The 124,736-nt window shown below is 39.5% G+C and overlaps 1 protein-coding gene across 2 annotated transcripts; it reads left to right on the top strand.

Moving 5' to 3' along the window:
* The first annotated feature begins 26,106 nt into the window (after window positions 1–26,106).
* Window positions 26,107–118,011, top strand: LOC134291406 (prostaglandin E2 receptor EP4 subtype-like). 2 transcript variants are annotated; one of them, XM_062859117.1, is made up of 6 exons: window positions 26,112–26,925; window positions 75,671–75,887; window positions 94,013–94,196; window positions 116,879–117,150; window positions 117,216–117,379; window positions 117,591–118,011. In XM_062859117.1, the coding sequence occupies exons 1-6, from the start codon at window positions 26,660–26,662 to the stop codon at window positions 117,667–117,669; spliced, it is 1,182 nt and encodes a 393-aa protein (XP_062715101.1). In that variant the 5' UTR covers window positions 26,112–26,659; the 3' UTR covers window positions 117,670–118,011. The 2 variants fall into 2 exon arrangements, with proteins under 2 accessions (XP_062715100.1, XP_062715101.1); XM_062859116.1 differs by having other exon boundaries at window positions 26,107–26,925; window positions 117,216–118,011.
* Window positions 118,012–124,736: the final 6,725 nt, after the last annotated feature.

The raw sequence follows: 124,736 nt of genomic DNA, 5'->3' as shown, positions 1-124,736 counted from the left end.
GTTTTCATTTTAATTTCTGTGGTAGTTTCATTAGAATTTAATCATCGCTTTCTTTGGATTTTTTTTTTTCTATAATTCCTCTGAAATTTTTTCAACAATTTCTTTTTCAGTAATTTTGCAAATTTCTCAGGTAATTTTATCGTGATTACTTTGTAATTCTTTGTGATATAATTGTATTTATATTTATTGCTTCCGAAAATGGCTTAATTGGAAATTCTAAACTGGGCTTGCTCGAAAAAAGTTCTATGGAATTCCTGACAAATTTCCAATGAAATTGTCCGATAATTTTCCAATAAATTTACCTTAGAACTTTCAAAGCAGTTACCAAAAGAATTCACAAAAGAATTACCAGTGGAATTCCTGAAGAAAATATTTAGGCTTTTAAAAGAAATTGGTCAAATCCAATATCAAAATAAATTGCCAAAATATATTCTATAAAAATTTCCATAAACATTCACAAAACAAGTTTCTAAGAAATTCTCAAAGAGTTTTCCGAAATCATTAAAGGATTTTCTGAATAAAATTTAGAAAAAAAAATCAAATAAATTCTCGAAGGAAATCTTTAAGAATTTTACTGAAAAAAATTCCAAAGGAATTACCGAAAAAGTTCCCAAGGTAATAATCGAAGTTTTCAAAATTTCCAAAGGAATTGCTAATGAAATTCCTAAATAAATTTTCAAGGCAAGTAACATCGGAATTGCCAAAAGTTATTCCAATCGGAATTGCTGCAGGAATTCCTTACATAATTACTGAACTAATCTAGAAGAAATTGTCTAAATCATTTTATTAAAATTATAGAAGCGAATTATAAAAGAAGCTTTCGAAGGAATTCGTGAAAAAATACCGAATAGCATGGATAATGAAAGTCCAAAAAATCGACAAAAATCCCAAAAAAAATGTAGAATAAATTGCCGAAGACATTTTCAAAAAAAAAAGGTAAGGAAATTCCCAAAGTCATTGTCGAATGAATAACCAAACGCTTTATTAAAAATATTCCCAATAGAATCGCCTGACGAGTAATTGGAAAATTTTCAAAAGCAAATATCATCAGAATTGCTGACATTAACAAAACAATGCTTAAAATACTACTAAAAATTGGCAAAGGAACTCCCGAGAAAACAGTAAAAAGGCCAAATAAACTCTTAAAGGAACTGTCGAAGAAATCTTCAAAGTAATTTCCGATGAATTTTTGAAAGGATGCGTGAAAGCTGTTTAGTATCAAATTCCAAACGTATTACCAAATAAGTTCTTAGTGAAATTGCCGGAAGGGGATTTAAATATATTACCGAAGATATTGCCAAATACAATGGAATTGCTAAGAGATTTGCAAAAGAAGACTTAAATGAAAGCTGTTGAACTCAGAGTTGGCTTCAAATCCTTCCCAACCTAGCTGAATTATACGACCAAGTTTCAGGAAATTTGGCCAACAAAAACCTTATATGACGAAGAGAACAAACCTGCCGATAATACCCATCGTCACCCTACATATATCATTATTTTATGACAGAAATTAAGCAAAATAAGCAAAACAACCTGGAAGCCACTGAAACTGGCACCCCCAAGGCACCCCCTAGGAAAAAATCCTAGATACGCCAATGGCTTTGTCCCAATGAGGACGTTACGCCAAGAAGAGAGAGAGAGAGAGATGTTGTAATGATCAAAAGCTTTATTGTTGTGAAGTCCTTACCTATGATTCTGGGAGAAACATATTGCTATATCAGCATAAGTGACTGACTGGTTTACTGAAGTTTCCCTTCTCAAACTAAACATTGATGGTTACACAAGTTTACAAAATAAAACGAAAGTCGTGAACTTCTGTCAACGACCAAAATTTTTGAAGCACAATTTAGTGCTGATTTCGAAACCGACCTTCAAAAAATTTTAAGTAGAACAGTTTTTGAGTTTTAGCTCAATATCGAGTTTTACAATTTTTTAAAATATGTAATTTACTAAAATTCAAATATATTGCGTTTTGTTCAACCAATTTTAAATCTTTTTCCATAAATTAAACGCTGAATACAATACCATTCGGTCATCTGAATACAGGTTTTGCGTCAGGTTGATGAAATTCAAGATATTGACGAGTTTTAGGGACAATCTCCTTAAATTTTAGCAAAATTCCCAAATTTTTTTGAAGAAATGTATTTTTTTCAATAAGAAAAAACTAACTTAAAAATTCTTTCTCGACGTTTATTTGACAAATCATATGTAGGCGAGTTACAGTAAAAATTTCAGCTCAATCGGAGCATTGATTACGGAGAATGAGATGTTTGAAGTTAGCGACTTTGCTTAAAAATAGAACAAAAATCTATTTCAAATCATCAACCTTGTATGGAAAGTCGAAAAAATTTCCGCTCTACTGTAATTTTTTTCTTCCGCGTTTTCGAACTCAGGGCATGATTCTACACCAAAAATGATCATCAGCTTACCGAGTTCAAAAATGCTGTAAACTAGTGTTATTGGACATTATGGCTGAATGGAGCTAGAGAAATTTGCGTTGCTCTTGAATGGGTCAGGCATTCGTAGGCATATTTGCCCCATAGATTCAAGTGGGTCGAAATTGCTTTCGACCAAGACAGAAGGGTTATACCCGCAGGAAATTTCTTGACCGGTGATGAACGAGAGCGCAGTTGACTGTGAAATAAATTGAACCCTCCATCTGCCTGTCGTCTATCCTCCTGGGTGTCTCACTTAAGTATTTGCCGTCGATTAAAGACAAATTCATTTGTTGATTGCACGATAAGAACAACCGAACAAAGAGTAGGTTCCTCGTTTGCGCTCACGAAAACAAGTAAAAATCGATACGTGAATTGTGACGATTATTTTTAGGGACAGTTGAACTCAATTTGCAGTACACCGTCAAAGTAACCTTGAATTTCAGTAAATTTGGGATAGGAAAGAGTCGCATCAACTGCCATCAATCTCTCCACAGGCAATGTTAACGACCTTTCCCGTACCCAAGTAATGGAACGTATAATTTACAAGGACAAACAAGCTCAAATTACCGGTCTTTCTCTTTCAATATTGACCGACCCACGTGGCTTTGTCCCTTTTTTTACTGTTCACTGAATCTCGTTGCTGTTCGTTTTTTTTTCTGCAATCAAAGAAAACCCCGCATGTAATCACGCGTCAATGAATCGTAGTTTGTTCCGTTGTAGTGACATGAAATCCTAATGACCCAAATGTTGATCTTTGAAGCTGCGATTTTTTGGGCTGATAAGCAGTAATATGTCCTTCTATGTTTCCCTATAGTAAAGTTTCAAAAATTTAAATGCAGGGTTTTTAAGCTTATCTACATTGGTATGTCATTGGTAGTGTTTAATTGACAAATTGAGTGAAAAAGTTGTGAAAAAATAACACTTCAGGCCAAACATTTCAATAGGTCCTATCTGCATTTGAGAGGCACTCTTTGTTCACCTTCTCTTTAAATTATTGCAATGTAATGGTACACTTTTCAACTATTTTTGCAATACAAATCAAAAGACAATTGTTTTGACCATCGTTCAATGCATGGAGACAATTATAATACGAATAAACAGCTGAGATATTAACGAAAGAGAGGGAAACCAAAGAGAGCCTCTTTTCTGCAGATAGGACCTTTAGACATGTTTGGCCTGACTTGTTTGGTGGGATTTGAACCCACGACCCCGTATCGTTAGTCGGGCGCTTTAACCAACTAAGCCATATAACGTAGTTTCGAATCCCATCATCATGGCTTGAATGTCCTTTGCTGTACGTAAAAGTCGTCTCCATTCTAATCGGTCCATGGCTGTGTGGCTGCAGTTCCGCACTCTGCGAAGGGTCCGCAGATCGTCCTCTACTTGGTCGACCCACCCAGCTCGCTGCGCTCGACGTCTTCTTGTATCGGTCGGATGACTTTCAAGAACCATTTTAGTCGGGTTGCCATCCGAACACCCTGAAAACGTGACCCGCTCACCGTAGCCACCCGATTTTCGCGGTGCGGGTTCTCTCACCAGCTGATGCATTTCGTGGTTCATTCGCCTTCTCCAAGTCCCGTCTTCCATCTGCACTCCGCCGTAGATGGTACGCAACACCTTCCGTTCGAAAACTCCAAGGGCGCGTTGGTCCTCTGCACGTAGGGTCCATGTTTCGTGCCCATAGAGAACTACCGGTCTAATCAGCGTTTTGTAGATAGTTAACTTCGTGTTACGACGAACTTTATTCGATCGTAGAGTTCTGTTGTCGGCGGTCACCAGTGAGCCCAAGTACACGAATTCTTCAACCGCCTCGATTTCATCACCGTCGATTTAAATTCAGGGTGCCGTGCGCGGTGATTCCTTCCTGGAGCCCTTTGCCATCATGTACATGTACGTACTTTGTCTTCGACATATTAATGACTAATCCGATTCGCCTGGCTTTACTCTTTAGTCGGATGTACGTTTCCGCCATGGTCTCAAATTTAAGAGCAATAATATCAATTACATCAGCGTAACCAAGCAGCTGAACGGACTTCGTGAAAATCGTACCACTCGTGTTTATCCCCGCTCTCTTAATTACACCCTCTAAAGCAATGTTGAACACGAAAGACCATCACCTTGCCGTAACCCTCTGCGAGATTCGAAGGGACTCGAGAGTGTCCCTGATACTCGAACTACGCACATTACTTGATCCATCGTCGCCTTGATCAATCGTATCAGTTTATCCGGAAATCCGTATTTGTGCCTGGCGGATGGCGAACATCTGGTCCGTTGTAGCGCGTTCGCCCATAAACCCAGCCTGATATTGCCCCACGAGCTCTCTTGCAATCGGTGATAGACGGCGGCATACAATTTGAGAGAGTACCTTGTAGGCAGCGCTCAGTAGTGTGATCGCGCGATAGTTCCCGCAATCCAACTTGTCGCCCTTTTTGTAGATGGGACACACGATATCTTCCATCCATTCCTCCGGTAATATTTCCTCCTCCCAAATCTTGGTAATGACCCAGTGTAGTACTCAAACCAGTGCTTCTCCACCGTATTTTTTTAAGCTCGCTTGGTAGTTGATCTGCTCCAGCAGCTTTGTTGTTTATCAACCGGGGAACATCCTCCTCAATCTCTTGGAGGTCAGGGGCCGGAAGTGTTTCGTCCTGTGCCCATACTTTTGGATCTGTTACCACGCCACCTTCAGTACTTGCAACGTCACCATTGAGGTGCTCATCGTAATGCAGCCGCCACCTCTCGACCACCTCACGCTCGCTCGTGAGAATATTCCCGTGACTATCTCGGCACATTCTTCATCCGGAAAGCTGAGTTCTGCCTGTTCCGTGCCTGTCTATAACGTGCCTCATTTGCTCACGTACGGTGTTGCAGCATTCTTCTCGTTTTTCAATTGTTCATATTCACCGTCGTACCACCCGAATAAAAAATACAGTAGAAAAACCGAACGTTGTATTGTAACAGTACTATTTAAAACCATATTTTTACAATAGACACCACTGTAAAAATAAAAATACAAAAACGATAAAATGTAATGTAGACACCATACAGTAAATTGTAAATAAGATACTTACAATATACTATACGGGTTGTTAAGTATCGTAACAATATAAAACATATTTTTCTTCATATATATATATATTTTTTTGCAAAACCATACATTATATTGTGAATGAATGTTATAAATACTGATACGTGGGTTTTAATAAACCGTACATTGTATGGTACACGTATGGTTTCAAACAATAAAATGTACCGTTAATATATTGTTTTCAATTGTAATTTCACTACTGGTTATACATTTAATTAAATGGTTTTGGAATGGTTCTCTTTTGTTATGTTGTATTGTTTTACATTACATAAACCATATAATGTTGCATTATCTTGTCATTTTCCTCCTGTTAATGGCATCTTAGGCTTACTAGCATTATGAGAATGCGCTTTGCGAATTCCCCAGATCGTTTTGGATAACCCTTCATATATTGGATCGCCCACGTCTAAGTCTGAGTCGAGGTCCGACTAGTCTCGGATTGCATTAACAGTTGAAGCCAGTTGCGATTAGTCTTCGTATCGGTTGGACGTATTTTCAATTGCGAGAAGCTTCTCCGTCAATGTAATGTGATGGCTCTCAATCCACGAGAGAACACGTTTAAAGTTGATTTATCAAATTTTCTGCGACGACCTACTTATGAACAAATTCACGGTTTCGTTAATCGGACACTAGGTATACATCCTAATCAAGTGAAGCGCCTGCAGATTAATCATGCTTCGAAGTGTGTGCATGTGAAATGTGTGGACCAAGCAATGGCTGAAAAAATAGTTGAAGAACACGACGGGCGCCATGAGCTGGAGGTGCAAGGCAGCAAGCATCGAATACGGTTGATGATTGACAACGGTTGCACTGAGGTCAAAGTTCATGACCTCTCCGAGAGTGTGAGCAATGAAGATGTGGCGGTTTTTTTGCGTCATTTCGGCGATGTGCATGATGTGAAGGAATTGAGTTGGGGTCCCTCATTCCCATATCAACATATTTCTTCTGGCGTACGTGTAGCACGTATGACACTTCGTACCCACATCCGAGCGTTTGTAACGATACAAGGTGAAGAAACATTAGTTACATACCGTAATCAACCAGCCTCATGCAAACATTGTACTCAACCACTGCACCCCGGTAGTACATGTGTGCAAAATAAAAAGGCCACCAAAGTCAAACCCGACAACCCGTCGGCATCAAATGATCTCGCGGGCGATGATGGCCCGATACTCAATCAAGCAATCAAATTGAACGAGCCGAACGTCTGTTCACGCTACTCCAGTGCAGTGGACGAGCCACCGAAGAACAAGCCATCGATCGACGACGTCGCAACCGGCGGCGGTGGGAAAAAGAGGAGAAAACCGAAAGTGCAGCAACAGCGCGTACAGCAGCCCGCGTGCGTAGCGACAACGGAATCGCCGCCGAGGAAGAAGCAGGATAAAAACGAGACATTATTTCGCAAAGTGAAACAATCGCAGCGAGGAGAGTGCACACCAGATTTCGAAATGAGCGGCACCCAATGGAATGATGACGAGTCCGAGCCCGAACCCAATCGCAATGATACGGACGCATGGCTTAGCTGGATACAACGTAGCATCGAAAGAGGAAGACGACGGAACTGTAGTAAATAATTTATAATTGAATTTTATTATGTTTAATGAATTCGTATTCCGACCCGAATGATCATTACTGATTAAAGGGTCGTTAATAAAACAAACAAACAACAACAGTTGAAGCTTAGGCTCCCATGCCCCACCAGCCAGATAACCGGGTTTCGCAAACTAAGCATTATTTGTGGCAACACTTTGAGCGGCATGATGGAACTATGCCGAGCGCGCTAAGTATTATTAGACCACTAATGTAGTTGCATGAAGTGGGTGACGAGGTACATAAGTATCATTACAGCGTGCTTAACCGTTATTGCAATATTGAGGCTCCAGTTTGTGTTAAGTTTGAAATACATAACAACCCATGAGAAAACTGTCAAATTCGATTTTAGTATAAGTTAGGTTAAAAAGCGAACCCACAGACGAACCTATATTAGAATTTCTTTCAGTATTCAGTCCAGTCCATATGTTAAAGATGGCTCTACGTCAAAGATAAAGTTCGTCAATCGTATTCCTCTCATCGCACTCTACATACCTAGCCCGCCATATCTCTTGGATCTGCAGTTCATCTGGTTTACTACTTATTTAAACATTTTATTGACTTTAAATTAATGTTTCTACTTATTCTCTCTTTTCTTTCCTTTCCTTTGCATCAAAAAAGTCACAAACATCAACAAAACAAAGCACGGAAAAAATCTGAAACTGAATAAATAATTAAAAACGCACGGAAAAATAATGTTTCGGAAAAGTGAATAGTTCAAACGTTGATTGATTTGTCTTTATTAAAGGGACTTTCAGCCCTTGGCTGGTTCGTCTCTATTCCGTAGTTTAAACGTAAGAAAAACAGTATAATAAATTGTTACATAAAAATCGAATGTAAATGTATAGTAGCTACAATGTGCGAAGGTTTTAGCGAACCATTTCATTACAAAATACATTATTGTACCTGGTACACTGTATGGTGCAGGAATGGTTTTCACCAAACACCCTATGGTTAGTTTTTATCCGGGCAGTCGTTTTTGTGATTCGCAGTCGCAAACCCTAGTGCTGTAGCCGAGGTACATACTACCTATGACGGATTGGATGTCCCTCCAACCATCTTCAAGTGTAGCTGCGCCAAGCTGTTCTTTCGTTGGTAGGGCCACTGCTAGCTGCTGCACGCAATCCTGAGCCACTTCTACGTTACGCAGCTGCTCGATGTTGATCCGCGGCGTTCGAATTCGACGCGTGGTAATAACCGTCGAAAGCTTTGAGCGCATGCATACAGCTACTAAGTAGTGACCCGAACCTATATTCGCACTGCGGTATGAGCTAACATTGGTTATATCCGAGAAGAATATACCATCGTATGTTTGCTCCAACTGCGCGTAGAATGCTTCTTTCTCGTCATCAGGTCTCCCTTCGTGTGGGCAGTGAACGTTGATGATGCTGTAGTTGAAGAAACGGCCCTTAACTCTTAACATGCACATCCTTGCGTTGATCGGCTGCCACCCGATCACACGTTGTTGCATCTTGCCCAACACTATAAATCCTGTTTCCAGTTCATTGGGGGTGCCACAGCTTTGGTAGAAGGTAGCCGCTCGATGCCCGCTTTTCCACACTTTCTGTCCAGTCCAACAAAGTTCCTGCAACGCCACGATGTCGAAGTTGCGGGGATGTAGTTCGTCGTAGATTATCCTGTCACATCCTGCGAAACCTAGTGACTTGCAATTCCATGTTCCAAGTTTCCAATCGTAGTCCTTATTTCGCAGCGTGGGTTTTGCCGATTGTATCGAGTGGTATTTTCTTCTATGGTATTCGCAAAAGGGATTTTACGGGTGGCTTATTGGGCCTACGCCAACACTCCTGTCTCGTCGGAGGGCCATCGTGCCAGTTCTGTTTAACGTCCCAACCAACACTGGGACGACCACGCTGATGGGGCTACCACCTTGGATCTAGCTGGGCGTGGTGCAGCGTTTCTTACTCAGCCGCTGGATGCCAGAACAGACGCTGTTTGAGCCGCACCTCCTTGGTGAACAGACGCTCGGATCGTACCTCCTCAATCTAGCTGAAGTCAGAAGGACAACAGTGCCCAGGCTGCACTACCAGCTACCCGGGTAGAGGCCAATGGCAAACAAAGGACAAAATAATAACTGGTTTTGCCATCATATCTCGTTTTGCCATTCTTCTGTTATTATGAAAAACTTAAAATAGCAAATCAATAGCAAAATATACAATCATAGCAAATCTTGTCATTGATATGTTATTCATGAATAATGCTAAATAACACACCAATAACAAAAAATACTATCATGGTAAAACTTGCAATTTAGCATATTTTATAATGAATTGTATAAAATATCAAAACAATAACATAATTTACATTCCTAGCTAAATTTGCCATTATTTTGATATTGTGAGAAATTATTTATAAACATTAGGCCCCATTTACGAATGCCCACTTTTGGGTAAAATGTCGTAAATAAATTATAATTAGGCCCCATAACATATTTTACTCTTAATATACCATTATCTATTATATTGTATATTTCAAGCATAACTTTTCAATTCGACGTATCTCGCAAAAGTAAACAAATCCGGATTCTCAGCTGTGTGTTTGATTCGCAATGGATTCTATTTGATGCACATAATTTAATGTTAATATAGAACTCAAACAATTAAAGAGTACAATTTGTAAAACGACGTATCTATCTACCCTAACAACCCTACGCTGCGCAAACGTTCCTAAATAGGAGAAGCCAGAGTAGATCGCGGGGCAACGGTGGCTACGTTCATCAAAGTGAATTTGATTTTAAAGTTCGTTTCGTTTTGAGTTTTTAATTTCCACAAAATAAAACTGTTTTTACGTTGATTGATGAACTTAAATTTTATTGAAGAAAAAAAAGAAATATCTCATTTTACCTTTCTTCTGCTACTTTGAAATAAAAACTGAATCTACCATTATTTTAAAATTGAATTTGAACAACTAAACCTACCATTATTTTGATCGCCACATAAACAGCTAAATTTATTCTTATTCTGTTATCAATAACTCAAGAATGTCATATTTTGTTATTCACCGATAACAGTTAATTTGGGTCTTATTTTGTTATCAATATCTCAATAATAACTTATTTTGTTCTTCAATTTTATTACAATGGCAAAATAAGTTATTTTTAAGTTTTTCTGCTACAAAAATTTTGTTATTATTTTTGTTATTTTAACTCTTATTTCAAACAAACAAATAACATATTTTGCCATTCAAACATTCTGTTTAAATGGTAAAATTTGCCATTCTTTTGCCATTAAGCTCTACCCGGATAAGCACACAATTCTTAGCTGGCGGTCTTTGTCATCGCTTGACCCTTGGAAGCATGAGGTAGGAACTTGTGATTACCAGAGCTATGTTGGCGCTCTCCTTATCGACTCACCGTTTTGCAGCCCAAGACCTACTGGCCTGCTCCTTAATTCTACTTACCTTGCATTGTGCTACACTTTCATTTTCAGTTGAACCTAGCGAAAGGATATAAGATGAAACATAAAAATTAACAAAACAGAAACAATACCAAAGTTGTATAACTGAACACAACAGCAACATCGTTGGGTCGTGAAAAACACAATCTACCAATCAATCATGACTTGCGATAAAAGAACCATTCTATGGTTGTACCCAAAACACCAGGAAACCACCCGTCATCAACGAATAGTAGCCCATCCAGCCACTACAATAGGAGAAGGATCTATTTAGCTGTTTACGTTTCGTTCATTCAACCTCCAAAAATAATCGTCTTCTAACCGGGTGGCAAAGTCATCCCGACATTTACGCCTTGCGCGACTTCAAGTATAATAACGTCCCGCTGGCAAACGACCATCGTCGTCCATTCCTGCTATTACCGTCTGTCTCTAATGCATAGGCTAAGTCCACGCAGTCACAACGCCATATCCTCCGAAAAAAGTATCGCCTTTCAATTTAATTTAAATACAAATGATCAATAAAACAATTAAACGATTTTCTTTATGCTCTCCCTCAGTTTTGTCATTCCGCGAAGCTGCTATATAGCACTTGAGAACCAAACAAACGCAGCCAATCATTGTCATTGTCCTGGATGGTTGGTCCCTATCATCATTGCAATCGACATCACTCGGGCGGGAGTAGCAGGCCCGACCATCACCATCGGTCATCTTCGACGACGTGCTACTAACTACGCGCCCTGTTGAATATCGCAGACGTTCCCAACTGTTCTTCTTGCGCATAGGAACTTATGTTGAAGTTGTTGTTTTTGTTTTATATATTTCATCATTATTTTGATAGGTAGATTAGGGTGGTTCAGGTAAGTGGATTCTGTGTGCATCACGTTATGCGAATGACACGGTACCTATTCCCGCCCATAATTTCTACAGGAATTCCTCCAGGTAGACTTTCAGAAATTCTTCCTTAGATTCCTCCAAAGTTTCCTGTAGGAATTGCTCCAGGGATTCATTCAGGTGTTTTTTTTTTCAGGGATTTATCCAGGAAATGCTCCAGGAATTTTTCAGAAATTCCTATCAGGTCCTTCAAAAATTCCTATCGGCTCTTCAAAAATTTATTTAGAAATTCCTTCGGAAATTTCAGAAATCCTTCAATCATTTTTTCAGGTATGTACCCAAGAACTTCTGCAGGATTACCTGATGATTTTATTTAAATTATTTTAAGAATTTCTGGAGAAATTCCTCCAGTGAACAGTATTGAAAGATAATTATAAAATGGATGCATAAAGGAACCAGGAGATTATAGGTTTAGTCCTCAAAAGAGTTCGTAATTTCCGAAAGAGTATAATTTCTTATGAATGTTTTGTAGACATTATCAACAAAAAAAAAATCAGTGCAAAATAGTGCACGAGTGGGCCAATATAGCCGAGGCGGTAAACGCACGGGTATTCAGCATGACCATGCTGAGGGTGACGGGTTCGATTCCCGGTCGGTCCAGGATCTTTTCGTAAAGGAAATTTCCTTGACTTCCTTGGGCACAGAGTATCTTCGTGCCACACGATATACGCATGCAAAATGGTCATTGGCAGAGGAAGCTCTCAGTTAATAACTGTGGAAGTGCTCATAGAACACTAAGCTGAGAAGCAGGCTTTGTCCCAATGAGGACGTTACGCCAAGAAGAAGAAGAAGAAGTGCACGAGTAAGTGAAAATCACTAATCACCACGATGGTTTATGTAGATCAGGCGAGCATTATGAAACGTATTGTACAAAATACAACAGCGTGACTGCTGAAGGGTTATATGTATAATGCTTTTAGAATATAATGTTATTATATTCAATTTCATCGTATTGTGTTTAATTATAAAAGCTGGTAGGTAAAAATTTATAAAGGGTGCTACGTGAATCACCGACTCATACATCTCAGGACCCTGATTACTTAGAGAGTTGTTTAACTTTTCAAGGATCTTCAGTTTAAAAATCGTTGGGTTTAAGGTTCTGCTTGCCTAGTGGTTGTTGAAATTTTGAAAAATCCTGCACATTATATTTATTCAAGACAAGTTATAACTTTTTAAAAAGTGCCCAAAATTTTTCAAATTTTGACTGCAAGTTTCTCAATTAGTCAAAACTTGAAGCAAACTTTTTGAGAAATTGCCAACTATTATAAACTTTTATTAGCGTCGCCCAGTGGCGAAATCTCACGTCCAATGGTAAATCAGCTGAATGTCTTTAACTCAGAGGTTCCCAAACTTTTTGCTATCGCGGCGCCCTTTGACATTTCCAAAAAAATCGCGGCGCACCAAAGTTTTTAACAAAGTTTTTTTTTAATTTTGGGCATCTTTCACTGTGCAAGACAAAATCGTGAAACACTTCTCTAATATCATGTTTTTAGAATTCAGTTTTTGGAAAACTAACTAATTTTTTAAATTAATTTCTCAAAGATAGTTTAAATATTTGTAAGATTTCAAAAATCATGCAATTGATTTCATCATAGAAGTTTTAAAAATAAGAAGAAAATTCAGATGTAAAAGTAAAACAAGCTGCAGCAATTCAGCCGAAAATTCTAAAGCGTTTGCAATAATTGAAGAATTCTTATTGAATGAAAATGACTACAGTGGCGTTTCGGTTTTATCACTAGTCGTTTTAATCACTACTCGCCCAAATTCACGGTTTTCTGTTCGATTATATCACGATTTTCATTTCGTTTTTATCACACTTGTTTTAAAACATTCCAAAATCAATATAAAATCAATACAGCATTGTCCAGTCCACCAAAACAGTTAAAAAATATAAGCTACGACGTATATATTTTGCAGCGAAACGATTCTGGATAAAAAATTTACATTTATTTCTCGTTTCGCTAAATTCACGGTTTCGTTTATATCACGGTAAAATTTTTTTTGACCGTGATAAAATCGAAAAACCACTGTACACAGAACTTGACCAAAGCTCCAACTTTTTGCGGAAATTGCAAAGCAACACTTTTATTTATTTTAGAAAATTTCGGCAAACTGGGACACATGAATAGATTGTAATGACCTGCCAGGTGGGCTTTGATTGAACTTATTTTCATAAATTTCTACTTAACGCTTTGGGACTGGATTGGCCATATATAACCCCATTTATGAAACCGAGCATAACAAACTTATTCGAGTTCAGCAAAATTGCGGCAGTACTGATGAAATAGCCTGGTTCAAAAAGATCACACTCTTCACACTACCAGATCGGCAAACCTGCATGTCGCTAAGCTGTTCCGAAGACCTTGTAATTATTCTGAAAGGAACGTAAATAATGTTCTTGATATTAAAAACTTTGGGCAAGTTATAGTAAAATCAAAAGCTAAGCTGAAGCTTAAGAATTTCAAAAACTTAATTTTAAAATGTAGTTTCAATTGACATGTTTAAAAAGGTTACCAGGAATCCTATGGGACAATCAAAGGGTCAGGAAAGATTAAAAAAAATGTGACCGACACTAGTTTTACTAATAAAAAAATAAAGGTGTTCCGCAATACAAATAAAGATTTTTTTTTGTTTCGTCACAAAAGCCAAAATCCTGCGGCCCACTTGGGAAAGGTTCGCGGCGCATCAGGGCGCCGCGGCGCACAGTTTGGGAAGCACTGCTTTAACTTATCAAACAACTTTGCCAAAGACACCAACTCTCTAAGTAATTATTTTTTTTATCACTGTTAGGTCTATTTGTCTCTGGGATCACAGAAGTTGATCTTAGGGTCCTAAGTTGTATGCAGATCCTCTGGTATGCCTTTGGTTCAATAAATTCTCGCACACATCTTAAAGTGTTATTAGGGGTGGTGGGGGTAAAGTGGACAACCTAAGCATTTTGGTCGTTTCCCGCGGAAATGCGGCAGAATCCATCTGCTTTTCCGAGTTACATGGAAGGTAATGATATACTCTAGAAATCTTGTAAGGGGTTGCATATAAAAAATATTGTTTTCTTTGATTATTTTCTTCACCAAATCGTGCATCAAAATAGCGTGAAAAAAAATTGGTGAGGGTAAAATGGACAATCGATGGGATAAAATGAACAAGTCGTTAAAAGTTATATAACAGCATAGTGTTTCTATGTTTTTAAATACAAACTATCAAATTTCATACGATACCTTTATTTTGTTGATTTCAAACTTTTAATACAAACTTTAAAACACACTTAAATAATTATTGTAAAAATAGTGTAAAAAACAAGCACTGTTTTGAATGAAAATTATATTTTGTTGATACAAAATATTTTTTAATAACTTTTTACTTCACCTCTCTCTCGATAGGCTGATGATTCTGAAGTTATCAAAAAAATATATGAAATTTTGGTGAAATTTGAAGCGATTGTCCATTTTACCCCCACGGTCTGATTTTGTTAAAATTATTTCCAAAAACTTTTTTTTTACAAAACTTTTTTTTTTCTGTCAAATATGTTCTTCTACGTGGACTTTATTGGTTTAGGGTTTAAAACTTGTAATAATTTGAAAATAACTTACGAAAAAACCTTAGCAATTATAAGCAGATTTTACATCATTTCCGATTTTTCACGTGATTTTTAAAGTTTTTGTCATCTTGAAGAGGTTTATTTGATTTTAATGTTCAAGATCAGCAAAAGTATAATGATTCATGTTAGGCATAAGCTCCAATCGTTGAAACATTTTGAAAAACAATAAAAGCCATGAAACTGCACCTTGTCCATTTTACCCCACCTGTCCACTTTACCCCCACCACCCCTATATGAATTGTTGACATTGCATAGGTTATTCAAGCAATGTTTTCTCGACGGCGTGATGAGTTCTTTGATGGAAAATCTAAATATCTCGCGGTGCGAAGTAATGGATCTCAGCAGTCTAGTCTTTGGGACAAAATTAGAAGAATATGGATGTTACTAAGCCGAAGATGGGTACCGGTGTCATTAACCTTCAAGAAGGAGTATTCATACTGCTGATACACTCAAACCTCCATTTAGGTAGGATCCATTTAGGTAAAATCTATTAAGGTCCCTCCATTTAGGTAACGTTACCTAAATAAAATTTGGTTGTGTCCAGAACAGTTGGAGTACCTAAGATTGATGACGTCATACCCGACATTAACCTATAATTCACCTGTTTTTATTTTGGCCACCAAACCCAACATAGACCCAACAGTTGTTCGATGTTGGTCCAACAGTGACCCAACATACAATAAAAATTTACCCGACTTTGGCCCGATATTCAACAATTTTTCAGTCTGGCGGAATTTTGCAGGTTTTTTTTTGTGTTCCATGCCCAGCTAGTCATTTGCATGACAATTCTCACCTGAGACCCTCGAAAACCCCCGAAAACGCCCCTGAAGCCCCTGCCCTCCAGAAACTCCTCTGTTCTCTGAAACTTCGCATGACCATTTCTAAATCTCCTATTTGAGTCACTCTTCCTGGTTAAACTTCTTTGCAACCTTGTACTCCATTTAGGTAATATGCTGAATCCATTTAGGTAAACATTCTATTTAGGCAGTCCCGACTCATTACCTAAATGGAGATTTTGGTGTAGCAATAACTTGGCCCTTCGAGCCATTTATCACAAAACGAATTTTTAATAGAATAAACTTCCCCTTGAAACAGTGATGATAATGCAATATTATATTCACAAATTCGGGCAAATGTGGCTGATTATTTTGATTTTAACATGATGTGCATTTTCGTGACGTTACAACACGAGCAGAATCCTGTTTGAAGCTGAACGGGCGTTGTAACGTCACGAAATATAAAAGTCAAATATCCAAAAACAAATCCGAAATTTATATGTTTTATTTCATTGAATTGACGAACAAACTAATAAATTTCAATGATGGAAAAAAAAAAATTCAGAATAACATAAAAATTCGAGCAGATTTTTGAAAATGTTGGTAGTGCAGTAGGGAGGGTCGGATTCTAGCACGTTGTAACGTCACGCTACGAATACGCATTTTAAACACCTTTTTCTAATGAAAACTAAATATTCAATAGGTCAAATATATCAGAAATTTTACAAGGAATCCGAATATGAAAAAATATTTTGTGGTTTATCGTTTTCATGAGTTATAGTGGAAAATCTGACTACGAATGCGTCAAAACGGTGTAACGTCACGGTAGAATGTGTCATATATAAATTTCTGGAGGATTCCTTGGAGGAAATTCTGGAGAAATTCCTAAAGGAATTCTGGGAGGAATCCGTAGATAAAGTTTAGAAGAAATCTCTTGAGGAACTCCTAGAGGAAATCTTAGAGAAATTTCAGAAGGAATCCTTGGAGAAATCCATGAAGGAACCGCTGGAGGAATCCCTGAAGCAATTGCCGGGAAAATTTCTAGAAAGAATTCTGGAGGCATGCCTGGAGAAGCTTCTGAAGAAATTCCTGGCGTTATTCCTGGAAGAGACCCAGCAAAAACTCCTGGAGAAATTTCTTGGATGAATTTTTGGAGCAATCTCTAGAAAAATTCTTGGAGGAATCTCCACAAAAATTGCTGGAGCAATTTCTAAAAAAAAACCATGAGAAATTCCAGGAGGGATTTCTCGAAGAACCCTTTGTAGTAATTTCTGGAGGAATATCTTGGAATATCTCTGGAGAAATTTGCGAAGAAATCCCTGGAGGAATGCCTAAAGGAATACCTGGACGAATCGCTGGAGGAATTCTTGGGAGAATCCCTGAAAAAATCCTGAAAGTGTTCCTGGAGAGTATCCTGGAAGAATCTGTGAAGAAATCCCTAGAGTTCCTGAAGAAATTCCTGGAATAATTGCTGGCATAGTTTCTGGAAGATGTCAAGAAGCAACTCCTGGAGGTATTCTTGAAGAAATTCCTGAGGTATTTCCTGGAGGAATTCATGGAGAAAGTTCCTGAAGAAATTACTGGATAAAATCTTGGAGGAATGCCTGGAGAAATTTCTAGAGGTATTCATGTGGGAATTGTTTTTTTTTTCTATTTCTGTTATTTTTCTATTTCTGAAAAAAAATCTCTTGAGAAATTCCTGGAGGAATCGTTAGCAGAATTTCCAGAGGAATTCCTGGAGAAATCCTTGAAGGAATTTCTGAATGAATCTTTGAAGAAATTTTTGGAGAAATTCCTTGATAAATTCCTGGAGGAATCTCTAGAGGATTTCTTGAAAAAAAAAAGTACTAGATACACTTCTAGAGAAATCTGTTGAGGAATTCTTGGAGATTTTTATTATTTTTCTATTTCTGTTAAAATCCCTTGAGAAAATCCTGGAGGAATTTCTAGCGGAATTTCTGGTAAAATCCTCGAAGGAATTTCTGAAATTTGTGAAAAATCCCTGGAGGAATCTCTAGAAGAATGGCTGGAAGAATACCTGCAGAAATCCCTGAAATATTAATTGCTGGCCCATATAGCCGAGGCGGTAAACGCACGGGTATTCAGCATGACCATGCGTATTCCTAGAGAAAATCCTGGAAGAACTTTTTAAGCATTTCCTGGAGAAATCTCTGGGTGAGTTGCTGACATAATTTATGATGGAATTCCTTGATTGATTTCTGGCGAAATTCCTGGAGAAGTTCCTCGATGAGACCCTGGAGAAATTCCTTGATGAAATCCTGGAGGATTGTCTGCATGAATTTCTGCCCAAGTAACACACATGTTATATAAAAGTTACGATAGCGCAAGTTTTGGTTGTATAGAAGTTTATTTTACGTTATTTCAACACAATGTTAGAATTACGTAAAATAAACTTCTATACAACCAAAACTTGCGCTGTCGTAACATGTGTGTTGCTTGGGTGGAGGTATCCTAGGAAGAATTCCTGAAAAACTCCTGGAGGAGTCCCTGAAGCAAATTCATGGAGGAATATCTAGTGGAATTCCTAGAGGAATCGCTGAAAAAAATCCTGAAGGAATTTCAATTTCTTTAAGAATCCAAGGAGGAATCGCTGGAAGAATGCCTGAAAATTTCCTGGAAGAATGCCTAGGAGAATTCCTGGTGGAATTCTTGGAGGATTCCCTGAAGCAATTCCTGTAAGAGTCTCTGAAAAATATCCCTTGAAAATTTTCTGGGTAAATAAACGTAGGAATTCCTGGTGGAATTCTTGGAAAAATGCCGGAAGCAATTACTGGAGGAATGCCTGGAAGTAGTCCTGAAGGAATACTTTGAGGAAACCCTGGAGGATCTGAAAAAAATCTTGTAGGAATTCTTGGGGGGATCCCTGGAAAATATCCTAAAGGAAAGCCTGTAGGAATTCCTGAAGGAATCTCCAGAGGCACTCCTGGGAAAACATCCAGAGAAATTCCTGGCGGAATTTTTAGAGGAATCTCAACATGAATTCCTGGAGGAATTTTTAGACAAAAGAGTGCAATCCCGAGCAGAGGAAAAAAGCTGAATAATGGCATATTTTGATACGGAGATCAAAAAGTGATATTTGTTTGTTTGAGATAAGAGGCAAAAGTACTGAAAATCATATCACAATTTTACTTCTGGAACAACATCATCATAGCACATTTAGCTCTTGGTAAGATTTAACCAATAGCAGTGAGCTATTTGATTGATCTTCAAATATCAAATTTTTCTATTGCTCAGCAGGTTCGAGAACAAATTTTTGCTATTATTTTCAGTACTTTTACCTCTTATCTCAAACAAACCAATAACACATTTTGATCGTCAGTACTTGACCTCTGCCCGGGATACCAGGAAATTCCTGAAGAAATCGTAGATGGAATTTTTGGTGAAATTCTAGAGGAATCCTAAGAAGAGTTCCTAAAGAATCTTCAGAAGGAACCCCGGAAGCAATTTCAAGATGATTTCCCAAGGTTATCCCTAAACAGTTCCTGTAGGAAGTACTAAATTAATTCATGAAGGAGTTCCTTAAAGAATACAAGGATAAATTTCTGAAGGAATCCTAAGAAGAGGATTCTAAGGAGAATCTTTTAAGGAATATTTAAAATAATTTGTTCCAGAAAAAAAATGTTCCACAGAAGGAATTCCCGAGTTAAGCCCTGTAGAAATTCTTGGAAGAATCCATGGAGGATATCCTAGAGCACGGGTTCCCAACCGGTAGTCCGCGGCCCCCTGGGGGCCGTGAAGCCAGTCCAGGGGGGCCGCGATGTTACCAAAACAATTGTTGAATTTTTATTCTATTTTGAGCAAACTATACTTATTTTTAATTTTTTATACCGCCACTCCCAAAAGCCACAATTTGAGAAACAAATTTTCAGTATAAAACGCCTTCATAAGAAAAAATTTTCGGCTGCGCCGCTATTTCTCAGCTACGACTTAAATTGAATATACATGACATTATTGTTTGTAAGTGTGGAATAAAGAAACCTATTATTGATCGTCAAAAACCCCTCCAACAGTAAATTTCAGGCTACGTCACCGTACTTTAAAAACTCGGTTTCGTTCATTTAATTCATATTTTTTTCTAAAAATTTTCATTGGGCCCCAGATGTTTTGACAATTCTCAAAGGGGCCGCCACCTTAAAAAGGTTGGGAACCCCTGTCCTAGAGGAATGCCAGTAGGGATTAACGGAGGAATCTGCAGAAATAGTCTTGAAGGAATTTCTAAAAGAATTCCTGGAGCAATTTCTGGAGGAATCTCTAGAGGCATTTCTGAAGGAATCCCAGGATGATTTTTTAAGGGGAATTTCTGAAGAAATTCCCAGAGGAATAATTCCTGGTGCAATCTTTGAGGAAATCCGTGGAGGAATCCCTTGAGAATTTCCTGGAAGAATCCCAGGAATAATTCTAAAAGAAATTGCAGATGGAATCCTTGGAGAAATCTCGAAGGAATTCTTAGAAGAGTTCGTGGAGTAGTTTTATGAGGAATCCCTGCACCAGTTCTTGAAGGAATCCCTGCAGGAGTTCTTGAAGAAACCCCAGGAGAAATACCAGAATTTCAGGTGGCATTACAAAGGGAATGCCTAAACAGTCCCTTGAAGAAGTACTGGATTAATTTATGAAGGAGTTTCTGAAAGAATTCCAAGAGTATCACCCTCCTGAAGGAATTCTAAAAAGTGTTCCTGGGGAAATCCTTTGAAGAATTTTAAAATTATACCTGGAATTGTTCCTGAAAGAAACAGAGAAAAATTCCCGGGTGAATCCCTGGAGGAATTCTTGAAGGAAAACCTGGAGGAATTCCTGGAGGAATTCCTGAAGAAATCCAATGAGGAATTCCCTAAGAAATCCCAGGAAAGCTTACTTAACAAATTCCTGGAAGAATTTTGGTAGGAAAAAAATAAAACATGTCTGCAATAATTTTTGGACGACTGGAATATTTAGATGAATTCCTAAAAAATTTTTTGTACAATGTTTTAAGGAACTCCTGGAATAATTTTTAGCTTATCTCTGGTAAAATTCCCCGTAAGGGTTTCTGGAAGATATTCCTGTTGAAATATTTCGAATTATTCCAGATTGAATTATTGGAGCAATCTCTAGTCGAATTCTTGAAGGAATATAGGTAGTGTTCTCTGAAAAAATCTCTGAAGTAACACTTGCAGAAAAGAGTTTCTGTTTTCATTCCTTTGGGAATTCCTGGAGAAATTCCTGGAGGAACCCTCGAAAAAAAAACCTGGAACAATCACTGGAGGAACCTCTATGGATATCCCAGGAGAAATTCCGGGATGAATGTCTGATAAAACCTATAGAGGAGTTCTTGAAAAATTTTCTGGAGCAATCTATGATGGAAAAAAATCAAAAGGAATTCGTCGATGCATCTTTGCAGAAGTAACTGTAAAAATTTCTGAAGAAAACGTGGGAGGAATTCTTGAAGCATTTTTTGGAACAGTTCCAGAAACAATCACTATCGGAAGCCTGCAAGATGCCCATGGAAAAATTCACGAAGGAGAAACTCCTGGAGAAGTACCTTGTGGAATTTCTGAAAGAGTCCCTGAAGAATTTCCTGAATAAAAGCATAAAGGAATTTCTAAAGGTGTCCTCGAAAGAATTCGTAAAGAAATCCCAGATATTTTGCTCCTAGAATGACGTCTGTTTGAATTTAATACTTGTGAAAATTCGTGTGGCAGTAACACATTACTGCACTCTATAGCAGCATATGGTTCTACAAAGTCCTGCTTTTTCCCCATCGCAACCGTTTCCGGCATATCTGGAAAATTGGGCATGCTATTTTCGTATTCCATAAATAAACATCACAAAATTAAGCCATTCAACCAAGCTTGTTATTTGTTAAAATTCTATGATAAGATTGAAGTGGTTCTCTTGGAGAAATAAATACTTGGCGAAATTTCCTGTGGCCCTCTAGTAAAAACCCGGATTGATCCACCTAGTGGTGATAGTGCCTTTCTCGTCGAATCATGAGTACATATTCGTTTCCGTTGACGTGAGCTGAAATGTTCCTGAATCATGAGAATAGTTTACTTAGAATTTTATCAGAGCCATCATTGAATTGACTTTAAACTTATTGATGGCACATATTCCGACGTTATGTTCAACGTATAGGCAGAGCAGAAAAATATAAGACCTCTCAGTTGACAGCTTGACCTCCTTCACTATCACTGGAGGCCGATCAACACCAAGACGATACAACTTTTTCACAAACACAGATACCTTAACGATTTTCGACAAAGTATTTTCTACACACTTGTAACCTACACACGATTACTGATTTTGCGACGCGGGAGTAAAATGTAGCTCCGTATGTCCAGCGTGCAAAATAAAAGTATAGGTTCCCTTTATTACTATAGATAGTAGAGTAAACATAGATCCGTGATGATGAATCCGTTGTATCCAAACGAACTGTCAAAATCTGTATCCAAACGAGCATGACGTCATGATTCCAACAACACCAATGGAGCGCATGACGTCATATTCAACCGTCGCACTCTTGAAAAATACTTTTCACACGCTTGAAACATTTCACTCAGCGATGTCCGCGGATCTATGTTTACTCTACTATCTATATTTATTACCATGTGTGAATCACTACACACCAAACAACAGAACAACAGAACACATATGCAAAAGCAATGGTCAGCACTTGCAATTATTTCCTATTGCCATCCCATACCTATCTTGAGTACCCCAGGAAGTTGATCGTCGGAGCAAAGAGCAAAGAGCAGGGTCGGCCGCGGTGCTTATCCACTGATGCCCAACCGCACCGTGTATGTTATCTTACAGTGGTGTCTGCCGCTATAAAATGGTTTGAGAAATCCTTGTGGGAGAGATCTCCTCCGAAACGCTACCTGATCCGCTCCAATGAGATGATCTCAACTCTCCTTATCGCCACCCGATGAGTGATAACACACCACTCAACTATCCTCATAAATCGTTAGCTGAGGCTCAGCTCGAGCTTCAGTAGCTAGTTAATTCCCAAGCAGACAGTACGTACCAAGTAGAGTGCACTTAAAGTTAAATTTTGTCTGACTAGCAGAGCTAGATCGCGTTGAAACCAAGTTCGGGATAGTGTAGTTTGGTGATTTATTGGTGAGGACGGTGGGAGTGTTGGAGGCCGGGATATGGTGAGCAAGTAAAAGTGGTTGCAGAAGTGAAAGTAATCATTATGCGTCCCTTATAGCCCCGCATGTCCCAACCTTTATGCATGATGATGCAAGTGATGATGGCAGAGTAGAGTGATAGTGATTTTGAGATCGGTAAGCTTAAGGATGATTACACTAAGGCTATTCCGAAATTGTATTGTACTTCAGATGATTAAAGTGCCCTCCATTATGCTCTTCAACTGCTCTATAGGCCTTTCTCTCATACCCAAAAAGTGGATGGCGGTATGTCACACTGCTGGACGGTCTGGTGACGCATGATCCCACCATGGCCGCTGCTTTGACCAGTGCCGGGGAATCCGGCAAGCTGCCGGTGAGCTCGACTCCTTTTGATCCGGGCTGCAATCGGCTGCCGTCGTGGGATACACGTAGTACACTACACTGACAGCACCCCCCCGTAGGATAAGTACTAAACCCCCTAGGATAAGTACACTATAGAGTAAGTACCAACCCTTTAATAAAACATCTACTCTTTCTTATGTAAAATTTATACTTTGTTTTTGAAACGAAGTGACTCGATTATTCGTCATTAGTTCCTCCAGTTCGAACCACTTTGGAGGCAGGATCGGTATGTGGGTCAGGGGACCGATATCTCTACTCCTCCTTTCTTAAATTTGTCTCCGTCTCATGCGAACCCCCCTTCATGGGGAGGTGACACACTTCTACACACGCTATATTTTATTATCATTGGCTACAAGATGCATGTAAAATTTGACAAAAACATGCAAGTAACTGAAATTTTTCATACTGAATCCCATTCAACTTTCAACCACATTACAGTGCGTGAGGGAGCAACCAGTCGCACAAAAATTTTACGCAGTCATTTTAGACGCGAAAGAGAATTGAAAAAGTTTGTTCGGAGTTAGTACGATTAAATTTGAATTTTCCCATACAACGTTGACCCATCCTTCTGCATTTTTACACCTCAGGAATCTGAAATGGTGTGATTGGATGAGATCGTTTTAGTTTTGTCAAGATATCTATCGCTTGCTTTAATTTTTCTTACTTTTGAATTCCGACGAAGCACCCAACGCTATTTTTGGAATACTACCGGTAGTTTCTTATGTGGTCTGAGACAATTTTCTTGCTTACCGTTCATCAGGTTATCGGAAAATCCGCGATTTGACGTGTCGCATGCATGGGTTTGGTTCGCTTTTATATTTGGCCACTTCTAGCGGAACACTCGGAACCGGTTTCGGAACACCATCGGTTGTCCTAAATATGGTCTGAAACTATTTTCTTGCTAACTGTTCATCAGGTTACCTAAGGATCCGCGATTTGATGTGTCGCATGCATGTGTTTGGTTCACTTAAATATTTGGCGGTGGAGCGGGCCTGGTTTGATGGTTACAACACAAGACTATCATGCCAAGGGCCTGGGATCGAATCCCATTCCCGACATATTCACAAAACGTAGGTTCTTCCTTCGGAAGGGAAGGGTCCCGAGATGAACTAGCTTCGAGTTAAAAATCTCGTTAATAAAGACAAAAAAAAATATTTGGCCACTTCCGGAGGGAACCCGGAACCGGTTCCGGAACACCACCGGTTGTCTCAAATATGGCCTAAAACTATTTTTTACTAACCATTCATCAGGTCGCCTAAGGAGCCGCGATTTGAAGTGTCGCATGCATGGGTTCGGTTCACTTTTATATTTGGCCACATCTGGTGGGATAGACAGAACCGGTTCCGGAACACTACCGGTAGAATCTTAGGTTGTCTGAGACTATTTTTCTTGCTTATCATTCATCAAGTTATTGAAAAAGCCGCGACTTGATGTGTCGCATGCCTGGGTTTGCTTCACTGTTATATTTGGCCACTTCCGGCGGGACCTCCGGAACCGGTTTTGGAACACCGGTAGTTTCTTATGTGATCTGAGACCATTTTCTTGCTAATCGTTCATCAGGTTATCGCAAAGGGCGCGATTTGACGTGTCGCTTGCATGGGTTTGTTTCATTTTTATATTTGTCCACTTCCGGTGGAACGCCCGGATCCGGTTCAGGAACACTACCGGTTCAGATATGATCTGAGACTATTTTCCTGTTAACCGTTCATCAGGTTATTGAAAAAGCTGCGATTTGATGAGTCGCATGTATGGGTTTGGTTCACTTTTATATTTGGAAACTTCTGGTGGGACCTTTAGGGTGGGTTCCGGAACATTACCGGTTCAGATATGGTCTGAGACTATTTTCTTGCTTACCGTTCATCATATTATCGAAAATGCCGTGGTTTGATGTGTCGCATGCGTGGGTTTGTTGCATATGTTCATATCTAGCCCCTTCCTGGGATACCGATCCGAAACGCCTAAATGGCCATAATTCCGGAGCGGCTGGACCGATCCGAACCATTTTCAATAGCAAACAATGGGACCAGATTCCGCGTCGAAGGAACCATCGGTTATTAAAATCGGTTGAGATTTACTGCCGAAAAGTGACGTGAGTTCGTTTGTACACATACACACACACATACATCCACACACACATACACACACAGACATCACCTCAATTCGTCGAGCTGAGTTGATTGGTATATGTGACTCGAATCTCCGGGCCTCTTATCAAAAAGTCATTTTTGGAGTGAACATATAGCCTTTTCAGTACACTTAGTGTACGCGGAAGGCAAAAAAGGTTTGATAATTGTGAATAAAAACCTTAATTAGGTATTAGGATAGTTTATTTTTGAGATATTTTTTCTGGAATTCTGAGTTATTGATATTTTTTGAATTAACTCGATTTAAAAAAAAAATAATCTGGGGGCAAGGGGGGCGTCGCCCCCCCCCCCTTCCTCCCCCCTCTAGCTACGCCCATGTCCATGTGTTAGGGCGCCACCTCCTGTCAAAATTTCATTCATAAACACGGCTCGTAAATTGGATTATTTCGTAGATTGTAATTGAACCTTTGAATGGATACAACATGAAAATAATTTGTTTGGCGTAAAACATCTTGTTTGCTTGAGGCTGTGCGTTAACGCCTAACCTATCCAGGCCTCTAATGTTTCCAACCTATTCCAGGCAAAACCACAGCGCAAAATTTGAGAACTGCTAGCCTACAGCTTGTTGCTTCATGCCACCCCAAAGTGGCTGGCCATCACCATAAGTCTCCCGTCATCATCATCGCATCTATTCCTGCGCCCCTTCGGGCCGGCGGCCGCCTCTCGTTCAGCGAGGAGCCGTGTGTGGGGGTGGATAAAATTCTTTGGCTTTCCTTGTGGCTTGTTTAGTTTGGTTTTGAAAGCGCGCGAGTTCGGTTCGGTTCAACCGCGCGCGGAACGACCCGGAACGCGTTTTCCCGGTTCCTCGTCTGGAGGCGTACAGGACACAACGACGACGACGACGACGACGCTCGGTCCGGTCCATTCGCAGTCCACTTCGACGGCCGCGGCCCCCGAGAGTGCAAATGTAAAATTAATTTGGCTTCAGGATAAGAATAGATTGCTTTCGAGTGACATACGACCGCATTCGCACGATGAAGACGGTTGATTTCTAGGAAGCCTGGCACGTGTCGGTGGTTTAGATGTACAAATAAATTCGGCCCTATTTCGATTCCCAGGATCTAATCAAGGATCAGTGTTAATTGAAACAGATGAAGAAGTTATTTCTAGAAGAAAATTAATAGAATTTGGTGCAAGTGATTTAGTTCGGGAACGGTCAGTGCTCCACAACCTCAAAAAATAAAATAAAGTGAAAATGGGCGACTTTCCGTTGAATAACTCGCTGGCCGAGTTTTTGGTGTTATCGTCGTCGCCGGGTGATTTGAACAATGTGAGTCTCGTTGAAGATGTTGGCGCTGGAAACCTCACCAAGGAAGTCACACGTTCGCTGATCAGGCCCAGCTACTACATCATAGTGATAGCGCTATCATATCTCTTTGGATGCGTCGGGAATCTCATAGCGCTAATCTATCTATGGAACAGGAAGAACGTCCGGAATACCAAACATTCCCTTATGCTGAAGTAAGTTTTCATTGGGTAATTGATTTATGGAAGTGGGACCTTGTCTATTTGGTAATGCTACTGATGGGAATACTAATTTGTATTTGATCAAAATCAGGTAATCTCTACATACATACATACATTTATTTTCTCAACATAACATTTAAGATAAGACATACCTAATCAACAATAGTACGCCACAATACTCGGTTTGTGGCTGTCGCTCTCCATCCTCCGTCACGCCCGATGCTCGCCAAGTCACGCTCCACCTGATCCGCCCATCGTGCTCTCTGCGCTCCGGACTCCGGACCCGGAGCCTTGTTCAACTTGAGCGACTTCGCTATTACGATGAGCTCATCGTTCGCTACCGGAGCGATCTCGCTTTGTTCGGTTTGGTCATAGGGGCCGGGGACTCATTATCCTGAATCGTGGCGCGGGAACAACACAGTAATGAAATTTAAATGGCATGTAAAACATACTGGTTGTAAATGTACATTACTTGAATCGAAACAGTAATTTAAATTTCAATAGAAATCCATGCACATAACAAGAGCATTGATAAACATTGATTTTTAAATTTAATTCACTGTAAAATTCAATCAACACACATATAAACACAACAGCGCTCTGATGTTGACGAAAGTATGGCCGTCGCGTAAAGCCTTGGTGCGGCTGTTGAGCTGCTTCGAAATTTGATTTAATTCATATACCAAACGTCTGAAAGTGTAACAAACGCGTGAACCAGCATTGTAAAAATCATTAGCAGGTAAGAAGTGCATACTTTTACATTCGGCAGTGATAACTTATGAAATATCATCCGTAATGTTGCTAATTTTCAGAGGCGCTCTCGTTATCGGTCACCACTAACAAGCAGCAAAACGACCTGCACCGAGTGCCGAGAACTTTCTGCTGGATGCGGTATTTGCTTCGACATTTTCGGGAAAAAAACATTGTGTTCTTTCATAGTTTGCAACCTATAATGTGAAAATATGTTATAAAATTAAATTGTGACAACCATGTTTGACTTTTACTGCTTCTTCCGACAATCTGGGCGGGGAGAGCTGTGTTCATAAATGAAACAAACGAAATAAAACAAACCACCTGTAAAGCGCGTGCGGCGGAGTGTGCCGTTGAACTTTCAACGACGTTTAAAATTACACGTCGAGCTCATTTTTTCAATCAATGTAAATTCCAAACGATGTGTAGTTTTGAGTTTATTTTCATGCTCCAAATATGTGCATGAAAATAAGTTTAAAATTACATTTTTATTTTAACTGTGAACCTTATCACGATCTTCTGCAGCATCTCGGGGGAGCGTTCTGGGGGTGCTGACGCGCCCTTCGTTTTGGCCATAACTAGGCATCACCCCAAGGGGCCTGCAACTCTAAACTTTTACTAGTAGCCCTAAATACTAGCAAATACTAGGAAATACTATGCAAAAATCAGCAAGCAGCTTACTGCGATGAAGTTTTAAAGTGAAACAAACGTCACCAGCAAGGTAAATTTAATGGAAGGTACTAGCATATAAGCAGTAAGTGGACGCGGGGACAGGTTTATGGCGGGGGTGTTGGAGTTGTGTTTACGCTCTACTCTATCGGTATCTGTGAGATTACTAGGGTTGCTAGGGGTTGTTATTTACTTCCAAACAAGTGAAAAAAAACTCCGCAGTGGCAGAGCAGGTGCTTGTTGTCGAGCTTGTTGTAGAATTGCAAGTTAATTATTGTGATAAATTCAACGCCATACGCTCAACTTTAGCCATGCGCATGCCGAATTTTTACTGCCAAAAGTTTAATGAAAAACCAACAGATCAGAATCTTGAGGAAAGGCGTGATGGTATACCTTCGGCAGCAGTTGGGAATTGTACCCGGAGTCCTTATGTGTTACAAACAGTTTCCAAGATTACTCCGCAGGGTTTCAGAGAAGTTTCGCACAGGGTACTATTTCTCTAGTCTAGAGCACACTATCGGGGTTATTGCATTATTTGGATGCAATAAATTAGGACACAAGCTCGTTGGTTGAAATCACCATGAAGGGACCTTTTGGGTCATGGCTTGCTATCTTTGATAAACTTCCAAATCAAAACAAACTTGCCAGCTGTCATTCTAAATTCCAATATGGCGGATTGTATGATTTAGCATATTGGATTACCTTCCTTTTACTTACCTTGGTCACCAGGTCTAGCACTCAACAATTGAATTGCGTGCTAATCACAGTTAAAATAAAAATGTAATTTTAAACTTATTTTCATGCACATATTTGGAGCATGAAAATAAACTCAAAACTACACATCGTTTGGAATTTACATTGATTGAAAAAATGAGCTCGACGTGTAATTTTAAACGTCGTTGAAAGTTCAACGGCACACTCCGCCGCACGCGCTTTACAGGTGGTTTGTTTTATTTCGTTTGTTTCATTTATGAACACAGCTCTCCCCGCCCAGATTGTCGGAAGAAGCAGTAAAAGTCAAACATGGTTGTCACAATTTAATTTTATAACATATTTTCACATTATAGGTTGCAAACTATGAAAGAACACAATGTTTTTTTCCCGAAAATGTCGAAGCAAATACCGCATCCAGCAGAAAGTTCTCGGCACTCGGTGCAGGTCGTTTTGCTGCTTGTTAGTGGTGACCGATAACGAGAGCGCCTCTGAAAATTAGCAACATTACGGATGATATTTCATAAGTTATCACTGCCGAATGTAAAAGTATGCACTTCTTACCTGCTAATGATTTTTACAATGCTGGTTCACGCGTTTGTTACACTTTCAGACGTTTGGTATATGAATTAAATCAAATTTCGAAGCAGCTCAACAGCCGCACCAAGGCTTTACGCGACGGCCATACTTTCGTCAACATCAGAGCGCTGTTGTGTTTATATGTTGATTGAATTTTACAGTGAATTAAATTTAAAAATCAATATTTATCAATGCTCTTGTTATGTGCATGGATTTCTATTGAAATTTAAATTACTGTTTCGATTCAAGTAATGTACATTTACAACCAGTATGTTTTACATGCCATTTAAATTTCATTACTTTTTGCTGTGTTAAGGACAGTAATGCCAAAGACGAAAACTCCTGAGGAACCACGACCTATACAGTTTCCTAGAGTTCACAAGCTCTGTGGATATTTGCGTTGAAGGCGATGAACTGATGCGTACGTTGCAACTCTAAACTCGAGAGTGAAGAGTGAATGCTCAACTACGCTTTCTGTGCCCGGGACACGATGAACGCCGCACGTAAGCATAGGGAGTATTTGCCGTGAATTAACAGTTTTACGGCTACCATAAGAGCGATTTTTGATTAGGTCTTCGTTTCCATTAAACTTTCTGTACCGTTGCACAAAACATTGACTGTTATATCCGCAGCACTGGATGGACATAAGTGAGGTACCAATGTTTTTTTCGTAAAATCTACGATTGCTAAATAAAACACACACTCCCAATGGTCAAAATAATAATGATAGATAAGTTCTTGATGAAACATTCGTATGTATTCTAATCCCTTCACTCCATAGAATCTTCAAATTCAAAGGATAAAAAATTCACATTTTTGTTTGCTATGCTTCCATTTAGCCCTCACATTCCAAGCAGTTCCGTAGTTTATCTCCTCATCATTTCTGAAAAAAATGGCGTCTGCACCTCTTTTCCCTCCGGTGTTCGCTGCGGTGGTGGTGGATTTACTTTTAAAACTTTTGAAATTATAGCAAATTCGTCATTCAGGCCGTTTATCGGCAGCGTAAGCTCACTAGGAGTTTTGCACGGGGAATCACGCTGGGTGGTAAGCTGGGAGTTCTTGAGTATCAAATTTTCATGGGCACCGGATTCTCTTGAAAGGTCGCAAGGATAGTAGATGTATGACACCGGAATACAGTTGGATGTTTTATTTCGTTTGAAGTCACAGTATTGCTAATTCCTCTCCAGATGTTTCTCGCAGCCAAACGATGAAGGTCTGATTAAACGGTTAAATAAAGCATTTATACAGTTATTTAAATTAATGATTATACCAGCTTCAATTGCATGACTATTTCTTACCGTAAAACTTTGTCTTGCCGTCTTGTGGTGATTTGACAACTGGTTAGCTCAAAATAGCACCGCACTCTAGATTGGTTTCAATTCGATCGTGCTGATTTCCTTCCCAGGTCATAAAAAATCAAATTTTGTCTATATTCTTACATTTTTAGTTTATTTTCCTAACTTTTTTTACATATAAACACAGCCACCATGAATACGAATCTAACCATGCAAGATTCATCCTAATCGGTTCAGCCATTCGCGACTTTTGTTGCCTCAAAGGGAAGTCAAACCCATTTTTATATCTAAAAAATGAGTTTGAAATTCCTTTGAGCCAACAAAACTCAAGAACGAATGAACCGAGCAGCATGGCTCTTGCACGGTTCGGTTCGTATTCGTGGTGGCTGTGTTTATATATACAAAAAGTTACGAAAATCAACTAAAAATCCAAATTGATCCACCTAGTGGTGATAGTGCCTTTCTCGTCGAATATGTACTCATGACGTTTCCGTTGACGTGAGCTGAAATGTTCCTGAATCATGAGAATACTTTACTTAGAATTTTATCAGAGCCATCATTGCATCATTGAATTGACTTTAAACTTATTGATGGCACATATTCCGACGTTATGTTCAACGTATAGGCAGAGCTGGAAAATATCAGACCTCTCAGTTGACAGCTTGACCTCCTTCACTATCACTAGAGGCCGATCAACACCAAGACGATACAACTTTTTCACAAACACAGATACCTTAACGATTTTCGACAAAGAATTTTCTACACACTTCTACACACGCTATATTTTATTATCATGCATGTAAAATTTGACAAAAACATGCAAGTAACTGAAATTTTTCATACTGAATCCCATTCAACTTTCAACCACATTACTGTGCGTGAGGGAGCAACCAGTCGCACAAAAATTTTATGCAGTCATTTTAGACGCGAAAGAGAATTGAAAAAGTTTGTTCGGAGTTATTGCGATTAAATTTAAATTTTCCCATACATTATGTGGTCTGAGACTATTTTCTTGCTAACCGTTCATCAGGTTACCTAAGGAGCCGCGATTTGATGTGTCGCATGCATGTGTTTGGTTCACTTAAATATTTGGCGGTGGAGCGGGCCTGGTTTGATGGTTAAAACACAAGACTATCATGCCAAGGGCCTGGGATCGAATCCCACTCCCGACATATTCACAAAATGTAGGTTCTTCCTTCGGAAGGGAAGGGTCCCGAGATGAACTAGCTTCGAGTTAAAAATCTCGTTAGTAAAGACAAAAAAAAATAATATTTAGTCCCTTCCGGAGGGAAACCGGAACCGGTTCCGGAACACCACCGGTTGTCTCAAATATGGTCTAAAACTATTTTTTACTAACCATTCATCAAGTCGCCTAAGGAGCCGCGATTTAAAGTATCGCATGCATGGGTTCGGTTCACTTTTATATTTGGCCACATCTGGCGGGACATACGGAACCGATTCCTGAACACTACTGGTAGAATCTTAGGTTGTCTGAGACTATTTTCTTGCTTATCATTCATCAAGTTATTGAAAAAGCCGCGACTTGATGTGTCGCATGCCTGGGTTTGCTTCACTTTTATATTTGGCCACTTCCGGCGGGACCTCCGGAACCGGTTTTGGAACACTGGTAGTTTCTTATGTGATCTGAGACCATTTTCTTGCTAACCGTTCATCAGGTTATCGCAAAAGGCGCGATTTGACGTGTCGCTTGCATGGGTTTGTTTCATTTTTATATTTGTCCACTTCTGGCGGGACGCCCGGAACCGGTTCAGGAACACTACCGGTTCAGATATGATCTGAGACTATTTTCATGTTAACCGTTCATCAGATTATTGAAAAAGCTGCGATTTGATGAGTCGCATGTATGGGTTTGGTTCACTTTTATACTGCTACTTTTATCACGGCTGGACCGATCCGAACCATTTTCAATACCAAACAATGGGACCAGATTCCGCGTCGAATGAACCGTCGGTCATTAAAATCGGTTGAGATTTACTGCCGAAAAGTGACGTGAGCTCGTTTGTACACATACACACACACATACACACACACAGACATCACCTCAATTCGTCAAGCTGAGTTGATTGGTATATGTGACTCGAATCTCCGGGCCTCCTATCAAAAAGTCATTTTTGGAGTGAACATATAGCCTTTCCAGTACACTTAGTGTACGAGAAAGGCAAAAAGTAATAAAAACGATAAAGTATTGATTTTGCATGAGCTGGGAAGAAAATCAACACGATCAAAATAAACCAATCTAGCGTGCGTTGCTTAAATGAGCTCAAAAACTGTCGAACCACTACAAGATTGGCAAGACAAAGTTTGCCGGGACAGCTAGTTCCAAATGAAAAATATTACTAACAACGGCACGCTGAACTAGTAAGAACAGGTAAAAGTTAGCCAAATGAAAACTGAGTTGTTGACATTTGGTTGCGGGAAGCAGAGCTACTAGGATGTCCCAAGGATGTCCATAACAACCACGATATCAACCGCTGCTTTGATCCCAATCTCCCAGTGATACTAGAAATACTACGCAATACTATCGTGAGGCAAATAATAAATTTACTGGAAAGTTTAGAGTTGCATGCCCCTTGCATCACCCCAAGGGGTTGAGTTGGCTGCCTGTCAGAGAATTTCGAAGCACGCCCGTTTACGCGCCTTAATTTCTTTGTTCTGTACCAGTATAGCCACCTTGTAAGCCTCACTTCGCTCTATTTTACTATAATCGGTGCGAGATCTTTGCATCCTTCTTCTAGCTCTTAGGCGTTCTTCGATTTGTGGACACCACCAATATACCGGTTTGCGTCCATTTATGGGTATGGATCACCTTAGCATTGCGGCGTCACAAGCACGGCTTAGGGTTCCGACTAAGCAATCGCTCCACAAATGCCGGCTTATCGAAGCGTGCCGATGACGGTCGATGACTTTTTGCTGTGGCCGACTTCCTCCGTACTTCACCCTGTATCGAATTGCCAGATGGTCACTGTGCGTGTATCCATCGTCGACCCTTCAGTTAGGTTTAGACACACGCTCCAGAACTCTGCATCATTCCTACTTTAAGTTTTTTTTGCCTTCTATGTTCGTGACATCCACATTCAGTCTAGCCATAGCTTCGAGTAGAGCCAAGCGTTTCGCGTTAGTCGAGCGGTTACCCCACTCAATCAGACATTTAAGCCTTCGCCGATGACCACGGGACTCAATCCCACTAGTGCGCTTGATAGCGAATCTAGCATAGACGAGAACTCATGTTTCGGTTAAGGGGGGGAGGTGGAAGGTTTTTTGCATGACTACTAAATACAGTAGTACATTCTGTTGATCTTCGCAATTGCGAATCCCTCGTGCGACGTGGAAATTATTTACTGGACCGGACTGTTGTGCGGCTTCACAGTGATTCAAGTTTAGCTGTGTAACCTGCATTACCGTCGGTTGGTTCGGTTGGTTGGTGACTCTTGTTCGCCGTGAAAATCAGGCATTTTGGTGCCGAGTTGCTCTCCATGGCGATGTGTATATCTACTCCGCACTTCCTGCAGAGTTTGCACCTGTCGGGACCTTTTCACGCCCACGATTTGTGCCCTTGCTCGAAGCAGTTGAAGCACGTATGCAGATGCTGAGTGGGTACACTGACTAGCCCACTCTGATCTTGACGATTGCAGTCGCCTTGGTCACCAGCAATTTGGGCCCCGTTCCTCTTAGGGGCCGTCCATATACCACGTGGACAACTTGGAGGGGGGAGGGGGTTTGGGAAAAGTCCACGCGTGTCCACGGAGAGGGGGGTGGGGGTCTGTCAAATGTCCACGTGGACAGTTTTGACACAGACAAACAGACGTAACACTTAGAACAATTCATCGCCCAGTTCACACTACCATCATCTGGTGGAAATGTTGGACGAAACACTGCGTTGTGCAATATTGTCAACAGAATGCGCTAGTGTTAAACGTCAAACCACAGAGAACAGACATCCAAGTTCAATCAGAATTTTGTGTAAGGAATATTTCATCGGCAACACAAGTGGCCGTAGCGTTCGCTTCAATCGGTTAATTTCCGATACTAATTTAATTCACCACTTGAAATATTTCAATTCACTACTATCGTGTATTGGTTTGCAACCTTACTCAAGTGAAGATCTTTGCACAACTTTCTGAATGAAATTTGTTCTAGCCTGGATGTCTGTTCTCTGTGGACAAACGCAAAGAAAAACGATGGGCGCACCTCTGGTTGTGGAAGCCACAACTATGAAGGCTTAAAATGATCGTTAAAAGCCTGGTCGATGGAAATTTCGCCAGTGTTACGTCTGTTTGTCTGTGGTATTGATAAAAGAACTAAATAAAAATCAATCAACGAAATAAATTATGCTTTGTGACTCCTCTTCATGGCAGTTGTTAATTTTATTTTATAATATCAGATGTATTTCATCAGAAGAGAGAAAAAATCGTGTCGTAACTTAAAAAAAATAATTCAATGGCTAAATGTCTCGAAAAAAAAAGAAAAATAAATCAGATGCCTAGTAGCTTATCGAGGAGTTTCGCAATTGAACGTAGTTCATAGCAGTTTTGAAGTTCGGAATTTTTAAATATCTATGCCTAGAGGTTTTCTAGTCTCTATTGCTTTGTCATGTTAAGCTCAAGACTTTGCTTGACAATAAATCAATAATAAATCAGGCGTGTTCCTGTTCAATGAAACCTATAGAATTTATGAACGATATCTTAAATATAGTAATGAATTATATTCAAAGCCAATATTACAAAATAATCTTCTAAAAAACCTTTTCAGAATCACTGCTTAACAAGCTTTTCACCTTTTTTAATATATATAAAAACGGTTTTTCTGATGTCCACGTGGACAATGGGGGAGGGGGGTAGGGGTCAACGAAAAGTCCACGCTTGTCCACGAGGAGGGGGGAGGGGGTTGAAAAACCTGATTTTTCTGTCCACGTGGTATATGGACGGCCCCTTAGGGCTGATCTCCTGGGGCTTGGTTCCCCTACCCTTAGCGGTTTTCGCAACCGACTTGGGAGTCTGGTTGCTCGCGTTGGTCGTACCTTTCTTCCTCTTCGGCTTTCCGCGCGCCTCTGCCGGACGCTTTTTGCCCCACGCGGTCCACGTTTCCTCGGCAGGTTTCGGCCAAACAGACCGAGCCGTAGGGCTGTTCGACTTCTTCGCTACGGCTCCGGGTCAGCTGCATGGTCTGTTGCGCCATCGTCGCATTGCCAGCAAAGATTAAGCTGTCCGTTTGGGTGATCCGCTCTTCCATGTTCGCGTCAACCGTACCCCGCTCATCGACCAGGAAATCAAACTCCCTCTTGGCCAGAGCTATCGATTTGCGGAGCTTCAGCAGGCCCTGTTTCAGGTTCTTGCTGATATTAGTCCGTCCGCTCGCGAAGTCGATCAGCTCGTCCAGCTGTTCGGCAACACCAACATCTTTGGTAGCCCGCTCCTGTTGCGGTTCAGCGTCCGCGTAAGGTCCGCACCAATCATCTGTGCTTCCTCCGTCGGCGTTGTATCGCTTCGTGCACCACTTGCTTCACTTGTTGAACTTGAACTTCCTGCCGCTGGCTCGCTGGTGGGTGCACCAACCCCTCGTAGCGGCGATCTAGCCAAGCCTCCACACACGAACGGGTTCAACGCCGCTCCCTCAGTTATTCCACACTCGATCACGTTGTTACAACAACTAACAACTAAATAACATACTATGATATTAATCCTAAATACTATCATACCTCGACATGCTTTTCATTAGGTGGTAATAAGAGGCAAAATAACAAAAACAAATACCATTTTTTTATCAATAACACCTAGAAACAAGTCTTGTTATTTCAACAAGACATACCTAAAATTCTCAGTGCTGTATTTGTTATTCAAAAGGTATTGAATAACATAGTAATAACAGATCTTATTATTGAATTATACATTTTTCGATAGTTCCATGATGTAAAAGTAAAACCTGTTCTTCAGTTATTGTCACTGCTAAAGCAACAAATACCACATCAATATCAGAGCCTGCTCAAATACCTTCAATTGAGATTTGGATGCTCTTATAACATTATGTAAAATAATACAGTAATAAAAGTTTTAGGTATAAGAGTACAGGTTGCTCTTTGCATGGTATTTGTAAAGCATTCTCTTCTGCTCAGGAAATGCCACTGAAACATCTTCGATCACCTTAGAGCCGGTGGGGTCTTATATGACCCCAACATAGAAACAGCTGTACAAATTCAAACCTTCAATAAAACAAAAACTGTCTTCGGAAAAGTTGTTGCAAATTGAATCCTCTATTAAGGAAAAATGGGAATATTTGTACTTGAGACTTCAATGACAACCTAGAACATCCTGAACACCATAAAGTTTGGATAAACGAAATAATTGACATACCAGTTATTCTAAAGGCTGAATTTGGATATGCGTTACGTTCATTTGTATTCATTAAACCCTCGTCAAGAATATCAAAAAGTGATTTATATTCTGGGATGTTCTAGGTGTTCCAAACTGTCCCGTAATAAAGTCCTTCAAATCTACCAGAAAATTTTTATGTGTTTTTGCCATATATATCGGCGGGTTTAATTCCCGCTCTGGTGGGGAACTTTTCTCGCCTTTCCTGGGCATAGTGTATCATTGTACTTGCCTCAAAATATACCAATTCATGCAATGGCAGACAAAGAAAGCCCTTCAATTGATAACTGTGGAAGTTCTCAAAGAACACTAAGTTGAAGATAGGCAGGCAAAGTTCCATTTGGACCGTCGAGCCAGAAACAAAGAAGAATAGCATTACATGCATAATCCACTGAGATCCGTGAAGTTCATTAAATCTTCAATGTAATTTATAGACACTTTAGGGATATTCCAGGTCAGCCAAACTACCTTGGAGTTCAGAACTTCTGGTCTACACACGTAATAGTATCCATATCTGTTATGCTGAGTAACGTTGCATAATCACCCGCACTTACTGGACCAATTTGAAGTCTACTTGGTGTTATCATAAACCTTTGGGACATTCAGGGTCATCCAAACTGTTTTATAATAAAGTTCAATAAAGTCCTTTAAATCTACAAGAATAATTTTATGGTTTTTCGCCATAAATAATAGTATTACCTAATCTGCTGGGATCCGTAAAGCTCTTGAAATCTCAAATGTCAGAAACTGTAGGTATATTCCAGGTCAGCCAAACTACCATGGCGTTCAGAACTTAATGTCTACATTCAAAACAGCAGCCATATCTGCTATACTGAGTAACGTAGTACATTTAACCGTGGGTCTTGAACCAATCTGAAGTCTAATTCATGTTATTATAAATCTTTGGGACATTCAGGGTCGTCCAAACTGTCCTATAATGAAGTCCTTCAAGTCTACAGGAATAACTTTATGTGTTTTCACCGTAAATAATAGCATTGCATAATCTGCTGGGATCCGTGAAACTGTTGAAATCTCAAATATCATTAACTTATATTACTATATTATGAACTTCTTAACTCTCAAGGGTCAATTCATGATAGATTTGTGATAATTTAGGTCATCCAATCTCTCATGGAGTACACAACTTTCAACTTGCAGTACTAGCCTGCTACATTAAATAATGATACATATTGGGGTTCTCATGAATGCATCGACTATTGTGATGATTTGAAAATTCACAGAATTATCATGTCCTAGCGATATTTCACACAAATTACACATATTTCGTTGACCTTTAGTGTAGCAGACGACCCTGTAATAAACTCAAACGAATTTGTCTAACGTACATGCGCTGCAAAGTCGTGTGTGAAATTCAAAAGTGATAATAATGAATTTGGGCCGAGTTTGCAAAGGAGGCAAATGAACCATTTTTACTAATATTCTTCAAAGCTAGTAGGCATTATTCTTATTGGGAGTGTGCAAGAAGAACGTCCAGTTCGGTTGATGGTTGGAAGAAAAGTGAAGATTTATTAATTGAAATAAAACCTATGACTACTAGGATTGACGCAGCTTAATGCTCTTCAACACTCCTCCTTAAGCTTGCGTCTTCAGTTGAGTAAACCCATCGGTTTTCGGTTACGTTCAAGCTTGACTCGTTGTAGTGGCTTGGTCAAACCATCGGCAACCTGCTCCTCAGTGTTGACGTAGTTCAACTGGATGATTTTCCGATCCAACGCATCACGGATGTAATGGTGCCGGATGTCTATATGTTTCGTCCGGGGTGTGTATCCGCCATTCCGCGCGATACAGATTGTGCTCTGATTGTCTCAGCGTAGCTCGATTGCGTCCGTCTCACCAAACTGCGACACCAGTCCTCTCCACCACGACACCTCTTGTACCGCAGCCGACAATGCCATGTACTCCGCCTCACAGGTTGAGAGAGATACAGTGGACTGTCGTTTACAGCACCAGGATACTGCTCCTCCTTGCAGCAGGAATACGTTACACTCGTTGATGTCCTGTCATCTAGATCGGACGCCCAATCCGCATCGGAATATCCAACTAGCTTTGAGTCGCCGGCCGCAGAATATTTCAGTCTAATCGTTTTTGTCCCTTTCAGGTACCGGAACAGATGCTTGACTGCTTCCCAGTGCAGTTGAAACGACTCGGGAGGTTCACAGCAAAAAGTATATCCGGACGCGTACACTGTCCCAGATACATTAGGCATCCGACGGCCTCCTGGTACGGGATATTCTTCATCCGCTCAGTTTCTTCCGGAGTATTCGGGGACATCTCCTTCGACAGCTTTTCAGCGGTGTTCATCGGAGTTGATACAGTCTTCGCATCTTGCATGTTGAACCGTTGAAGCATGGAATCGATGTACGCTTCCTGATCCAATGATACTGAGCCTTTCGCACGGGTGATGCGAATGCCCAAACAGCTCACCGCAGGTCCCAAATCCTTCATTCGGAATGTACTGCTGAGCTTGGCCTTCAGGTTGTTCTTCAGGGCTGCATCGTTGGAGAAAATCAGCACGTCGTCAACGTACACTGCAACGAACAAGAGTTTTCCGTCCTCGATCCAGTAGTATAGGCATGGATCAAACTCGGATTGGTAAAGTCCCAGCTTCTTCAGCGCAGCGTCTAGCTTGGTGTTCCAGACCCTACTGGATTTCTTGAGACCATAGAGCGCCTTGTTCAAGCGGCACACCAGTTGACGTCCTCCGGGCTTCACGAAACATGGCGGTTGTTCCATGTATATTTCCTCCTCTATATCTCCTTGGAGAAACGCGGTGATGGCATCCATCTGGTCCACCTGAAGGTTGTATTTGGCTGCCATGGCGAACAAGTACCGCAGTGAACTATGACGAACGACCGGGGAATAGGTCTCGTCGTAATCCACCCCCTGCGAGTATCCCTTGATTACCAAGCGAGCTTTGTAACGGTCCACTTTGCCACTAGCGTCGTGTTTCGTTTTGTAGACCCACTTGCATTTTATGGCCAACCGCCCTTTCGGTAGCTCCGTCAACGTCCAGGTGTTATTGTTGATCAGCGCGTCGTACTCCTCCTTCATTGCCGTCGTCCAGCGTCCAGAGTCGTCTCTGGACAATGCCTCCTGGTGCGTCACCGGATCATCGTCGGTCCTCCTAGCTTCGGCTTGCGTTGCGGATTCCGTCATTCCGCTGTTTTTATTCGGTAATTGAAAGCCATTCATTATACTTACCTGGTAGCCTGTGCTCCCGACCACTACGCCTCAACACCTGTGACCGAGATGGATTTGAAGATTGTTGCGGTGGGAGCACGGATATCACTTCGATCACGGAATCTGTTGACGTGTTACTCTCACTGCTGTCTTCAATAGCATCGCTTGTTTCATAGTCGGTGAGAAACTCCTCGTCTTCCTCAGGTTCGTTGAGCTGCGGTTGCAGCGGGGCTTCTTCCGGGGATAGCGAAACTACTTCCTCGATGTCTAGCTGCACCAGCGTACGACGTCGTGGAACTTCCTGCTTCGCATCATCGGTTGCACGTTTGCTTTCGTTTACGAATGTCACTTCCCGACTCTTGATGGTGTTCCTTGATTTAGGATCGTACAGCCTGTACCCTTTGGTTTCTTCGTCGAAACCAGTCAGGATACACTCGTGGGACTTCGGATCCCACTTCTTCCGCTTCGGCTTCGGAATGAACACCATCGATTTCGTTCCAAAAATCCTCACGTGGGACAGGTTCGGCTTCGTTCCCGTCCAGGCCTCTTCAGGGGTAACGTCGTGGCCGTGAGTTGGGGATCGGTTCAGCAAATACACGGCCGTCGAGACAGCTTCCGCCCAGAAAGCTTTTGGTAGTCCTGCTTCGAACAACATGCACCGAGCACGCTCCACAATCGATCGGTTTGCTCGCTCTGCCATGCCATTCTGCTCCGGAGTGTAGTCGTTCGTCCTTTGGTGCCTTATGCCGTGCTGATTCAGACACGCATCGAAACCACGGTTCACGTACTCCTTCCCGTTGTCCGTTCTCAGCACTTTGAGCTTCCTGCTGGATTGGCGTTCCGCCATCACGTGGAATTCTTTGAACACCTTCATGACGCCCGACTCAGACTTCGACTTGAGGAAGTACACCCACATGCGCCGGGATTTGTCATCTACGAAAATAATGTAGTAACGACTACCGCCAAGGGAAAGCACCTCCATTGGTCCGCATATATCGGAATGAACGACGTCCAATTTCTCGGCAGCACGGGAGCCTTGCTTGCTGAACGGGTGCCGACACTGCTTACCCATAGGACAGACTTTGTAGTTCCCATGGTTACCGTTGTTGATTTTCACTCCGTCGACCAAACCATCGGCTAACCGCCGAATGCTGTTGACGTTCAAGTGGCCCAATCTCCGATGTCAAACCTCCAGGCTCTCGGACGACGAACAAGCTAGCGCGCTTTACGTGTCCTGTCGATGCTGTTCCAGTTTGAAAAGGTTGTTGTCATGGATACGACTTGAATTTCTTTCGGCAGTACATCGAGCTTTAAAGAAGAATGAAACTTCCATTCCCCAAATTGTAATCTTACGGGCTCTAATTTTTCATAGTATATTCCGTGAGTATATAGCGGCATGTTTTCTACGTATTGTAAACCTGCCACGAGATTGCTTCCAAATATCAGCAATATTATCAAAATGGTATCCATTGCCTGTAAAACAAAGGAAAACAATACATTAGTGTGTTTTACTCAAAAAAATCGTTTTAAACGATCATTATGAACTACAATTTTTCTGTTACTGTTTTTTAATAAAATAGTAGAGGTTTGAGGTGTATTGATAGCTATAACTTCATGAGGACCGTTATATAGTCCTTGAAGTTTCCTTCCTGTGCCTGTAGCAATATTTTCTAAAAGAACTTTATCTCCCCATAAAGGTATCCATTCGTTTGACTTTCTGTCATAATTGTCTTTTCTGGTATGTTTTGATTTTATTAAATTTTCTTTAGCAATTTTCTGTATAGATTCTAGATTATATCTTAGATCTTTCAAATAAGAAAAATATGTTGAATCATCCTTATATGCGGAGCATATAGATGACGGAAGTTCTGCTTTATATCCGAACATAAGTTCGTGAGGTGTAAAGCCTGTTGAAGAATGAATTGTTGTATTATAAGTAAATGCAAAAAATGAAATATATTCGTCCCAATCGTTCAATTGGTTGCATACAAATGATCGAATGTACTCTTTCATTGTCCTATGACATCTTTCTAGAGCACCGTTACTCTGAGGATGATAAGCTGTTGTTTGTATTTTGCTGACATGTAATAATTTACATAGTGTTTCAAACAATTTACTTACAAAATTCGTACCTCTATCTGTTACTAACTCTTTGGGTACTCCGTACACACAAATTGCATTTTCTAACAAAGCTCTGCAAGTTGCCTCAGCTGTAGCTTCTGGTATAGCTTTAGCAATAAATAATTTTGTCAAATCATCTAGTATTGTTAAAATGTAATTGTTATTATTTTTCGTAGTTGGTAAGGGTCCTACTATGTCCAAAAATATTTTCTCGAATGGTTTTGAAGATGTTGATGTAATTTTTAATGGAATCTTATTCTTTGGGAGTATTTTATTTTGCTGGCACTCAATGCATTTTTCAACAAATTCTTTAATATCTTGCTTCATATTTTTCCAATAGTATCTTTCCGAAATTCTTTTAAATGTACGTTCCACTCCTTCGTGACCACCCACTGGAGTGCTATGGAACTCTTTCAGGATTGTATCTATATCCTCTTTAGACGTAATGCTCTTCCTAAAGTTGTTAGAAATGCATAATCGGCATTTCATATCCGAAAATATATGAGCTGTAATATCTTTTAATTTTAACCAGTTTATTTCATCCCTCGGTGATAAAACAAAATGAAAATTAATAGTTTTGTCTGACATTGCTTTAATATTTTCTTTGAATGTAAGCATATGTTTGTATAATTGATGCAAGCAAATTTTGTTTTTAAAATTGCTTTTGCTTATTATAAAATGCTTATCTAAATCCTTGATATATTCGTAGCTTTGAATATCTTTCTCTTCGAACACCTCCGTGTCGAAATCGTAGTTTATACCGGTCTCAATTTTTTTCGGTAATATATGAACGTGTACAGCGTTCTTCGATGCATCTGTCTTTTCACTCACGTTTTTCGCTTTTTCCGGGTTTTTCAATAACAGGAAACATGAATAATCCTCAGCTATTCCGTTTACCTTATTATCAACCGTAGCGTTATTGGCTATTTTAGCCTGATTTCTCGTGATAACATTCACACGATTCGATATCTTTGTTTTATGCGATTTTATTTCATCGCTCAACTCTTTCGTAATCTGACCTGCAGCGTCTAGATTACATAGCTCTATTCGGCTTAACGTGTCGGCGACTACGTTGCCTTTCCCGGGTATATATAAGACTTTGAAGTCATATTCCTCTAACTGAATGCGCCATCGCATCAGTCGATCAGACGATTGAGTGATATTGAAGAGATATACTAATGGTTTGTGGTCAGAATATATTAGAAATTCGTGACCGTATATATATGCTCTGAAATGTTTTACTGCCCAAACTATTGCGAGTAACTCTCTCTCTACTGTTGAGTATCGTCTTTCTGCTGGATTTAATATCCTACTGGCATATGCAATGGGCAGATTTGTACCCTCGTTTGATAAAACCGCCCCTATTGCTACATTACTTGCATCCGTTGTAATAACGAACTTTTTCTTAAAATCAGGATACTGCAAAATTGGTGAACTTGTCAACAACGATTTCAACTCGTCGAAAGATCGTTGACAACTCTGACTCCACAGAAATCTCTGACCTTTTCTCAACAATTTGTTGATTGGCTCGGCAGAATTTGCCAAATTAGGTATGAATTTTCGGTAATAACTTAATATTCCTAAAAACATTTTAATTTGTTTTGGATTTTTCGGTATAGGAAAGTTTTTAATAGCATATATTTTAGATTCATCTGGCATGATACCATCGGCAGTTATTCTGTGCCCTAAATACAATATTTCCTTCTTTAAGAAATTACATTTTTCTGTTTGCAATTTTAGATTGAACTTCCTTAAACAATCTAAAACTTGACATAACTTAATATTGTGATCTTCTAAATCATTTCCGTAGATGACAACATCATCCATGTATACGAAACACTTTATACCTTGAAGTCCGGTTAATACAGTATTCATTAATCTTTGAAATGTTGCTGGTGCGTTTTTCAATCCGAAAGGCATTTTTACAAATTCATAATGTCCGTAAGGAGTAGAAAACGCAGTTTTGGCTGCATCTTGTGGATCCATTTTAATTTGGTGGAAACCACTAGCCAAATCCAAATTAGAAAAGTATCTAGCTTTTCCTAACTGGTCTAAAATATCTGTAATCAATGGTAAGGGATAAGCATCGCTTATAGTAACGTCATTCAATTTTCTAAAATCAACTACGACACGCCATTTCTTTTGTCCATCAGTAGATGACTTTTTTGGGACTACCAATAACGGAGAATTCCAAGGTGAATTACTTTCTTTGATCGTACCTTGCCTCAACATGTTATCGATTTCAGAATTTATAATTTCCTTTTGGGATTCTGCTAGTCTGTATTGTCTAGTGTATATTGGCTTGTCTTTGTCAATAGTGATTTTATGAGTGGTTGCATCAGTGCAATCCAATATATCACCATCCAAATGAAATACATCTTGATACTTTTCTACAATGTCAATAATACTTGCCTTTTCAATTTCGTTTAAATTATCAAGCTGAATGTTTGATAATATGTTCTGTAATCTAGATTTTTGTTTTGTCTCAAGAGTCATGATATTGAATTCATTTAATTTTTGAAATTCAAGTTCGTTTAAATCAATGAAAACATCGTTGTGTGTTGCGTTGACAATAGGTATCATAGCAAAATTATTAACTGGACTAACTAAACAGTTACCAACAAAAATCTGTTTACCATGGAATTGTTTCGTGAAACACACTAAATCGTCTTCAGTATTGATAAATACTTTTTGAATTACTTCGGTTCGTGCAGGTATTTTGATAATGTTTTTCTTTCGCATTATGTTAACAAAGTAATCTCGATGATTGTCATCTGGTTGACAAATTTTAAAACAGTTGTCTCTGTAATCAATTGTACAGGGATAGTTGTTAAAAAAATCGCTTCCTAAAATACCATCTGTAGGTATAGGAAAACTATCATTAACTACATGCATTTTATATTTTCTGTAGCACCTTTCAAAATCTAATGTTAATTGAACTGTGCCAATTGTTTTAACTGATTCAGAAGTAATTCCTGATACTTCAATTCTCTCATTCTCCATATTATTTGATGAATACTGACAATTTTTAATTATGCTTACTTCGGCTCCAGGGTCTAATAAAAATGTGCAGAATTTATTTAATTCGTGTATTTTAATAGATACGATTGGTCTGTTTGTGCTTTCAGACCGTGAGAAGGGAATTACGAAATCCCTATTTTTCTCAGCATTAGAAGATCGTTCCGATCCGGAGCATTTCTTACATGTCCTTCCTCGTTTTTTGTTGCCAAGATATTAATGCGAGATCGCTGCTTTAAAATACAGTTAGACTCAACATGCCCAACTTTTCCGCAAAAGTTGCATTTGGTTTTCGTAACATTTATATTATGTATTGGCTCACTCTTTATTTCCTTCTTGATTTGATTTCTGTCCTGGTAATTTGGTTCATTCATATTAGTTTTGTAAGCATTAAAGGTTCTGTTTCCAGAAGTGTTTCGATAATTTCCAGTGTTCTGTCTTACATTGTTTCTTTCGTTCCAATTTTGATTAGAATTTCTCATATTCGACTGAAAATTTGGTTGTGATGCTTGTCTTGTCGCTGAGAAGTTTCTGTAAACATTCCTCTGTTTGTTTACAATTATATTGGATATAAAGCTTGATTCAAGCGAGTGTGCGTACTCGGCCGCTCTTCCCAAGTCTCCCAGATTATTGGATTTCACAATGTTTTTAACGTCGTTATGCTTCAGTCCATTAATAAAATATTCTATAATTACTTTTGAGTAAATATATTTCATTGCTGACATATTTTTGTCGGCTAGGGTGGACTGTTTGATTAGCTCTTCCGAGACTAATTCAATTTTCTCCTCCAAAAGTAAAGCTCTATCACCATATGATTTCGCATCCTCGTGTTCTTTTTGTTGTAAATTAACCATTTCAGAGAGTAGCACATTTAAAGTCGCTCGTTCTCCAAACTTTTTTGATAAAATCTCTTTAATTTCGTTAAACGTCGTAGCATTACGGCAAAGCGTAAATGCTTCCACATTTTTTAATTTCCGCTTTATAATTTTTACTAGAACAACATCTGGGTCATTTCCCAGATCATTTTTGAATTCTTGGCAAATTGCCAAAAATTGTTGAAAGTTATTCTTTCCTGTTAATTCAGGAATGTCTTCCTTCGCTTCCTTCGCATCGAAAGGCATGTCGTTATCACTATTTTCTGACACTGAAGAAAATTGGTCGTCAGAGTCTGAACTTGAGTTTGTATCCAACTTAATGTCTCTACTTCTTAATTCTAGCACTTTCCCAGAACTCATGAAATGCAGAAAAAAACAGGCTCAGGCTAAATATTAGGCCATTCGGAGGGGCCTATGACACTTCTATCATTAATCACTTTTTTATCAATAAATTTAAAAAAAATAATCCTAGCGAATCAAAAATTTGTTTGGTCTTGTTTACGTACTCACGTTGAAAATATCCTGCCTTCCTGGGGTGACTGCGCTTAGCTGATGCTGGTGGGGTGACAACGATAACGACGACGGGTGACTGCGCTGATGCTGGTGTTCTTTTTTTTTATTTTATTTTGCACTGTTTGGCGCTGATGCCAGAATAAAATTGTTCTGCTGTCTTTTCTTCAATAGATGATTTAGGACTCTCTTCTTCCGATTTGGATGTAGTTGGTTCTTCTCTGGATCGGTACTTGTTTCAGAAGACTCCGTAACTGACAAAACAGGAGCAAAATTCACTTCCTCTTTTTTTTTCTGCAACACTCGTGCCTTATTTTTGCTTTCGTAGTTGACTCAGCTTCTGGACAATATTTTTGATTCACTTTAACGACAGCCTGTTCGAATGCTGATAAACAATGACTGATGAAGTTCACAAACACTTGTAACTTTGTGCTCGTTAATTATGTGCCAAATAAATGCACAAGGCTCTGATTTTAGTGCGGTACAAAACCACCAAAGCTGCCACCAAATGTGGTGTTCGGGGTTGAAATAAAAAACTCGTGACGTTACTCTTCACGATTACAGATCAAAAGACGCCTGGTCTATGCGTGATTTTATTATTTATACCAAACTTATAACTATATCTTCGCGTCTACACGCATGCGCGTCAGCGCGTCCTTAGGGTTTCCCCCTATTACATTTCTAACTAACGCAACGCGTGGGAAAGCATTTCTAAATTGCCTCTCCCCTTGTTTCCGAACGATACGAATGATGACACGTGTCCTTTATGACCTGCTCAATGTGCTTCGGCACGATTATACAATATTAGGCTAGGTCGTGACTAATCCTATATGACGCTGTGCAAAATGCATAGCGTCTCGACAGTTGGCTATAATGCCTTTCGCAATAAAATGGACACGTGCACCGACGCGAAGATAAATTGATTAAAGGGATAGTTTAATTGGAAAGCCATGTGGCGCATCTGCCACACCTGTAGCAATCACGTCGCCATCCGTATCGACCACTCTGCATCCGTCGTTGGTGAAAATCACGGTGTGTCCCTTCTTCACAATTTGGCTCACAGACAGAAGGTTTGCGCTGACCTCCGGCAACAGCTGCACTTCCTTGACCGGAATGACCTCTTGCTGGCATTGTGGCTTGAGTACCGTCGAGCCCGTCGCTATCACCTTCATGGTGCCTCCATTTGCTGCTACCACTGTGCCGGCAGAACGCTTCATGTTCTCCAGCAGATTGCGGTTCCGGGTCATGTGCACGCTTGCACCTGAATCGAAGAACCACTGATCCTGGTCGCTGTCGTTGAACGTCGAAAGTACAGTGCAAAATGCGTTGCTCTTGGGTGCTGCACTTTTGCAATCCTTCGCGATATGCCCGAATTTGTGACATTTTTGACACTTCGGACCTCTTGGGGGATCCACCTTCTTGGTTTGCTTACCGTTTCTGCTACCGCTTTTACCCGTAGCCAGTGCCGAATCCACGCACGAGACCTGGACCTCTTGGAGCAACTTTGTTTTGATGGCATCTCCGGTGATCGGTGTTCCTGAGTTCTCGAGGGCCATGATCATGGGACGATACTCATCGGGGAGCCCGGCCAGCAATAACGTACCAACCCACTCTTCAGAAATCGCGAATCCAATCCCGTCCAGCTGGTGCGCTGTCGTCACGATTTGATTGACGTAGTCGGTCATGGAATCACACGATGACTGCTCCGTTTTGATCAGCTTATGGAGAAGCCCGACTCGCCTGGTTAGACCCGAGTCCTCGAAAGCTTTCTCCAGTTTGGACCATACTTGCTGAGCTGTTCCTGCTTCCCGGACGTGGACATAGTTCACCGGTTCCAACAGCAGGATGATCTTCGTACGAGCCTTCCGATCCTTGCCAGCTTCTACCGCTTCAAAGGTACCGTCATCCATCCGCGCCGGTTTCACCGCACTCCAGAGATCTTCGAGCTCCAAGTAGGTTTGCACCGCAAACTTCCAGGTTGCCCAATTCTCGCGACTAGGGATGTAGTACCGGTAGTACCGGTACCGAAAATACCGGTATTACCGGCCAATTTTTGGTACCGAAATACCGGTACTGACTGAGCCTTGGTACCGGTACTTTCGGTACCGCGAAATCTCTCCTGAAGTGCGGAAATCCGGTCATTAGTATAGCCAATATACAATGAAAATATTAAATGAAAACATTTAAAACCAAGAACTTTGACAAACAAACATTATATATTGGCAACCTTTCTGCAAATCCAGGATATCATAGCAATGATTGGATTAATAAACGTTGAATTTTGGAATTGGATTTACTAACTTAGAATTAAACTTGTTAGATTTGGATTTCTTGTTATTTCTTCAGTTTTTATAATCCGTTGATATCATCATCAAAGAAAAAAATGTAAAATCTTCTTCTGTCTTCACCTTGCAGCTAACTTTTTGATTTTGATACATGTAAGGTTGTTCCTGTTTCATTTTAGACTGGCCAAGATACTGCCTGTGAAACTGCACAGAAGCTAAACAATAGCTCCAAAATCAGTTTCATACAACTAATTTCTTTCTATCTTTTTTATTTATCTATATTTTTTGTTTAATTTATTATTTTCTGGAAAGCTTTTATGACATTCTTGAAAACCGGAATTCACAAATACCTGGTAAATTGTAAATTTTCTGTGCAAAATAGATTAATCTTCATTTTAGTGAAAAATTTCCCAGTACCGGTATTTTACCGGTACTACCGGTACTGTAAGACCCAGTACCGAAATACCGGTATTCACTAAAAATGGTCGGTACTGCGACCCCTACTCGCGACCGATGAGACGAAGCGGAAAAAACCGCTTCAAAGGGTTAAAAGGCTCCAGAAACGCCTCCGAAAACTCTTTGAAGCGCCCCTGAGTGGCTCTGAAAACTCCTTGAGACTTCTTTGAACCCCCCATAATGCTATTGAAACTCCTTTGTAGTCTCCGTGATCCCATTGAAACGCCTACGACACCTGTAGAAACGACCTTAAAAGGCTCATGAATTCCCTGAAACAACCCCCTGAAACCCCAGGAAGCCCCTTGGAACCCTCTTTTATTGCGCTCTGCGGAAACTTCCAGGAAACCTCCTCGGTCCCATCTCAAAATGCCCAGGAGCAAGACCTCTTCTCGTGAACTCAGTTTCTCTTGAAGTTGGCCTTTACCGTGCCAATTCGGCACCAACATTTCAAAAGGGCGTAACTGCATTTTGAAACAAACCCCTCTTTCACATCTGTGGATCGTATTTCAATGCCGCCATGCAAATCACCGCCAGTATTGGAAAGAAGAGCAATTTCTCTGTCTAGTAATGTTTGTGAATTTCGTGGGAAACTTTAAATATGACCCACAGATGTGAAAGAGTGGTTTGTTTCAAAATGCAGTTACGCCCTTTTGAAATGTTGGTGCCCAATTGTTGCGAATATCTGAGAACTGCTGCTTGGCAATTAGGCTATAGGAGGTCCAACCTGGTTTTGAACAGATGTTCCGGAAGTCAGATTATTTCTTGAAGCGTAGGCGTGCTACACAAACGTGCAGCGACGGACCGAGTGCACCGGAATGTGGAGAATGTTGGGCAAAACCGTGGCTGCAAGACTGGGCCCATCAAAGGACCCACGGAATGCGTGTTTTTTTAAGATTCACGAGCCACAATTCATGACATTATGCCCAGGATAGTGGCAATAAAATACAGATTAATTCAATTGTAAGCGATAAACTATTGTAGATGAAATGACACTCTTTAAATACTATAAAAGTGTGCATTCCCGGATAAAAAATTACCATTCATTACATGGTAAATATTGTTAACATATGACTGGTTTTATTGTTCACAATAAAACACACAGTAGATATATTGTTACTTTTTACAATAGAAATCAAGCTCATATTGCTCGTAAAATAAGTGAACATTAGCTTTATTAGTGACTAATTGATTCGAATGTTCTTCAATAGTTCTTTAATAATTTAAAATTACTATCAGTAAAAATTAATTTAAGTTGTTTTTATACAGTTGGAAAAGTGTCTGCAAAGTTCTCATGGACTTTTTATTAAAAAAGGGTTTATTTCTCAATCACATATAAAACAATTCGTAACAAATAAATAACAATATATATTATTGTTGCTTGGATCATGTTGTTCTACTCTGTATAATCAAATACAAAAAAAAACTTGACATATTTTTTTTTGTTTTCATTTTAGATTTTAGTACAGTAGATGTTTCGGTTATCGAATGTAAATCGCTAAAACTGCAACAACTGACAGACGTCAAACCGTGTTGGCAGATGAAGCTCTCAATTAATAACTGGTGAAGTACTTATAGAAAACTTGCTGAAAAGCAGGTTTATCCAAGTGAGGACGTTACGATAAGAAAAAGAAGAACAATGATTTTTCTATTATATTTCAATAAATTAAAAGAATCTAGTTAATAGTAAACTACTATTGATTACAATACAAATACAATTAGTTTAATGGGGTCAACTGAACCTGTTTGGGCTCGGCCGTGAGCCCAACGAATCATAGGTGGACGATGGACTGGCGGAACGGGTACAGGGACCAATTCCGGGGAAGGGAAACCAGGAACAACACACTTCTGCTACTAAATAACTAAACGTTTATTCTAACGATTCATTAATTGGTGGCTTCGGTCTTGATGGGTTGGTGTCCAAGATGGTAATGACGATCTCTGGCTTGGTTGTCCCCTTTTATATGCCAAGGAGCCCATCTGTCGCGTAGCGGTTGCTAACGCCGTTGTTGATCCGGGTTGTCGTTGTTCCATTGGTAACTGCGATGAATTCTTTGGGAAGCGCTAGGCGCGAACAGAACCGATGTTAAAATAAACATGCAATTATATTTGTTTGTTATGTAAACCATAGAATTCATATTTCTCAGTAAAATTTTTCTCCAGCATTTGCAGGTACTAATGGCCACATGAATTGTGAACGATTTATGGTATGGATCATATGACCTGACCTGAGGTCTGACTTGTGATATTTGGCAGTTATTTGAAAAGATTGATGATAGATCTTATCAACAGCTGCTAAGCAATACATATCAGACAGACATCAGAGTGTTTGGTTCTTACCAAAAAATGTGCATATCATTCTGGCAGCCGTAAGTGCTAGTAAATGCTGGATATAAATGTTAGCGGGGAATATAAATTTTATGGATTTTCAAAAGCGAAAACTGATTACAAATAACAACAAATATTATTGTATTTTTATTGTAACAACGATTCATTTTACGCCATCCAATTAATTGTAGTCGTATTGTAAGAACAATGAAAAAAATTAGGATATATTGTTTTCTTTTGAAAATTCCCCTAAAAATGTCTCATAAAAACACAATACATTCTATTGTTTTTCGTGAAAAAATGTTTGAAAATTTTCTCAAAATTTTATGGTTAAGATACATAACGACCACCATGTTTTATTGTAAAAGTGCCATTTACCATTCGTTGAATGGTATAGAACAATAGGGGTGATGGTGAGTGTGCTGTGCAAATTACAATACGTTCAGTGGTGAATAATTTTCGAAAAAATGGTGTTGTAACAATAAAACTTATCGTATTTTTATGATATTTTTTATCAGGGTTGTGCAAGCATTTGATCGACCGGAAATTAAAAGTAACATTCATGCATTAAACAATCTTTATTCGTCTCCCTATTCGTTCCATATTGGTATTCTCTGGACTACAACTGACAATAATTACAGAAATGACACTTTCAAACTATAAACATCACTGAAACAATGAACAGTGCAGAGAGTAAAATTAATCATTCTGAGGCGCAAATGTACTAGGCATATACCGCCAACAAAACGCCCCAGACTCATTCGCGCGTCTTTTCCATGCCGGTCACGTCAATCGAACTTGCCCATAACGTATTCGGATTTGGCAGTGCGCCACCAATTGAATAGAAGAATGATTTTTTAGTTGGGTAGATTCGCAGTTCCGCGGCGTGGATTGCTCTGCGCCTACACCCCCGCACGCACCGGCTTGCACACATTCTTGTGACTTGTTTCTCATTTTGGGTGATCTTTTGTATCTATACATTCCATTGCTTTTTTTTCGACGCAAAGATCACGGCGCTGTCCGGTAGGTAGATTGAAAAAAGACTGAGATGAATGATAATGTCATCGATGGACGACGGTCCCGAGCCATACCCAACGAGGCTGGCGAGGGTGGGACCCATTTGGCACAGGATGACTTTTTTGTTTCACCCATCACATTATTGCTAAACGGACGGTTTGCTGTTATCGTCGCCCCCCATTGGAGAAATATTAATGATGATCCATTGTCAGCTTATGGGTGATAAGGGCTCGTGCCGTATCTGAAGTATAAATCATTTCCGCTCCGATGAAGGGTTGGATTGTTTATTGATGGTGCGCTGAGGTTAGTTCGGATACGACGCGACGACGGCTCAAATCGTTTGGTAGGGATAAACACAAGATTCCAGCACAATAAACACATCACATCAGTTTAGTTTTCTGATGTGCCAAATATCTATGTAAATGAATCACCACGATGTCTTTTGTCTGAAACAAAGTTTCAAATGAAGATTATTTCAGACACATGTACATACTTCTAGAACATATAGGTACTTACTTACTTTCACTACTGAGCCGAAGGCCGAAATAAATGATTTTTTTCCTGGGTGATTGGCCGCCATTGTCTTCACCTGTGACCAGGTTCAATTTCTGCCGCCTTCCTTTAGTTTCTTGTTGAGAGTGCGCCGCCATGAACCTCTGGACTTGCCTCTGCTGAGATGTCGTGCTGGGTTCCAGTCTAACGCTTGCTTACAGATTTCATTCCCGCAACTGCGAAAAGTGTGAACGATCTATCTCCACTGTCGCTCCCGAATTTATCTCGCTATCGACTTTTGATTACATCGGTAATGCAGCTACTCGTTGAGATCCAATTAAGAGGTGTCCATGCACAATTATAAACCGCATGCATCTATTGATAAAGACTTCCAGTCGTTGAGAGTTCTCCATTCCATTGGTACAAACCAGTTTTCAAATTTGATGCGCTTAGTCTGACTATTTTTCCATGCATAAAAAAAATCGCAAAAGCAGCCACCTTTTTTTAATTAGGGGGAAATCTGCTCAACAGACACCCGAACACGAAGGTTCGGGTAGTGTGGAGTTAGACCGTCTTTTACAACACATGTTAAAGCCAGAAATACTCTATCCTCGACCTACTAAACACATTCCTATGGTCGCCAAACCCTTCATCTCTCCGGAATCACCAAGAAGGCATTGCTTCAGAGAGGGTCTAATGCACATCGCACCCTCAAGGTTAGCTGCTTAGCCTAGCAGCAACGAACATCGATGACTCGCTCTGGAGAGTCCGTCACGGTAGCATGCTGGCGCTTAGCCAGTTTCCCGAGTGGTCCTCACCACTCCCTTTGTCCTCGGAAGGTGGGCAGGGTCAACCCCGCCCGCGCCCAACTGCTTTGCAGACATCAAGAACTGATGCCTACGTGCAACCAGATCTGACATGCTGAAGGCAAGGGTATCACTACCCTTCAGGCACTATCAGCTGCACCAGAAGGTTGTTGACAGTAGGGTCTGCCCCTGCCCGGAGACCCCTTTCCAACCGCGGGCTCGTATCCAACCCAGTAGACCGACGCCACGACAGCAACGCTACCAGGACTTCCTCTCCGCGACCACTCAATCGCTGTACGGGTCGATTTCGACCGTAGGGCACCGGTATGACCTACGAAGCCGACTCTGAACCACTGGACCACCTCTTGTGCCGCATCTGAACTAGCCATTCTCCGAATCCACGCGCCACCTTCTTTGTAGCTCCCAGACGATATGGGTGATAGCCGCTGAAACGGCGTTCCAGCTAACCTCATCTCTACACATCCTCTGGACCAAATTGTCCGGAGTTGTGTCCTCCCCGCATGTGGCAAGCATGCGGTCACGCATTGTGCGAAAACGCGAGCACACGAACAAAACGTGTTTCGCCGTTTCCTCTAAACCATTGCAAACTGGGCATTCGGGAGAATCCGCATGCCCGAAACGGTGTAGATACTGTCGGAAGCAACCATGACCTGTAAGGACCTGTGTCAGGTGGAATGTAACTTCCCCATGGCGCCTATTAATCCAACTATCTACCCTCGGTATTAACCTATGGGTCCACCTTCCTTTGGTGGAACTGTCCCACGCGCGCTGCCATTTGACCATAGAGGCCACCCGAGCAAAGTCTGACAGCAAATTGAAAACAAATTTTGATGTTGTGATATTGCAAATTATGATAACTCAGGTTGTTGTCGTTTTGGTCGTTTTAACGGTTAAAACATCAAAAATGAGAGCAGAAAAATGTTCCCGTAACAGCAAGTTGAAAACAATTCCTGCTACCAGCGATAGCAAATTGATAACTGTTTTTGCTATAAGTACGAAAAAATAGAAAAATCGTTAAATATAGGGGTTATTCGATTGATATCAAATCCTAAATGCCATAAGATAACTACACTAATGGTATGTATATTCCTGAAGTTATTATACATGATTGCCTAGAAGTTATGAAATAACTTAAAAACTTTTTTTTTTTAATAGTTTAAAGTGACAGCAAAACGAAATCTAAGATTGAAATCAAATTTAATCAAGACCAACTGATATCAAAATGTGATATCAGTTTGCTGTTGAATACAGATCGAGTTTTCGATTTGCTATCATTTTGTTGTCAGACTCTGCTCGGGCATCCTGACAGTCCTACGTATGCCTCTTGTGCCGCGCATTTCGATGCACTCCATGCCCTCACTGATAAGAATGCTGATAGGCACCATACCATTAATGACGCAGAGAGCGTCGTGTGACACGGTACGGTACGCGCTCGCAACCCTCAGGCACATTAGCCTGTAAGTACTTTCCAGCTTCCGTCGGTAGCATTCAGTACTTAGCGCGGTGCTCCACGCCGGGCCGCCATACCTAAGTATGGACGTAGCAACACAAGCCAGAAGCTTGTGCTTACTGGCGTACACCGCAGAGCTATTGGACATCATCCGGAACAGTGCCGTTGTGGAGGCTCTTTTACAGGCATAGTTTACGTGGCTACCTAAGGTAAGCTTATCGTCGATCATCACGCCCAAGTGTTTGACGGAGCGCTTTGACAGGATAGTGCACTCTCCTACACTGATCTCCGTCTGCTGCTCCGACTTCCGGTTGTTAGCAACCGTCACCTCTGTCTTGTAGTGAGCCAGCTCCAGTTTCCTGGACCGCATCCACGCCTCCACAACCTTGATCGAGTGGTCGGTAGTCAACTTCATCTCCTCGATCGTTTCACCGTTGACTTCGAGCGTAATGTCATCGGCAAATCCGACAATCTCCACTCCCATGGAGAACTCTAACCTCAACACCTCGTCGTACATGACATTCCATAACACCGGACCCAGGATGGAACCTTGCGGGGCTCCTGAGGTTATGCGAAAGCACTTCCGACCCAGCTCCGTATCGTAAACTAGTACTCGATTCTGAAAGTAACTTTCGAGAATCTTATACAGGTACCCCGGTATCCCCAGACGCAAGAGCGCATCGGCAATAGCAGACCAGCTGGCGCTATTGAACGCGTTCCTTACATCCAGAGCCACTACCGCACAGAAACGAATTCCCCTCCTCTTAGGCTCGAGTGCTTTCTCGGCGGCTTTTGTAACCGACAAGATAGCGTCTAAGGTGTGTAACGGGAGCGAAAGGATAACGAAAGGAAAGAACAAAACAGCCTCCGCTTAAGCGCCAGGCAAGTCGGAAACTTGCCGCGAAGGAGCGTGTCAATCTCAAAATCCCGTACCCGGCCGAGACCTCAGGGCGAGTCCTTGTCTAAAGTCTCCAATCCCAAAACCGAAACTTCTGATCGCACGGACTAAATACAACAACCGAAATCTTAACCAACTCCAGGGTGGACTGGTTTCCTTTGAAGGTTTGCCAAATCCAGAGCCTATTCTACCACGATCGCGAAGGTAAAACTTGATTAAAAGATCCCTTAGTCAGACCACAATTTCGTCAATTCGTCACAATACTACTAGGGCAGCGTTATTCATTGTTCGGGGGTAACATTTTATTGGATCAATTTCAAAATCCCTACTCTGCCTATCTCCACTCGATTCACTTAATCTAGGGTTAGTTCGATTTACATGGGTTCAGTTTTGTTCGAGCAGCTGCCCTTTCTCATACCTGTGCATGCTTCGGTTCCTCACCTGCTGGTTGCAGTGGTAGTTGCACCAGCTGGGCGGGCTCCTTTAGGTAGGCCACACGTCAGCCTTACCCGAGTAACGGTTCTCGCTCGGTGACGTCGGTGGTGAGTTGTCCCGCCGTGGTGAATTAGTGCGGGTCGGACTAACTTGTCTGTTCGTTTAAGTGTCACGTCAGAACGGCTCTATGACGCAACGATGATGATGACCTCATCGACCAACCTCGTGGGCTAGTTTCTCACAGGGCGTATCGAGCGGCCACTACACTCCAGATTTAGACTGGTCCTGGGGGTTAGACCTTCGCGTGAAGGATTACCTTCAAACGGGTTTACACAAAATTAACTTTTTATTCTTGGGGAGCACAATTAAAAGGTTTACCTGGTGTTGGCACAGAACTAATTTAATCTCTTCGGGTGCTGTAGTTGATCAGATTGCTCCACCGAATTATTATACTTCGTTTAGCTAGGCACATTATAATTGCAAACCTCAATTAACATACAAGTTTAACTAACCACGCCGGGCTCACATGGCGATGGCTAACTAGTCCAATAACAAATTATTTTTCGAATGCACTTCTGCACTTCTCCTGAGCACCATTACAATTTCTTCCCTTGACTTGGCTTTGATTCACTACTGAATTATACAATTGTTCAATCTTGAGTAATGTTCTAGGCACAACCTTTCTCTTCGGTGGTCAAATACTAAGAGGGCGTTCAATCTCGCTTTACGGACCTTTCATCCTATGTTCGTTCCGCGGGCTATTGTTTTAGTGATCATGCCATACATCCGTTCAATTTCGATATCGAAAACCGCCGACTTAAACTGTCTTCGATTCTACAGTAGAGTACGTATCAGAGAGAAGGAACGCTTTCGCTATAACAATATTGGCGTAGGACACGTTTAAATGTTGTTTGAATTGGAAAAGGGAATATCTTTTATTTGATAATTTTTAAAGGGAATTTAATTAAGTTTTTTTTATATATAAAAGTTTGTAACTTGTTACAGGTGGACCTTCCCTTCCGGAAGCCGTACTGGTTACTCGAAAGACCATTTTCGCCCTCGGTGAACCTCAACATTCTATTGAGGATGTTTTTTCCGAGCACCTTTCCCGCCGTGCCAATCAAGCATATTGGTCTATATGCCGACGGGTCTCCGGGTGGTTTCCCCGACTTTGGCAATAGTACCAGGCTCTGCCTCTTCCAAGCTTCTGGGAAAACTCCCTCGACCAGGCATTTCTGCATAGCAGACCTGAACATCTCGGGAGCTTCTGCAATAGCTACTTTTGAGGCCAGGTTCGGAACTCCGTCCAGACCTGGGGCCTTACCTACGCTAAGGGACTTAGGCGCTGTCCATAAACTACGTAGACTCATTTTGGGAAATTTCAGATACTCCCCTCCCCCTCCGTAGACTTAAGTTCATACAAAATTTTAGAAAATTTGTATTGAGCGTAGACTTTGGCCAGACCCCCCCGTCCCCCTTAAGAGTCTACGTAGTTTATGCACAGGCCCTTAGCTATCCCCGCAAGTTCCACATCGGTGACCCTCTCCTCATCGCCAGTCCCAGTCCAAGGCTGTCCTACGGAAGAAGGCCAAGGACTAGGATCATGACGCGGAAAAAGCCCCTCGATGATCCCCTCCAACATCTCGGGAGATTGCTCTGTAGGAGCCATCACACCTCCCGTCTTGGCCATAACGATCCTGTAGGCGTCACCCCACGAGTTCGCATTGGCACTCTGACAGAGACCCTCAAAGCAGGCCTTTTTGCTTGCTCTTATCTCGGTCATATTCTGATTTATCGACCGTTATTAACTTGATGATGTTGTGGCTATATCGGTCTCTTTCTACTCATAGTATAAGGGAGTAGGGATCAAAGTGGATAATGAAATGATAGATATGGTAGAATTTGCTAGGTAGCGAACAAGTGTGAAAATTTTATAGAAGGTGAAATTAGACGAGTAGGCCATGTATTGAACGAATACATCGAATGCGTGAAACTTCTGCCGTGCGACCTGTGCTTTTAAACATATCGGCTTGGCTATGAACGGAGTGCGAATTCCGAAAAAGCTACCGATCGATAGAATTTGTGATGAAAACAGAACAATACATAGGCAGTCGGGTGCCTGAAACTTTTGCCAGTCTTGGTAAGGTGGTATGAACTACCAACCAAGCCGATCTGTTCAAAAGCACAGGTCGCACGGCAGAAGTTTCACGCATTCGATGTATTCGTTCAATACATGGCCTAATTGCCTAATTTCACCTTCTATAAAATTTTCACACTTGTTCGCTACCTAACGAATTCTATTATATCTATCATTTCATTATCCACTTTGATCTCTACTCCCTTATTCTATGAGTAGAAAAAGACCGATATAGCCACAAAATCATCAACTTATCTCGGTCTGCAGCGCGGCTTTTGCAGCGGCGAACACCACCCGCCGTTTGTTTCGCTATTCCTCTGATCGTGCTCGCTGCATCCGACGCCCGAATAAAAAATACAGTAGAAAAACCGAACGTTGTATTGTAACAGTACTATTTAGAACCATATTCTGACAATAGACACCACAGTAAAAATAAAAAATACAAAAACAATAAGATGTAATGTAGACACCTATACCGTGAATTGTAAATAAGATTTTTACAATATATTATACAGGTTGTTAAGTATCGTAACAATACAAAAAAATATTTTTCTCCATATATATTTTTTTGCAAAACCATACATTTTATTGTTAATGAATTGTTCAAAATACTGATACGTGGGTTTTAATATACCGTACATTGTATGGTACATGAATGGTTTCAAACAATAAAATATACCGTAAATAAATTGTTTTTAATTGTAATTTCACTAATGGTTATACATTTAATCAAATGGTTTTGGAATGGTTCTCTTCTGTTATGTTGTATTGTTTAACATTACATAAACCATATATTGTTATATTATCTTGTCATTTTCCTCCTGTTAATGGCACCTTAGGCTTACTAGATTTATAAGAATGCGCTTTGGAAATTCTCCAGAGCGTTTTCGATAACCCTTCATATATAGGATCGCCCACGGAGGTTCTGGCAACGCTGGCAATGCCACCTGCTGCGGTTTTATCGTGTCGAGAATTAATGTGAGAAAAAGTGTGTGAATTATAAAAGAATTATTAGTTTGGCCGCCGGAGGAGTGTAAAGTTTTACGAAAATTGAAATTGAAATGTTTAGGATCGGAGGTGGGAGCCCTCGGAGGGCGAATAATTACGATTTTATTCTGGAAATCAGCGGCCATTACAGCGGGTCAGCGGCGAAAATTTGCTTGTCAGTGGTAGTAGTGCCAACTCGGTGGGGCAACGGTGGAGTGTGTACTACTAATACACAACAGTAGCAGTGAGTGTGAGAGGGTGAACAAGTGCGGTGTACGAATCATGTTGGGAAAGTGAGCGCCGTGTTGTGGGTTTGAAAAAAAAAGAAAAGAATTTTTTGGAAAGTCCGAAAAGTGCACCGTTATCGAGTGAAGAGCAGTCGGGGAAGCAGTGGGCTTTATGGATATGCTGTCGAAACAGGAGCGACGGCATTTCTATAGCATAATTCTCCCCCACAACGGATGGCTTGGCAGATGGGGTGGGCGGGTGGAGCGCTGTTGGAACGGTAAGAGAAAGCGACGCCGGTAGAAGGTAAGAGTGCAGTGAGCCGGAGTGAGACGCTAGAACCACACTCCGTGGGTCTGGCGGCAGAGGGTAAGCACCAGCCATGACGACTCACTCACACAAACAAGCGCCAACTCCATTCGTGAAACGGTAAGTACGACACTACAAGGGGATTGAAAATTTCTGAACCGAGAAGCGTGAGTATGTTTGGTTGGAGCGTGGTAGGAGGCGTGTGTGGGTATAATGGGAACAGACGTCGATTACTCTCAAAACAATGCGGGGTGCACGAAGTGCTGCTGGCAGCATTTCTCTTGCTCTCTGTTTTCTGCTATCCGTTGCAGCGCTTAGGTTGATGAATCGAGCAGCTACAACTAGATCATGCGGTGTTCGGTGGGGGGTTGGTGGGAGAAAGGCGGGGTTGGCGGATAAAGAATGAGTGAGTAATAGTGATGCAGTGAATATTTTTCACTTAGGGGTAAAGTGGAGTATGGCTATGCGCGGCATTTCGGGAATACCACCACTGGTGTTTATCGAGGACGTTTTACTAGGTCGTAATAATTTTTTTCTCAATACAGGGGGAGAGTAGACAAGTCGGAATGGAACTTTTATAGTGGGGGATAGTCGCTAGTTGAGCAAAGAACCATGGGGAAGAGGAGGTGAAAAAGTCAAGTCTGGTGAAGATACAGGGGATAGACAAAATGATCGGGACAGGCAAAATTTTCACTTTTCAAAAAATGCTCAATTAGCTGTAACTTTTCGAAAAGTGCATCAAATATTTTCAAATTTTTACTGTAAGTTCCTCAACTAGTTGTGTATCAGTGGACAAAATTTGGAAAAGATCGGACAATTCTTCACGAAGTTATAAATATTTTTAAAAAAGGTAAAATTATCCGATAGCCAACTTTGAGCTGTTATATCTCCGGATTCAATGAACCGAATGCAATGAAATTTTGTCCATTTATGACTTGTATAATGAGCTATGAAAAACCATTGACTTAACTTAATATTCTTAACACGGAAGAAAGTTATAACGATTAGATTATTTTTCTAAAAAAACACCAAATTATCCAAAACATCAACATCGTTTCAAAATTCAAGAAACAAATTATAGTTCATTTAGTTTCCCTCCAATTGACTTATATATAAATGCGTTTTGAAGGAAAGTAACAACATAGCCGACAATAAATTGAAAAAGTAATGGGATGCATATTAAAAATAGACCAATTTACTAAAAAATCGTGAAAAAAATAAAATCGCTATAACTTTTTCGCTTGTTAAAAATTTCAAGTTAAGTTAAATGTTTTCCAGAGTTCATTATATGAGTCATGAATGGTCAAAATTTCATTGCAATCGGTTCATTGAATCCGGAGATATAACAGCTCAAAGTTGGCTATCGGATAATTTTATCTTTTTCAAAAATCTTTATAACTTCGTGAAAAATTGTCCGATCTTTTCCAAATTTTGTCCACTGATACACAACTAGTTGAAGAACTTACAGTAAAAATTTGAGAATATTTGATGCACTTTTCGAAAAGTTACAGCTAGTTGAACATTTTTTGGAAAGTGAAAATTTTGCCTGTCCCGATCATTTTGTCTATCCCCTGTATGTGTGAGATCAAGAGTGGAGAATGGAAGAACTAATACAATTCAGTAACAGCTTGTTAGTACCAATACAAGCAGGGCGTCGGATGCTCTGAGAGACAATCATGGGGTCTTTGCGAGATGCTAAGTTACGGGCAATGCAACCTTGCTAGAGACTTGATTGGCGCACTGACAGTGCTGCCAATCACTAAGATTTGGGAATATTTAAAATAAACTAAACTAAAATTACTAAAAGTTTGGCAATCGGATACATACCCAAATGATGTCTTGAAAATGAAATGATAAGGAGAATTTGCTTCACTGTGAACAACAGAAATGATGAGGACACCACGTAAGTTAGACTTAGTTGTTATACGAAGACCTCTCTTGGTAAGTACAGATGCAGATGTGGTATAATCGGCAACCCTGTTTTATTACTTGAAAAAAAGTAAAAAAAGCGCGAATCTGGAAATAACGCGCAAAAATCAAGGCGTAAAATTCTCATAACCTGTCGATCGTCTGTCAAGAACGGCTGTCAAAAGTGGTGTTGAGATAAAAAGGTGATAAAACGTGTGAAAAGTGGCAAATCCTAGCTCAAAAAAGTGCAACAAATAGTGAAGTGAGTGAAACTAACTACTGGAAAAATGGAGCTTCAAGACGTGCGGATAAAAACAGTGGAAGTACCAGGTGATGGTAACTGCCTGTTCTACGCGGTGGTTCAGCAGTTGTCAGGGAGGAAGTGTTTCGATTCACAATTCTTCAACGAAGCTATGAGGCTGCGAAGAAGAACGGTGGATTACCTGATGTCGCACAAGACAGAGATGAGGGACGTAATACTAGCCGAGATCATCACCTCGTCAAATGTAACCACGTCCAATCTCTCAGACAGGCAACTGGACGAGAAAATCGACCAACATCTACGAAATCTGGCAAAATGCGGAACATGGGCTGGCGGAGAAGCACTAATGGCGATAAAAGAGATTGTTGGTGCTAACATCAGGATTTACAATCCACACTACCAACCGTTGGAATTGGTTCACGGTAATGGGAGGTGTAAAACCATTGAAATATATTTCAACGGAATCAACCACTACGATAGCGTAGAATTAGGACCAGGAGGAGGACAGACGGTACAGGGAAATGAAGATAGGGGGAAGGCAAGACATGGAAGCGCAGACCTAGGAGTAGAATCGAGAAGCAAGGCACAACTGAAGGACGAATTGAAACGTAGTGAACAAGGAAGAGTAGAGATGGAAATAGTGGGTGGTGATAGAGCGCAAATGAGTAAAGTAAGGAAAAATGTGGTACAAGAAAGCGGAGATCTAATATTGGAGATGAGAAATAAGGACCAGTTGAGTGTAGAGAAAGACAATATTGAGCAAGGAAGCGGGGACCTAGAAGTAGTGAGAGGAGTTAAGGAACAAATGAACGTAGAGATGAGGAAGGTTGTACAAGGAGGAGTAGCCCTGGGATTGGAGAAGGGAAAACAAGAACAGCTGCTCGCGGAGAACGATAATACTGAACAGGGAACCATGGAGCTAGAAGAAGTTAGAGAAAATCAGACGCAATTGAACGAAGAGAGAAGCACTGATGAACAAGGAAGCAGGGAACTAGGAATAAGGGGAGAAAAGGAGACACAACTTGGCGAGGGGAGAGAAAATGTCACACAAGGGTTAGTGGAAGTAGGGGAAGGAAAGAAGACACAGATGAACAAAAAAATGGGAAGTATAAAAAGAGGAATCATGGGATTACGGATGATAGAAGAAAGGAAGGATCGAAAGAACGAAGAGCGGGAAGAGTCTGAGAAAGAAAGCAAAGAATGCAGAGTAGGAAGGAGAAATAAGGATCATGTTAAAGAAAAGAGCAAAAATATCGAACAAGGAAGCGAAGAACAACTAGTGACTAAGGAAAAGGAGGTACAATGGACCAGACATAGGGAAAATGTTGATCAAGAAAGACATAAAGCAATGGAGTCAATGCACAATAATACGAACAAGGAAGTACACAAGAAACAACCTGGTAATATTCATGCAAATCAAGAGGTAGTTGAACGAAATCAAGAAAAGGAGAATCGCGTTAAAACGATAGACAGGGGAACAAACAAGGAACAACAAGCTAAAGACAGGAGAGATGAGGTACAGGCGAATGAGGTGAAGGGATATGGTGAAATAAGAAACATTGAGAAGCAAGCAGATAATACCCTAATAAACATACTGGATCAGGAATGCAGTGAAACAGAGGAGTTAACATACAGAGAAGTGGAACCGGAATTTGAAAAAATGCAAATCATAGAAAATGAAGCAATCAATATCATTAATAAGACAAAATGGGTGAGTGCAGGAAAGCTTCGACTGAAAATAAAAGTAATAGTAGAGGGTGAAGAAAGCTATTTGTGGTCGGTTAGTCATCAATTAAGCGGGATATCTCCAGAGCTAGAAATCTTCAAGGAATTACCGAAAGCGTTACTAGAAGATATTTGGAAATATGCAGAGAAAGCAGTTAGAGAAAATTTAAAAAATCCAGGGAAAGCACTATGGCAATTTATAGCAGATTTTTGGAAGAGAGAGGTAATAGTTTTTAACGAAGAAAAAAGCGTGGACAAATACAAACCAACAGGAACAGGAGAAAATATTGTAATAGGGAAAAAACAACTGTTTTGCAGCATAAGAAGGAATAAGCAACAGATAGATAGCGTGGAAATTGTTACATCAAAAGGGAAAATTAAAGAACGAATTGAAAATTGTGAGAATCTTCAGAAAACTCCAAGGCAGGATAATTTCAAGGAAGGAGAAGGACGAAGTTATAAGGAGGAAATATATATTGGATCATTAAATGTAAGAGGATGTTGCCAAAACAGGAAGAGAACAGAAATTGATGAAGAACTCCATCTAGCTAATATAGACATAGCAGTAGCAGTACAAGAAGCGAATGTTCAAGGAAGTAGAGTTAGTACACCGCACTATGATTGGATTATGTCAGATAGGGGGAACACAAATAACATGCGAGGATTAGCAATTCTAACAAGAAAAGACGGTAAAGTAGGAATAAGAGAAGTAAGAGATATTGATAAGAATATTATGTCAGCTATTATGGAACACAAAGAACAAGCTGAAGACTGGTTAATAGTAAACGTACATGCACCAAACACAAATGCAAGTTCATTTTATGCACATTTAGGATCAGTTGTAAATGGACATCCTAGGAAGAACAGAACCATTATTTTGGGTGACTTCAATTCACAAATAGGTAAAGAGGATTCAGATGAAGAAGAAATTTTAAGATTAGGAAAATTCATAGGACACACATACACTAATGAAAATGGGGAATACATGAAAAACTTTTTGAGGATACACAAAATGAACGTTATTTCAATGAGATTTGATGAGTCACTACTAGTCACATGGTCTAACGGAAATAGAGAATCTCAAATCGATCATGTAGTCATAGCACAAGAATCAGTGATAAAGACAAAATTTGTTAGAGCAGCCTGGACAGCAATTCAGAATGATCACAAATTAATTAAAATAGGAATATATACAGAACAAAAACAAGAAGTTAAAAAACAGAAGCTGGCAAAAAAAATATTAGAACCAAACGCCCTACAGTACGAGGAAAGGAACAAAACGTATGCAGAAGAGCTAAGAAAACACAAGACAATAGAAATATCCAATTTAGATACCACTGAAGCATATGCAAAATTCACAAAAAAAGTTATCACAAGTGCGAGAAAAGTACTACAGGAAACAAAAACGCCATTAACACCGAATAGGAAAAGAGCTTTGACGAATCTTATGAATGCTAGGAAACAGATGAGATTAGCTAAAGAAAGAGGAATAGGAACAGAATGGTACCGACAAAATATAAATATAAGAAGACAGGAATATGCAATCAAAGTAAAAGAGCACAATGAAAAAGAAGTTTTCAAATTTTATAATGAACTACAGGACTATGAGATAGGGGAAAGAATAAAAAGATCATATAGATTCTTAAAAAAATTTATGAAGAGCAAAACGCCGAAGAAGCCAAATATTCCGATGAGAAAATGGGTTGAGGAACTGAAATTATCCGAAGGAGTTCCAACTGACATCGAAATTGATAAAGAAAGCATAACAGAAGGGCCAAGTAGAGATGAAATAAAAGATATCATTAAAGGATTAGCAAATGGAAAAGCAGCAGGTCAGGATGGAATAAGAAACGAGTTCATCAAGTATGCAAATGAAGAAACATTAGAGGAATTGTATAGCATAATCCGGAAGGTATGGGAAACCAATAATATTCCTGAACAATGGAAGCAATCAATCCAAATACCAATACCAAAGTGTAGAAACCCAAAAGAGACAAATGATTATAGGAGAATAAGTTTATGTAACTTAGGATATAAAGTATACGCTAAATGGCTTTTACAGAGACTTAGGGAATATGCGGGAGATCCAGGCTATCACCAAGCAGCATTCACTAAAGATAGATCAACAGACGACCAAATATTTTACGCTAGGAGATGTCTAGAGGAGAGGTGGAACGGTGGCAAAACGTCAATAGTAGCATCAATAGACTTAAGAAAAGCATTCGACAATGTAAATTTAACATCAGTTCCTAAGGTTCTTAAAAAATTGTCAGTTCCAAGTCATGTTATAAATAGAATAATGCAATCACTTAATGCAGAAAAAACGTGTATATTATGGGAAGGAATTCGTACAGAGGAAAAGATAAAAACAAAGGGGATTAAACAAGGATGTCCATTGTCACCATATATATTCACATTAGTCATGCAAGATGTATTGAGTGAAGTAAAGCGAAAGTATCCAAAAGTAAATCTATTAGAGCCGAATAATAATAAATTACCAGTAATCTTAGTATTTGCAGATGACATTCTAATAATAGCAGAAACGTTAGCAGAGATAGAAGATATTGTAAGAATACTGAAAATAGAATTGGATAGAATAGGATTGGAAATAAATAATAAAAAAAGCCAAATCATGATCAGAGAACCAATGTCAGATAGGAATATCCCAAAAGTTGTTAAATTAAACGGAGAAGAATATGACGTCGTAGATCATATGAAATACTTGGGTGCATATTTATCTGATACGTTGAATAGACCACAGACAACGAGAAATAGGTGTAAATTAGCAATAGGGAGTAGCAAAACAATGATTGAATTTTTGAGACGATACAAGCCGACATGGAGCCTAGCAAAATTAATGTATAAGACAGTTATCTCTCCAGCAATCACTTACGGTATGAAAACAGCTACATTAGTAAAACGAAATAGGAAATCAGTAACCAGGCACGAAATGCAAATATTGAAGGAAATGGTCAAGTATTGCAGGGAAAAACCAAAAGGAAGATTAACGGTATCAAAACTATTAAATGGAAAAACAGCAGTTAAAAAGATAAGTGTAATGAGGATAAGTTATTGGGGTCACATACAGAGAAGGCCAGATGGGCACCCATTAAAAATAGCAGAAAAAATGAATTGCAAAAAGAAAAAAATAGGAAGACAAGCTAAAACATGGAAGAATGCAGTTAGGGAAGACAAAGATAGACTACCAAATGTTACAGAAGAAGATTGGAATAAAATTGTGAAAGATAAACTGAAGCTAAAAAAACAAGCGGAGGAGATATATAGAACACCAGGAAGCGAGGAAGAATCAGAATCAGGCGTAGAAGATTAATAGGATTTGGGAAAATTTGGCGAAATGCGGAAATGTCGAAGGAGTACGGGATTGAGATGGTGGGTTGGGTTTTTGTATGGTGGGATAGGGGTTTCTCTGTTGATACGGGGGGGGGGGGCTGTTGGGGTGTAGGGGGGAGGGTTTTGAGGTGCGAGAGGGAAGGGGGTAGAGGTATGAGGGAGGGAGGGGGGTTGATGGTTGGGGGGTGGGGTGGAGGGTGGCTGAGGTGCGGGTGACGAGGGTGTTGTTAATTGTGGTGTGGGTTGGGACTGTTTGAGCGGAACCTTGGATCAAGGTGTTGCAGACGATGCAAGAAATGGATAATATAACAGCATGGTGTTCAAGGGAATTGCTCGGGCAGCGTCGGATTATGAAGGGGATCATATTATCATGAACTGGAAACGTGGAAGAAGATGTGGTAAGGTATTTTTATATTATAGTATATAAACCAAAAAAGAAAAAAAAACAACAATAGAATGACTCACATACACTATGACAAATCCACATCAAATATCAAATTTTCCTTTTCATGTTTATCTCAGGTTCCTATCCATTGGCAACGTCGTGCAGTAATTGCCCAACAAACACAACGCTCAATATGTGCAACACCGTCTGATACGGCACGCCTACTCCAAATGCATTAATGGACAGGAGACAGGATACGTTTGAACCCGATTTGACAATCATATTCAGGCCCCAAGTAAACCCACCAGGAATTCGTGATTCACGACATACACAATGCAGGATAGGTGTATACGCCGAAAACAAAATAAAAATGTGTATTATATTCTAGAAAAATAAATATAATATAACCAAAAGAACTAAACATATACTTATACACATATTAACCATAATTAAATAAAAAACTAAAAAAAAAGTGCATTTTATTTTATATACATTAAGTGTTCTGTCCTGTTATTATAATAACTAGAAATCAACAGTATATCTACTCACAGGATGTCTCTCTCCCTCTTTCTCTCTACTCTAAACTTATAGGAAATTACGAAACAATGGAGACAGAAAATGAAAAGAACATAGCAGAAACAAACGAAAGGATAGGAAAAATGGACAAACGGAAGGATGACAGAATACCGGCTATGGATTACGCGGAAAAATGGTGAGATTGAAGCAATTACTACTACAAACAAATAAATAAACGCAATGAACTAAATACGCGCCAGGTTTAAAGGATATGGCTTTAAACCAGGAAGTTTGTGTGTATTCCGATTATCCAACTGATAACAGTAATACAGACATGCGGGGCTTATTGTAAGTGAAAGTGGCTTCTGAATGGACGTGTCTCTCCAGCCATTCTGAAATGGGTCACTGGAACTGCAATAGAGCTATCATCCTCTAACTCCCGGACTTAAGCTGCTTGCAAATAGCAACAAATCGGCATTGCAGACAACTTACTTCCATAATACCACTGCCGGACAGTGGGGGTTAGAAGGAATACACACACACATAACTCAAATTTGAGTAAATAGATTAAACTCATACTAGGTAGTTTGCCTTTAACTCCAGCAAAAAAATACACTCAAGAGTAGGTAAATTCAACCCAAACGTAAGTTTTTTCATGCCAATTTTTAAAAAAAACGGCATTTATTCAAAATTGGAAAATTTAGCCAAAGTACCCCAAGTGGGTCGATGCAGCTTCCTTTGTTTTTGATAACATCGGTGGGGGAAAACGAGAAAACAACATAATTTTTGGTAGAAAGTTTACACGATATACTTACTTTTGAGTAAAATAAAATCAAAAAATAGGTAGTTTTAGTTCTCCGTGCACGATTACTTTCCAGGGTGCTTCCTTGTTCTGGATTAGATTGGATAAAAGTAGTTACGATTGTTTAGAGATACTTATTGATATGGATTCATTAAAAATTTGAATATTTAATATTACGTAACGCAAGATTTTGCAGGTTTAGATCGCCTCCCTAACCAAAGTAACAACTTTTGTATGGGAAATATCGAAATTTTATGAGAAGCGTAACACAGCGCTAGAGCAACTCCCCCTCCCACAATACGTTTGCGTAATTGAATAAATCCTATGTAACTCAATTCAGATATCACAGAAAAACTGCAGATATTTTTTGTAAATAAATTAAATCATACCGATATAAATCTAGACTGTTGGAAGACAGTATTTACTATGACCAAGAATATTTATCTACGCGAAGTTGTAAAGGAGACAACTACATTATAAATGTATTTTACACACATGTCCAGAAAATTATAAGAAAAATGCAAGGGATGTTATTACTCAATAAACCTTAATATAAAAAAAAATGCTCAAAAGCTTAAATTCAGACATGTTATTTGCGGGCTGATAAATTTCTTGCGAGAAAGGCAACATGGGGATATCGAAGAGATAAACATTATTTTAGAACAAAAATCAACCTACAAGCCGTACAGTAAGTCACAATCGTATTATTAAGTAAAAAAACTTGAATTCCGGGACTAAATCCAATAACACATTCTTGAGAAAATGATATCTTTAAACGTAGCAAAGAACTGTTCTGACTTTTATCCAAAACCTTCTCTTTTAAAAAAATACTGCTCAGATTATTTGCCAGAATGAGATTTGCAATGACACCACAGATGATTTACAGTGCAAAAACCATAATACGGATGGAATAGAGACCACCGCACCGGTGCGCAAAGGCGACTGTTAATTATTTTACTCACATGGAAACGGACGACCGGTGCGAAAATGGGTGGGTAACGGAATTAAAAATCGTTAACGACGTGCTGTTTCGTGTGTAGTATGGATCCCACGCGTGGGCTAAGTGAAACGTAAACATGTTGCAGTTATCGAACGTCTACTTCAACTGTTCTGTCTTGATGACGAGCGCGTCGCCATTCTCGCGCTTGCACCTACTCATTTACGCCTTGGTTTGGTGTCCCTCACTACTTCTACCTGCGGCTTCGACTTTTTCTTCTTCCGGTCTACCTTAGTCCAAAGGGGGGTTCTCCCCTTGGTTCTTCCTACTCTGTGGCTGCTGAGAGCCTAACAACGGTCGCAACCCCTTGTTCCCATCCTTGCCAGCCTTTTCAGGCCCACCGCACTTCAAACCTCGAAATGTTTGAAAGATTGTTTATTTGGAAAATTTTTCACTGCTCCGCAGTCCATTTCTAAAGATGCTGTCCAAACGCCACGCAAAGTTCCTAGAGACCCAATGGAACGAGGAGAGGAGGTACGAACCATTTTTGATGTTCCGGAGGCATACAAGGACATTACTGGACGGACCGATGAAATCCTCTGGAAGAAAGCAATCGACGAAGAGCTAAAATCGAAGTGGGTTTTCCGAGTCAAGCAGGACAAAGATGGCGGACCAAAGGCGAATAACAAAATGAAAACAAGTTCTGTTACCTGGTTATCATTCGTTTGATAATTGAGTTTGTTATCCTTTAGGTTGAATTAAGAGCCAACATAACAAAAATGATAACTTAAATTGACTTCGCGAATACCAAAATGTTAAGAAGTTAAGTTATCATTGAGTTCAAGTTGATAACTAATTGTGTTATACAATGTTTTGTTCAACATTACATTTAGTTATCAACATGAAAAAATACAGCTGAATGATAACTGGTTTTGTTATCAATTAGTTATCATTCAGAGCTATTTTATCGATCAAAATAGTAAAAATCTACTTTACCGACATCATCAGCAATTGAAAAAAGTTTCTTATAATTTACAACCAATGTTTTCAACTATTACACCCAGTCGGGCCTCGAACCCTGATCGAGTGATTGCCGGTCGCAGCCGATAGCCCAACGGGACTCAGTGAGAGTGAGAGTAATTGAAGGCTACACGTTCGTACTACAGTTGCATTGAAGGTGGAAAGCGGAATCTATTTTTAGATTCGAGGTTCATCAGACTCTCAGTTTTGGGAAAACTTTGCCATATGCGTTTTGAAGCTGATAACATATGTTGTTTTCATTTAGAATTTTTATGTTACCGCGATAGACTAAAATTATCGATAACTAAATTTGTTATCATTTGCTTCTCATCAATTGGAGAAGATGATAACAAAAATAACAAAATGATAACACCTATAACATAGTTTGTTATCTAAGTGATATCACTTTGTTATCCGCCTTTGCTCGGGTAGCGTTCCTACACGGTGAGGTAGAGGATGAAATTTACTTGGCTGCAACAAAAGGCGTAACGGCACCGTCAAATTTCATCTGTAAGCTGGAACGGTCAAGTATTGGAATAAAATGACCGACCTGCTTCTGGAGCTGTGTTTCACCCATTCCCAAAGCGACTACTGCTTGTACACCAGGTTCACCGACCGAGGGGAGATTTTACAGATTTTACAGAGCATCCGTACAGATTTCGTTTTATATGAAATACAGATTTTTGAATTTACTTTGTTCTGGCTTGCAGTCTTAATAAGTTGGCCTACGAATTTATTATCTTGGCTCCAACGTTTCGATCCCGATTTGGATCTTCCTCAGGGATTGTAAATCCAAAGTACTCATATCAGTCGAAATCGCTAGATACAGATTTTTGAGGTAGAGAGGCCATTTTATATTTGTATGGGAGACAGTTTTTTTTCTCCCAAAGTTTGTATGGGATACAGATTTCTGAAAATTGTGATACAGATTTTTCAAAAAATCATCTGGCATCCCTGGTCCGGTGTGATATCTGCTATGCCTTCGAATACTTGGAATGTTTCCAAATTCAACCAGGCAAACCACATTGGCAAGCCTTCAAACTTTTTGAAGACAATCGAGGCAGTATTGCAAAGGCTACAAGCACTGAGAACAAGAGTGCAAAACACATCGATGTTGAACTTCATTTTCTGAGAGATCATGTGGCACAAGGAAGGTTAACGATTGAAGCTATTGAAACGACAAACCAACTGGCGGACACGTTCACTAAGGCATTGGAAGTTGGGCGTTTATGTGACATCATACTCCTTCTTAGTTCTAGTTATAATAAAATCTTTTTCGCTGTTTCAAGTTATTCTAACCATCAAGAGATACGGACTTCACATACTGACAAGGTTGTTTTCTAGCTAAAACAACCATTTTGCAATATTGAACTTCTAACATTTCCGGGCCCATATAGCCGAGGCGGTAAACGCACGGGTATTCAGCATGACCATGCTGAGGGTGACGGGTTCGATTCCCGGTCGGTCCAGGATCTTTTCGTAAAGGAAATTTCCTTGACTTCCTTGGGCATAGAGTATCTTCGTGCCTGCCACACGATATACACATGCAAAATGGTCATTGGCAGAGGAAGCTCTCAGTTAATAACTGTGGAAGTGCTCATAGAACACTAAGCTGAGAAGCAGGCTTTGTCCCAGTGAGGACGTTACGCCAAGAAGAGGAGAGGAGGAACATTTCCAATTTCTGCAAAACGGGGGATAGCCTACTGAACACTTATGCCAATGTTAGTGTAATGTCTATGGTCAGCGCTAAGAGACCGTCCATATTGGTACCGTAAACCGGGGTCAAATTGATCAGCGGGGTGAAATTGATCACTCGGGTACTACATTGTAATTTCATACTAGGAACTCTTAAGCGTCGTAATGATCTTAAACTTTTTACGTCATCTGATTCGTAGATGTCTAGAGATGAGTGTAGACTTTTAATTTTTAAGAAAAAAGTTACTGTTGTCTAATTATTTCAAGGAATTTGCAATGTATTTTTCATTTAGCTGAAATCACTGCTACAAAACAATCAATTGCTAATAAGACTTCCCGTAAATTCTCTGTTTTAACATTTTTGTGGAGCCTTGGTTGGGATGTTATGCAGCTAATCAGAGCATGAAATAGTTATAAAAAGTTCATTTTATGAGGAAATAGTCATTTATTGTGATAAAAATCATTTATTTCATGTGAGATTGCCTACCTTTAGGCGTTTAAAGGGAAATTTCAAAATTTAATTTTGCATTTAAAGTATTAAATTCACTAGTTGTAAGATTTTAGACGCGTTATTCGGTTTTAGAAGAGCAAAATTAAGCGGAGAAGGAAATTTTCCTTTTCAACCGATGCTTAATTGTAAACTGATCAATTTCGCCCCAAAGTGGCTTTTCCAATATTTTGATATTTGGAGTATTTAACTTAAAGTTTTAATTTGTTGAACAAAATTCTGTCACATGGTTCCATGGAGATCCACAGGGTACTGGTTTTACAGATATTCTTTTGGCGCATTTGAACAGGCACTCATGTTATCTGCAAAAGTTGTTTCAAAGTGATCAATTTGACCCCGGATTACGGTACCAACCATGAATAAGGTTTGGGAAGAATATGGCGCTGCATGAAATTCTCTCTTTCTCGTTCACTCTTACATATATTTCGTAAACAACAACGAAACGTCAAAATCTCATACAAAATCAAAACAGTGCAGTGCCCTACAGACTAAGGGCGAGGGCTTTGAAAATCATTCAAAAAATATTACGTCATTTATGGATGTTCCCCCAACGCTCCTATGTCTCACGAGCCAGGAAGTTCCTATTGGTATTCTCTCGATTTTCCGTTGCTTGGGAATCTACGGTTGGGACCAAGGTAAATTTACTTGCATTGGTTGGGACATCTAGAATTCACCTCAGCTTCCACCCTCACAAAATGTACTTACAAACAATATTGAATACTCTCTAGGTTCTATGACCTTAGCAGGATTGAGCATCCAGCCAAATATAATATTTTTCATTATGTCGTGTAAAATATCACTAAAGAGATGCAATACAGCTTTTCTTCCACATCCAAAAGAGATTCATTGAATCATTTCGTAAACAACGTTGTTTATTTCGCCGTAAAACTTTTCCCATGAATAGAGCTATACCCACCACCTACCTATTTCGATTTATTGCGTGCTTAGACTGACAAATTTCCATCAAAAAAATCCCCTGTCCGCCTATCTGTGCGACGGCACAGGCAGCTCAACAAAGAATATAGGTATGAAGGGACGCTGTTGCAGCACAAGGGAAATACCCAAAGCATTATTCCTCAATTATGCGCGTCCGAAATAATCTCCTTCATTAACTGTGTGATGTGTTTTGTTGTTCTGGTGGATGGTGTATAATATCCCTGAAGTGTCGCTTATGCTCACATGTCTAAGGCGTTGAGTGAAACTTTAAGAAACTTACAATAAGAATCAATTATCACGTTCCCGAAACATAATTCATGTCATAGTTTTCTATAATAATCAGATAAAACTTACTTTTTCAAGAGCTTTGAATGATGCATTCATCTTTATGAAGAACAAAGTATTAAATACCATGCACCTCCATGATTTCACCAAATTCAAACGAAACACATAATTGCTAGTAAAAATTTACCGGAAAACATTACAATCGAGCTAAAATAATTTACAATCGGCAAACTACTGTACTATTATGTTATTGCATCGTTTTTCACCTTTGTATAAATGTGGTCAATGTACCCAGGATAAAACTTATATAATTCTTATAAAGATTTTATGTGTTTGGGCACTTTCTAATATGCATTTTAAACTCCTCTCCTCTACCGTGAACTAATCCACATATTCAGCCGCAACAGATCGCGTTCTCTAATCCGCGTCCATTTCCGGTACCACATTTCAGATGTTTACTCACAAACGACCTAATCGGACTGACGGGTATGTTCGTCCAGATGTACTTGCACCGGTACCTGCCACAGGAGATCGTCGACGCCAATATGCACCACTTCTGCTTCTTCCGGGTGATTTGGCGCGTGTTCGGGATCAGTTCCGGCTGTGTCGCGTTCGTCATGGCACTGGAGCGGTACATCGCACTCACGAAGCCGTTTTTCTATCATAAGGTAAGGACGCTGGTGCTGGCTGTTAGCAGAGTATAGACTACTTTGCCCAATTAACTAAACGGCCCTGGCTAGACTACGGACACTGACTGGTTGGTCGCTGTCGTTCGACAAAAAGGATTAGTTTGTTGGCGGCGCTAATCGATTTTTCTTACGCACAGTGGTTCTCACACGGTGTTTCACGGGTGAAAATAATACGTGGTTTGGAGTTGATACAGCTTCTATTGGACATACAATCATCTGAACTGAGAAAAAAATAACGTGGCTTCCAGATCGATAAAAGTAGGAAGGTCTGTGAACACAACTATATAACGATTATTCTGGACCCGTATGATGAACTGCCAAACCCTGTTACATCCACATACTACAGGTATACCTCGATTTAGTGGACATTTCAATTTTTGAAATGCCTATAAAATCGAATTTTACATAAAATCGAAGCAAATTTTTTTTATTTTATTTTTATGTAAATTTTATACCACAATGTACCAAAATATATAAAAATTGCATGAAAATTGAGTTTTCGATAAAAGGCTCGGAGTTTTTGGCATATATTAAATAGTAATTCTCGCTGAATAACGAATAAACCACTATCTCGCTTTTTTGTTACGATCGAAATCTTTTGTCTGCAAAACTGTGTATGGTTGATTCAAAAGCCAATATTTTGAGCAATGGACATACACAATAACGTTATTTGCATAAATGTCCCAAAAAAAAAATTAAAAAGCTTCTAAATTCCTTCAGGGATCCCATCTGAACTTCCTCAAAGGATTCCTTCCGAAATTTAGAGATTAGTGACAATGACAAGCGCCTGATAGAGCGTGATTACTGGTTGTGCTGTATTTGCCGAAAGATCTTTCTGTTCGAGTAGTGTAGGTTTGTGCCGCTATCTGCTCGGTCGCCTTTTGTTGCAATTCTGAAGTGTTAAATTAAATTAAGTGAACCCAGAATTTTCAACTTTATTACGACTGTCTCCGAATAAAACTTTCCACATAAAATCATGTTACAGAATATTTCAGAAAATCTTCCATGTGTTCCTCCAGATGAGTCACAAAGAATTATTTAACGAAATTTGGCAAGATTTGCTTCACCAATTCCTCCATGATTTTTAACAAATCATTTCAGAGATTGTTTCAGAAATTCCTTTAGTTATTTATTCATAAATTGCTCTAGGCATTCGTACAAGAATCTTTTGGAGCTTTCATTAGAAAATCTAGATTTTTTTACAGAAATTCTTCTATTCTATTTTTATTTGCGGAAACTTGTTCAAGTATTCCGCCAAAAAATCCTTCACGGATTCTTTCAAAAAATCTTTCATGAATACGTTCTTCATAGATTTGTTTAGAAATTCATTCTATTCTATAAATTTCACAAAGAATTCTTTCAAAGCATCTTTCATGATTTACTTTTGAAATTCTTCCACGTTTTTCCAAAAAAATATACATGAATAGAGGAATCTCTATAGGGATTCTTACAAAAATGCGTTCAGAGATTCTTTCAGAAATATCTTTAGACATTTATTCAGAAATTTCTCCAGAGATTCCTTTAATAAAACATTGAGCAATGCCTTCAGAAACTATTTTTCAAAAAATGTTTCAAAAGTTCCTTCAAAAATTTGAACTGGGATACTTTGGAAATTCTTCCAAGGATTTCACCGAATATGCCCACAGTAACTTCCAATTTCTAAGGATTTCTCCAGAATTTTCAGAAAGAGATGTGTATGATTTTTTGTAGAAATTCCACTTTTACCTTTTTTGAGACTTTTTCAGTTTTTTTCCGAAAAATCTTTCGGAAATTCCTTTAAGCATTCTCTCAAACGATCCCCCAAAGATTTATTCGAAAACTTTTTCCGGGGTTTGCTTTAGAAATTGCTCCAAAGATTTTTAAAATCTAAATTTCTGTAAAAAAAAAACTTCCTGGGATTTTTCTAGGAATTTCTTCAGAGTTTCTTAAAAAAAATGTGAGAACCATTCGGGAATTTTCTCCAGGCATTCCTATAGAAACTACCCAGGGAGTTCCTTTACTTTTTCAGGGGTTTTTTTTCAGATAATCTCCCATGGTTTTTATTTAAAATTCGACCAAAATGTATTCAAAAATATCTCCAGATTTTCCTCCATGGATTTCTTTACAAATTTCTCCAAGGATGACTTTGAACGATCTTCTACAAATTTTCGATAAATCTTCCATGGACCCTTGCTGAAATCAATTTTAGGATTCGTTTAAAAAATCTTTCACGAGCTCCTGATAAAATGTTCCAGAGATATTAAAAGAAATTCTGTCAGGGACTTCTTTGGAAACTGCTCGGAGATTTACTTCATAAAATCATCCAGGGAATCCTTACGAAATTCAGTCAGATTTTTTTCACAAAATCTACTATAGATTCCTCTAAACTTTAGAATGTCATTAAGAAAGTTCATCAAAAACACCATAACTCTTGCAAGTATAGCTTCCAAAACTGGGTTCAACAAATTTTGCAAAGATTTTTCCAGAAATTTATGTATGGATTTCTTCGGATTTCTTTAATAAAGATTCTTCCCGATTTTTTTTCAAAGCAATCATCTAGAAAACCTTACATGAAGTTTCTTAAAAATATTCCATATTTTTTTTAGAATATGGTTTACGAATACATTGAGAATCAGAAGCTCAAAACTCTTTCATAGAAACTTTCTAAAGAACTGTCTCCAAGGATTGTTTTAGGAATTCTCTATAAGAGGTTATTAAGGAAATTCCCAAAATTTATTCACATTCTTTTTGGGATTCCTTCAGAACATTTCTCCTCCAGAAATTGCTCCAATTTTTTTTTTAATTTCTTCTGAAATTTCTTCAGCGATACTTTAGAGACCTTGAATATAACTAGAATTACTTCAGAAATTTCGGCAGGGATTTCTTCAATAGTTGTTCCATGGGTTTTTCAGAAGTTGTTCCAGCAGTTCCTTCAGGAATTGCTCAAGCGGTTCCTTTAGAGATTTCTCCAGGAATTCATCCTTGGAAATGTACACGTATAGGAACGCTGGAATCGGGGAATCTTGACTAACTAGCTCTGATTCAACCATGGCAGCACTAGACATAATTTATCACACATTTTGTCATATGGGTCTAATATGGGTGCTCCACAAAATAATTTATTGATATGAAGTGCTCCACGAGTCAAAAGGGCTGAAAACCCCTGCATTATAAGTCATCATGATACAAACTGCAAGTATTAAACTGATTGAATATTACAAATTTTATCATTAAAAAAATGTACATAAAATCGAGGTAAAATGTACATAAAATCGAAGTACATAAAATCGAGGGTCTATATAATCAAGGGTGCACTAAATCGAGGCATACCTGTACCGTAGTTATCACTTCGAATGCATTTCTCGTAGTATAACTAAACTGAATGCGTAACAAAAAATTAAGTTGTGATATTTTGTTGCATGTTATTCATTAGCTTAAAAGTTTTAAAATTATTCTTTATTTGTTATTTTTACAAATTTATTTATTTTTGCCTGTCTAGGGCTAGTAGTCATCATCGAACTATTAGTACCTAGCCGTTCAAAACCAGGACGTTAGGCAAAGGGGTCGTCGTTGTGATTGTGTTGTTCAATTATGGCTCTCTGTTAATTTTTAACTTCTATTCAATTTCCCTCGTCGCATACTTGCGATTCTATCCACCGTTTCTTTCATTACTTTCGTTACTTCCTCCTTCTTTGAGTAGTATTAAGTTCACCGATAAAAGCAAAGAAAGTTCAATTATCATAAGTGATTCAGGTCACTGATTCACTTCATATTCAAGTGATTCAGGTCACGGTAAAGGCTGGGTATGCTGCGCAATTCAGATCCCATTGTGATCCACTAGCCTCTGTCCAGCAACTCCTATCCCTACCTCCTCGTGGTAACGGACGGAAACTACGAGCAACCTTAGATCGGGTAACCAACCCCGGTGGGAACTTTGGACGTAGGCTGACAGGGAAGGGGGGGTTTGCTTCGGCAAATCAGAGCGTCTGTTCTCCAGGAGGAGCGGCTCACAACAGTGTCTGATCCTCATGTTAGGGACGGCTGATCAACGTCTGAGTGAAAGGGAAGAACTCTAAGCTCAAGTATACACTATGGTCCTCCGAAAAGTAGGAAGTTGGTGTCAAGCCCTACGTGTCAACCGTAAAAAAACATTGTAACGGAAAATCAGCAACAGAATAATACGAACCGAGACCAACGGCAACAACCCCAGCGAACAAAAAGCACTTGCGATTGGAAACTCGGTACGTGGAACTGCCGATCTCTCAACTTCATTGGGAGCACCCGCATACTCGCCGATCTACTGAAGGACCGCGGGTTCGGCATCGTAGCGCTACAGGAGGTGTGTTGGACAGGATCCATGGTGCGAACGTTTAGAGGCAATCATACCATCTACCAGAGCTGCGGCAACACACGCGAGCTGAGAACTGCTTTCATCGTGATGGGTGATATGCAGAAGCGCGTGATCGGTTGGTGGCCGATCGACGAAAGAATGTGCAGGTTGAGGATCAAGGGCCGATTCTGCAACATTAGCATAATAAACGTGCACAGCCCTCACTCCGGATGCACTGATGATGACAAAACGGTTTTTACGCGCAGCTCGAACGCGAGTACGATCGCTGCCCAAGCCACGACGTCAAGATCATCATAGAAGATTTGAACGCTTAGGTAGGCCAGGAGGAGGAGTTCAGACTGACGATTGGTAAGTTCAGCGCCCACCAGCAGACGATCGAAAACGGCCTACGACTCATTAATTTCGCCGCCTCCAAAAATATGGCCATACGTAGCACCTTTTTCCAACACAGCCTCCCTTATCGTTACACCTGGAGATCACCACAGCAGACGGAATCTCAAATCGACCACGTTCTGATTGACGGACGGCACTTCTCCGACATTATCGACGTAAGGCCTATCGTGGCGTGAGGCCTTCGACTCCGAGCACTATCTGGGGATGGTCAAACTGCTCCAAAAAATTCTCCGTCATCAACAATGTTCGGTACCGGCGACCACCACGGTACAACCTTGAGCGACTAAATCAACCGGATGTCGCCTCAGCATACGCTCGGAATCTCGAGGCCGCGTTACCAGACGAGGACGAGCTCGATGAGGCCCCTCTAGAGGGCTGCTGGAGTATAGTGAAAGCAGCCATCAACGACACAGCCGAGAGCACCTTCGGGTACGTGGAACGGAATCGACGGAACGAATGGTTCGACAAAGAGTGCAGAACGGTTTAGGAGGAGAAGAACGCAGCGAGGGCGGTCATGCTGCAGCAAGGGACCCGACAGAACGTGGAAAGTTACAAACAGAAGCGGCAACAGCAGACCCGCCTCTTTCGGGAGAAAAAGCGCCGCCTGGAAGAAGCGGAGTGCGAAGAAATGGAACTGCTGTGCCGTTCCCAAGAAACACGGAAGTTCTACCAGAAGCTCAACGTATCTCGCAATGGCTTCGTGCCGCGAGCCGAAATATGCAGGGATGAGGACGGAGACCTCTTGACGGACGGACGTGAGGTGATCGAAAGGAGGAAGCAGCACTTCGATCAGCACCTGAATGGTTTGGAGGACGTATGCACGACGACGTCAATGCAGCGGAGAACGGAAATGGACCAACTCCCACGCTGAGGGATATTAAGGATGCCATTCATCAGCTCAAAACCAGCAAAGCAGCTGGTAGTGATGGTATCGCAGCTGAACTCATCAAGATGAGCACATAAAAGTTGGCCACCTGTCTGCACCGGCTGATAGTCAGGATCTGGGAAACCGAACAGCTACCGGACCACCGGACCACAGAGCTATGCAAAGTCATTAACGGTAGCGGCTTACCTGGGGAGCTGATTCGACTGACTCACTGACTAAAGCAACGATGGACGGTGTGCAAAACTGCGTAAGGGTTTCGGGTGAACTATCCAGTTCATTCGAACCTCGCCGGGGACTGCGACAAGGTGACGGACTCTCATGCCTACTCTTTAACATCGCTCTGGAAGGTGTGATACGACGAGCCGGGCTAAACAGTCGGGGAACGATTTCCACAAAATCCGATCAATTTGTGTGCTTTGCGGACGACATGGACATTATCGCCAGAATATTTGGAACGGTGGCAGAGCTGTACACCCACGAACGCGAAGCAGCAAAAGTCGGTGGTGAATGCCTCAAAAACAATGAACATGCTGGTAGGCGGAACCGAACACAACCGGATCCATCTGGGTAACAATGTTACGATAGACGGGGATACCTTCGAGGTGGTGGAGGAATTCGTCTACCTCGGATCCTTACTGACGACCGAACAACAACGTGTGCCGTGAAATTCGGAGGCGCATCATCAGCGGAAGTCGGGCTTACTACGGGCTCCAGAAGAAACTGCGGACGAAAAAGATTCACCCACGCACCAAATGCACCATGTACAAAACGCTAATAAGGCCAGTAGTCCTCTACGGACAAGAAGCATGGACCATGCTCGAGGAGGACCTGCAAGCACTCGGAGTTTTCGAGCGACGCGTGCTAAGGACGATCTTCGGCGGCGTGCAGGAGAACGGTGTGTGGCGGAGGATGAACCACGAGCTCGCTGCACTCTACGGTGAACTAAACATCCTGAAAGTGGCCAAAGCTGGATGGATACGGTGGGCAGGGCATGTAACAAGAACGCCGAAGAGCAACCCTGCAAAGTTGGTGTTTACTTACTATCCGGTTGGTACAAGAAGGCGTGGAGCGCAGAGAGCACGATGGGCGGACCGTGGAGCGTGATCTGGCGAGCGTTGGAGAGCTGCACTGAGAGGAAATTTCATTTTGATTTCACTGGAAAAAGTCAACCCGAATAGATTTTTACAATACGTGGTATCGTGCATATTATAAGCTTTGAATTCACTGAATGATAATCATAGAAGTAATCATTGCTCAATGATCAGATGATGCAAACTTTAAAAACAAGATCATTCAATATTTTTAATATATCATAGCACAAATCATTATGGCACACCTAATGATAAGTATATAATTTTAAATAATTCAATTTTCCTACATTTTTCGATTTCTGAAAGAAAGCTTGGGAGTAAGAGCTTAAAAGTTGGGTTAGAAGGATAAGAGAAGTTGTAGAGTCCTAAATCCTGAGCGCATGCGAAAGATCGTAAATATTGACACGGAAACGCATTGCAATGTATCGCACTGCAGCATATTTCCCCCGATTTTGCCGCACCTGTGCATTGGCTACTGTCTGGCAACTAACTGCATGATACTGCCATAAAAATTAGCGTAGGATAAAGCACGCATTCCTCATTGATAGGTCCTAAGTATTAGAATAACGTACCTTGTAGGAAACGGTTGTTTCGCGATGACACACATTGAGATGAGCATTGAGACCTAGGACAGATCGTTTCTGCATAGTTTGATTTTCAGCTTTCACAAAACTGATTTCGAACCACCCGCGAGCACATTGCCGATGTGGTCAAACGAGAAAACGCGTCGCAAGAATAAACGGAGCCACCCAGCAGCAGCAGTAGTAGTTCGATTCCCAACCGTGAAAAAAAAACTTCCAGGAGGCACAGAAATAAACACAACAGATAACATCACGAACTTTGACAGTAGAAGGATCTGCAGGGGTGTATCATTTTTTAAGTCGGTAAGGCAGAACTGTGAAATATTTCAGTTTTTGTTTTTATTATTCAGTGTATCATAAAATCAATGATAAAGTGATTATAACGTGTACAATTTGATGAAATTTTTGTTCGAGAAAATAGTCGTTTTTGAATGGTAACGATACTTAACAACCCATTCGTTCTATCATTCAAACTCCGGATATGATTCCTGTTATCATTAATATCATTCACATAATCATGAGTTTATGATCCATTTTATGATTCCGCGAATAATCAGAAAATGATTGACTGTATCACAGCCGTATGATATCGTTTTATTCGGGAAGTAACCGTTCCAAAATTAATTTTTCAGTGAGTTCACATGAGTTAAGTGAAACCCGCTTGAAAGTATAGTGAATCTCCAATGGAAAGTTATTGGAAATTTCGCACTTAATCGTATTATAAATTGTATATGGTTTTCAAGTGGATTTTACTGCAGTCGAAAGTATGCAAAATAGAAGCATGTAGTTGTCAGCCATCACTAACGAACCATGCATGAGTGTGATGATGGCAATGTGTTCTGTGAATTCAGATGTTTCCTCTTTATCAAGGGAACCATTTGGTGGTCTCCGGTAGCACGGAGATTAACCAAATTTTTGAATTTATTATTTTTAATATAATAATAAGAGCAAACACTAGTAAAATTATACTAAAAAAAAAAATTTAAATTCATATGATTTGGCAGTGAAAAATTTCACTTAAATTTTATTGGATTTTTGTAGTAGAATATTTTCACTTACTAATCATTTAAGTTTCAAATGTTAAGTTGGATGGAAAAAATCTACTTGTGATTTCCAGTAGAATTTAAGTGAATTTTCCGCTCAGTGTGCAGCTACAAATCGAGTAGGGTTTGTGTTCCATCAGTAATCTCACGCTCCCAATTTCATCCTATTCGAAAACAAACGATTACGTCACCGATTGATTCCGTTCTTTTTGTTTTCATGCGTGCTCACTCCCAACAAAAAATACAAAAATAAGAAACAAAACAAACAGTGCTTCATTCCTTTGTTTTTCGTAGGATGAAAATGGGAGCCACATGCTTAACCCGCAAACACCCGGGACGATCTACTTTTGGCAGAAATGCAATATCTTCTTTGTTTTAAAACATTTTACCACGAATTTTTTTTATAGTCAAGGGGAATAGTTGTGCTAAGAAATGCATGGTACCTCCCCCCTTTGCACCCTCCTCCCTTTTGCGGGGAGGCGAAAATACGTGGCTTTTTTTTGTATTTTTTATAAATTCTACATGTTTTTGCTCAAATTTCATCGTTTTGCTAATCATCAATAGTTTTCACTGGTCCTAGACATGCAAAGTATTACTACCCATCATAGTCTGTTGAAGTTTTGATCCCAGAGCTATTCTAAGGCCTCCAAAGTACTCTGAAGTTTGTGACACAAATCTGACATTCTCAACCAAATGTTATACACGATGAATGATTACAGAACATTGTCTACGGTACTCAAAAAGCCTCAAAACATCCCTAGAAAATTCATGGTACATGAATTTGGTGATCTAGGTCATCCAAACTACTCTGGAATTCATTTTCTTAAGATCTAAAACATCTACCATCGTTTGTGTGCACTCTGTTCAAGAAATTTAGTCACGTCACGATGTCCAGTATACCTTACAATGCTATGAACAACTTGATATTGTGGTAGTTGGACATTCCGTGAAATACAAATGGCCTCCAATACACTTTGAAGTTTGGCTTACGATATCTACATACTGTCTCTTGCTTTAGTTGTGAAAATTTTTCGTGGAATGTAGTCTATAATGCTGATGGAACCTCAGTGCACATCTATAATGCTTTTGGTACATTAATGGGATATTCCAGGCTTTCCAAACTATTCTGGAATTAGGAACTTCAAGGTCTACAGGCTCTACGCTTGGTTTTCTTCACTCTACCGGTATTATTCTTTCACGATTGTGTCTGTTGCACCTCATTATATTACAAGTATCTGTATTTGTTGCTATTTGGGTGTCCACTGGCATACAAATGGACCCAATGTATTTTGAAGTATGGGTCGCAATATCTGTAAATCTTAGGATATTTCTATTGTAGCGAATGCTTGTGAAATATAAACTACGCTACTCTTAGAGCCTTAGAGTGCAATTCTGATAACTTAGCAACATTCACTTGGTGATCTAGGTCATCCAAACTATTCTGGAATTAAGACCTTCAAGCTCTATAAGCTCTACTCTTGTATCTCCTTACTTTATTCTTCCACGATTACCTCTGTTGTATCTAATAATGTTTTGAGTATTTCTTTGTGTTGCTTGTGCATCCACTGACATACAAATCACCTTTTTGTGGTATTTGAAAGTGTCGGAAATTGATCAAGCATACCTCTAGGCGTTCCTCGGAAATTCCTCCAGGAGTCCCTCAGGAATTCATCGTGATGTTCTCCGAGAACATCTACGAGTTCCTAGGGAATGCCTCAGGACTTGCCGTGAAATTCTTCAGGAGTTTTCCAGCAGTTACTCGAAAATTCATTCAGGAGCTATGCTGGAATTCCTTCAGGAGTTCATCAGGAATTACTTCAAGAACTTTTCGAAAAATCCTGCAGGATTTCCTCGGGAATTCCTCCAGAAATTCTACGTGGATTCCTCCAAGAAGTTTTCCAGGGATTCCTCCAGGAATTTTCTTAGGAATTTATCCAGGGATTCCTCCAGCGATTTCTCTAGAAATTCTTCCAGGGATTCCTTCGAGAATTCCTCCATGGACTCATCAAGGAGTTCAGTCAGGGATTTCTCCAGAGCTCCTTAAGGAATTTATCTAAGATTTCCTCCAACAACGAATCCAGGGATTTCTTCAGGATTCAAGGGATTCTTCCAGAAATTCTTCCAGGGATTCCTCCAGAGTTTCCTCCAGGAATTCTTCTAGGCAATACTCCAAAAAAATCTCCTGAGAATTTCTCCGGGTAATCTTCCCGGGTAATTTCTCCAGAAATTCTTTCAGGAATACCTCCAGGAATTTCTTCATGAATAACTGATAATTTATACATGAATTCATCAAGGGATTCCTTCAGAAATTCCTCCACGGTGTTCTCCAGAAATTCTTCCAGGAGTTCCTCCAGAAATACCTCCAGGAATTCCTCCACAAAATTACCCCAGTATACCTCCAGCAATTCCAACAAGGATTCTTTCCGGGATTCCTCACAGGGATTCCTCCTCAAATTATTTCAGTCATTCCTCCAGGGATTCCTCCAGGAATTCTTCCTGGATATACTCCAGGATATATTCCAAAAATTCTTCAAGGATATACTCCAGGAGTTCTTTCAGGAATATCTCCAGGAATGACTCAACGAATTCCTTCTGGAATTACTACAGGAAATAGTCTAGGAATTGTTCCGGGAAACACCCCAGGAATTCCTTCAAGAAATATTCTAGGAATTCTTCCAGGAATTACTACAGGAATTTCTCCAGAAATTCCTTCAATGCCAGTTCTTGCGGGAGTGGAGCGGACCTGGTGTAATGGTTAGAACACTTGACTATCACGCCGAGGACCTGGGATCGAATCCCACTCCCGACAAACTCACTAAATGTGGGTTCTTCCTTCGGAAGGGAAGTAAAGCGTGGGCCTCGAGATGAACTAGCCTAGGGCTAAAAATCTCGTTAATACAGATAAAAAAAAAGTTCTTTCGGGAAATACCTCACATGAATTCGGAATTACTCGCATGAATAGCTCCATAAGTTTTTACAGGAAATAATTCATGAAATCCTCCTAAAATTCCTCCAGAAATTAAAAATTGAACAGAATAAATTCTAAATTTCCTCGCAGTTCAAGGAAATCCTTGAGAAATTCCTCTAAGAATTTCCCTGGGAAACTCTTTAAAACTTCCTTCACAAATTACTACATGAATTCTTGCAGAAAGTACTCCAGGAATTCCTTCAGGGTATTCTCCAGAAATTTCTTCAAGAAATTCTTGAAGAAATTCTTGAAGAAATTCTTAGAAGTATTCTTGTAGGAATTCTTGGAGGAATTCCTGAAAAAAATCTTCAAGGAATCCCTGGAGAAATTCCTAGAGAGATTCTTGGAGAATTTCCTGAAGGAATTCTTGGAGGAATTCTCGGGGATATTCCAATAGGTTTTTCTGGAGGAATTTCTGAAGGTATTTATTGAAAAACCCTGGAGGTTTTCATAGAGAAATTTATAAAGGAATCCTTGACCAATGTAGTAAATCATAGTAGGTTTTATTAGAGTTCCTGTTGGACTTCTTGAAAAAAATTCTGAAAGAATTCCTTAAAGGAATTATCGGTGGAATCCCTGGAGTTGTCCCGGGAGTATTTTCTTGAGGAATTTCTGGAGGTTTTCTGAAGAATCTAGGAGGTATTCATAAAGGAATTTCTGGAGGATTTTTTAATTTCTGGAATTTCTGGAGAATTTTTTAAAATTTTTGAAGGAATTTATTGAAAAATCCCTGGAGGAATTTCTGGCGAAATTCCTGAAGGGATTATTGGCAGATATATTAGAGGGTTCTCTGGTAAAATTCTTGGGGAAGGTACAGTAGGAGTTTTTGGAATTCTTGGAAAGATTCTTGGAAGAATTCTAGACAGATGTCTTGGAGGAGTTTCTGGATGAATTTGAGAAATTGACGAATTTCGCGCCAACTCGACCAGTGGTTGGCAACACCCTCTCAGAATCGAATGAAACTTGGTGGGCATAAAGACTAGGTTTTTATAAGCAACTTTGCATACTTAAATTTTCGAAAATTTTCAAGAGTAACATTTGAAGAGGGCCTAACTTTTTTTCGAAGAATTTTTTAAAATCGATGTAACTCAAAAATGACAAGACCTATAGAAAAGTGTTGTATGGGGGACTTTTAGAGAATTGTCCAAGCTTTCATGAAAAAATATTTTAAAAATTCTAAATACATTTTTACACGCTAAAAAATATATTTTTAAAATTAAAAGTCAATTTACAGAAAATGCCCACTTTTTTATGTTTTGAAATTTTTTTTCCAAGAAACTCAATATTGTTGCCTAACTTTCCTCCATACATCACAAGATGGGCACTTTTAAGGAAAAATAGTTTTTCTAACAAAAACTTTTTCCTGTTATTTTTTTTAGCGTGTTGCGCATCAACTCGTACAGGATGTATCAATAATCCTTATACCCATTTAATAACACTCAATGGGCATTACAACTTTGTTTGATTGGGTGCCTTCTTTTTCTTGGCGTTACATCCCAACTGGAATAGAACCTGTTTCTCAGCTTGTTTTGATTTCTGAATGCTTAAAACAGCATTCTGTTTGCTGAAATTGTATTATTGTGTGCCTAGAACCAGTGAACTAACATCATTATTAGAAGCGAATGATAAAGAATCGGTTTTATATCAACAATGGCTAACCACTGATCGATGCAATTTGGAAACTATTACTAAGACTATAGACGAGTTTGTTCCGTATTTTGTAGAAAAAGTTGATAAGCTTATAACTCATGATTTCATTTATAAAGAACAATCCTCATATTTGCGGGATAGAAAAGAATCTCTTAAACAGGGTGAAGTATTAACAATTTGTGACTTTTCAGAAAATTATTCATTTATCATTCAAAATTCAGCTCAAGGTTACCATTGGAATAATTCTCAAGCTACCATTCACCCCTTTGAAGTGTACTACAGAAAAGAAAATAAGTTGGAAAACTTGAGCTTTATAATAATATCTGAAGTACTTACACACGATACAACAGCAGTTCAGTTATTTATATCAAAACTGCTGGATTTCATTAAACAATCGATTGATTTCTCAAAAATTACTTTCATGTCAGATGGAGCAGCAGCTCATTATAAGAACAAAAAAAAATTTGCCAGTTTGTGCAGTTTTCGGTCCAATTATGGATTGGAAGCAGAATGGCACTTCTTCGCAACTTCACATGGCAAAGGTTCATGTGACGCTGTTGGAGGTACTCTCAAGCGAATGGCAAAACGAGCAAGTCTTGCTCGAGATTATGGAAACACAATCACAACTCCTCGAGAACTGTATGACTGGGCAGTTAAACAGTCAGATATACATATAACAAAATTGAATTTCTGCTTTATTTCAAATGAACAATATGCAAAAATGACGGATGAACTTGAAGAACTATACACATACAGTCACGTAAAAACAATACCTGGTACACAAAAATTTCATTCATTTGTGCCAATTTCTGAAAATCAAATTGAAGCGAAGAAGTTTTCGAATTCAAAAGATAATCCAAAAAAGTTTACTTTGACTAAAGATTTAATATTCAAAAAACGTTACAATAGAATGTATAAAAGAAGGATGAATATATAGTAGAAAAGAAAATAATTGAATACACATATACATATGTACATAATTCATCAAAACACAAGCGTTTTCATTGATATAAAACCCTAAAAGCAAATTTGTCTTGAGCCCTTTCCAATATCAAGCACGTTTTCAATGTCAAGCACGTTAAGATATTAAAAAAGTAGTTGAGCCCATTAAGTTTTAATGGATTGTCATTAGGATTCTGGATACATTACTGTACGAGTTAATGCACAACACGCAAAAAAAAATAAAATGAAAAAGTTTTTTAGAAATTTTTTTTTTCCTTAAAAGTGCCCATCTTGTGATGTATGGAGGAAAGTTAGGCAACAATATTGTCTTTCTTGGGAAAAAAAAAATCAAAACATAAAAAAGTGGGCTTTTTCTGTAAATTGACTTTTAATTTTGAAAAGATATTTTTTAGCGTGTAAAACATTTTTTTATATTTTTTAAATATGTTTTCTTGAAAGCTTGGACAATTCCCTAAAAGTCCCCCATACATCACTTTTTTGTACAACTTATCATATTCGAGTTATATTGTTTGTGAAAAAAACGGCTAATGCGCAACACGCTAAAAAAACTAACATGAAAAAGTTTTTGTTAGAAAAACTTTTTTTCCTTTAAAGTGCCCATCTTGTGATGTATGGAGGAAAGTTAGGCAACAATATTGACTTTCTTGGAAAAAAATTTCAAAACATAAAAAAGTGGGCATTTTCTGTAAATTGACTTTTAATTTTAGAAATATATTTTTTAGCGTGTAAAAATGTATTTAGAATTTTTAAAATATTTTTTCATGAAAGCTTGGACAATTCTCTAAATGTCACCCATACATCACTTTTTTGTACATCTTATCATATTCGAGTTATTTTTTGTGAAAAAAAAAACAGTTAAAGAACTTTGACTCTTTTTAAATGTTAGTCTAGGTTAATTTTGAAAAAAACAAAATACGCAAAGTTGCTTGAAAAGGTAAAGTCTTGAAACCTACAAAGTGTCATAACATTCTGAAGGGGTGCTGCCAACCCCGAAGACGAGTTGGTGCGAAATTCGTCAATTCCTTCTGAAGGAAGGAATACCTGAATGAATTCCTGGATAAATCCATGGAGCAATCCATGCAGGAATCCCTGGGGGAAACCGCTGGAGGAATCCCTGGAAAATTTCCTGGAGGAACTCTTGGGAAAACTTCCTTGATGAGTTTTTAGGGAACACATGAAGAAATCCTTGGGAGACTCCCGTGGAATCCTCGGGGAATTTCTGGCGGAATCCCCGAGGAACTCCTGCCGGATTTTTCGAAAAGTTTTTGAAGTAATTCCTGAGGAACTCCTGAAGGAATTCTAGCATAGCTCCTGAATAAATTTTCGAAAAACTGCTGGGAAACTTCTGAAGAATTTCACGGGAAGTCCTGAGACACTCTGTAACATCTTAAGGGATTGCGCATTCCTATCACGCATTTCGAACACAGAAAATCACATTTCCTCTCATTCATTTATCTTCTTTTTTTCTTATATTCTACATCTCCCTATGCTAACTTCCCTAATCGCCGGCTACTACTGCCGACCCGTAGAAAAGTTCTCGAACCGGACCTCGCTTCGACCGACGATACGATTTCTGCTACGCTACACAAGAATGAGATAATTGCTCACCAGAGAACCGACGCTAGTCTCATCTTTCTGCTTCTCTCATCGGCGTGCGTGGTGTGCTTCACCCGACAACTCTCTGGCCACATCTCAATCGTACGTCTTGTTCGCCAAAGTCGGCGATAAAACTAGTGATCATCGTTGTCGCGTTGTCGTGTAGATGACGGATTATATGTAGCCAAACTGTCGCCTGTACTGAACTGAGGTATATATGGTTTTGGTTGATGATGGATAGAATCGACGGGTCTGTTGCAGGGGCTCTCAACACGTGGTGCACGAATCATTTCATTCTCCATGCTCGAAATCTAGGACTTTTTTTCTAATTCACATTTCAAACGTAACAACTCGTAGAGATATTCTCGGAGAACATCACGATGAATTCCTGAGGGACTCCTGGAGGAATTTCCGAGGAACGCCTAGAGGAATTCTTGGGTAATTTCCGACACTTCCAAATACCATAAAGAACATTTGTATGTTAGTGGATGCACAAGTAACACAAATACGCAACAAATTATGAGATACATCAGAGGTAATCGTGGAAGAAGTACATCGATAAAATAAAGATATACAAGAGTAGATCTTGTAGAGCTTGATGGTCTTAATCCCAGAATAGTTTGGATGACCTATATCACCAAGTGAATGTTGCTAAGTTATCAGAATTGCACTCTGAGGTTCTAAGAGTAGCGTACATTATATTTCACAAGCATTCGCTACAACAGAAATATCCTAAGATTTACAGATATTGCGACCCATACTTCAAAATACATTGGGTCCATTTGTATGCCAGTGGACACCCAAATAGCAACAAATACAGATACTCGTAATATAATGAGGTGCAACAGACACAGTCGTGAAAGAATAATGCCGATAGAGTAAAGAAAAACAAGCGTAGAGCCTGTAGACCTTGAAGTTCCTAATTCCAGAATAGTTTGGAAAGCCCGGAATATCCCATGAATGTACCAAAAGTATTATAGATGTGCACTGAGGTTCCATCAGCATTATAGACTACATTCCACGAAAAATTTTCACAACTAAAGCAAGAGACAGTATGTAGATATCGTAAGCCAAACTTCAAAGTGTATTGGAGGCCATTTGTATTTCACGGAATGTCCAACTACCACAATATCAAGTTGTTCATAGCATTGTAAGGTATACTGGACATCGTGACGTGACTAAATTTCTTGAACAGAGTGCACACAAACGATGGTAGATGTTTTAGATCTTAAGAAAATGAATTCCAGAATAGTTTGGACGACCTAGATCACCGAATTCATGTACCATGAATTTTCTAGGGGTGCTTTGAGGCTTTTTGAGTACCGTAGACAATGTTCTATAATCATTCATCGTGTATAAAATTTGGTTGAGAATGTCAGATTTGTGTCACAAACTTCAGAGTACTTTGGAGGCCTTAGAATAGCTCTGGGATCAAAACTTCAACAGACTATGATGGGTAGTAATACTTTGCATGTCTAGGACCAGTGGAAACTATTGATGATTAGCAAAACGATGAAATTTGAGCAAAAACATGTAGAATTTATAAAAAATACAAAAAAAAGCCACGTATTTTCGCCTCCCCGCAATAGGGGGGAGGGTGCAAAGGGGGGAGGTACCATGCATTTCTTAGCACAACTATTCCCCTTGACTATAAAAAAAATTTCGGGGTAAAATGTTTTAAAACAAAGAAGATATTGCATTTCTGCCAAAAGTAGATCGTCCCGGGTGTTTGCGGGTTAATAAGGGAACCAATACCCTATTATGGCGGCAAATTGTTGATTCTGTGTTGTCGAGAATTTGATGTTGAACTAAATAAATGAATGGTCGTTCTGAAACTAACAAGCGAATCAGCAATCATGTTGATTGAATTTATCAGTTCAACAGTGTAATTTCCCACATGGCTTGGTCAGCCAAAGCAAAATCAAGAAATTGACATTTGTAAGGTGCTACGGTCACCCTTACCGTATTCGGTCGGCCGAGGACCGACCCGTCGAGAGTCCGACTGCACACTAATTACCATACCAATAAGTGATTGGAAGGCAGTGCCCGAAGCTCTCGACAATTAAAAATAACTTCCTCTCCCGCTTTGACATACATGTGCACAACAGACAATGTGTTAGATGTTCATCTAATCCCATCCGAAGGGGGTTTGGATTGTGAAAAGAAGATAACCATGTGCGATTGTGGAATCGAGTTCAGTTCTAGGCCTGCTGGCGACGGAGATAGTCGAGTGACTCCGTAGCTTGAAGGAATAGAAGCGCCCGTCTAGCGAATTGGGAGTCGTGAGTTCGAGTCTCACCGGAGTACGTGGATTTCTTTTCATAATTTCAAATCTCAATTTGTTCATCGAGCACATGTTCTGTTGTGCACATGGATGTCAAAGCATTTTCAACAGTGTAATTTCCCACATGGCTTGGTCAGCCAAAGCAAAATCAAGAAATTGACATTTATCAGTTCTTTTAAAACTGAGAATGAGAACCACTGTCGTTAGACTATTCCGTCTGCCGCTTGAGCCGTCCTCGTGCAAGTTGACTGATTTGATCACATTTTAACACTTTTCCACTTTGTTTCTTTTTTTCTCCCTCTATTTTCCACCCTCTCAGCATGTGTCCGATAAAATGATAAGGAGATCGATATTCCTGCTCTGGGCGGTGGGAGCATTCTTCACGTTTCTTCCTTTGTTCGGCTTCGGGATCTACTACGACGAGAGGAAGCAGACGTGCATCCGATATCGGGACGCCACCGACCCCACCAACGTCGCCTACGCCTATCTGTTCTTCAGTGTCGGTAAGTGAAAATTGAGCAGCGTGTTCTCGTCGTCGTCGTCGGGTGGAAAACCGGTAGTTAATTAATTTCCGCCCCGGTCATAGTTCAGCTCCCAATTCGATGACTTTTGGCTATCTGACGCCTTTTCGGGAAGGTTGGAATATAAATTTGGAGCCGACCGGCCCTCCAAGCGGTTATTTAGAGAAGTTGACTGGAAAAAAAATGGTTGTTCGTTAACGCTTAAAAGTCTCAAATCAATTCTAGCTGTTATTTAAAAAACTGCTTGAATGCATTATTGGCAAGCAACAAACTCTTTCGATATCATATCGTCGGATTCGAACAAAAAGGTCTTGTTAAACTATTTAGTAAATTTATTATTACAAATCGAATAAAAATCTTATAAAACTCTTGTAAAAAATATAAAAAAACATTTGTACAGTGATGTGTACAGAAAAATTTAGTTCAGCTATCGTTACTGTTATAAAGCAACAATTCAGCATGCATGCTTGTTCGTGACTCGCGTTTGTTTGTTGGGATCTATACACCGAAGTGCATCACAGATTCTGTTCAAAGTATTCACAAAAGTATGGAGAAGGACTTAAACGGTTATATATGTTGAGGTGCGTGAAAATAACGAAAAGATTTAAATTATGTTGAAGTGTAGTGTAACCATATTTTTTTCATTTTTTTTACGTCATACATAGTACAATTGTTAATGTATAAAATCAGCTTGAGAACATGAAAAAATAATACTAATTACTAAAGTTATAACATTTTCTGTAAAACGAGTTTTCTTTAATACTCCAAATACCGTGATGGAAAAACTCACGTGGAATACCGTGATCAGAAAAAAGTTGGAACTTTCACTTTGAGCAGCTCGTTCTCAGCCGTCTGTGGTTCGATTCAAATTTTTTTTCAGGGATCTTCTACCCAACTCTTCTATTTTTGTGTTCTGTAAAAAATATGTTTCTAGGGATGCTCATTTTTCCCCCAGACTTGCGTGAGTAAGGAACATTTTTAAAAAACCTCACTATTTTTGATTGGCGTTCCAAATTTTAAGAGTGATTACGAAAAGTGACAAATCGTTATGCTTGGCAAAAAAGGCATGATAGATGCAGTAAACTATTTGCGTAGCTATCTTGAACATCCCTAGCTACAAATGAACACGGCTCCCGCCCGGCATGTTTTCTAGTGCTCTTGATAAGCATCCTAGAAGGTTCGAGTCTTCAGCAAAGTGTTTTATATTGATTGGTACTACACTTTCATGTATTCTATATAGATCTACAGTAGCTGATCTAGATAAGTTTAATTATTTATATGGCTCTCTAGAATACTCGATATGCATTCTGGAAGGTTGCAGTCTTCGGCGAAGTTCTTTGGATTGATTAGTACTTCACTTTGACGTCTTCAGTTTTGATCTAGATCTGCTGTAATTGATCTAGATAAGTTTTATTTTTCTATATGATTTACTAGAATCCTCGATAGGCATCCTAGAGGGTTGCAGTCTTCGGCAAAGTTCTCTGCGTTGGTTAGTACTTCACTCTAGACTTCACTTTTATTTCATCGGTTTTGATCTAGATCTGCTGTATTTTATCTTGATAAGTATTATTTTTCTAAATAATTATCCAGAATTCTCTACATGCATTCTAGAGGGTTTCTGTCTTCGACAAAGATCACTGAATTGATTGGTACTATACTTTTACCTCTCAGGTTTTTGATCTAGATTTGCTGTAAATGATCTAGATAAGTTTTATTTTTCTACATGACTTTCTAGAATTATAGCTATGCATCCGAGAGGGTTGCAGTCTTCGGCAAAGTTCTCTGGACTGATTACTACTTCACTTTTACGACTTCCGTTTTAATCTAGATCTGCTGCGCTTTATCTAGATAAGTATTATTTTTCCAAATTACTCTCTGGAATTCACTACATGCACCCTAGAGGGTTTCTGTCTTCGACAAAGTTCATTGAATTGATTGGTACAACGCTTTTACGTCTCCGGTTTTCATCTAGATCTGCTGTAAATGATCTAGATAGGATTTATTTCCTACAAGACTCTCTGGATTTCTAGCTATGCATCCTAGAGGGTTGCAGTCTTTGGCAAAGTTCTCTGCATTGGTTAGTATTTCCTTTTACCTCATCGGTTTTAGTCTATATATGCTGTAGCTGATCCAGATAAGCTTTATTTTTCTATATGACTTTTTTTAGAATTGCATCCTAGAGGGTTTCAGTCATCGGCAAAGAACTTTAGATTTGTTTCTACTAAACTTTAACGGCTTCGGGTTTGGTTTTAGTATGCTCTGACTGATCTAAATCAGTTTTATCTTACGATATAACTTCAGAGCCTTTGGCAAAGTGTATTGAATTGGTTATTATCACATTTTTTACATTTGTAGTTTTGATTTTCATCTAGAGTAACTGATCTGTATTTTTTCCCTGAATGTCTTTCAAGGGCTTGATTTTGATATAATTCAAATGATTGTAGTCTTCGACAAATTTATTTAAATCACATGTTTACGTCCTCGGGTTATTTTCAAATAAGCTGCAATAATTTCGGTATGGCCACTTTTGTATACAATAAATATTGAAATTTCACAAAAATGTTAGCGTACGAGCAAGTTTAATAAATGTGTGCGTATTCATGCTTTGAGCGGCATGGGGCTTTTTTTTTTGAAAATTAGTAACTCTAGTTTCCGGTATGCTGGCTTTCTCAGTCTTGGGTAAATCAAAACGGCAAGTTTTGCTTTTCCCGACGATTCGGCTTTTTATTAAGCCTTTTTCAAGGGTATTTTTTTTGTTTGCGTCAACCCAAACTTTAGTTACTACCACAGTATTTTTTCCGTATTAACAATTTAAGGTTGAGTCAAAAGTTTTCCAAAGCTTATTATATAAGTCGTAAACACTCAAAATTTCATTGCATTTGGTTCTTTAAATCCGGAAACAACAGTTCAATGTAGGCCATCGGATAGATATGCCATTTATGAGAATCTTTCTAACTTTAATTGGAGTAGCTCAAAATTTTCTTAATTTGGACCATTTATGGACAACTAGCTGAACAACTTTACTGCCGTTCTACGCATAATTGACCCTTGTATATATGAATTCCCCTAGAACATAGGACAATTATGCGTAGAACGGTAATTTAAATGATGATTTTTTTTCAAAAAGTTACAGCTAGTTGACCATTTTTTTTGAGGAGTGAAAATTTTGTCTATTTCGATCAATTTGTCTATTACCTGTATATATCATACGAAAATAAAGTTTTTTTTTCTCACATGGGAGCAAACGGGAACAACCCAACATAAACATCGATCCCATCAACACCAAATTGGCTTGACCCAAGCAACCCTATATTTCGGTGGAAAGAACTCATGTCAGATTTACATATGTTACCAGTCAATCCTAGCAACTTCGCTCAAAACTATAAACCTACAAAAGCATTGAAGATACATTCCAAATTATGAAACCCTTTTAGATCAGTGCACAGTGGTCCACGAACCAGATTTACGAGAAAAGATGCATTCAACGCCGTCAAATGAGTTTTTGGGCAAATATGGTCTCCTACAAAGTTGTCCCTAATAATAAGGCACTCTTTTCAATATACATGAAAATTAGGGTGGTCCATATTTTCAAAGAAATTGGGAACCAAACTTTTTTATTTGCAAGAATAACTGTATACATTCTTCGGGAAAGTTGTAGATCTATCAATTTTAAGCAAGTTTGCCGAAGACACTTTTTATGTAGCTTTAAAATTGACTGATCTAGAGGTATTTTTCTGAATAAGCTTAGGGTGGTTCAAGAAAAACCGGTTTTCTGGCATTAACTTTTTCAGTTTCGATTTTTCATCAAAGTCGCCCAAGAAATACTTGTAGAGCATTTGAAGACGCGTCGTTTCGTGCACTGAGATGATCGTTATCTCTTTTGATTCAAAAGTTAGGCATTTTTCTTACAAACATAAAAATACATAAAAAATATCTTTTTTATTTTTGTAACTCAAGTGAAAAATACTTGAAAAGTGCCTATTTTTTCTAGAAAATCATCAATATCTTTTGAACGGAATGACGTAGCAACATTCTTAGCGCACGAAAATGTGCGTTTTTGGAAGCTCTAAAAGTGGTTCCTAGGCGACTTTGACGAGAAATTTGAAACAAAAAAGATAAAGCAATAAAACGGTTTGTTCTAGCGTCACCCTATGAAAACTATGGGAAAATGCTCCAAATTTGGTCAAAACAGTTTAAACCCTTTATCTTTTTTGTTTCAAACTTCTCATCAAAGTTGTCTAAGAACCAGTTTTAGAGCTTTAAAAAACGCACATTTTCGTGCGCTAAGAATGTTGCTACGTCATTTCGTTCAAAAGATATTGATGATTTTCTAGAAAAAACAGGCACTTTTCAAGTATTTTTCACATGAGTTACAAAAATAACACCCCTCTAATTTTTTGATATGTTTTATAACAACATTTCTTTTTTTGAATGCGGGCAAAAGATATTTTTTATGTTTGCCCCAACACCCTTTTAAAAAACTATGATTTTTTTAAGAAAAATGTCTATAACTTTTGAACCAAAAGAGATAACGACCATCTTAGCACACGAAACGACGCATCTTCAAATACTCTACAAGTGTTTCTTGGGCGACTTTGATGAAAAATCGAAACTGAAAAAGTTAACGCCAGAAAACCGGTTTTTCTTGAACCACCCTAAGCTTATTCAGCAAACTTGCTCAAAATTGATAGACCTACATATAGCATGGCTCAAAATTCCACATGTCAAAAAGTTCGATGGGCCCCCTTTTCATTTCGTTCTATATGACGCCACGATGCTCTGGTCAAATTTTCAGCTAAATCCGTTAACATTAGGGCGGTGCTAAACTCATTTGAAGTTTGTATGGGAGTTTATATGGGAAAACATCGTTTTTAGCATTTTTCTCATGAGGAGCACTATTTTTACTAAAAAACACATAACCGATTATATAGAACTATAGTCTTACATGTGCCGAAAAACTTTGTCGAAGACCGCAAAGTCATCCGAAGCTTGTAAGAAAAGATATAACATGCAGACCATCTGCTTAACATTTAACATGTAAAGGAATAACAATAGCAATAAAATCTCATTGAATGGGCCCGTATTGTACAGGCTATAGCTTTTTACGCAAGTGTCTGATTACGTTGAGGTCTTCGACAAAGTTTTTCGGCATATCCCAGGCTATATTTCTATAGGATTTGTGGTGACAAATACCTTATCAATAACGATTATACGATGCACACTTATGCATACGCGCACCTGCGTGGTGGGTCGACAACAAGCATACGCTCCGCGGCGCCGCTCAAGAATGATCAGTCTTTTATACACACTCGAGCCAGCCACACGCGGTTACCACAAGTGGCGACGAGGATAAAAAAAAAAGCGCGCGGGTATTAAAGCGATAAAATGAATCAAATCAAATGTTCTGTGAATTAGTAATACACATAATAAGTGGTTTTGTACTCCCGGTTGCAATAGGGGAAATCGAAAAAAAAAATGGAAGAGGATGAGTGGGTGACGCCAATCTTGTCGCAACATGTCGGTGAGCAGTGAAAGTGGAATGTGAAAGAAAAGCTAAAATTTGTCTTTTCTGAAGCGATTGGGGTGCAGTGCACATGTGATTGAATTAAATGGCTTGCAACTCGTGTAGTTTTGTCATGTTTGTCGGTTCCGTTGAGATAAAATAGGGAAGAAATTTACAACAGAAAAGAGCCGAGTGCAAAGTGCAAGTGATGATCCGGAGCGGAATTGTGCCGTAAGCGTGAGGTGGAGGTTTGTATCAGATACAAACATCTATTGTACATACATCTAAAAGGTATGTAGTTATTGACAATATGTTAAGTCTTCATGCTGTTGCTTCCGTGTACATCAAGTAATTTTCTTCGAATGTGTGATGAAAATTACAACAGCGCTCAAGTCGAAGCGTTCCCTTGAATTTATTGCCAGTGCGTGAGACGATATGATGCGCTTGGAGCTTGGTGTTTGATGAATTATGTAGCACAATGATGTGTTATTTTTCGGTGAACCATGAAAACAATCTTCGTGTAACAGTACAAACTTATTAATGACATCGGCGATTGAACGAAGAGGTGATAATCAGAAGAAATTGAGCTTTGTGAAAACAATGTTTATGCCTTTAGTACTGGTCACTGATATTCGTAACCGACCGGTGGTTGAACCCGAGGCTCACTATACAATTACAATTTACTTTAAATTAAATTGTCCCAATAGCAGGGTAAGTGTTAACAAAGTCATTGTAAATGTGTATGGTATTTGCATGACTTGATGAATGGTTGAAACAAAGGTTAGAGGAACGCGGAACAGTAAAAAAAATCGAGAACGGCGCCTGCAGAGCACCCTGCCAAACGGTAAGACAACCCTTGAAAAAAACAATCTTTAGCATCTCCACGGTTGGCTTGGCAATTAAGTTTTGTTAGAATCTCACTTATGGCTGTCTATTGGAGATTTGTGGAATACTGTGATTAAATTCACTATTGTGGAAGGCTGCGTCGGTGTGAAATAGTATATTAAATTGCGATATCTTATTTATTCTTCATCAAGACAACTGTTCAAATATTTGAAAAATAACGCCGAATCAACAATTATGCGTAACAACACTTCGATAGCGGTTCCGTCTTATTAACATGAACAATGTTCCTTTTCAGTATGTTTTTTTTCGGTGCAACTTGTTATCTCATTTGTACCAGCAGAAAGGCAGTTATTATCATATGTATTTGCCAGTATCTCAAAATACCCATACTGCCCATAAACCCTTCTAGTCAGTGTCGACTTAAAAAATGTTTTGAATTCTCGCCGGTATTTGCAATTTTGTTGATGTTCTTCGTTAGAACAGAGATTGACTGATAATTCAACATCGACTGTTAATTGAATTGAATTCACTGAGATGAATGTAGATGATGTGATTAAATTCACTATCACGAAGCGAAATAAACAGCCGTAAAAAGTATTTAAGGATATTCACTGAGAACAAAAGAAGCTGTGATTAAATTCACTCAGAGCGTAATGAAGGCTGTGATTAAATTCACTGACATGGAGAAAAGTGAGAAACCAAGCAGAGAACAAAAACTCATCGAGCACATATAACCGAAGTGGTAAACGCATGGAAAGCAAAGCCATGCTAAGGAAGACGGGTTCGGCTCCCGGTCGGTCCATGACTTTCATAAACTTTGGAGAATCTTCGTACCTGCCACACGGTGTACTCATTCGAAGTGGTTTTTGGCAGAGGGGGCTCTTAGTTGGTGGCTATAGAGGCACTCATTGATCACTAACTGAGAAGCGAGAGTTGCTCAGTCGAGACGTTATCTTCTAAACGAAACTTATATCATTTATTTACCAAGTTCATGGTAACACTGAGACAACAATTTGCCGTCATAATACTCGATTTGCAGCTCAACGCTCGCTAGATCACGCTACATCTGGTCCGTCCTTCTTGCTCTCTACGCTCCATGACTTCTTCTTCCAACCAGATGATTAGTTAACAGCAGCTTTACAAGGTTTATTGTTCGGCATTCTTGCAAAATGCCCTGGCCGCCGTATCCGTCCAGCTTTGGTCACTTTCATAATGTTAGGTTCACCGTAGAGTACAGCGGGCTCGTGGCTCATCCCTTTGCAGCCACACACCGTTCTCCAGCACGACACCAAAGACCGTCCTTAGCACACGTCGCTCGAAAAAATTTCGAGTGTTTGCATGTCCTCCTCGAGCATGGTCCATGTCTCGTGTCGTGTGAGAGAACCACCGGTCATTCAAGCGGCTTGTACATGGTACGGGGGTAAACCTTTTTATTGACCGCAGTAGGCGCGACTTCTACTGTGCCTTCGCATTTTACTGTTCACATTATTGTTATGGGTAGTACGCAAGAAATTTCTTGGCCTATCTCGATACGTGGAAAATTCAGGCAAGGAATCGCTCAAGAAATAATAAAGCGTCGCTTTATTCCGGATCCTAGTGAAACGAAACGTCAAATCAAATGGGGCTTGCTGTGTTAAATTTCTTGACCATTCCAGTCACGGAAAAATAATGCACTGATCGAAAATTACTTGAGCGATCTCGTTTGAAGAGCATACCTCCCATTAGCCGTTAGCAAAGAACCGGGGCAGACAAATTCTTTTACCATCTCGAAAGTATCCCCGTCTATCTTAGCATTGCTACCGAGGGATGTTCTTTCTCGCTCAGTTCCACCTACCAGTATGTGCTTTTTTTTAGCCGCGCTCACCACCAGCCCAACTTTTGCTGTTTCACGTTTAAGGTGGATGTACACTGTACATTGTACAGTTCCAAATGTTTTAGCAATAATATCCATATCATGCGCAAAACAGACAAATTGGTCGGATTTAGTGAAGATCGTACCCCGGCTGTTGAGCCTGGCTCGTTACATTACACCTTCCAGGGCGATGTCGCAGTCCCCGTTATTCGATGAACTGGATAGTTCACCCGAAATCGATAACGAAACTCATTGAGAGTGAATAGAGTAGTGATTAAATTCACTAAGAATGAAGCAAAGGTTGTGATTTAATTCACTGACATCAAGAACAAGAATGCAGCACGATGACAAATAAATGATTAAACTCGCTGGATGATTTGTGATTAAATTCACTGAGGGTTTATAGAAGGTTAAGGTTAAACTCTCTGCCATGGAGAAAACAGGAAGGCGAAACTTTTTAGGAAAGCTTAAAGGTGACGTAATGGTGGCCATTGAGAACTGGAATGTTAAATAGGGCAATGAAAGAGGAATGAGGTCACGTTAAGAAGGCATTCGATGACTCCTTGAATGTCCACTTTGCGGCAGTTGTGTGAAAATTCATTTCTTCTAAAAGCTTAAAATCAATGTTTCAGAAGAAATCCGAAATGAATGCAAATGTAACACTCAACTCTATGTAGCTTCTGGATAACGGTAAAACTGTATTTAGTAACGCCTATATGATTTTTAACAGGAAAAACTGCGTTTAAAAAGTCGATAATTGCTTTTACCATCATTCAGGTTTTTGAGCCATAAGGCGAAAGAGTTATTACAAAAAAAAAAGTTTGTAAAGTTCGAGAAGTTGGAAGATGCTGGAAAAGTTCTGTAAGTTTGAGAAGTGAAAAAGAAGCAAAAGTGAAGGAGACTACAGAATTCTACCATTTCGTGAATAAGGTAAACGGGTTTTTATGTCGATTCCGTATCCGTTTTGAGTAAATTTCAGTACAGAATCTACCAAAAGTAGATTTGTCACCATAGCGGCAGTACCAAGACACAGAGGAGAGGAAAGAAAGCTACGTAGTCCATCCTTAAGCCACTTCGAACTGTAGGAAGTCGTCATTACTAAGGGATCCAGTAGCGATGAGAAGTGCTGTGTGATATCCATTACGTATGCCAGCACAAGGAGGCAGTTGAGTACAGTAATGGTGATGTGCGCAAGACAAAAGAATTCCTAACGACAACTTCAGGATAGATTGACGAGGTGAGAAATAAGTAAGAAATGCTAGCTTAAAAATAGCTGTTGTTGGTGTCCGTGAAGTGTTGTGCATTTCTATTTACATAGCACGAGAACTACATACCAGCATGTTCAAAAGACTTGAAGGCTTTGCCTTATCATTCAATTGTACCATAAATTAGTTCTTTCCAAGCCAGGATAGGATAGACCCATGAACGATGTTGGGGTGATTAAAAAAAAATCAAGTGATACAAGTTTTAAGTAGAAAATCAATCTTTCAAGTGTTCCAATCTTTTCAGCGTATTAAGAAATCGTGAAGCAGTTGCAAGCAAGTGAATAAAACGGAGATTGAATTCAGTTGTAACGTACGAAATACACTGTTCGTGCATTTACAGTAAATTGAAAGGAAATGTTGGAATCAAGTTGATCGTAAAAGAACTGCAAACCTTGAGAAAAAAAAAACACTCAAGAAGTAAGAAGTGAAAATCGATTTACAGGTAATCACGTTCTAAAAAAAAAATAACAATACTGTGCATATCATAAAATTGATATGAGATCCGTTGTAAATGCATGTCTTCCTTTGTTGTTCATGAAGTCACCAACTCGCGATATTAAACAAGTCTATAGATACAGACCCCACTGCAAGCATGGCATAGAAAAATGCTCATATTGGGTATGTAAAAGAAAATAAAAGGATTCGCAATCGGTTTTATTGTTTCTGTATGATTTGCAAGTGCTTTCTTTACATATTATACACACCCAAATTTGAAAGAACATTGATCACTGCAAACAATGTTAACTAAATGTAGTGAGGTAACGAGTTCTTCACTTACTAGAGGTGATCGTTCTATATGTTCTACTATTCTAGACAACGAAGAGTGGCAACAGCTGATAATTAAACTCGTAATTTTTAGGCTGAAAGGTTTTCTGGAGGCAGAGAACCAACCTCAAAGAAACAGTCAATCTATGGGCCTAGCCATAGTTATGAATTCAATCTGATTGTAGAAAAGGTGAGAGGAAGCTGATTCCTTGACATTCATCGCAATTTGAAAAGAAAAGCAAGACATGACTACACATTTATTGTGTAGGCGTACCATGAGCTCAGATTAATAAAATCATTAGGTATATCATCTGCTAGCGTCCGATAGGTTATGTGAGGATATCACAGAAGTATTTAAGTTCAATGTTCAGATGTAGATTAAAGAAAGGGGGATGTGGTGACAAATACCTTATCAATAACGATTATACGATGCACACTTATGCATACGCGCACCTGCGTGGTGGGTCGACAACAAGCATACGCTCCGCGGCGCCGCTCAAGAATGATCAGTCTTTTATACACACTCGAGCCAGCCACACGCGGTTACCACAGGATTGATTACGTGTTTTAAGCAAAATTAGAACCCCTCAGAAGAAAATTGCAAAAATCGATGTTTTCCCATACAAACTTCAAACGAGTTTAGCACCGCCCTAATGTTAACGGATTTAGCTGAAAATTTGACCTGAGCATCGTGGCGTCATATAGAACGAAATGAAAAGGGGGTCCATCGAACTTTTTGACATGTGTTTTTTCCATACAAGCTTGAGCCACCCTAACTTACAACTTTCACGAAGTATGTATATAGTTATTCTTGCAAACAAAAAAGTTTGATTCCCAATTTCTTTGAAAATATGGACCACCCCAATTTTCATGTATATTGAAAAGAGGGCCTTATTTTTGGGAACAACTTTGTAGAAGACCATATTAATCCACAAAATGTACATCAGTCCATCCTATTTTTTCTCACTAGTTGATTGTCCCATCTTTATCAGTAGATAGCGTAGGTAGCCCGATCGATAGCCACTGATCGGTATCGCTCGGTGTCATACTCTCCACTGACCTCCTCGTATCGCACAGAATACGAGAGGCAGATTAGTTCATATACAACCGTACGTAGTATCGCGTCGCGCTCGAGTTAGGCGAATAATTCGATCGAGCAATAAAAGTGCATTAGTGCCAAAAACGAAGTTTCAATAAACCGGTTGTTTTTGATCAAAGTTTTGTATCGCGAGTTTTTGAATAAGTGTCCGAACATCTATCGCCAACGGTCCCGGAAGTGTAAACAATATGAAAAACAAAAATTTCGAAAAATGCCAAGTCTTACCTTTTCAATCAGTTGTTTTGGACTCCCACGTTCAAAATTTGAGCAAAATCGGTTGAGCCTAAGGGGGCGCTCAAAACGCTTGAAGTTCGTATGGGAAAACTTGGCAAAATATATGCAGTAATTTTAGGTTTTCGAATTTTGCCGCTAGGTGGCGCTGTAAGCGTTCAATAATCAAACCCTTTGGTGTTATTGTAGGTGACTATATGCCAAACAACTTTGTCGAAGACCGCAAAGTGATCCAACGTCTGTGAAAAAAGTTATACCCTAGGAAAAGTGAGGATAAACTTTATTGTTATTTTTCCAATACATGTAAAGGAATAATATCAATAATGAAATCTCAATACTTTGCCTCACTTTGCCTAGGGTATAACTTTGTTCACAGCCGTCGGATTACTTCGCAGCCTTCGACAAAGTTCTCTGGCATATAGTCACCTACAATAATACCAAAGGGTTTGATTATTGAACGCTTACAGCGCCACCTAGCGGCAAAATTCAAAAACTTAAAATTTCTGCATACATTTGGCCAAGTTTTCCCATACAAACTTCAAGCGTTTTGAGCGCCCCCTTAGGCTCAACCGATTTTGCTCAAATTTTGAACGCAGCTTCTGGGAGTCCAAAACAACTGATTTAGGAGGTAAGACTTGGTATTTTTCGAAATTTTTGTTTTTCATATAAGTGTGGGCCACCCTACGCTGAATGCATCTTTCCTCGTAAATCTGTTTCGTGGACCATTGTGCATTGTGCTTCTCGGTGGTTGAATGGGAACGACCACGTGCTCCATCACGAAATCTGAATCAAGCAAGCCGTGCTATAACCGTCACAGTTTTTCAAGCTCTTACTGTGGTGTGGTAACACAGGTTGTCAATCATGATTCATAATGATACCCAAATGAGATGCATTACACTAGTTTACAGCATTTTTGAACTCGGTAAGCTGATGATTGTTTTTGGTGTAGAATCATGCCCTGAGTTCGAAAACGCGAAGGAAAAAAATTACAGTAGAGCGGAATTTTTTTCGATTTTCCATACAAGGTTGATGATTTGAAATCGATTTTTGTCCTATTTTTAAGCAATGTCGCTCAATTCACACATCTCATTCTCAGTAATCAATACTCCGATTGAGCTGAATTTTTTACTGTAACTCGCTTACATATGATATGTCAAATAAACGTTGAAAAATAATTTTTAAATTGTTTTTTCTTATTGAAAAAAAAATACATTTCTTTTAATATTTTTGAAAATTTTGCTAAAATTTAAGGAGATCGTCCCCAAAACTCACCAATATCTTGAATTTCATCAATCTGACGCAAAACCTGCATTCAGATGATCAAAAGGTATTATATTCAGCTTTTAATTTATGGAAAAAGATTTAAAATTGGTTGATCAAAACACAAGATATTTAAATTTTATTAAATTCCATATTTTTAAAAGTTGTAAAACTCTATGTTGAGCTAAAACTCAAAAACTGTTCTACTTTAGATTTTTTGAAGCACGGTTACGAAATCAGCGCTAAATTATGCTTCAAAAATTTTGGTCGTTGACAGAAGTTCACGACTTTCATTTTATGTTGTAAACTAGTGTTATGAACCATAATGCATTTGATTGAATAGTACCGAAAAGTAGGCCGTTAGGATATTGAAACGGCAAGTATAAAAGTAATTTTAAAGTGCCAAATTGCAAAAAAAAAAAAAATACAACAACACAGTTAACCAAACTTTTGCTAAAAAACATCAAATTAGGCAAGAAATCATGATACCCACATTGATTGCACCATTTCATTGCAGAAACGGAGAATTGATCATCTTAACCGTTGGATAAATGTTAAACTCGTGCTGAAAAAACCATAATTTTGCAACTTGTTGCATAAATCAGTAACAAATTTTGAAAACGACGTATAATCAATGCTACTCCATTGATTATACGTCGTTTTCAAAATTTGTTACTGAAATAACTATTTTTATTTTATTTTTTGCCTTTGAAAATTAATCCGTTTTGAAATAATGTACGATTAACTCATGTTTTGTAAAGTTCATGTCTCTGAATAATAAATAATAGACGGGTGAATTGTAGCCTTTCCGAATGTCCCAATTGGAGCAGAGCCTGTTTCTGAACAAAACTGAAAAAAATAATCGGGAAGGATGTTTGAATAACTCCTGAAGAAAGAATCCGGGGAGATTTCTTCATAAATTTCCGCTGTGATTCCTATACAGTACCGCTAAAATCCATATTTGAGGCCCCAATAAATGACTTACGGGTGTGAGTCCCAGAATACAGTATGTAGCAAAAATTAAAAAATAGCTGTTCGATGTTGAAGATAAAAGTTTACATCATGGTTCAAAGTTACCTTCATCACCAGGATCCCCCTTAATACCTGAACTACCATGATCATTGAGTTGGTTTTCCCTTCATCCCTTCATCCCAAGTCCTTCAAGGCATCCTTCTTCTCCAACCCTCCCATCACTCTTTTGATTCAAAGTAATTCTTCCATCTGGGCCGATATTTCCAACTTGAATACCGGGCATGCCATCAAGGCCAATCCATCCATCAACACATTTGCTTTGCTCCTTTGAATCCTCGAATTTACAGACCAATTCTTCCTGATAGAGTGGCCCTAGTCACCTGCTTGCATAGGACTAAGTGGGCCAACGGCCCCCTCATAACCAGTTTATTTTTTTCGTCCGTTGAATCAATCACGTTTTGGTGCTTCGAGGCTTATGGAATTAGTAATCGAATTAGTAATCGGATCAGACAAGAAACCCAAATGGACTAAGAAATGAGTAATGTTGGAATCATTTCTCGGAAGCTCACCAAGAACCAAGAAGTTTAAAACGTTACAAATGGATGCCACAATGGGGTTAACGCAATGTGGTTAACGCTATGGATCGCCAATCCGGAGACGGCGGGTTCGATTCCCGTTCCGGTCGGGAAAATATTCTCGACTCCCTGGGCATAGTGTATCATTGTACTTGCCTCACAATATACAAATTCATGCAATGGCAGGCAAAGAAAGCCCAGATAACTGTGGAAGTGCTCAAAGAACACTAAGTTGAAGCGAGGCAGGCCAAGTCCCAGTGGGGACGTCGGGCCATTAAGAAGAAGAAGAAGGATGCCGCCAACTTTGCATTTAACTGTTCGCTTTCTAAAAATCGACCATGTGGGTCAATAAAGTTTTTCGACCAAAAAATAAAGCAGTTATTTTTTAATATTTTTGACATTTTCAATTTTATACCATACTGAAATTAAATGGTTTATCAAATAAACAATTCAATGTGAAAAAAAGATTAATACCTATATAGGCCCAGCATGCGGCTACTAGCAAGTTGTGCGGCACGTGCCTGTGCACCTTCTTTGGGGCTTTCAATTCCGGTAATCGTCAAATACATCATCCGAAAACCACACAAGGTCAAGGACGGCCAGTGAAGCCGTGCTTGCCGATATTTGACACCACTTTTGGCTACCAAACGCGATACTAAGCCGCTGCTGCCAGAGTAGGAGTTGATGGTGGTAATCATTAATTGAAACATGTTAATGGAAATTTCCACCCTTCAGTCGAGTTGTTCTCATAAGAAGTTTAACAATAATGGCCAGAGCACAGGCGAAACTACTGGGGGTGCCAGGCTGTTTGAAGTGCACCCCCTGGCAAGAATCCGTAATTTTGCCCATGGGCCAGAGATGGAAAAGTCATGAAAAAATGCCTATTTGCTAATTTCACTGCCCTTAGTAAGAAATAATCATCGACGACATTAATTTACCATAACCAATCAGCTTGAGATCTCCAGTTAGCCTAGTAGATGAAGGTTTAAATCGTCAATCCGATGACGGCAGGTTTAAGGCTCGTTCCATTTGGATATTTTCTCGATATCCTGGGTAAAGTGTATCATTATGTCTGCCTCACAATTTCCAAGAAAGCTCTTTGATTTCACTGCTCGACAAAATTTGGTGTTATGGGATGAGAAAAAATAGGGGTTTGGGATCCTATAAGTGTCATAGTGAAAGAATTTTTTAAAAATATTGTACCGGGCCATCACAGTTTATGACCAAAGTTTGTATGGGGTTTTCAATTGATATGTGCATTAGAACGTGCCGTGCATATATTTAGGCGTTTTCGGTATTAAGGTTTGTTTCGCCAATTTTTTTTTTAATTCGAGCCAACTCAAAGATTATCGATACCGTAATCCGGGGTAACATTGATCAGAATTTTCAATCTTTCTTGAATAATTCTCTTGTTTAAGCAAACGTTACATGTTTTATATTTTTAAAACAAGTACTGGCCTTCTGAGTATGTGTTAAGCTACTCGAAAAAGTATTGCAATACTTTAAAACATGTTTAAATAGGTTTTTTAATCTAATTTTTGATTTTGCTGATTTGGGGGGGTAACATTGATCATGTCAGTGATCAATGTTTGTTTGTGTTGAAAATACCATTTCTTACTAAATTCGGGGTCGCTGATTTCGAATATGTTGTCCAAATTCTTACAAGTTATGTACTTTTTGAGATATTTTGAGATCAAAATCCTCCAAATCGCGAATTACGCCTAAAGGTAGGCAATGGGTTAAGAAATTGATAGCCTACTTTTTATAAATCTTATGAAAAGCAGTATTTTCATAGAAGTTTCGGTTATTAAATCCAACTCTTGGATATCATATTGAAGTAGTACAGTGATTTCGAACCTCATATTGTATCTAGTATTCCTGCCATGCATGAATGTTTGACCATGTATCTCATTGCGGTACGAAAGACATTTATGGAAAAATCGTTTTATTTCAATGTTTATGAAATTCAATTTTCAAGAATTACATGTCATTTAATAGCTAAATAATAGCAGATAGCGATATACCATTCAATAGCAGAAACTGATTCAATATAAAATGCTTGTTTGAACATTTCATGAGGTCGGTCAAGCCGATCAATGTTACCCCGCTGATCAATGATACCCCGTTTTACGGTAATTCAGAATTGAGCATGAGCATGAGCATAGATGACCGCACAATTCGTAGTTGCTACTCCGTGATTGACCAGAGCAATCGAAATTGCACAAGGAACCAATGAATAGGGCTTGGGACTAGCTTACTATTCTCAATGTACACAGTTCGAGAGCTCTCAACTTTATTAAGGTCAATAACGGCGCCGGCCACGTCCTTACGGTCATCCAGGAAGGGAAGGGAATGTTAGTAAGACAAACGTTGTTAAAAAGACCGCGAATCGCTGCATCACCACGTTTGTCTCAGGAAGGATTTTTTCGTTGGTTGGGGTGGGTACATTGTCAGTCCGGGAGTCACCTATGTTTGATGATATGATTTGACAATGGATCAATATACACAAACCGCCGTTAACAACCGACCACTTTTCGACGCAAAAACTAGCCAAAAAGAAAATTCTATCGCGCGTCTCTACTCCACTAGGGAGCAGAAACCTTTAGTCTATTCCACACAGAAATACACTGAGCGCCCGGATTTTTGTCTCGACCGGCGAGCCCGAACTAACACTTTTCACTCTTTTGTGTAAATGCAAAAAATGAAAAAAAATATTTATTATCAACTTAAAGTGTATTGGGAACTAGTGCCGACGGGAAGCGAAAAATTCGGAACCGACTCGACCCGCGACGTATCCACCGCACACTCGATTATCGATAATTCAGAATTCCAGAAAAAAATATCTTAAAAATAAACTATTCTAATAATTAAAGTTTTTATCCACAATTATCAAACCTTTTTTACTCGAGAACCTCAGTATTTCTCGAGAACCACTTCGATCTTATCACTGAATTTTACCAAATAATAAGCTTGGTTGAATAGCTAAATTTTGTGATGCTTATTCATGGAATAAATACAAAAACAGCATGCCAAATTTTCCAGATATGCCGGAACTGGTTCTGGTAGAGAAAAGAAGGACTGCTCCTAGAGTGCAGTTATGTGCTACTGATACACGAATTTTCACTTGTATTCAATTCAAACAAACGTTATGCTAAGAGCTAAATACCTGGGGTTTCTTTACGATTTTTTTCGAGGACACCTTCAGAAATTCCTTGAGGCATTTATTCAAGAACTTCTCCAGGGATTGTTTCAAAAATTCCTCAAGGGACTTCTGCAGGATTTTTTCATTCGTGAATTCTTCCATGAACATCTCGCAGGGTTCCGATATCGTGATTGTTTCAGGGTTTGTTCCAAGAAATGCTTCAGGAATTTATCCCAGGATCCCTTCAGTATTTTTAAAAGATACTTCTGCAAGGATGCATCGACAAATTTCTCCAGGTTTTTTTTCATAGCTTTCTTCGGTGATTTCTTCATAGATTGCTCTTTCAAGAATTCTTCTATGAGTTTCACCAGTCATTCCTCCGGGAATTTCTCATGGGATATTATTAGAGGTTCCTCCAGTGATTGTTCCAGTGCTTTTTTCAAGGATACCTCCAAGAATTTCTTTAGGGATTTCCAAAGGAATGTAAACAGATATTCTTTTAAATATTTCTGCAAGTGTTCTTTCAGAGATTTCTGCGGTTTCTTCTCCACATATTCCTTTATGAATTCCACTAGAGATTGCTTCAATGATTCAATCTGGAATAATTCGAAGTATTTCCAGGGAATTCTGGGAATTCCTGCGGGGATTTCTCCAAGTATCCCTCCAGAAATTCATTTAGAGATACCACCAGAAATTTCGCCAGAAATTCCACTATCGATTTATCCAGGAGTTCCTCTGGAGATTCCTTCAGAAATTCATACAGGCGTTTCTCTAGGATATCCTCCATGGATCCCTCCAAGAATTCCTACATTTATTTCAGAGACTCCTCCAAGGAATCCTCCAGGTTTTCCTCCATGTATTCTTTATGAATTTCTCCAGACATTCCCCCAGAGACTCCTTCAGTAATTGCTTCCGGGATTTTTTTCCAAGAATTTCACCAGGAATTCCTACAGAAATTGATCCAGGAATTCTTCAAGGGATTCCTCCATAGATATTTTTTAGGGACTCCTACAGGAATTCCTCTCAAGAATTCTCCAGGAATTACTTCAGGGAATCCTCCAATAATTCCATCACAAATTCTCCAAGGCATTCTTCCAATAAATTTTCCAGGGATTCCTCCTTGGATTCTTGCAGAGATTTGTCTAGGGTTTTTCAGCGATTCCTCTAGGAATTCCATCAGATATTCCACTAGGAATGGCTTCAGGGACTCCTGGGATTGCTGCAGGAATTCTTCCTGGGATTCCTCCCGAAATTGCTACAGGAATTCCTTCAGGGATTCTTCCAGGAATTAATCGAGGAATTCCGTTATAAATTATGTCAGCAATTGGTCCAGGAATTTCTCCAGGAAAGCCGTCAGGGATTCCTTCAGAAATTATTTCCAGGATTTTCTCTAGGAATATTTTCTGAAACTTTTCCCGAAATTCCTCCAAGAATTTTTCCAGATCTTCCTCGAGGAAGTGCTGCAAGGATTCCTCCAGGAATTCCGCCAAAAATTCCTCTAGGAACTTCTTCAGGGGTTTTTCCAGGGATTTCTTCCCGAATTTCTCCAATGATTCCCCAGGGTTTCCTTCAGAAATTCCTTCAAGGATTTCTCCAGGAATTCCTCCAGAAATTTCTCTAGAAATTCTTCCAGGAATTTCCCAGGGGTTTTTCTTTCAGATTTTTCTCCCAAGGTTTCTCAACCCTTAGATCTAAGATTTCCCCAGAAATTTATCCAGTAATTGTTGTAAGAATTCCTCCATAGATTCCTCCAGGAATTCCTTCAAGGATTCCTCCGGCAATTCCCAAAGAAAAACCGTCAGGATTTCCTCCAATATTTCATCCACGAATTTCTCCTGGAACTCCTCCAGGAAATTCTCCAGGAATCACTCCAAGAATTTCTTCAGGAATTTTTCTAGGAATTGATCCAGGAATTGCTAATGTACATCCTTCAGAAATTATGTCAGCATTTTCTCCAGGATTTTTTTTCAGAAAATGTTTTAGGGATTTTTTTCAGAAATTCTTTCAGGAAATTCTTCAGGAATATCCTCAGGAATTTTTCAGGGATACCTCCAGGCAAAAACATTTTTCCTGGAATTTCTCCTGAGATTCCTTCATGAATTTCTTCAGGGATTCCTCCAAGGATTTCTTCACGAATTTTTACAGGAATTTTCCCAGGGATTCTTCCGGGAAATCCTTCGAAGATTTCTTCAGGAAATCCTCCAGAAGTTCCCGTAAGGATTTCTCCTCCAGGGATTTCTTCAGAAATTCTTTCAGGAAATTCTCCAGGAATACCTGCAGGAATTTTTCAGGAAATTTTTCTGGAGATTTCTCTAGAAATTCTTCTAGTAATTCTTTCAAGAATTCCTCTAGAGAATTCCCCAGGAATTGCTGCAAGGGTTCTTCCAGTAATGATTGTAATAATTCCTCCAGAGATTCCTGAAGAAATCCCTTCAATGATTCCTTCAGCAATTTCTTAAGGAAAACCTTCAGGAATTCCTCCAGGCATTCCTCCGGGATTTTATCAAGGAACTCTTCCAGGATTTTTTTTTTCAGGAATTCCTCCAAATATTTTTCCAGGAATTGTTCCTGGACATCATTCAGAAATTATGTTAGCAATTCCTCTAAGAATTTCTCCAGGAATTTCTCCTGAGATTCCAGGAATAGCTTCAGGGATTTCTCTAAAAATTTCTCCACGAATTTCTCCAGGGATTTGCTCAGGAAAATTCTTCGGAGATTCCCCCAGGAAATTCTCCAGAAATTCCATCCAGGATTCCTCCAGGAAATCCTTTGGGAATACTTTTAGAAATTCTTTCAGGAAATTCTCCTGGAATACCTCCTGGAATTTTTCAGGGATTTCTCTAGGAATTCCTCCAGAAATTCCTGCAGGACTCCACAAATTTCTTCAAGGATTTCCCCAGGGATTCTTTCAGGAATTGATTCGAGAATCTCTCAAGGGATTTTTTCAGAAATAGAAAAATAATAGAAATAGAAACTTCATAGAATCCCTCTGGAGATTCCTCTAGAAATCCACCCAGTAATTCTTTCATGAATTCCTCTAGAGATTTCTCAAGCAATCCCCACAAGAATACTTCAAGAAATTCCTCCAGACATTCCTCCGGGATTTTATCCAGGAACTTCTTCAGAAACATCTCCAGGAATTCTTCCAGAAAATATCCCAGGAATTTCTTCAGGAATTCCTCCAGGAACTGCTCCTGGACATTCTTCGGAAATTATGTCAGCAATTCCTGCAGGAATTTCTCCAGGAAATCCTCTACGGGTTTCTGCAGAGATTCTTTCACGAAATTCTGCAGGAATACTTTCAGGAATTTTTCAGAGTTTGCTACAGACATTCCTCCATAAATTCATCCAGGGATTCCTCCACGAATATCTCCAGGGATATTCCCAGAGATGCCTTCATGGAATTCTCCAGAAATTCCTCCACGGGTTCTTCCAGGAAATTATCAACGGAATTTTTTAACAATTTTCACAGCAATTCTTCCCACAATTCCTCTGGAGATTTCTTAAGGAATTCTTCCAGAGGTTGCTCCAAGAATGCACCCAAGAAATTTCTCCAGGAATTCCGGCTGGGTCTTATCCAAGAATTCCTCCAGGAATTACGCCCGGAATTTGTTAAAAAGTATCTCCTGGATTCTCGCTAGAGATTTTCCCAGGAACTCCTTCAGGGATTTCTCCAATAATTCTTCCAAGGATTCTCCCAAAAAATCATCTTGGATTTCTTCTAGGATTTCCTCATGAGATCTCTTTAGAAATTTCTCTAGGTATTCCTCCCTTAATTTTTGCAGGAGACTTTCAAAAAATCTTCCAGGGATTCTTCCGGAAATACCTCTAGAAATTCCTCTAGGGACTCTACAAGGCTTCTTCCAGGCATTCCTGTAGGAATTCATCTAGGAGAAATTCCACTAACGAAAAGTATTGGAAGATAATTTAAAAGGGATGCATTAAGGAACCGGGGAATGCTAGGTTAGTCCTCAAAGTTCGTAATTTCCAAAAGATTTCAGCTATAATTTCTTATGGTTGTTTTGTAGACATTTACAAAATAAAAAAAACGGAACAAAATAATGCACGAGTAAATAAAAATCCTTAATGTTTCAGAAATTGGTCACCACTATCAGCATCACGTTGATTTGTGTAGATCAGGTGAGCTTTTTTTCGTATTGAACAAAATACAACAGCGTGAAGGATTAAATAATGCTTTAAGAATATAATGTTATTATATTCAATTTCATCGTGTTGCGTTTAGTTATAAAAGCTAGTTGGTAAAAAATTGCTAAGGGTGCTTGCCCCCCCCTGACCGAAAAGCTGACTACGCCCTTGGCCCGGTCCAATATTTTTCAAAAATTCTTTCACTATGACACTTTTATGGTACCAAACCCCAGTTCTTTTTTTCTCATCCCATAACAAAATTTAGTGTTAAACGGTGTTACTAATCGAAAAAGTACACAAACAACATTACGAGAAAGCAGATTAATTTCCAGTGACAACGTAAAGCCATAAAGGAGGAGACGAAGAAGAATCAATCAGTATTGTAGAGGATGATGCCCATAGTTTGAAATTTGCACAAGAAACGGTGGAACTGAAAAAATGTCATGACATTTTTTCCTTGAAATTCCTTGACATTTCGCATCCATAATCATGATACCTTCTTCTTCTTTATGGCTCTACGTCCCCACTGGGACTTGGTCTGCCTCGCTTCAACTTGGTGTTCTTTGAGGATGTCCACAGTTATTAATTGAAGGGCCTTCTTTGCCTGCCATTGCATAAATTTGTATTTGTGAGGCAAGTACAATGATACACTATGCCCAGGGAGTCGAGAAAATTTTCCCGACTGAAACGAGAATCGAACCCGCCGTCTCCGGATTGGCGATCCAAAGCCTTAACCACTAGGCACTGGAGATTCCAAGACCTATCTAAGTTGGTATAGTCCAGCCGATTTTATGAATGAATTTTGACAGGAGGTAGCATCCAATAACCCGTAAAAATCAATATCATCATCAACATTGTTGTCACTTCATAAAATGGCTCATTCAAAATTTGGGTTGTGCTGTGACGCATTTTTTTTTCTAGGTTAGTAGCCGCATTCATACTTTCGAAATTGCACAATATTAGAATTCTAGGTATTGGTTAAACTTCATTTGTTTTTCTTTCCTCCAGGTATAATCCTGTGCACGGGGATAGTGATATGCAATCTGAGCGTGCGCAAGGTACTGTATCAGTCCCACCACAAGATGCGAAGGCAGTTCCGCTCAATCCAGCCGATGCCGATGGTGGAAAGGGCCACCCTAAGGAGCTCGCAAAAATCGACCAGCTTCACCGATTCGTCCATCTTCCGGATGGTCGGCGAACCAACGACGGAGGAAATCCGCTTCGCCAAACTGATGACGTTCCTGAGCATCAGTTTCCTCGCCTGTTGGCTCCCGCAGATGGTAGGTGTCGAATGTGATACATATATTTCTGGTTGGTTATATGATTTCTTTCCTTTTCTCCCCAGGTGTCCATCCTTCTGGCTCAGCTGTTGAAACCGGAAGTAAAGGCACGGTTTACCTGGTTCTTCGCTCTGTCCGACATACTGATCCTACTGCACTTCATGCTCGATCCCTACATCTACGTCCTGCTGAGACAGAGTGGCCGCAGCGACTTACGAACCATGATCCGGTACGTGTTCAGCCGGAGTCAGTTCAACATCATGGACACGGCCATCACGCCCATTCAGAAAATTCAGACCAACTCGTCGCCTCTACCCTAAGCCTCCGAAAACCAAACCAAAAAACTAACGACCCCAAGAATGACTTCTCACACCAAAAAAAAAAATCACCAAAACAACCCAGTACGCTTGTTTTATACACCCTTGTCTCCCTTATCCTAGGTTGGCGTGGCCAGCGCGCAAAGCTCCCGCGAGGGACAAAGGACGAGACACGGTTACCACGACGGATACCAGCGACTGAGAAGGGGGATGCGCTTGCTTTCCTCTCGTCGGGATATGGGGATGTTGTGTCAAAGCTTTAAAAAAAGCCTATTCTCCGTACCAGAATGCAATTGAAAACGCGCATACCTGCTCTAGTATTGGAGGAAAAATACTCAGGAACTATTTTTATAATGCTTCCTGAAGGTGGATTGCAATTTTATCCAGTCTATCTACAATTATCATCGCTTTGGTCAAAGTTCAAATTACAAAATACGTAACAACAACAAACCAAGTTTGGATGTGATCAAACGTTGTCGAACAACATACATTATGTTACCAAAATCAAGAGAAATATATTATCCTTTGGATATGGTTGAAATAAGTCGGTGTTGAGTTTTATTTATTATCCTGATATCCACGGTAGTTGACCCAATTAACAGTGCCTAGCTTACCTTGTTGACTACAAAGTAACTTTACCCCAACGCCGAGCGTATAGTAGAGTATTATCTTCGTGGGTCTTGGGCGATGTTCTTCCAGTTTCCCCGAACATATATCGCAGTATCTTCTTGATCCGCGTCCAGCCAGCGCGTTCGAAGCCACCCACAAGGTCGCCGACCTCTACCTGGTTCCCTGCTGAATATTGTTTTTGCTATTGTTTCTTCCAACATTCACACTACGTGTCCAGCCTACTGAAGTCCGCCGTATTTTATACGTTCCACAATATTCACATCTTTGTACACTTGGTACTGTTATCCAGTCGCAATAAGAGCATACCAGCCCTGCGACTTACGATCTGTCGATCGGTTCGAAGAGATGAACAGAATAAAGAATAGCTTAGTCTACGTTTGAGCGTGCATAACTGAACATCTCGGTTTTAGTTTAATCCCTCAGTACCGAAGCCTCATAACTCTAATCGTCGGTTAGATCAGTGCACAATGCACAATGGTCCGAGGACCAACATTAAGTGGAAAAAATTAATAACTCAAAAACCATCCAAGATAGAGTCTTCATGTCTTCTAGACATTTGCTCGTGAGTCCAAGCCGCGTTATATGCAAAAGTGTCCTAAACGCCAAATCTTGAAATACTTCATATTTCAGCACCTAACTTTTTTTATTTCAAAAGATATCGAAATAAAATGTTCTGCAAAGTTGAAAAAGGTAAAAACCCCGACAACTTTCTCGAAGAGCAGTTTTTTCTATCTCTTCAATCTGAAGAGATATAACTTATTGAAGAAATAAAAAGTCCGAAATCGGTTTTTTTGTCATATGTCAAAAACTATCATTTTTTCAAGCCTACTATGTTCAGAGCAATTATACATATTGCCAAAATACACATTTCGTCAGAAGACATCAAAGCTGTACGATGTTTCTATCAAAAGATATAAGTATTTTTGTACTTTTTTAAGCCAATTTTTCTAGCGTAACATTTGAAAAAGGCGCAAGTGAATCTTTAATTTTCTCCCACCACCGGATCTAGTATGACAAAAACTGCATTTTAACAAATTTTGGAGAGGGTGTTTTTTTGTTTTGCGTTTTAAATGTGATTTGACTATGACCGTATTTTAGGCATCAAATTCACGAAAAATGACATCCATAATGTCCGAGTTCAACATCTACTCGTGTTTCAAGATCACTTATCTTAAACATTCGAGTAGCGATGAACCCAATGTTGTCTTTTTTGTTTTGTTTTGTTCCTTTGTGTAAGTGAGCAAAAATATAAAACAAATTCCCTATAGTTTTTCGATTTCTTAATTCATCAGATATATGCATCTGGTGATCGTATGCAAATTTTAAATTGAATTGTGGACCGTCCAGTTTTATATGTTTGACATATATTATGAAAGGCCTTTGATCCTAGGATAGGATGCGACACGTAGTCAGTCAATTTCGTCAACGATCAAAATCAAGTGCTGCCACTTTTGATACGGAAAACACCCTCTCCAAAATTTGTTAAAATGCAGTTTTTGTCATACTAGATCCGGTGGTGGGAGAAAATTAAAGATTCACTTGCGCCTTCTTTTGATAGAAACATCGTACAGCTTTGATGTCTTCTGACGAAATGTGTATTTTGGCAATATGTATAATTGCTCTGAACATAGTAGGCTTGAAAAAATGATAGTTTTTGACATATGACAAAAAAACCGATTTTGGACTTTTTATTTCTTCAATAAGTTATATCTCTTCAGATTGAAGAGATAGAAAAAACTGCTCTTCGAGAAAGTTGTCGGGGTTTTTACCTTTTTCAACTTTGCAGAACATTTTATTTCGATATCTTTTGAAATAAAAAAGTTAGGTGCTGAAATATGAAGTATTTTAAGATTTGGCGTTTAGGACACTTTTGCATATAACGCGGCTTGGACTCACGAGCAAATGTCTAGAAGTCATGAAGACTCTATCTTGGATGGTTTTTGAGTTATTAATTTTTTCCACTTAATGTTGGTCCTCGGACCATTGTGCAATGGTCCGAATCCACGTTTTAGCAGGAAAAAAATCCGTATCTTTGTTTTCGTTAATTGTAGGCGTTTGGTGTCTTCAGAGAAGTTGTTTTAATTTGTTTGCTGCATCTTTTCCAAAACTTTTTGAATAGGTATGGTAAAAACCCACATTTTTTTCTGAAGATAGTTTGACTCTATCTTTAAAATTGTATGAGTTATCAGTAGTTTCTTCAACTTTAAGGGGATTTTTGGAGTCGATTTATTCCAATTTTAAAAATAACGTTCTTGTAATTTTTGCTCCAAATTTGGCTTTCTATGTGACCTTCCAAATGCCCCTTAAAGAACTTTTTTTATTTTACCAGCTCCATGAGATATAAGCATTTTAAAACATCGTTGTTTTTAAGTCAAATTTGCCCATAACATTTGAACGATAAGACCTATCAACATGCAATGTTCAGAAAAAAAATGTGTCATTACTTGCTCTTCAAATGCTCCGAAGCTCACATTTTCGAAAAAAATCAAATAAATAAGTTATTGCAAAAAAAAACCGTTTTTGGGTGGCTCACCCTAAGTCAAAACTTAAAATTGACCTACAATGTTCAAATTAAGAGCTAGATAAACGGCGTATTCGGCAAAGTTGCTCGAAATAACATTGGCTACAACTTTGCTGAAGAACTCGATCGCGTATGACTAAAAATTAAAAAGTTCTATTCCAGATTTGAGTTAAGACGAGGACCACCCTAATCAAAAAGTTTTGGAAAAGATGCAGCAAACAAATTAAAACAACTTCTCTGAAGACACCAAACGCCTACAATTAACGAAAACAAAGATACGGATTTTTTCCTGCTAAAACGTGGATTCGGACCATTGTGCAGTGGCGAACGAGGTGAAATAGTTATTTATGCAACAAGTTGTAAAATGATGATTTTTTCAGCACGAGTCGTACATTTATCCAACGAGGCTTGCCGAGTTGGATAAATACGACGAGTGCTGAAAAAATCGAGTTTTGCGACGAGTAGCATACAAAGTTTTTTGTAATTACGATAACCACCCATTTAGTGCGATCTTTTCTAGCTACACAAACATGTATTTATCAGTAGGAACCACGTGCGCACGCTCATGCTTGTCGGCATAGTTTTTCGTTTGATCAGGTAGGCTCTGGTAAGGTAGGCGTCACAGCAGATTCAGCAGCTGCCTCTACACTTGATTTGTAGTTCGAATCTTAATTGAAATCGTCCTGATTCGGATTCAAGCTGCTCAGTAGATGTAGAGGTAGTGGCTGAATCTACGGAAAGCATTATGGCAAGTTAAAAGTGCGTATGAGCAAAAGTGCCGAAAAGTGCTACTTTTCAGCACACTTAAGAGTGCCGAAAAGTAGTACTTTTCGGCACACTTGCATTAGGGATGAAAAGTAGGCCATTTCAGCATACTTCAGCCAACTGAAATGTTCAACTTTTTACAACGTAATTACAAAAAATTTCTTTTCAAAACGGTTTTCACTAGATATTATCCGCGTCGAAATCCGCGAATAGCGAGTGATATCGTTTATTTCGATCCCCGTGGTGTGTAGTGAGCAGTTGGCTGGCGCAAGGAATTTGCCGCCATAGTGCAATTCGCATATCGCCAAGATAACCTCAAGTGTAGTTGATCACCTGTAGTGCGGTACCTGTTTATTGCCTACATTTGCTCTGCAGAAAGTTTTGAAATTATTGAAAAGCGAAGTGTTAACGAAATCGCTATTTCCAGCAAGTTTAAGTCAGCACTCATCACTCGTTTAAAAAGTTTAGTGATTCGCTGGTTTGTGCTGGGTGTGATATAATTATCCACCATTGTTTTATTATCTCCAAAAGGCTTTGTGAGCTTGTGACCTGTGTAAACGACCGCCAACAAAAGCAACAGGAGCTCAATAGTGTGCACCGGAGAGCTAATAGATAGTGCGAAAACGTTTTTGATCTGCTTCAGCGTGGTAAGTGGATAGGTTAGATTCGATAATTGTTGCCTCTGCCCGTTTGGACAAGTTTTGTGAACCGTCGTCTGGAGTTTCGTCATGCAGCTATCAGGTACGTGGTTTGTTTTATTTGTTTTTCGGTTTGTTTGTTTGTTTCGATAATTTAAAGCCATTTATGAATTTGAAAGTAGTTTTTGGTTGATTGTTTAAGTGTTTTTAAATTGACAAAATTCTTTGAATAAGTTGTAAATTTGGCTAAAAGTTTGAACTGTTTCTGATTTTGATTCACGTTCTATTATCCAAAGGTGACTGTTTAGATTTTTTGTTTTGTATCCTTTGTTTTAATTTGTATAAAGCAATATGCCATTGGTGAACAGCATTGACCCATACGTTCCGGGCGCCATTTCGTTCTCGCAGTACTTGGAACAATAGAATTGGGTACTACTTCATCAGAGAGTTCCTGCTGATGAGCACAAGGCTACTTTTTTAGCTTCTTGTGGGACAGAGGTCTACTCTGAGCTTAAACTGTTGTTCCCAGGTAAAGATCTTGCTGATATTGAGCTCAAAGAACTTACGGATTCGCTTAAAAAGCGGTATGACCGTAGCGAGAGTGATCTTGTACAGCGTGTGAAGTTCTATGCTCGATCCAAAAAGCCGGGTGAAAGAGCCGTTGATTTTGTGCTTCAAGTCAAGCAATTGGCTGAGTATTGTAACTTTGGTACTTTCAAAGACATGGCTATTAGGGACAGGTTAGTCTGTGATGTTGCTAGCAAGCAGCTTAAGGAGCGATTGCTTGATGAGAAGGAGTTAATCCTTGCGAAGGCGGAAAAAATTATCGTTAACCGCGAGCAGGCCGCTGAGCGTTTGACGTCCATCAATGGAGAAACAGCTAGGGTCAGCGTAGTAGAACGTCTAGGAACCAAAAGGGTTGGATTTCAGCGTGAGCCAACACCTACTTCATTCCGTGGTCATCGTAGGAGCCGTGACAGCTACAGCAAGCGCAACAACAACGGTAGCCGCAGTCGCAGCAGAAGCGTTTCTACCCCGAGGAAGGGCGGAAAGAAGACCTACTTCTGCAATTACTGCCGCAGGAAGGGGCACACCCGTAAATACTGTTACGACCTGAAACACCAGAAGCACCCTGTAAAGTCAGTCGCCGTGGTGTCAAAGAAGCCGAATTTGTCGGAGCGATTAAGAAGAGCAGCTAAGTAGTCGGAATCGGAAGAAAAAATGGACGTTTTGATGATTTCCGGGTCGCAACGTTGCAGCACTAGCGCACCGTGCCTAGTCGAAGCATGTGTGGAAGGTGAGATCCTGCGGATGGAGATCGACAGTGTTTCTGCTGTCTCCGTTGTCAGCAAGCAGACATACAATCAACGCTTCAAATACTAACCGTTGGACAGGTGCAACCTAAAACTGGCAGTCGTTGATGGCGCGCGTCTGTTAGTTGCGGGTCAGATCATCCTTATCAGGGCCCATATAGCCGAGGCGGTAAACGCACGGGTATTCAGCATGACTATGCTGAGGGTGACGGGTTCGATTCCCGGTCGGTCCAGGATCTTTTCGTAAAGGAAATTTCCTTGACTTCCTTGGGCATAGAGTATCTTCGTGCCTGCCACACGATATACACATGCAAAATGGTCATTGGCAGAGGAAGCTCTCAGTTAATAACTGTGGAAGTGCTCATAGAACACTAAGCTGAGAAGCAGGCTTTGTCCCGGTGAGGACGTTACGCCAAGAAGAGGAGAGGATCATAGTGTCCACGAAGGTCAACGGACGGAGCGAGAAGCTTGCGTTGGTGGTGTTGGAGAGTGCAAAGGAGATCATTCCACTGTTAGGCAGGGATTGGCTTGACATTTTCTTCCCAGCTTGGCGAGATGCATTCCGAGGCCCGATTCTAGTGAACCATACCAGCGTTTCAAAGGAGGACAGGGTTGTTGAAGATATCAAAAGTAAGTACTCGAAGGTTTTTGACAGCGACTTCTCTGTTCTCATATCAAGTTTTGAAGCGGATTTGATACTCAAGGAAGATAAACCTATTTTTAAACGGGCCTATGATGTTCCTTGTCGTTTGCGTGACCAGGTTGTTGAGCATATAGAAACTTTGGAACGGGATGGAATGATAACTCCATTTGAAGCAAGTGAGTGGGCTTCACCTGTTGTCATCGTAGTTAAAAAGGATAAGGGAATCCGTATGGTGATTGATTGTAAAGTTTCCATCAATAAGCTTATAGCACCAAACACCTATCCGTTGCCTGTGCCTCAAGACTTGTTTGCTTCGTTGTCTGGTTCAAAAGTGTTTTGCTCTCTTGATCTGGCAGGAGCATATAAACAATTACGTCTTTCCTAGAAATTCAGAAAGTTTATGGTGATCAATACGATCAAGGGTTTGTATTCGTACAACCGTTTGCCTCAAGGAGCGTCTAGCAGTGCTTCTATTTTTCAAAAAGTGATGGATCAAGTTTTAAAAGGTTTGAAAGGTGTATTTTGCTATTTAGACGATGTTCTAATAGCCGGGAAGGATTTTGAGGAATGTGAGAGGAAACTTTATTTGGTCTTGGACCGTTTGGCTAAGTTCAATATAAAAGTTCATTTTAAGAAATGCAAATTCTTTGTTTCCAGTTTGCCTTATTTGGGACATGTGTTGACAGAACAAGGATTGTTACCTTGTCCTGAAAAAATTGAGACAATTCGTAGAGCCAAGTCTCCGAATAACGTCACAGA

The sequence above is a fragment of the Aedes albopictus genome, chromosome 3 (assembly GCF_035046485.1).
Source record: "Aedes albopictus strain Foshan chromosome 3, AalbF5, whole genome shotgun sequence".
NCBI lineage: Eukaryota > Metazoa > Arthropoda > Insecta > Diptera > Culicidae > Aedes > Aedes albopictus.
Note: the sequence above shows the minus strand (reverse complement) of the source record. Positions and strands in the feature narration are given on the sequence as shown.

What these genes read in the sequence shown, in the direction of transcription:
- LOC134291406 (XM_062859116.1), top strand. Translation starts at nt 26,660, where the DNA reads ATGGGCGACTTTCCGTTGAATAACTCGCTGGCCGAGTTTTTGGTGTTA. An exon ending in AGCCGTTTTTCTATCATAAG is followed by an intron (nt 75,888 to 94,012) that starts GTAAGGACGCTG and finishes CCACCCTCTCAG; the next exon opens with CATGTGTCCGATAAAATGAT. An exon ending in CCTGTTGGCTCCCGCAGATG is followed by an intron (nt 117,151 to 117,215) that starts GTAGGTGTCGAA and finishes TTTTCTCCCCAG; the next exon opens with GTGTCCATCCTTCTGGCTCA.